A 139,407-nucleotide genomic window follows, 5' to 3' on the forward strand; every position below is an offset into this window, starting at 1 on the left:
AAAGATACTGTAAAGCATGATTAACATCTCAAAAATGCTACTTTAATGACTTTTATATCCAGTGAGGAAAAAACGATCTATTTTCCAGATAAATTATCAAACAGATCGCTCGGCTCTTCTCGAGTGATTCTTGGCTATACGTGTTTACTAGCTGGCTGTGGAAGTGTTCATTTCCGGAACCAAGTCCAAGCAGCCATCCGGTGACGCCTGTTGGTGCCATGGCTATCTAATGCTCCAGTGTGTTGCCAGTAACCAGGGACACAATGAAACATTTATTAAATCCAACTCAACATAATTAAACTGTATTAACTTAATTACCTCTGCCTGTGTCACGGTAATCAAACAGATAGAGTTCAGCTGCACGCTAACCTTTCCCTCAGGTGTGAGTTACAAAGCACCCGGGGGATAACATTACCACCGCTGCCAAGGCCCTGTCTGACGTTTCCTTTGAGCGCTTCATTCCTTTTCTGTCTATCTGCCAGGTCCGGAAGGGCTTTCCTGCCAGAGGAGCTACTGAACACAGGTCTCTCTCTATTTGTGCCCTCCAAAAACCAGAAAAAGTATTCTTAGAACAATGACCCAACTCCCTTGTGAAAGTACACTTGCTCCTGATCCTTTCACAGGAAGGTTAATGTGGGTGCAACAATCCAAGGACTGCCATCTGTCCTCGGGGGTTCTCCTTTATGGTGACAGCAATAACTCATTTTGATACTTCTCATCATGGCTACGCTTTTGGACAAGGGCTTGGACCTTTGCTCCAGGTAGAGGGCGTGTTGAGCAGTGCAGGGTTGCCAGACACGCCGCATGATGGATGAAGGGAACGAAGTCTTGACGGGATCCGTTCAGCATGCCTCATCTATGGGATTTTGAAAGTGCAGGAATAATCAATCCAGCCACTGTTTCCCAAAAAGCTAAGTTGATCAAAGCCCATACACTTACAATAAGAATCATGTCAAGTACTTTTTGAAAACTGTTTGACGCCCACAAAAAGGATCAGTTGACCAGGGTTGTCCTTGGCTCAAAATGTGGCTACAAAAGTATCTAAAGGGCCTATGGCTTGTTTCTTATTTATTACTAAGACAGCTAAATGTTGTAGCAGTCGATCCCAAGACAAAATTCCCTATGGTGACGATAAAGTATATCGTATCATATCGTATCATATCGCGTTGTTTCGTATCATTAAGTATTGAATTGTATGGTTTCGTATTGTCTTTTGTATAGTGTCTCATATCATATCATGTATCATGTATATTGTATCATATTGTGTTGTGTGGAATCATAAAATGTTGAATCGTATGGTTTCGTATTGTGTTTAGTAACGTGTTTCGTATTGTGTTTCATATCGTGTTTCGTATCGTGGCTCGTATCTTATCCTATCACGTATATCGTATCATATCGTGTTGTGTGGTATCATTAAGTATTGAATCATATGGTTTCGTATCGTGTTTTGTATCATGTTTCATATCGTGTTTCGTATTATGTCTCGTATCGTATCGTATCGTATCATGTATATCGTATCATATCGTATTGTGTGGTATCATAAAGTATTGAATCGCATGGTTTTGTATCGTGTTTGGTATCGTGTTTCATATCGTATCCTATCGCGTATATCGTATCATATTGTGTTGTGTGGTATCACAAACTATTGAATCATATCGTTTTGTGTTTCATATCGGTCGTATTGCATGAGAAAAGGTGTATCTTAGCTTGATGTTTCTAAAGTTTAAAGCCCCTGGAAACTCAGCTTGAAATAGCAAAAATGCATATATGATATCAGTTGTGAGTGTGTCATAAAGCATCCACAAAAATCTGAGTAAAAATATACGTTCAGAACCACTAGAAAATCTTCTTCAAAAACAGCTCGTTTGGCTGTGCAGACAATTTCTCAGGACTGTGTAGGCGTGGCAGCTCCCGTGTTGATTGACACCTGCCGGGGTCCGCCTGTCCGAGTTCTCATGGCAACTGTCAACACAACAATGGCGCATGGGAAAGCAGTGTTTCCTCAAGGACTTTCAGCAGCAGGGTAGAGGGTGTTGTACCACCCAGGTATGTGCGCATGTGCACATCATATCAAAACTATTGCTGTCAGGTGATTAAAAAAATGAATCTAATTAATTACAGGCTTTGTAATTAATTGATTTCAATTAATCTCATATATCAATGATTTCTGTGAGAATCACATAACATGTAATTTACCCTCTTTCTAGATGGTTATTTGTTACTTCCACACTTTAATTGTACTTTCTTCTTCACCTCATTAAGTTTTAATTCACAAACTACTCTAATCTGATCACTTTGCTTCAGTCCCCCAACACACCTGCACCTCTGCTCCCTGCACCACTACTGGCCCCGCTCAACCCCCCGCCCCCGCTTCTGTCTGTCTCTCTGTCTGCTGTGTCTTCATCAGCAGTCTGTTTCATTAAGTCACGAAAGTTACACATTTTCTCTTTCGCAATTCAGTTCTCACAGCACGTGAGTCGCGTGTGCACGAGGGACGTTATTAATGAAGTAGCGATCTAAACGATCGATCGTTACCAAATGACATCTCCTTTTATAAGCTTTATGAAGCGCGACAATCAATGTATTTACAGTAGGGACGTGCGGAGTTAGACAGACAATATCTCCTCATTTCAGTATGATATTGTGCAGCTTGCTGGAGGGAGATCGCAAGGGAGCTGAAAGTTTGATACTGAGCGCACAGCTGATATAGGCATGTAGATTGTTTACACTGCGTATTAGAACTGCGTATGTATGCCGATGTCAGCGATGCGGAGCGGACAGAAGTAAGCTGGTTCCGCTGTTGTTTATGTGGTTGCCAAGATTTCACGAGTTCACTGTTTCAGTGGTCTTCCTCAATGAGGAGAGGATGGACGATCGTTGATATGCAGCGGAAATCTCCAAAGAGTCGTTCAATTACAACTTCTGAAGCAGCGGCTGCAACAATTCATTAAATGTATGTGGCGGAAACACTGCTGCTTCTCCAAGTCCGCCGCATTTACAAAATAAAAGAATGACACGTTGTCATCTCAGATGGTGGATGTGCACCCGGGGACAGCACACACAGGCATGATGGGAAAAGGCGATCATTAGGTAGGTAACTGCAACAGGTATGTGCAGAGATGTTCAAGGTATGTGGACACGAGTTAGCGCAGACTCAGAGAGAGGGATTGATCGCAAGCCCAGAAGTGTTATTGCACCTGTGAGGGCGGGGCAACTGCTGTTGATTATTTCAGGATTGGTTCGAGAACATTTATGACGACACAAATATCTTCACTGACCACGCCCAATTTAACCCCAGCGTCAGGGAAGTTAACAAAGTAAGAATGGCAATAACTCCAGTTTGGATTAAAAGTCATTTCTAAAACTTTTAACATGCTTACAAGTATGTACATAAGACTTTAAACTGCATAGTGAGAAGGATTTTGTGGATTTGGGTTTCCAGGGGCTTTAAGGTTCAACCAAAGTAGTTTTGCCTTTCTCCCCAGCTGGGCTTAGGTAGTCGACAAAACATACAAAGAAAGGCAGAAAACACTTAAATGTCATGTATCAGATTTACAGATGCAGGGAAAACCATATTGACTTCTACTGATGGCTAAGTGTATTGGAGTAAAGGCCATAAATAACTGTGTAAAACAACATGCCCCACACAGGAAGAGCAAAAAGACAAATCACCCTAAAAGACAAATGTACATGTCGGCCTTACATCACATGTACCAGCATTACGTAGCCCACCCTAAAGGGATTGCTATTTCCTAGACATGAGCCAGGTCGCCCAGTCTATTTTAACATGCGTGTTTCAACACATGGACAGCATCAAAGATGACTTCATTGAATCAGCGTTTTCAGCTGCCATGCATGTTAGGGAAGTGATTTGGATGGGGAAAACAGATGACCCCTTGCCTTAAATGAGAAACTAAACTGTAAGGAACCGATCCCTCAACTCACCCTGTCCACCATTAGTGTGAATAAAAAGATTTTTTAAAGACTACATTGCTGCTCAACGATTTAGTGTCCAACCTTTTCCTTCTCTCTCTACAAAGTCTTGTTTCGTGTGAGGTCTTACAGATATCTCAGGCTAACTAATTGACTGCTGCTGCAGCCCCCTTTACTGGTGTTCCCATTGGTGGCCTGCAGAAATAATAGGGGTAAATATATGCACTTTGTTCCAAGAGATTGAATCTGAAAGCATCTTTGTCTTTGTTTGTATGTGTTTGTGTGCAGCGAGTCAGAAAGAAAGAGGGGCCAGAGATAGAAACACAGTAGGACTGCCACAATTCATCTATTTCTCAGCAAAGCAAAGCAGTGGGATTCCCTTGACAGTGCAGTTTTGGAGTAAGGGAGTACTTTTTTTAGAGGGGTACAAAGTGTACAAAAACGTGACTGGCACTTAAACGTCCATTTGGGACATTGTCCAAAGTGATGGTTTTCTTTCTAGGGTGTAAATTTTCCTTTACTTTTCCGAGCATTGGCTCTTAGGGGCTCTTAGAAATGAACTGCTTCCAAGGAACTCTGTGTACTTCGAGTTTTTGTGCAATTTGTACTGTTCTCTGTAATTACTTGAATACTGCCTGGCCACACATTTGCTTAGGGATCATGATTAAACACATTATCTCAAGATCCAGAGATTCCCTTTAAGACTTGACCTCAAGAGCAGGGAATAACGCTACATTAAGACGTATATTTCCCAAACCAATTGTCTCTTAAACTGGCACAAACTAGTTGAACACAGTACATCAGTCCGAGCTTGGTCCCCAGTCCCAAATGCTCCGTCTTCCAGTTCCACGAGTCCGGTCTGGGTCAATCACTGTGGGACACAATCAGGGGATCACCTACCGTCAAAGACAGGAATCAAGATCAGCACCGGTGACCTTTTTAATAGACTGCTTTAAATTAGACTGCACTTCCACAGAGCATGTACCAGAGTCAATCAACGGCCTTGATATCTCCAGGGGTTAGCATTATCTTTAAAGTCCAATAGGTGTAACCTTGACGGACACAAGCAAGATGAAATGATATCACGTCAACGCTGCCGACTCACAGTGATTGACCATGTCAGGTATGTACATTGGATTGCAGCACATAAAGTGACTTGATGAATTGGTTAATGCTAATATCCAAGGTTAACACTCACTCAAACACACGCATACTGTCCGGTTAGCTGAGGGGAAGGGGGGATTGGATGTCACTGCAATGCCATCTCCCATACTTAACCAGAAACGCTGTCGCCCCAACGTGACCGCAGACCCACGTCAACAGGTAAACAGCAGGAAACAAGATAGGGCGACATCACCTGCTCCGGCGTGACCTTCGACACAGCGACAATGTATGTCTGCACGTGCCTATAGTTTGCCCTGTTTGTAGACATTTGTCAGCTATTGGTGTGTTCACAACAGGACAGAGAACGCAGACGTGAATCCATACATCATGTTAATTAGGTGCACAGCATGAGCAGGACAAATGAAAGATTCATGCGAGCTGAAGTTTTTCGCGAGCAATCCATTTAACACAACGTATTCCCCCAAAAGGCCACATAATTGGACTTGCAACACATTAGCGGTTAAATATGGTATCAATATTAAAGAGGGCCATAACACCTTAGTGCATATGTGGCTGTTATCTTAACAAACTGCCCAATCATTGCCTGTTTATGCAGGGAAATGCCTTATTATTATTAGCACTGTGGTATAAGGCTCATCAGTGTTTTGGATTTTCTTAATTAAATTCAAGCCTGATCTACAGATGAGATCATTTGTGGAAAAGACACAAACACAGTCAGCATTTTGCAACAGTTTGAACAGTCCTCCCTCCTCCTTTCTTCTGGGTCTATTTGAAAGAATTTCCCCATCACATGAAAATCCCTCCCAGGAGTGGGCAAGTTTTGGTTTCCTGTCCAAATGATTAATCTTTCACATTATTTTGCAGAGGGACTCATAACACCAGAACACTACCTGTGGACCCAATTACACAACTGACAACAGTATCAATGCAACTCTCTGACTTATGGCAGCATAAACAAGGCAACCTTGCTACATCAGCACAAGTGATTTACAGAAACGATCTGCATAGATTAGCAGGCTGGAGGTGGATGCATATAGAAAGTATTTTGGAAATGTTAGCTTCTCCTTTTAAGGATGCAAAACAGTGAGAGAGCCGGTAACGATGATGCGGATGATTTAGCAGCGCCTGAGATATAAAACTCTCGCACTAACTTTCAGTCGCAGTAAAAAGGGAAAAACAGAACATAAAAGTTCACTTTCAGGTTCAAACATTAACACAACTCAGGTGCAGGCAGGATATACTAAATGTTCTAGCCCAGCTAATATCCCAGCAAGTGACTTCATTGCTATTCAACCCATGCTCTCTCCTTCCTGTCTTTCACTTCAGTTACAACACACAGTGATCACTGGAACAAGCGAGTGGTGCCACACCTGCCCTGATTACATAAACGCTTGGACGACTCTTGACAGTAGCAGGGGGCCAAATTGCCAGCCTGGGTGTTTTGGCAGCAATTAGACCAAGTGCATTATATTCACATTATCATGCGGCCACAAGCACTTTGGGTTAAGGTGCAGCGCTGAGCATCTTGTCTCCCCCTGCAAGGCGGTGTTATTCACAACAGTGAATGCTGATGAGTGCGGTGCAAACTCCTGAAATTTTGGAGGTTACACTGATGCTGTGCTGCAGAGGATGTGGCATTTCGTGTTGGGTAAACAATGATGCTGAGGTGTGGAGGCAAAGCAGATTAGAGGCTCTGTGTTGCTGCCGTGCTGGGAAACGTAAATGCAAAAGCTTGTCGCTGCAGAAATCCCAATAAAGATATACATAAAAGAACCCTTTCAATCACTGATCCGTGGCCCTGTATGTATGCAAACACAACCAGCAGGATGGAGTTGTAATCAATCATGTTTGTTTGTCCGCCGCTAACAGAACGCTGCAGCCAGAGCATGAACCACATGTGCACATTAAAACAGGATGCATGTATTTTAAAAGGTTGCTTTTAAGGCTCTGTTTCTGATTGATAGCAGTAGGGAATGACAACAAACTAAGGGGGGTAGAGAGGGAGATGACATACTGCAAAGGTCCTTGGTTGGATTATAACCAGGATTTAAGTAGACGCATGGTTACACAGCACACACTTAGACCCATAAGCCCCCAGGGACACCCCGCGTACTCCACCCGTATTCCGCACAACAAAATACCAAAGCGTCTTCATTGTGTTGTGTGTGTATTTTTGACTCGCTCGGCTGCTCTTGGCAGCATCAGAGGTGAACAGGTGTGTTTTGTGGGATGAATGAAGACGTGACATAGATTAATGACCCGGGTCTGCAGCGGATCATTATATTGAAGGCCACTGCTGCCCACTGTGGGTGGGTGCTTGGTTTGTGTGGACCTTGACATGGCCAGCTGCTAAAAATAGCTGAAGAGAATAAACAGGCTGCTGCTTTGGCGTGTTTCCTCCCCTTTTATTGACGCGGACACTCACGTAGGGACACACACACACATTTGTACCCGCTGTACTGTATCATGTTGTACTTACGAAGTGTCCAAGCTCGTCTTAAATCAAGCTAGTTTTTGTCCTTCCTCAACTTTGTATTTCACAGAATAATAAAAGACACCTTTAAAACGATGTTCTATCCAAGCCTTGCTTTTTAAACCTTGCCCACCACCCATGACTGATTTTCCTTCACAAGTATTGCAGATTTCTATAAATAGAAAGGTGACCAGCGTTGATTGAATGCTTATTATTGTAATATATCTGAATGTGACTTTTGCTCTCCCGCTCCTGCAGAGGCTCGCACTAAATTACAGCCGTCCACATTTCTTTCTCTCTCGCTCTCTATCTCCTCCGCCACACACAGACTCATTTCACATTCAACACGGCACCTTAATACTTTAGGAGCCCAATGCAGCACTACTTTCTTTATCTATGAGCGAATTCATGCAGCTACTTTGGAGAAGCTCAACTTGGACTGCGGTCGCTCTAATGAAGGCGTCATTAACAGGGTGTCTCTCGGCGTCACAGGCAGGAGCTGTGGACTGTGAGTGTGTCCGCAGTGTTGTTTGGATGATGGAGTGGACACATTTTATGACAAATTGGAAAGGGAAAATACAGCAGGCAGTGACGGCTCAGGGATGAGGCAGCCGGCGTAGTCAGTCAAATCTTTTTAGGGCGGGACTGATGGGAATATGCTCACAAGGAGATAAAGTGGAGGTGACTTTGATGTTAGCTTAGCTGCTCACCTTTGAGTCAGAAAAGTCCTCTCAGTCCTTCCTTGGTCCTGGGATCATCCCAGCCAGGCCTACCTCCCTCTGCAGGCCTGAAAACGTTGTCCCTATAGCGGCCCAAATCTTCTTTAAATTTTCTCTTGTTTCAACAAAATCCCATTCCAATAAGCGCCCCCTATAGGCCTGGAGCACATCATGGATTTGCACCATACAGTTGCATCTTTTTTTCTGGATTTTTGTGTGTTTTCTAACTTTGCATCAGTTATGTATTTGCAGCATGTTTCTTGTAAAAGGCTTAATATGCGACATTTTACACATGAATATATCCGAAATCATTTATGTCCTATGTAAATATATCCTCAAAAAATAACTTCTGAAAAAGAGAGTGAAGAGAGTTGTGCTCAGCTCTTTGTTTACATGGACGGGACGGCTCCGCGTTCCTGTTTCATGCTAGTTCATGTACGCGTGCTAGCGTAACATTAGGGAAAGCTAACTCACTGTTTATGTCACGCCTGCTTGCTTAGTGTTCTGGAGCGCTATCATGTCATATCACGGACATTCTCTGTAATTAACCATGCTAGCGGGGGGCTGTAGCAACACGCATAGTAAACTAAAGTGTGCTAGCGTTAGCCCGCAGCAGTACAATGCTGGCTGTGGTCTACTGCAGCTTCAGCTGTAACATGCACTCTGCCTAGATGAGCCTGTACAGGCCTACCAACCAATTTGGATTGTTTGCTCTGTTATAATTATGATCAGTTGGTGCTACATCGTAGAGCATAACAATTGAAATGTCTCCGAAACGATACCGCAGGATAGGCCAGGCGGAAAAAGTAGCAGGCGCTGCTTTGTTTTGGTTTCATGCTGGTGCTCAAGTGCGACATCTACTGGTCATAAAAGTCGCATAGTAAGCCTTTAGCTTTCCATTTGCAGCATGTTTCCTGTTGTTTTGTTTTGGACTCTCATATTTTTAATTTGCATCATTTCCAAATCTGCAGCCTGCCTCTCCTTGTAGAAGTCTTTGAGCCGTGGCAGCGCGTTTGCCCTTGTCGGCCACCGTAAGTCTCCATCATCTCATCACATAATCACTCAGTGTGTGTAATATATATTAAAAAAAAAACAGACAGCAGAGGTTAATTGACAAACTGATTCAGTCACTGTCAGCCATGCTATCTATCAAGTTTATGCAGATTCTTGGCTCAATGTGGTTCTTTAATGTGATGCTACTACTTGGGTTGTCGGACCACACAATCCCACATGCCCATGTAAAAAACTCTAATATCTATAAAAACATCCAGATAAAAAGTAAGTAATTACAGATTTTAAGCTGCTAACTAGAGTTATCCGCCCACATTATGGGATGCACGCTGGCTCCAGCTCCCCAGAGTACCCCAGCATTCAGGTGGTGTAAGTATAGAGCTGGAAGCCTCTTCTGCAAGACAGTCAGACATTATCTGCATTGTGCAATCACTGCTGATTATTTCGTATCACTGCTACGTCTCGCATCATGACTTGTAGGATTGCTTATTGGCTGCCAGTTTGATAATAATTAATGAAAGGGGACACAGTCAATTGCCCCTCATCATTCCCCCCCGTACGCTGAGAAACAACTGTGTCATCAGCAGTTTTGGTGTCACCAAGAGATTAATTTACGTCTGTCAGTTAGGGGTCAGGGAGATGCTTCACTAGTCGAGCCCTGAACTCTTGCAAATCAATGTCACCGAGGTGTCAAGAGTTTAGAAAATAAACTACTTACCGAAGTGGTAAACACTGAATTTTTGCACCGTAGATGCATATTTTCATGCGACTCCTCTAACCATGTTGCCATATTCAAATCAAATTTGCATGGCAAAGACATGGCTGGAGCGAGAGAGTGCTGGAGTCACATTCAAATAATTAATCAGGCCAATATGTAACGCCATTAATATGAAATCTGTGCAGATCTACGTGTGACATCTGGCCGTTGACCTTCCTCCAACACCACTGTCCACACAGTGAAGACACAGAATACACATGCACTAAGGCTCTGTCCACTCAGTGCACCATTATTGATCACTTGTCACTGGAAGGAAGGAACATGGCAAGAGAATCAATTACACATATGCAGCGTGTAATCAAATTTCTGGAAGAGAAAATGCTTGGCTAAGGGGAAACGTTGAACTGACACATAAGCTCCATACTAGGGGGGGGAGATATCATTGCTTTATTGAACAGCGTTCATATGAAGTGAGAGTGAGGGATGGAGCTAGGGGAGAGATGAGGAGGAGAGCACTCCAGCACTGTAGGTAACGATCTGAGGGATAATACGGGATACATAATTTAATATCTCTATTTATTCATTTAAGACCAGGGAGTGGGGAGATCATTACATATTGATGGCTAATAGATAAGATGGGTTTTGATTACTTGGGAGGCATACAGTGTACCTGCCCGGGTTTTTCACTGCTGCTGTCTGCTCTCTCAAGTGGTCACGAAAAAGGGTCAGGCCACGTGCCGCTCTGTCTTCTGCAGATCAGGTTACTTATTTGTGGGTCAAATGGAGCATCTCATTGTTACCTTTAAGGTTTTGGATGTTTTGCGTGTAATGGGTATGAGGGTGAGTGGGGGTTGCGGAAGCAATTTGTAAAGCTAATGTTGTTGAAAGAAGCTAAATTTGATAATTTTATATCCGTTTCTGGATAGATTTGAGTTTTCTCCTTCAAAATAAAAGCCTTATTATTATTGTGAATTTACAGTCAGAGAAATATTACGTTTAATGGTCGTTTCACTGAAGGTCGCCTTCTGCAAATTGTCACCTAACATCATTTGCCAGCAACACATCAAAACCAGGGCCACTTACGCCTGTGTGTGTGTGTGTGTGTGTGTGTGTGCGTGTGTTTCTGTGTGCGTAAGTGTGTGTTTGGACTGTAGCCTAATCTGATATCTCATAATAACTGATCCAATAAAAAAAAAATCATTGGGTTTTACAACCACATCTCCCAATCGAAAATGTTCTAATAGAATATACTCCGTTGCATTAAGGTTTTCACCTCTAGGATGTGGTGCAGCCCGCGTGCACCTCTCTACTCCTCCTCATGTAGTGTACAGCGGGACACTCCGCAGTTCGCTTATCCCGTTCCTTCCCGTTGCCTTTTACGCGCACGACGTCTGCAGCACACAGTGATTCAGTGAGCCCGTCTTCTCCGCACGCGCCAGGCTGGTTTTTGGATGAAGGCGAGCAGGACTCCTTTTTTCCCCCCTCAGTGCTTCAATGGCGAAACAGCGCTGGCTCTGTCCCGGTGATCATTTGTAAATGAAGACATTCACGCTTTTTCTCTTCTCCTCGCGACTCATTTTCAACACAATGTGGGACGCGCGTTCTCTACGCGGAGACCGCGGAGTTCTCTCCTCAGTCGTGGCCGCTTGACTGGAGGGGGATCCCGGCTCCCTTTTCATCCTTTACTCCCTTAGGAACGAGAGGAGTTTGCATGCAAAAGGTGGTTTATCCCGGCAAGGTGAGAGACACTGTTTTTCTGTGACTTTTGTCATATTTGCATAGCACTTTGAGCATAGTCATAAACAGTACCGTACACATTTTATAGCCTGATATACATATTGTAGAAGGTGTTGGATTACAGAAACATAACCAAACACAAAATACGTTGTAGCGTAACAGGTATGCAGTTTTTCTGAATTTATAGGACTGCGGAATAAGTCAGGACATACATATGATCAATATGATGCAGCTTTACATCCCTCCTTTGACACATGTACTCACAATATTCGGGTTGGATGTTAAATTTGCTGCTTCGCTGCTAATGTTTGGTTCAAATGATCACATAGTGCCAAATGTTGCTAAAAACTGTTGCATGAAGAACACCCGCTTAATTCAAAAGGATGTTACGAAATATTTAATGTGTAAAGACTCTAAATACTTACAACTTTCTGTATGATTCGGAAAATAATCAAAGTGTAAGGGGCATTTAAACTATTCTGTTTAAATTTAAAATTGTACAGAAGGACTTTTCCATGTGCAAGGGGTTGTGTTTGTCATAGAAGCTGATTTTAATGACCAAACGTAGCAGGGGGAAAGATATTTGAGAATAAAAAGAGCACATCAGGTGATTTCAAGGCTCCTTTCAGTCAATTTGTTTCCTGACTTACCACTCAGCGAGTCCCATTTCCAGCGATATGGCTGCATCGAAAGTAGTGCTCCAGCAGGAGTTTCATCCCTTACTACAGCCACAACAGTAGCTAGAGGGGAGTGCAAAGCAAAGCAGCCATATTGACTGTTAAAACAAAATCATTGATTCCGTCTAACACCTTCTTAGAAATGTGCTGACGGGATCAATAACACTGTGCAGCTGTTACTATTTTTGACTGAAACTGTGAGTAACAGGTGACCATGTGCTAGTGCTGCTTTAGTGGCGGTGCTTTATTTTTGTTTCTTCAAATCTTCTTGAGTGAACTTGATTAACCTGTACTTGATTTAGTCATTTAGTCATCTCACTAACTGTCTCTTACGTTTCCTCAGCCATGGAGGGACTTTCCTAAAGAGGATCCGACATAATTCAAAACTTTAGACCTTTTTTCCCCCTTTTTTCGTCATCGTAAAATCATCCCTTAAGTCTCCTTCTCCATCAAAATGGCTGAGAAGCTTGGACCAGCAGGGCTCAAGCCCCCCAACATCCGAACCGCTCCCTCCCTGCCACCGGAGCCCATCGACATCATCCGCACCAAAGCCCGCTCCCGCAGAGTCCGCCTTAACGTCGGGGGTCTGAACCATGAGGTCTTGTGGCGGACCCTGGACCGGCTACCCAGGACCCGGCTTGGCAAGCTTCGAGACTGCAACACCCACGAATCCCTGATGGAAGTCTGCGACGACTACAGCCTGAATGAAAACGAATACTTCTTTGACCGGCACCCGGGGGCCTTCACCTCCATTCTGAACTTCTACCGCACGGGGAAGCTACACATGATGGAGGAGATGTGCGCCCTATCGTTCGGCCAGGAGTTGGACTACTGGGGGATCGACGAGATCTACCTGGAGTCCTGCTGCCAGGCCCGCTACCACCAGAAAAAGGAGCAGATGAACGAGGAGCTGCGAAGGGAGGCCGAGACGATGAGGGAGAGGGAGGGCGAGGGAGAGTTTGATAACACCTGCTGCCCAGACAAGAGGAAGAAGCTGTGGGATCTCCTGGAGAAGCCCAGCTCCTCGGTGGCTGCCAAGGTAGGGAACCAAAACAGGAAGTGTGATCGCACCACCCCCTCTTACATTCCCCGATCACATTCAGAGCCGAACACTCTGCTGCCTGTATCATAGCACATAACATGCAGACTAATTATTAAAGGCCTACTCCCACCTGTAAAAAACAAGCATGAGTTCACCCATTTGAATCTTAAACAGGCGCGTACTGTACTCTCATCAGGTGTTTTCTTGTGCCATCTGTCTGGTTCCTCGTCTTTGAAAGTAGCAACAGTTGTTAGGGCTGAATTAAATATAGAAAAAGCTGCAGCGTTTGGGATGTCGATTAGTGATGTGCAAGCAAACAGCCTGGTTTAGTAAAATGTATGCTTCGGGCTCTGAAATTAGAAGTGACATTACAGCAGGAGCAACATTCAGGCTCAATTTGCTTAGACAAAATAATTGGTATATGCGTTAGGTACTAGTGTGGCTTTCTGTGCAGGGACAAAGTATGTCAGTGTTGAGCAGATCTGTCAAAGACTTGACGTGACATCTCTCAGAGGGAGAGGTACAAAACTCCTTTCTGGAGCTATGATGTGTCAGAGTTAGTGGATGGATCTGACTGTTAGCCAGAGACATGAGAGAATGAAGTTTTTTGCAGGTGTGTTGATGAATACTGGAGCTGGAGCTGTTTCCTTTATTGACTTTGAGCATTTTCGTTTGATTTGATTGCGAATTAAGGTAGTGATCAATGTGTTCCTCCTTCCCATGCATTGCATGTGTAAGACTGCTGCATCAGATGAAGGTTTTATTCCTACCTGATTAATCCTACAGAAGTCAAATGACTGTGAAGCAATGTCAAAGCTTGCTATAATGATGACGTCTCTCCTCTTCCACCTCCCCCTCACCCCATCCCTGCTCTGACTCAGTCCTCAATTAGGTAGGTCAACCTTGATGAAATCCAATCACTGGTAATTTACCTTTGGTCTCCAGTAACCTGATCTCATCCCTGGGCAGCGCAGGACAGGGTTGGCCCTGGGATTATATTCCATGTCAGCGTGTCATAAGCACGGGGTCTCTTGTGTGTGTATGTGCGACAGAAGCAACATCATCCCCTCTGTGCGACAAATACAGCTCCTGATGTGTTGTGTGGTGCATTGTCGTGGACTTTCCCAGAATCAAGAGCGTAGATTCAAGAATCAGGAGCTTTATTTTAAGAACCAACAGTGTAGATCTAGGATCAAGACTGTGGATCTAAGAATCAAGAGAGTATATTCAAGAATAAAGAGCATAGTTTCAAGAATCTAGAGTGTATATTTAAGAATTAAGGGGGGGATTCACGAATCAGAAGTGTAGATTCAAGAATCAAACTATAAATCACGCTCCTGAATCTTGAATCTAGGCTCCTGATTCCATAAATCACGCTCCTGATTCTTGAATATACGCGTTTGATTCTTCAAGAATCAGGAGCGTGATTTATAGAATCAGGAGCGTAGATTTATAGTATCAGGGGCGTAGATTCAAGAATCAGGAGCGTGATTTCAAGAATCAGGGTCATAGATTCAAGAATCAGGAGTTGATTTCAAGAATCAGGAGCGGGATTTCAAGAGTCAGGACCATAGATCCAAGAATCAGGAGCGGGATTTATAGAATCAGGAGCATAGATTCAAGAATCAGGAGCGTGATTTATAGAATCAGGAGCGTAGATTCAAGAATCAGGAGCGTGATTTATAGAATCAGGAGCGTAGATTCAAGAATCAGGAGCGTAGATTCAAGAATCAGGGGCATAGATTCAAGAATCAGGAGTGTGATTTCAAGACTCAGGAGCGTAGATTCAAGAATCAGGAGCGTGATTTCAAGAATCAGGAGCATAGATTCAAGAGTCAGGAGCGTGATTTCAAGAATCAGGAGCATAGATTCAAGAATCAGGAGCGTGATTTATAGAATCAGGAGCATAGATTCAAGAATCAGGAGCGTGATTTATAGAATCAGGAGCGTAGATTCAAGAATCAGGAGCGTGATTTCAAGAATCAGGGGCATAGATTCAAGAATCAGGAGTGTGATTTCAAGAATCAGGAGCGTAGATTCAAGAATCAGGAGCGTGATTTCAAGAATCAGGAGCGTAGATTCAAGTATGGAGAATGTGGTGGTGGTGGTGGGGGGGGGGGTTCAATAATTAGAAGCTTTGATTCTAGAATCAGGAGCGTAGATTCTCGAATTTAATGTGTAGATTCAAGAATCAGGAGCATGGATTCAAGCATCAAGAGAGCATATTCAAGAATCGAGAGCATGTATTCAAGTATTGAGGGGGGACATTCAAGAATTAGAAGCTTTGATTCTAGAATCAGGAGCGTAGATTCTAGAGTTAAAAGCGTAGATTCAAGAATCAGGAGTGTTTGATACGAGAATCAAAAGCACAGATTGATTTTCACACCTCTTACACCTTGCACTAAATTTATAGAAATGCATGCACTTTTGAAAATGGCATAAATATGGTAATATAACACAATACATACAATTACGATCCTTTTCTTGGGCTTCCAAATGTTTGCTCTTCCTTCCTGTTCACTCCTGCATGGCTTGTTTTCACCCAGTTATTTGTGATTGACATGGCTCCCGCCTCAGCTTAATAATCGTACACAGACTCCATGAGGAAGCTGTATATCACAAGAATCAATTATGAGGAGGCTGCCAATTTCTAACTTAAGGCAAACTCAGGTGACAGCCATGGGGTAATTTGATAAGCTGTGGGATATTTAAAGTGATTTACCTCCTTAATACGGCCCCTCAGTCTCCAGACGCATCAGGGTATTGCTGACCTGATCACTATCATGTGGGGGAAGCCTGTGAAACCTTCAAGGGAAATCCCACCCTAATTCAAATTGCATTGATATTCTGCTGAGTGCTCCACGAGGAGAACTTGAATGCGACTGTAATGGCTCTGCCCTGCGATCACGCTAAGGTTATCCGCAGCTGAAAGCACATTTGGAAGTAGACTCTCAGGGGGTGTTCGACTGTCAGATAGCAGTTCCCCGAGGTCAGGGAAGCCGTTTGTGGGTGCAGTGAGAACCCTTGAAAGCCCTTGACCAAGGAAAAGTCATTACGCTGTGTCATTATGCTGTGTGCATTTATACAAGGCAACCTGGGCCCTTTATCAAATGCAATCGTCTTTTTCTTTTCTTCACACATTATCTCTCTTTCTCTCACTTCCTTTTTTTTCTCTTACATCCCCTTAATCAGGAATTAGTTCTCCTTTATGGAACCTATGGCACACTCTGCCCTTAAGTAAAGGTTAAGCATGAGAGGACTGACCTTTTCAGGAGGGTCAATCAAGCTAGGATTACATTCATCAGCAATAACAGGAACGCATGCTTTGGGAGTTTGTGCAAGCCTTCCTAGAACTGTAAAGGTTGCAGTCATTGCAATAAAAAAAGAGAAGAAGACAGAAGAGAGGTGTCGAGTGTAAGTGAAGGAAGAGATGTGGTAGAAAAGCCCCGAGAGAAAGAGTGATGTAAGAGACGCAGTCATGTTAGATACGCCCCAGGATGCTGGGCTGGATCTTTGCAAACCTTTTCCCGATGAATAATGAACGCAGCGGTCAAAACAAAGGCGACGCAGGCTAATGCCGTGGCCTTTCTGTGTGACTGCGTGACTTTTGGTTGAGTGACCTGGTCGCGTGAGGAGGAGGGGCAGGGAGTTACTTTGTGTCCGGTTCTATCTGGTGCTTGGCTCCTCACAGGTGAGCGTCCGGGAGGGGAAGCGAGAAACCAATGTCACAACAAGATCTTTCAAGCCTGTGTACTGAAAGGGACACCTGCAGGAGCTCCCAGCTGAAATAGCCTTAGCTGAACTTCCATTGCAAGTGTGTTTTGGCACTTTTCTTAAAAATGAAATTACAAAAAGACCTAGTATTTTCACAGCTTATAGCCCGTGGTAAATGACTGTCATATGCTATAACATTACACAAGATTATAGTGGCCAAATATCAAATGGATGTTGCCATTGTTTTCCTCCTGTAGGCTATAATTTCTATTAATCCAGTAGAACGTGTTATCCTTGATACTGAGCCAGAAAGATTTGTACTGCCCTGACCCTCTTCTGTTTACAATGAGTCACGGCTGTAGCTGTACAGCAACACACTTAGCAAAGCGCATACAAGGAAACCATATACAAATTACTGGATAGCTGGAAGGAGTCTGGGTAACACTTTGAATTAAGGTACACATATCAACCATAAGCTAGTTGCGTATTGACCCATTATTAGTCATTACAAAGCACTTATTAATGCCTTATACTGCATGACCATTATGGAGGGAAAACTATTGGTTAATTAGTAGTTGTAGAATGCAGAATAAGCACTTTATAAAGATTCAATATGCTCCTTAATGAACAACTAGGTAGTGTCATATTTCCCTGTGCAAATGTATTACATTTACCAATCATTAGACAGATTTTACAGAACACAACTTAAGCGTAGTTTGTAACCTGCCTATGTTCATTCCACTGGATGTGTCTTTTGTCAACGTGGCGGCAAACGCGATTAGACACTCCAAATTAATTCCTTTTTATTTTCAGATAAGCACAAAGCTATTGCAGGAAGTGTGTCATAAATATCAGGAGCTCGCAAACTGTTTGCGACACAACTTGTGATTTAGTGAGCGCTTCAATATTAACACGAGTCAGGCCGCAGAGCTGGCGTCATAAATTAATGCTATTACTTGTTACATGGATGCCTCCAGTGCTCCGTTTTAATATATGTAGAGCTCAGTTTGCAAGTGCAGCATGTTTTTGCTTTGATTTGTGTTCATTCAAAGCTTCGATACTGGCTTTCCAGAGTATTAACATTGTCACATGAAATATTAAAGCGGTAATACACCAACACTATCAGAGAGAAAACATTCCCCCCTCTTTAGGTTCTCCTCACTTTCGAGTCCATTCAGCGTGTGGGCAGTCCTGGAAAATAATGGCCGAAGATTCAGAGCATTTTAAAGAGATCAATGTTTCTACTTGCCAGACCTTTCAAGTTGGGTTTTCTATCTCCCTCTCTCCTCCCGACATCAGCCGTGTCTAGCCTTGTGCTCACTCTTAATGTGGATGTGCACCATTAGTCTTTGCTTTATCTAATAATGTAGTCTATCTAGTGGGAATGTTAAGCAATGGGCCTGTATGGGCGCAGACTTGTGCTGTTTGGTCCTCCCACGCTTTGGAGCAGCCAAAGTCGGTCCAGCACTGACACTGCTGAGGATGATGACACAATGAGGGGAAGCTGTAGCATAATATTGTACTGTAACACACATCTCAAATGCCAATGAATGTCAGTTTTGTCACATTCATCCTTCTAATTTACCAGATTCACATGGCCGCCATTTTCCTCTCAGGGTGGGAAGCTCTAACACTGTTATAATGTTTATAAAGGCAATTGATAGTAAAGAACAGGAAGGAAAAGGAATCGCATTTCAAGGTAAAACAACAGCCTTGAAAAGCCATTAGCTACAGTTTGACAACAGCTAATGCTATTAATCAGCCTCTTGCTAGCTAGCATTACATTAGCTAGAATGTAGCTAACAGGTTAGCTAGAAACTCACGCCTTTTAATTGTATCGTGTAACACTATCAAACAATAAAATAAGTTTTCAGCCGTTAAGATAACGGCAATATTAGCTGTGTCCCAATCCAGGGGCTGCATCCTTCGAAGGGCGTATTCGAAGGCCGATTGCGTCACAGCTGCGTGTTGAAGGCTGTCCCATTTCGAAGGCTCCTTCAGATGCGGCCGACAGATGTGTCCTCCTTTTCCCGGGCCACGAAGGATCCATCGGGCGCATCCTTCATGGCCCAACGTATCCCGAGATTCAGTGCACGCCAATTCATATGAGATGGCGGACTCTTACACGGCTGAGGAATACACTTAGAAATGTAAAAGGTTTTGGTTTCAACTCAAACGAATAGCTAGCATTACACGTTTACAAAAATGACAGGGCCCTTGAAACAAATTATCTTTAAAATAATAGGTCAAGTTACGCAACGTTACGTGCTAGTTGACGGGAGTGGCGTTTGGTGACGTAAGGGAAAAAGGCAGGAACAGCTGGTGACGCAAACAGGAAATCTTCCACAGACTAGATCAGTTTGGCTTTAGCGGACTACGCAGGCTATGAAAAACACATCCATCGTAGACCGCCTTCGGAAGCTGCAGTCCCTAGATTGGGACACAGCTGTTATCTAGCAATCTAGCTGATTGCTAACGTTAGCTGACTGTAGCTAACAAGGTATAAAATATGCAGCTTGAAATATCACTGGATTTCCCTCCAAATTTTCCACTGTTCATCACCTTTTCAGTTGCTGATCAATGAAGAAGCAATAAAATTAATCAATTACTCTACATTTACACAACTTACAACTTAGAACAAAACAGTACGACATCACAACAGCATTTGAGCTCCCCCGTCCAGAGCACAGCGTCAGAGACAGATGGCTGCTGTGTGAATGTGGTCAATTGCTGATGTTGTTTAAGGTGATTAGTTTTGGATGTATGACACATCAGAAGTGAAAGTAGCCCTAAGTGTGACATTAGCAAATTCAATTAGCACACTGTTTCTGCAGCACTTGTTGTTTCAGATCACTGGCAGCCTCTTCCCCTCCAGCCGTCTGTTTCCTTCCAGGCTTTTGCAGCGCTGAAGCAAACATTTGGCCTTTTGTGCCTATTGATGTAGTTTCTGACAGTCGGAGAGTTAAAGATGGAGGGAGATGGGTATAAGGAAAGCGAGGAGGAGGAGGAGGCCTTCAGTCAGTTATAAGTCAAATGTTTTCATCAGTGTGTGCCCTGGGGTTATATTCAAGTAGGAGGTCTTCTTATCATCTTCTGCATGGATTGTGGTCAATCTTCACAAGGTTTAATCAATAGGCATCAGCATTTAATGAGAAAAAATGTTCCCTGCTGGTTTGGCAAACAGATTTTATGTACTTTTGGCTTATTTTGTGAAAAGCCTGCCAACCCCATGCCGACCTTGCCCGTTGAAATCAGATTTTGATGTTTTTAAGTTAGTTATTTCTCTCAAGGTGATACCCTGCTGCAATGGGAAGAGTCGCTCCAAGCTGCAGCAGTAAGTATTGTTCTACATTATCTTATTTGGCCTTTAGTGAGTCATCCGGATGTACTACAGGAGAGGAGTTTGTCATTTAGGCGGAGCACACCTTCTGCGGTCTCCTGGTTACATAAGCCTTCCTTCCAGGCCTTTAATCAGTACAGCCTAGCATTTAGGCACCAGCACCTAAATCCTCTTTACCCCACAATCATAATCAGATAAGAGTGAACCTCCTAGATTATAGGTGACACGAGTCCTTATAGTCCCTGTAGAGGCAGAGGAAGCGGCATTTATCATCTGGATGTTCCATGACACGATTGAATTCAGTTTTCCCGTCCACCGCTGTATTTCTATTCCCTATATGAGTCACCTGCAATATATAAAGATGTTAAAGTGAAATGTGTTCTCTAATGATTTGGGTCGGAAATTGTACATAATTGGGGTTGTAAGGGAAGAAGAAGTTTTATAAAGGCACAGTCAGTACTTCAGTCTCTTTTCTCCCAAAGTGCACTTTCATTCCTCGTGTTCGCTATCTTAAACTTCTGTTACTCATTTGTAACTTTCTCTCATGTTGTTTCCATGAGAAATAGCTGATTTGTTGTATCAACAGTGAATACTGACTAGTTTAATCTGCTGTTTACTCACTGTTATCAGGAATTTCCTCATATGGACAAGACGCCGCAGGAGTGGTACAAGCAGTAGATAGAACTCTTTCCACTTTCTGTAGTTGTGTTGCTGCTATTTGAATTTTCTGTTAAAGGGGCAACTCGCCCCTGGAAAAAGCCACTGTCAATCAAAGCTGGCGTTCTCTGTAATCGATAGAAGCAAAAATATTTGAAATTGGCGCCATAGCTGTGGAGAAAGTTATACAAACAGCTCGTGGTTTCGCCCGTTCTACATTCCTACAACACCCAGCGTGCATTGCGCCGCTCCCTCTGAAAGGAACGGCCCAGCGAGAGGCGCTGGAGTAAAATACTACCGTTTTGCTGCAGGCAAAGGCTCAGAGAGGCACCAAATCCGAAAGACAACGAGAATATACCGGTGGATCGTCTAAAAAATCTTCAGGTCTGCAGTCTACATCAGAGGATGATATAGATTGAGGAAGTGTAGTTCCTCAGGAGGTTTTCTCAGGGCCCATTGGAGAAGTGGTCCTCCAAAGGCACAGAGCCAAATTGCATTTTTTTTATACCATAATGTCATTAGCTCCCCATAACAGCATGATGGGACTGAGGTTGAAAATCGGGGAACCAGCCCTTTAAGTGAAGAAGGTGCAAATACTCATACAACAATAAAAGTCTCACATTTAGCTCAATACTGAGCATTGGTCAGCTTACATCATAATCAGTGAGTTTATACTCACGCTGTGGATGCCTGATAGTGCTGATGGAAAAAAACATGGCATGTTATACAAGAGGGAATCATTAAATCAGGAGTTCTTCACACAGAAGCAATCTTCAATTTTAAAAGCACTTATAATTGCACTTTAGTGACATCATTTCTTCCAGTTAAGAGGCTGACTAGATGTCATGGGTTTTGCAGAAGAGGTACCCCAGGGTCATATTCAAACTGAGGAGCAGGATAGGACACTGCAGCCCTTTATTGATCAAACTAAAGCGTTGTTTCTGCGAGTCCCACCCGCGGGGTTGAAAGGGAACATTTGAGGAGAAGCGGAGGAAGTTGTTAAAGACGAAGCAAAAGAAAGCTATTGATGCAACTGACCGTCAGAATTGATCTGCAGAAACCACGCTGTTGTACATTTTTAATTATTTCAGAAATACTCATTCATCAATGTCTGCAGTAACAGGGAAACACACCTCCATCCTTTTCTTGTTTTGCTTTGCTTTGCACAAATAACCTGCCACTGCTTTCCTCCATTTTCATGTTTACTCGCAGGAACTCGCATGCGGAGGAATTACAGTCAGGGCGCGGATCAGTGGCAATGGTGTCCCAGCAGAGCCCACTGGCCTGTCTTTAGGCGTAGTAGAATTAACAAGCCATGTAGTGATTCATGAATGAAGATATCATGAAATAAAAGTCACGAGGCACGAGTAGTATTTGCTCACATAAAGGGATAGAGGTAAACTAGATCCAGGGAACAAGAAAAACCCGCTTCAAAACAAGTCTAGTACAAACAACATGGCCGATACAAGCCAAGGCTAATGAGCGGCCAGATGGTGTGAGAGGCCTGATGGCTGAAGTCTTATTAGTAATTCTACTGTCATCCCCGGAATACACCCTCACATTTCCGAAGAACAAATCTGTTATGACTTGGGCGGCTGCTACTGAGAACTATTTTCATAATCAATTAATCTGTTGTGTGGAAAAAATGGTAATTTCCCAGAGGGTTGATCTTCAAATAGCTTGTTTTGTCGGATCAGCGGACAAAAAGCCAAAGAGAAACAGAAAAAGTACCAATTCCTCTGCTAGAAAAAGTGGATGTTTGGCTTTTTGTTACGATAAATTATTGGTTACTTGTACAACAAGTCCATCTACATGTATTAAGGTGTTTTTATCGGTCCATCTTCAACACTTTTAAGTGGGGCAGTAGAAAGTTTAGATAGCGAAATTGTTAGCCAAAAGTTGGCATTTAGTACATCCAGCAATGATGTAGCAACATTAGCATTCATTTGGAGTCATGTTTGTGCCCCTCTGATGAATGTAAGCTCAATATTTAGTCTCCTTTTATCTCCGTTTTGGGTTCCTCCACCTCCTGAAGTAAACATCTGACTCTTTAGATGCTCTGCTATGCTCACCAGCTGGTCGCTGAGTTTATCTGTCTGTCTATCTGTCTAAAACAATGCGATAAGAGCAGTTTAAGTGAACGTGGAGCAACTAAAAACATGGAGCTAACAGGGACGACAGAGTTGTTTCTATGCTTGTATGAGTTGCACACTTCAAGCTTGTTCGTCCTGCAAAAGTGCAGGAGAACGTAAACTGGCAGAAAGCCCCAGGTCTGAGCAGCATCAGAGCGAGGCATAAATCCCAGGGAAGGCGGGGAGTGGCTGAGGACCAGCAGCCAGCGTCAGCTCTGGCTTGGCACTGCCAGCTTGAGTGACACTCTGGGAAAGAGGCTAATGTGTTCCTTCCTCCTCCTGCTTTACTCGTCTCCTCCCTGTCCTCCTCCTCATTGCCTCAGCTGCTGCCCCCCTGCGAGGTGTGCTCAACCTGTCTTTTGCTGTTTTCCTCGTCTCAGAAGGCGTCAGAAATAGGGTGAGACGGAGAGGGGACAGGAAGAGAAGAGTCATCATTCTAAACGCTACGAACACCAGTTCTCTATTACGTGCTTCAGTGAATCCCCTTTACACACAAACACACACTCTGTATTCACAGCTAACAGTCACTCTTCCACATCTCTGCACATACGAACTTTAATACACACAATATGCCCTCGGTAGTACAGCACACAAACAGGCATCCCTCTATCCACACACACACACACACACACACACCTCTTTATCAGTGAACCTTCAAATAGTGCTGAGGCAGCTTTCTGTGGGTGCCACAACACAGCGAGTGCCACGCTGTTGTCTCCCTCGCTCTCCCTGTGCCATCTCCCTTTCAATATCCTTCACCTTTTTCCTGCATTCGCTGTTCGCCACCCGAGCTGCCTTCGGAGCCTCCCTTTAGATCCTTTATCCTTCATTTCCTCCTATCAGTCCCACTTCCTGCCTCCTTTCCTCTCTCCTCTCCTCTTTCCTCCTTCATATTTCTGTCTTTATTTACTCGCTCGGTGAGAAGCTGAATTGTGATCCTGCTCACCGCTCCATCATGAAAGTAGTCATATGAGAGTGCATTGGTATTCATTGTGGTGGGGTTTTTTTTACATTGGGCTCTATATCAGTCATATTTATGATTCAGTACGAGCAGTCAGAGAAGTGCTTCCTCAGGTGTCCCCACTTCCTGTTTGCTCTCAGGGCTGCAGAATTGAAGTGCTCTGCTGCGTCCCGATACAAAGGAAATGGTATTAGAAGCAATAAATGCGCAAATAATCCTGCCAGCTTGATAAATTACACATTGAGACTCCTCAATAACAAAAGGGGATTTCCTTTGGAGGGCTCGCAGCCTCCCTTCAAGGAGTTCTCGAAAGGGGATGTGTAAACAACTTAATTTTACTTGTGTCCTCGGAAATGCCGTGTTTGCGTAGTTTCCATGGTGACCGTGGTGTGCCATGGTGACTTATTGACACCCGGGGAGCAATTCATCTCTATACAGGCTGTGTGAGAGGCAGAGCAGCTGGTACCTCGGCCCCCACAAACCAACCCCCAATGCAAATGTAAGGGAATCGCTTGTGCAGTGCATCATCGGCACAGTTCAGGCCTCGCTGACTGAAATTCACCCTCAGATAGAATTCACCGAGAGGATTTTCTTCCTCCCGATGAAGTGTTTTCGCTAATTCTCTGTTTGTGTCATTTCTAACAATGCTTCAGTAGTTCTCGCTGACACCGAAATTACCTCCTATTGTGCGGCGGAGTGCTCGAATGGGCTCGCACAGTCATATTTTGTGCAGCCGCTGCTGTGATATGATGAGCGTAGAATAACCGTCATTTTTAATTGCACTGAGATGCAATAATCTGTTCCACTCTGTTTGAGAGTGTAGAGAGAGAAAAAAAAAGGAGCAGATTCTGGAGTCGAGTTTGTGTTCATGTAAAGGAAAGAAGAAGAATGGTGTCTCCGCCTGTCTTGCGGCCCGATCAGAGGGTCTCCGGAGCAGCAGAACAGGGACTTGGTTTTGTCTGGATATAAGAGATTAATTAAAAAAGCTCCTCTTTAAGAAGGCCTCCGAGGACGTGTAAGAGAAAAGAGACAGATAGCGCGGATCAGTGGGAGGTTGAAAAGGGTTGAAGTCATGGCCACGTGGATCTTTGGTGAAGAATCTAAAGTTTTTATGATTCTGCGTATTTCTTCATATTCCCCTCTAATTATCACCTCCTCCTCCTCTTCCTCCTCCTTCCTAGACTTCCTTTTCCTTATTTAGCTCCTCTGTTGGGCTGCCTCCAACTTCATACAACGCTTTTCTCTTGTGTCATCCCGCTCTTGGCGTCACTGTGGGCCGTGCTGCCAGCTGTTTGCTGTCTCTCTGTACGCCAGAAAGTGACAGAAGATATTATTATATGCCCTGCTCTTTGTTGTTGTTGGTTGGTGTGTGTGTGTGTGTGTGGGAGTCCCATTACTTCTACTGCGCCACAGGAGTTGCTCAGTGCTGACCACAGTAACTCTCCCCTGCTTTGAATGCTCGGATGCACCTTAAATTTCAGTTTATCTGACATCCATCCTGAAAAAAGTTCATCTGGGATAGTGTATCCTCATACTCAGTCATAAAAGTTTAAGCACAGTATTTAACTATTTATGCCCTTGGCAGACGATACAGGATTTTTGCTACTTCAAGAGTTTCTTTGCTTGGGTTTTCTTGATATACGAGTCAATAAGGTTTTTTTATTGCCATTGCGCGAGGCTCTAAGGATGGCGGTGTTTGTGGCCTATGTCCACAACTTTTGTCCAGGTGGCAGAATCACACATCTACACATTTTCAGGATGTCCAGAGGTTGTAATAACTTAAACGCCGGACTTTTAGCAAGCACCACAAGCAGATACAATTTTAAGTTGTCAAAATCTTTAGTTTATGACCAAAAGACGTAAAAAATTAAATTCACAGCGTACTAGCAAATGTTAGCATGCTAACATGTACAACTCCTGTGAGGAGTTTTAGCTGGTTAGGAAACCAACGAAAATAATTACTGATGCATCTATATGAGCTACAAAAGCAAAAAGACCACCAGCTAGAAGATTAGCTATTAGCATTCTGCCGAAACAGCCACGGCAAAGTTTCACAGTGGGTGGTATGTTTCACAGTCGAAAGGAAGGAGGATGATTTGTTTCATCAGAAAACACTGCTTATGTACAGGACAATATCAGCCAAGAGATAATACTTTGCACTTGGTCCACAGGGGTTTCCAATATAGACACAAACTTAAAGTTCACATTAGCTAAAATATTTAGCCTGTTAGCATGTCGATAGCGGTGTCTCAATTCAGGGGCTGCATCCTTCAAAGGACGTATTTCAAGGCAGGTTGCGTCACAGCGGTGCATCGAAGGTGGTTTATTTTCCTTCAGATACAGCCAACAAATGTGTCCTCTGTTTCCCGGGCCATGAAGGATCCATCGGGTGCTTCCTTCGCGGCCCAAAGTATCCTGAGATTCATTGCGAGGAACATACTTTTAAATGTAAGAGTTTTTGGTTTCAACTCAATCAAACAGTTAGCGATACAAATCTTACAAACAACGAAAGGGGCCTTGAAATAAATGATTGTGACATCAGTTATGATAGCTAGTTAGCCCGCTAGCAACCTGTTGCTAGACAGCGTTTGGTGTCGCAAGGTTGAGGGCGGGAACAGCTGTTGACACTAACAGGAAGTCCTCTGTAGACCAGGCTGTCTCATTTCAGCTCGGCTTTAGCGATCTGCGCAGGCTACGAATGACTCATTAATGTAGACCGCCTCCTTTGAAGAATGCAGCCCCTGAATTAAGACACAGCTAATGTTAGCATTAACACACAAAGCAGCTAGCATGGTTGTAAATGTTTAATCTTGTCAAGTAAAGAGATTTTTATGAATAAAAACATCATAATACACCATGATGTATTTATTTATTTTATCAATTTCTATTGTCAGTACAGCTGCAGCAGGGTTCTAATGAATCTTTCTGTAGCCCAAAGGTCACAGCTTTAATTCCTCTTAACAGCTGGTGTCTCAACTATTTTACAAGAATGAAAAGCTTCACATGTTCCATTGATCCCACTCCTCCATTGTCATCCAGTTCTCACCAAACCATTCATAAAATCACTAAATCAGTCAAACACATCAGTAAATGTGCCCTCGACTGGAAGTGTCCATCTGTGCGCCTAGTCGGGCGAGGTGACAAGAGGCATTGATACAGTCATTTAGCTCCCCAGTGTGATTGTAATCAGCTTACTGCCATTGGAGGAAAGGACCTGGCTGGCCTGAGGGCACAGTGACGCCAACATACACCCACTCAGACCATGTGACCCTGTGTCAATGTCAGGAAGGCCTGCAGTGGGCCAAAAGATCTGCGTCTGACACTGCGGAAAGGTCATGCTGGATGTTTCTTTTCCTGGTGTAAGTGCAGATTTAGGTCAGGTTCAATGTCAGTGCCCAAGTAATTTAAATACATTTGCGTGCGTCTGTAAGGTTAAAAAAAGAATGCCTTGTACTGTAGTTTTGTCAGACACATCGCTGGACACATTTTCCCTGTTTTAATGGGATCTGCCCTCCATCGCTACAGGATCAGGGAAGATTTCGGTCTGTTGGGTGATGACATTTGGTAGAAACCTTGCCAATCGATAGGATAACTCTCAGGTATTGACCGGTGTGCTGAAAGCCCCACCTGTTTCGTTGTGTTCCAGCGCACAGGCCTGTGTAGTATGTACGGTTAAGTGTTGACCACTTGCATACTTGCATGTGTCTGATATTTGCTCTCTCGCTCACTCCGCTCCTGCAGGTATTGTGTATTTATGTCTGGATTCTTTTATTTATTTATCTGAACTCGGCGCGACTTTTACTGCAGCTTAGCGCTTTTCCTTTATGCCTGTTTATGATTCACCTTCAGTGACTCACTGTAAAGTTGATTCTCTTTATACCCTTTCTTTGATTATCCACGTCTATTGGGTGAAATATGCTTGTTTACCTCCTCTTTTCTGCCCTTTTTTCATCTCGCCCTGGCGTCCTTTAATTGCTCACCCTCGCTCCCAAATCGCTTGTTTCCTCTTTAAGTCTCTTTTCTTCCTTCATATGGAACTTCTCGGCCTATTTGTAGTTCATTTGCAATGTTTTGTCACAAACAAAGCAGCCAAAACTACTCAAAGTCTGGATCCTGGCACTGGCCCGACTAAAGATTTTTAAACTATACTTGTTTTGCAATAAATCCCCCTTAAGTAGCGTGACAGTATCTAACGGCTGCCTAGCGTCCTCTTTAGCATCCTTAGTTTTCACCTCCTGGTCCAAGGTATTGAATAAGGTGTCTAAGAGCGAATAACAATACTAATGTTGTTGGATGACTGTTGATTTAAGGCAAAGTAGTGCCGGCCTTTGTTACGTTTCAGTGTTGCTATTCTCGCCTTTATGAGTGGTTGCTTTCCGCCACAATAAAAGACGTAATCTTGCTCTATTTGTATCAGCTTTAAACTACATTATTGCTGCCGTAAAAGTCATCTTATGCGACAGATAGATGTCATAAAGCTTAGTATTAGAAATGCTCAACACTTAGAGGCAGATGTAAAGGGAATCTCACTTCTAAAAATAACATATTACAACACGTTAAGTCGCAGCAATGTGTAATCACGCGGAGAATAAAACCTGGAAATCTTCTCTTCATCGCTTAGTCTAGGGGAATACAATGAGAGATTAGGAGGCTTCATTTATACATATATCTGCTTTGTGAATGGGTAAAAGTTAATGCGGATTATAATGTGGAGCATTAAATCGGGTAAGGCAGTGATTCACCCACCCTGGGACGCGCGATTCCTCTCCTCTGTTATGACTTCAATATGTATTTATTCCCTTTCTTCACGTCACAGCTGAAGGAACCCTGGCCTTTAATCTTTGTTCAGTTCAGCTTCCAGGATGACCTTTTTGGCTTTGTGTGCCCGTGTATGTATGTGTTTATGTCGCTGGAGGAATATTAATTCGATTTTTAAGTAGTGTAAAGTGCAAAAGTACACGAATATATGCAGGGGCAGCGCTGAGAGAGGAATATTCAAACATGGAAGATGAAAGACAACATGGTGTCTGTTTCATTTACATGAAGGCGCACAGGGATGTATCCATCAAAAGACTCATATTAATCTGTATTTTTTGCTGACAGTAAAACTGGAATTCATTACTTTTTGAGATATCCTCCCTCACTTTGCTCTTTTATCTGTGACTTTTTACCAGATTTGCACGTTTACACAGCTGATGTGTCTCCTCAGAGTGGGAGGACTGTGCACTCTTTGGCAGTGGAAAGTTGCGGCAGAGGAATGCTTGTTTGTGTTTAAAAGTTCAATAAATATTAAGTTAAAAATGCTGCGTCTTTAAGAGGTGCTCTGATTTAATCACGGCGGTGTAATTTATCTCCCTCAACACAAGAAAATTCCACAAATTACTCTTCCCTAATTGAACGCCCGAGTCTGTCTTCCTGCTGGGATTAACTCTGGTGTGGAGAGGTATAAATCCGGCCTCCTGTCCGTCGGACTGACAGGCGGACACACCCCCAACCTGATGTGCTGCTCCCTAATCCCCGCTGACGACACTACACAGTCTGAGGACAGAAATTAACAGCCCGGTGTCAGCTGCGACATCCTGCCTGTCTGTCATCGCAACAATCACATGCTCATGACGATGGTGAATCAATTAGCATCGCTGCCATATATCAGATTAAGACTAAACAAGTCCAGAGGCGGGCTCATTAAAACGGTTGTCTGTTTAGATCGTCTAATAGAAGCAGAGGCTTAATGGGGGAGGGTTAAACTTGTTGAGGGACACTGTGGATGGCCGGGGTTCACATCTTAATCCTGAGGGATTGGCTTCTCTGCGTCCAGACTGAATCCAGAATGGAGGGAGGGACAGGTGGAGGTGGACATGAATTAAAAATGGATGTTTAAAATTAAAGCTGCTCTATTAGTGTTTTAAGGTCACATGACTCAGCTCATTACTCGGCCCACTCTCAGAGCTCTCATTAGAAGTAGAAGAAGAGATACTTTATTAATCCCAAAGGGGAAATTCAATTTTCAAACATGCTCCACACACACATGCACAAACAGGACCCTGTGGACTTACACTAATGAAGAGATGTCAGAGGGAGGGGGCTGCTCATGGACATGCGCCCTGAGCAGTGGGGGGTTTAGTGTCTTACTCAAGGACAGCTCAAGGCAGCATAGGAAAGGAACTGGCACCTCTCCAGCTTCCAGCCCCAATTCCACGCTTGGTCCACACCGGGACTGGAACCGGCAACCCTCTGGTTCCCAAGTTTCAACTAAAAATCAACAGCATGCAATGAACCAAACAGCAAAGCGAATAAGGTTGTTAAGGTCACCTGAAACAGGACTCTAAGTCACTGTAATGCTGCACCCTCTCTGGTAGCTGCATAAAGAGCCATTTTTCCCTGACGTAAATTATATTACCGTAAAATCTGGAATATAAGTCCCACTAGAATATAAGATGCAGTCTGTTTTTGGGGTATCCCTGATGGACAAAGGTTTTCTATAGCTATTTATTATTAACACATTCAAAAGACATACAAATTACAGCCTACCATCTGTTTTCGCCATGTGGAGTTTGCATTCCTGCTAGCTACAGGTGCGGTAGTTGAGCTTAGCCTACGGTAACGTTAATTGTTGTGAGGATGGCGGCTGCACTAGCGAACATGATGGCGCACGTCCGTGACGAAGCGTTAGCTAGATCATAGCGCCATCGTCTGGATAATGTAACACAATAAAATACCTCTCTGCATTTTATACTGGTATATTTGTTGCACCGGTATATAGGATGCACTTTTTAGATGACAAAATAATTGATAGTTGATAATAATAACACCTTAAAAGTGCCCAAACACCTTCTTTCCCGAAACTTTGTACGTAGGATTTTTAGAAATCAAATCCTGCAATTTAAATTTTTCACACATCAAAAACATCTAAGAATGTGTGCGCACATGTCACTTTCTATATTTGTCTGTGATAATGTGTGTTTTCATGCATGTGTGCCCACATCTCTGCCTGTTCTCAGGTGGGTCCCACACAGGCCTGCAGACACAGTCTATGTATAGGAGCCTTCCCATTGGCCCCCACATCTCGCTGCGCTGAAAGATGCAGCATACACATCCTGCAGATTGCATTAGTGCACACTGCATACATGTGTGTCTTGCACGTGCGTGTGTGTGTACGTGTGCATGACTGTGTAGGATTGCAAATGCAGCACAGTGTAGCCAGCCATGTAGAACATTGCATGGACAGCATCATGCAAAGCACGTTGCATGGAGCATGGAGCACTCTGCAGCTCCATTCATAAGAATATATTAAAACCATCTCAGTAGCAAATGTCAGACAAATTTCCCTTTACTTCTTTGTCTTTTAGATTAAACATGAGCCCTGGTTGAATGAACATTTTGCTGAGGTTTTTTTTACCTTCAACTACAATGGTATGATAATGAAATCTCCAGTCTTATCAGCCTTATATCTGCTCTGCGCTCTGACAAAGCACTCAGATGTATCTGGTAGCAACAGTGAATCGCTATTCTAAAGGAGGAGACAGTAAGGGAGATGTACTTTGATATGAAATATTGATAGCCAGGACATTTACTTGAATTGCAACAAAGTGCTCGCAGACAGAAACAGGGAGTTTTGAATGAAGGGAATGTATCATAGAAAAAGTACAGTACAGGGAAAGAGAGTGAGGGAGAGAGGGAGGGGTGAGTTACAGTGTGTCGGAGTAACAGACTGCAGCAGTTGGAGGCTTGAAAAAATCAAAGCGCGGTAGTCCCAGCTTCACAGGGGATGGCACTTTGGTTAAGGTTGTGACTGTGTGACCATAACAGGGACGTGGCTACCATCCAAAATATTCAACTCGTAGCTCCAGGGCTCGTCTCTTCTCCTCCTCCTCTTCCTCCTCTCAGAGTTTTGGTTGCTTGGCCACGTAGACGACTAAACATGGGAGAAAAACACAGCACCGAGGCGCAATCAATAGTCCTTAAATAATTTCCTAACTCTATTTATTTGATGTTTGGTTCGATCCAAGACTTTCATCAATATTGCTGTCAAATGTAATAATGTAGTATTTGGCTCCCCCCTCCTCTGTCTCTCCTCTCTCTCTCTCTTTCTTGGTTACTGCAGATTGTAAATGTTTCATGATCATGTGCGCGCCTTAAGGTGTTCCCCTCTTTGCAAAGCACATGTTCCACTCTTGATTTGCACAGCAGCACAAAAGAAAGCCTGTGTGCGTTTCCCCCGGCCGTGATCTGATGCACAGTACATCTCCCACCCATTTCTGCGTGTCTCCCCCAGTCTTTGAACTCTTTTTCACCTGAGGAGTCACGTCCTCGAGGGCTCTTATTTTGAAGTTCAAAGCAAAGGTTGCGCCAAATAACTCTGTTTATATACAGTGCGAGACATATTTGCATTCTGCTGACTTGGCTGAAAGTGTGACAGGGGATAATGTGCAGCAGGACAAACAGGAAAGCAAAGTAAAGGTTCAGTTTGGGACTTGGGTGCTGAGATGCAGGGAATATGTAATCTGGATTCCTGTGATTCACTTTACCTGCTCCCAGTCCATTATTGATGCCACGACATCAATTATTTCAATCCTATTTTAATTCTTTCCAGGCTGCTTCTTCTCTTCTTTTCCCTCTCTTGATGTCCATCCTTTTTTTTTCTGGCCTCTATTTGCTTCCTCCCACACGCCCACCACCCACTACCATCAGCTCTTGCATCCAGCAGAGACACCCGCCCTGTGTTTTACTCCTCCCCTGCGGTGGACACTGCATGTATACCTCTATCATCCAAAACAATAGTTTACGCTGCTTGTTAATATTTCATGCTACTGTACACGGCCATTTTTATCGACAAATAGAGGCTTGAATTTCTTGTTTTCTTGCTGCAATACGGCCCCTGTATTTGTGTGCATCCTCTTTCCCAGTGTGAACTCTGAGCGACAAGCCCACAGGCCCGTGCAGGAATAGTGCAAGTCATCACACCACATAATCTGACGCCACCGGGTAAGACAATTTAGGCAAATTAGCAAGTGAGCCGTCTATGCCCTGGTACTAATCTGGCATAAACACAGAGTGGGCTATTTAAAGTGCAGTTTCCACTGTGACAAGTCAAATTTAGCGCAGCTACAGAGGCGTATGGATATCACTTTATCGTCCTGATAACTTAATCCCTTCTTTGTGTAGTCATGCAAGAGGCAGAGATAGAGGGGATGGAGTTGGGAGACTTGGATGCTTGTGAAGCTCTGGCTGGAGCAGAGAAACAGGATTATACAGCATATTTTTGGAGGGACGAGAAGGTGACGGACAGGGACTGACCGTGATGGATGGGAACTTGTGTTTACTCCTCTAGTTAAAGCAGAGAAAACGTTCAGAGAGAATGTGAAACTTGTCTGGGGTTAAAGTTGAAGCAGCTTCAAAGGGAGGCAGCGGGAGTGTTCGCTTCAGATAGTGGGGAGTTTAAACACAGCGCACTCCCACACAACTGCTTCCGAGACACGGAGAAACCCAGTGAAAGCGATGTTTACTTCAGTCCAAAATACACTCCCATGCTCCTGGGATATGTGTATGAGGATGTGTCTATATGTGAGTGTGGTGTGCATACTTTTCTGAGCACTATAACTCCTCAAAGTTCCATTGAGCAGAATTTAATCAGGGCTATTTGATGCAGTTTTTATATGGGTATAATATAAGTATGGTTATCTGCAAACAGGGTGGAGCATATTCATGGCAGGCCATTATAGGTGGAGCGATGAAGGGGTGAGATATGGAAAAAGCTGATGGACTGTAGCATAGGAAACAAAATGTAAATGAGAGGATGGGAGATATAAATTACGAGAGGCGTGGAGAGGAAGATCAGAGGGAGCAGCAAGAAGTGAAAGAGAGAGATAAGAGAAAGAAATGAGAGATGGTGGGATGAAGGGCGGGTGCGGGGGGACTAATGTGTCCTTCATGGGGTGATGCTGGACAGAAATGGCTCAGCGTGGAGCTAAATTGACTCCATTACAGGAGCAGCGCACCGGAAAGCATCAGTGACATCACCCGCCCATCCCAGACAGGCAGTTACATATCCCAGAGGGAACAATGGGAGCAGGCTCTCTGCAGGATGCGAAACCGCTGTGGTTTGGGCGCGCTTACTGCTTTGCATGTTTCAAAATGCAAAGCAGGAACATGTACGATGCAAGACAACAACATGTAGGATGAATTCCTACGTGAGCTTTATACAGAAGAGTGCACCCACAAACACATTGTCTATTGCTGCTGCAGGTACATGTTGATATCTGTAATGGAATATCTGCATGTGGTCTGTGTATTATTCTTTATGTATAAGAACAATAGCCTTTATGTAATTGTGTGTGTGTGTGTGTGTGTTTAGACTGAAGATGCTGTAAAACGGGTTGCTTCAGAAGAAGTAGCATATGCTGGGTCAGTTCAGTTCATCCATGTTTAGGTATGTAACATCTGCTGTTGGGTTAACAGATTTAATGGGGGGCTGGTTTAGCTCAGTTGGTGGAGCAGGTGCCCCACGTACAGAGGCTATAGTTCTCGTCGCACTGATTGCAAGTACGTCTGCCAGTCATTTGGTGCATGTCATCCCCCCACTCTCCTCATATTTCCTGTCTCTCTTCAGCTGTCCTATCTAACTGTTATTATTTAATAAAGGCGTAGTCGGAGTCAGTTGTCTTTCAATCGGAAGGTCAGAGCCCCAGCTCCCTCAGCATACATGTCGAAGTGTCCTTGGGCAAGGCACTGAATCCCACATTGCTCCCGGTGGCATAGCCAACAGGTATGAATGGGAAGACTGATGGGTAGCAGTCTCTGCCATCAGTGTGTGAATGTGTGAATGTGACATGTAGTGTAAAAGCAGCTTTGAGCGGTTGCTTAGACTAGAAAAGCGCTATGTAAGAACAGTCCATTACTCATTGTTTCAGATATGTTTGTATTGTTATACAAATTCTGATTACAGGCAAATTGTAATTGAAAACTTACTAATAAAGTTTTTTTTTTGTTCTACACCTCAACATTTCTGTTAAGCAGCAACAGCTGCAAATAGCAGCAAATAGTTCCGATGATTTCTGTCTTATCAAAATGTAATATTGAGAAACATTTTGACGTTTAAAGAATAAAAATGGTGGTTCAATCCCCCAGTCCCCAGTCGCTCCCTCAGTCTCAAGTGTCCTTGGGCTGAACTGAACCCCAAATTGCTCCCGGTAGCCAACGGTGTGTGAATATGCTTACTGACTGACAGTTGGGCACTTTAGGTAGCAGCCCCTGCCATCAGCGTATGAATGAGTGTGAATGGCTGACTGTGACATGTAGTGTAAAAGCAGCTTTGAGTGGTTGCAAGACAAGAAAAGCGCTCTATAAGTGCAATCCATTTACCTCTTGTGTCTTCACGTCACCTGGACTGACATCCATTAGCTGCACAGTCCGTCTGTATGTTAGCCTCAGTTTCAAGGAAAACAGGTGCAGTTAAACACAACACATTCAGCCATTGACACCAATACTAAAAGCAGAAAGACTAAGTACAAAATGCAGTTAAAATTCTGTCCTAAATCCTACCTGTAGGCCAGGATCAGCAGCGACACCCTGGAATCCATATCGGCTGGTTTCCAGTGTCGGATTGCTCATGCAGTGGCTTAAGAGAAGGTCAGGCTACCACAAGTATGGGAATCACATGCCTCTGTGTCATGTCGCTTTGTGTATTTGTTTTCTAATGCTCTATATGTTTATGTTTATTAACTAAGCCTCATTATTGATGCAGTGACAGACTGGGAGGTACAAATTAATCTCTAGTGTCCCAACTCACCTCCTAATCTGGATCAATTCAGTTTATCGGGTTTCAAATGTCCCTTTTTACATCCTGTCATTCATTTCTGCTACTTGCTGCTTTACACTGTGTTCCAACTGTTGACTCATACCAACAGGGGCTTCCTCTGAGTTCAGAGCCTTCAGTGTTATTTATAGAGGCAGAAAAGACAAGAAGGAAGATGTAACCAAGACAACAGTGGATACTTTCACACTTCACACTGAACTGGGCTGAATGGAAAAGAAAGCATACAATTAAGTCTGTTTCCTGCCATACAGCTGCCTGATTATAGGGACAGAACATGCGCAAGCTGGTGAATACATCCAAACAGAAGCAAGTGTGCAGCATGTAAACACCTTTCGCACAATAACATCTCATAAAATAATTCCACCAGTGTTTGTCTGGGACTCAAAACGGCTCGTGTTACAAGTTAGAGCCAACTTCAGACAAAGCAGCATCGCCAGTGGCTTCGTTGGCACTCCTCGTTGTCCGAGACAGTCAGCGCTGAGTCGCCTGTTGGCTTTGCATAAGGGATGCATTCAGGTAATGAACAATGAACAAGGGCAGAAAAATATGGTATGCACCAGCGAGCGACTGATTAGAGAAGGTTAGAGCAGTAATTATGCAGCTGTATAGAGTAGTTAATTAAAAAAGGGAGCACTTGGCAGATCAAGCGTGTTAGACACACAGAGCACAAGATGGAGGCGCCTCGCCACCAGACCTGGCCAGGACAGTGGGAATTGTGCAGCTGTGTCCGCTCTGGCCACTGGCCCAGGCCTCGGTTTGTGCCCACAGTCTCTCCTCCATTTCCCCGATCAATCCCTGGCCTTTCTGCGCTGCCAGAGCACCTGCTTTCTGTCCTTACCCGGACTCATTTCCATCTGTTCCTGTTTCCTACGATAAGCAAGCTGGGGAAGACAAAGCAGGGAGATCCTCTCATGGTTAATGCAACATAACTAGGTTGTCTTCTCGTCTCATCTCTCTGGCCCTCTTCATTATTGATGGCTTTTTCTGGAGGAATCGTACTGCTGCTGATTTCAGCCAGCTGGTCTTGATTCATGATTGACAGTCATAGATCATAGGTCTCTTTTGAGGTAAAGCTCTGTGCAAAGGTCCAACCACCCTTCACAGCCAAAGGCCGTGCAAGTCCTGTATATCATATTTCAAATTTCATCCAGCCTTGAAAGGAATATGCTCTTGAATCTCTTGTTCCTGCCTGACATGTGATACCTCTCAGATCCTAATCCTCATGTTGCCTCACCGTCATCCTTTGTGTCGGAGAGAGCAACAACAATAGAGATCATGATATGACTTTGTGTTCGCTATGCTGAGTAGTAATTAGTGCATCAGAAGAATACAGACGGACATTCTGGTCTTTACAATTCACTTAACCCCCATTATCTGCACTGATTTGATCTGCCCCCCCCCTACCCCCCCTTACTCTCATTAGCGGTGTAATTATCAAACAGAGCCCCAAGACACCGAACTGGAGCACAACATTTGGTGGAGCAGGATAGCTCTGTTATCATACCCCTATTAAGTAGACACATCCTGACTCAGCATTTGGTAACTGCTTTAATGTTGCCTCATGTAGAACTTTGCATTCGCCAACTCCACCGAGTGATTAGTCTCGCATCTCGACATGAAACAGAATTTTCTCTGGTTACAAGTAAAAGAACTAACGAAAAGCCAATGATCACCACTGGTGGAATAAATACGTTGTCAAGATGATGTCAAGCATGATTAAGCTGTATGTTAGAACCAAGGCAGAGTAACAACAGCAGTAGTTGCTAAGATACGCTTATTTTAAATTGAAGGCATTAATTTTCAAAGCGTTCTCAACCCAGGTTGTCAAATACCAAGGCTTCTATCACGGCCCTTTGGCAGCTCACACGGACAGCCACGGTAGTGGTCTTTGCAACTCATACACGTGCCAAAGGTAGCATCTGTTTTCTTTCTATCCAGCACAGGTTAACATCAATTTAAGGTTAGTGAGAACATAATTGGATAGGTTTAGACAATAACAATACATCTTCATGTGGTTTTGTCCAGGACTGGGCAAAGGTCCTGAGGTATTTGGCCAATCCATCGCCCTGAACCTCCACCCTAAGCAAAATTCTCTTGGAATCTTTGTACACTGTCTCTCGTTTGAGCATTTGACTTTGCTACTGAAGAGTTTAGGACTTAGTTTAGAGGTGTAGTTGCCGACCTGTTGCGTCTCATGCAGAAACTGAAGGCTAACTTCCCAAAGGGTTGATTTTTGACCCCTTGCGTTCAAAAATCTTTGGACATGACAGAAGGTATCTTCTTAACTTTGTTCCCCTCTTAAAACCCTGGCAAAACCAGTATATGTGCGTGGTTATGTGTCAGTGTTGACTTAAAACAAAATTGGATTCAGGCGAATACATTTGTCCCTTGATTGGTTACGGAAAATGGAATTCCCTTCAACCACGGCAATTGGTAAGAGTCGAGGCAATGTCAGACTGAAGATGGATAGCAGCGTGCAACAACAAGTTGACAATTTCCTGATGTTCTCACAGTAGGTCTCAAGTACGATCAGAAACTTCTCACACTTACATCAGTGTGTCTCTTTTGCCGTGCTATCATTGCCCCTCAATCTCCTCATTTGCTAATAACACAGTGACCCTGCGACTGAGTCCTGTGGCCCCATATCATCGCAGGGTGGTACTCCATCACCACAATTAAAGCTTTATGTTTCAGGTCGCCAGGTCTTCGCTCCGGAGAAGGTGAAATGAAAGACTCTGAATGGTATAGGTGGTCGTTGGAGAAGTGGAAGTAGGGTCGGTGTGCATTATAAAGGGTAGCGGGATTATCTGTCCTTGCATTTATGCTAATAAATAAGTTCTGTACTTCACAGTATTTCTTAGAGAGGAGAAGGAGTCATATTTCATCAGTGGAGAAACAGCTGATCAAGGTAAAGGAAAAATACAAAAGATAGTGAGGGAGGGAAGAAAGAAGAAAGAGTTTGAATGAAAGGGAAAGGAAAGGAAAGAGGTCTTTTGATGTAAAGTTGGTTGAGCTTTGGAGAGTCCCACCTCTATTGTTCAGGTGCACTTTGCCCAGATCTGAAACGGGCTGACTCGGACTGCTCTTTGGAGTCCTCAGAGGCTTATTTCCTTATCAAAGCGTGCTACCTCTTAGAACCATGACTGTGGGGCTCTCTTACTGTCCGCCCTGTCAGTTTATTTAAATGAATCCAGCTTTTATGCAAGCTAGTCAGGAGGGCAGGGCAGGCGTTTCATACATTTTCATTCCTGACTTAGCAATGGAGGAACGCCTCGCTCTGCTCTAGCTGATTTGTTGGTATGCAGGCAGTGAAACGTCTTTTTTTGCATTCAAAGTATTCATTCGCAACTGCTGAAAGTTATTATCTTTAGAAGACTTTTGATTCTAAGTGGCAGGGTCTGCTATTCCTGCACTTTATTCATAAGCAAAAGAGATTACAGAAAATGATGCATGCTTGAAATCTAGCCTTGCTGTTACTGTGTAATTTTATCTAATTGTTGCAAGCCTCGCTGTGTAATGTTTACTCTTTGCAGCTGTATCAAAGCTGTATTAACTTCCTGGTAATGCAAACTGAACATTTCCTGATGCTGTTTGTTCACATTTAAAGCATTTAACCAGGAAAACATCTAAATGTGTTTGTCGCCCTGGTTGGCTGACGGCAATCCGTAATCCCAAATGTGTCTACAAAACGGGACAACTGGTAATGTCTGCATTTTTTCACTGGTATTAAATATTGCGAGCATGTTTTAAATATGGCTGAAGGGTGGAACAATAAAAAGTAGCCGCACTGTGCTGTCAGAATAAGAAATGTATGCAATAGACTGCACACCTACAACTTCACAGCAAGGATGGCAACCACTTGGTTGTCTGCTGCTGGGTTGCTAAATGTTCACACTGTGTACAGCATGAATTTAAATTGCATTTCTTATTGCCAATTATTTTTTTTATGGGCTTTCCTCTTTAAAGAGAATTTTGGCTCTTTATTGGGCCGGTCATTCATGATTTAAAGCAGAGGTATAAGAAGGAGAATCATGGGCAAGACTGTCTAAATATATCCACTTGCAGGTTGGGTATATTCTAAGGTGGATTCAGACAAGGCTCTCCCTATGGGCGCCCTCTCTCAGGCTTTATTTTTATGTCTCGACAGCAGGCCTGACTCTGCTGTGCTCTACCTGTCCTATGAATGTGGCACACTCCCCCTCATCCTTCTGTGATCCCGCCCACACAACAGCGAGCCGACATGGCCGTTGGCAAAGTTAGCTTTACCGCACACATCAGAGAACGTACATGCAGAGAGAGAGAGAGAGGAGAGTGAGACCGTGTAGAGATGATAGACATGAACCGTAACCTGCAAGATTAATAAAGGAGAAAGTCAAAAGAACGCAGAGGAAAGAAAGAAGAGACGAGGAGGAGAAAGAAGGAAAAGAAGGGAAGAGATTAGATGATAGAATACAGTAGAGACAGCTGAGTCACTTGGCTTCTGACTGAATAATCAGATATTGTTATTCATGTGGAGCAAGCTGCTCCACACTACCACGGGCCATGTGCAAAAGCTGAATGACTGTAAAGAAAGCGAATGACAAGCTAATGGACTTCTGTGGGAGTGCGAGGAAGCACTCGGAGAGAAGCTCTGTGGATGTGCACACTGTTTACTTGGTGACATTTGAAACATCATCGTGGCTCATTATTGGGTTGTTTTTCTGTCTTTTTTAAAATTTTCTATGAGGATCATTGAGCTGGCACAAATAACAGAGGAGCAATGAGAAAGGGTGGCTATATGTTCTCTGCTATACTTAACCCGACTGGGAACGGGTTTTCTGTGAGATGGTGTTGGCGGTTTGAAAAGCAATTTCGTTTAGATTATTCTCTTCTCTTGTATTTACTTCAAAGAGAACAATAACTCTATATTACATGACCTGACCAAAGCTAGGGCACACACACATACACACACATACAATACCACACAGATATACACCCACATCTCCATGTAGAAACACATGAATGCTCCCACAATATGCTCCACAGAGAATCCTATTTAAAGCTATATTTAAGCAGATCATATAACTGTACTTTATGCATAAACGCACATGGCCCTATTACTGTACATTTGTTCTTTCTCTTTAATGTTCACACGCCAAGGTGAAGACACACATATGTCCCCTCACCTCATCAAACCTCATAATGTCCTGACATTTCATCTAAAACCCACAGGAGGGGCAGAAGCAGGGGCTGTGAACCGTGTGTGAAGCTACGGTAATAGCTCTCACTTTCCCATCCAATACAAAGTCCAATCTGTATTCGGTTCCCCCCCCCTCTGTGATGTTAACCCGTGTTTGTACCACTCCAAACACAATGTCTCAAGTTTAAACCAAACAACAAGTGGTTATGGTATCCTCCTCTTCAAGTCCCACAATGCAGCAGAACATCAATTATGAACAAACGCAGAGGTTTGATGCAGCGCCGAACAGCTGGCTATGATACGGAGAGAGGGGAGTTGGCAAAATTTGTTATTCTTTGTGAGTGCGAATGAATCCTTTTCCCCCAGTCTCCTCTGAATTTCTTGCTCTACCATGCAGGTAGAGTAGGGTCATGTCAAATCCGAGAATTTGTCTGTGGAAATGCTACAATCCATGATAGACACTACATACAAATATTTATAGTCAGTGTATGAAAATAACTTAAAAAATCCAATAATTTACTCATTAAAAAATGCTTATTGAATTGCATTACTTTACAAAAAGGCTTTCAAATAGCTAAAACACATAGCTACAATACTCATTACCGTAACTTTCAACACTGTAAGGGCCCCATCAGACAGAGCGCATTTTAGCAGCAGATGGCGTCTTTTTTGTAGTTGTTTTTTTTTTGTTGAAAAAACAACAAAACTCCAAATACTCCACATCATCACATATGAACATATTAAACACATGGCGAAATGAAAAATTGGACCAGCTGTAGCCTAGCTGCTTGTTAAAATCAGGGTTTAGCAAGCAGCTAGCCTCTAGTTTTGAGGCTGCTGACTGCTAGCTAAACACTAGCTCTGTTAGCGCCCACTCAGAGGTCCGGTCATCCTAGCGAAGCTGCGGAGCTAACCTTGAACTCTGAATAAAACTAGGTTATTCTAAATGAGTAGCAAACGTTAGCAAGATAAGCTAAAACACGAATAAAGTAACAGTAAATAAAACAAATTTGGTATTGCAGCACACGCTAGACCAGGGGTGCCAAATCCTGCTCCTGGCGAGCTATTCTTGCATGTTTTAGATTTCTCCCTACTGATTTGAATGTTTTGCTCATCATCAATCCCCCGAGAAGTTTGGTTAATTTATAAAGAGCAGATCATTCAAACCAGAAGTGTTAGAGTACGGAGAAACCTAAAACATGCAGGAAGGTAGCTCTCCAGGAGCAGGATTGGGCATACCTGCTTTAGATCAGAACATGTACAGAACTAATCAAGCAAGCAAAAACAAGCCAAAGTTCAACTGGGATTATTAAATGTAATGTACACTACCAGTCAAAACTTTGGACACATTTTGTGAATGGAAAAGAGTGTCGTACCCCACAGTCCTTGTTACTAGGTAATGTTTTAAAGGCTCTGCTAATAGTAAGCATTAGCGTGTTCAAGGGAAAGATAATTATGCTAAGTTGCGTTAAACATATTTTCAAATTTAACATCTAGGTCTAAACTTTTACACTTGAAGGTGAAGTTCAAAGAAGTTGGAGTTATCAGCCGTCTTATCGTTTTTAAGTCCTAAAGGCTAAGTCCTAAGCGGTATTTCAAAGCAATCCTTTCTTTGGTTTAGAGTTTTTTGTTTTCTTATTCGTTGTGTGCCTCGGGGCATAACATCATTAATACTAAGAACCACCGTGTATATCCCAAGACCTCTCACAAACCCGTGAACTGCAATGAAATAAAGTACAGCCTGTCTCTTAGCTGTAATCGTTTTCTGTGGCAGCCCTATCTGGAAAAAACAGGTGCATTCGATAAGTGATTTGTTATCATGATTATGCTAAACTAGTTACTTCTGTTTAGGGAGCAAACGCAGTGAAGGCTGAAAATTGAGATAATTGGCAAATGAGTTCATATGAATTCTGTCAAACATGTGACGTAGTGGTCTAATCCATTAGGAAAGGCTTGTGTGGCAAAGGGTCGTACAGATTCTAGTAGGCTCTGTCATTAATTTGATATCCTGCAATGGAGGAAGAGTGGGGGGGATCGTTACAGTAAGAGGGTCGTTCTATCCCATTTTTGCCTCCGCACAGAAGCCATTATTCTGTTTCATTTGTCACATGAGGCATGCAGGACAGCCCTGTGATTAATGGGGGTTTTATGTCAGTGTGCACATCTCCTTTACATTCCTGTCTTTATTTCATCCCTCTCCTCTCTTTGTCCTGTTTCTATATTTCCTCACTCCATTTCCTTATGCTTGTTCTGTTTGATGGAAACAGCAGTGCGATTGGTGAATGATGGGTATTGGCTGGCATTGGATGACACATAATGGGCATAATGCTTAGAGAATTTGATCAGGGGTGGGTGTGAGCAGATGGCTGTCAGTCACCTAGTACAGGCGAGCTAGATGGATAGATATATTGCGTGTGATGTATAGCTCGGCAAATTAATGATCTGTTATGCCCCATTTTGGATTTCAGCGTGATTCATCAGTGTAATTCGACATTTTGGGAGCACTACAGTGCCCAAGGTTTGGTAAAATTCAACGTCTATATATTACAGTTGTCAGATGGATCAGGGCAGATCCATACTCCTTTTTCCAATTTGTTTTCTCAGGAGGATGAAGTTTTAGCTCTCTCAAACTTTCCGGCCTTCAACTTTGTTGTTTTGTAGGAGAACCCCCTCTGGAGACATAACACTGGTTGTCTGTCCTGACCCTCCCTCTGACCGCCCATCTCCAGGAGGACAGAGAAGATGGGTGACAGTAATTAGCCACCCTGTTGAGATTGGGGTGACATTAGCCTGAGTCTAATTTAACGCGAGCTGATTATATGACACACTGACACACCTGAAGGGTTTCATCACCGGATAAAAGGACGTGAGAGGAATTTTGTGGGTTCTGCCCATAGGCTGCTTTTAATGAAAGCATCGATTGACTCTCATGACGAAAGCTTGTGAACGCTTTCTGAGGTCCAGCGCTGTTGGCAATCTTGTCATTAAACGAGAGGTTGAGAGATGTAATGGGGTTCAATATGACCAACACATTAAAGAACATTCCCCAAACCCTCATCCCATCTAATCGCAGGATGTAAACCGAGGTAACATCCTCTGTGCGGTTGTTTCTAAATGATGGGTGATAAATTTGTGAGATGTGTGTTTGGCAGACTTACTAATGGTCAAGAGGCCCCGCAGTGATCTCCTGCTACTATTGAATGTTGTAATTTGCTGCATGAAAGCCGTCATTACATGAGCTGATTGATGCTTTGCTTCTGATTGCAGGAAGTAACGCTCCGTTTAATAGCGAACACACGCAGCACGTGCGGCATGTGTTCATCGGGGTCATTATCATACAGGATTATCACAGGCAGACACACGATCAGAACCACGCATACAAAGACACAGATTGCACAGATAATTTGCGAGCACACAGCGCGGAAGGGTCTTGTCTCGGAAGTGTGTCCCAGGAAATATTGACTTTATTACTGCGCCAACCGACGGCTCCACCCACTGATAAGCATCGGCTGCATCAGCCGCTGGTCTCAAGCACGTCTCACTTCATTAACAAGGCCATTATCACTGACGATGCTTATCACGATGGGGCGGACACTGAGCATGGAAGAGTGTGTGTGGAAGTCTATAGGGGAAATTATTTTTGCAACTGTCAAGGACTTGATGACTTTCCTCTTATCCAGATCCGACGTGTCTAGTGTGTCGAGTGTGTGTGCGGTCTTGTCGTGCTCTGACATATAGGATACGCCTGCCCATTCAACACACAGCGGAGCAGGTTTGACGCCGCATGAAAGGATGCGTTAACTGAGACAGAGAGTTTGTCTGCGTCCTATGATGAGACCCATTTCAAGAAGTTAGAGAAGCAAGCCATCATCATAACACGGCCCCATTGTCCATCTCTGCTGCAATTTGTAGATGCAGTCTAGTAGCCGGCACTAGCGCGTGACTCAGTGCAAGCCAATTATGATTTATCCGTGGCTTTTGCCATGTGAAAATGATTCATGCCCCTACTTTATCCAGACCCATGCAGCGTCCATGGAGTCTGGCACACTCCCTTTGACTGTTTGCATTCATAAATCTAGCTCTGAATAAGTATCGATTTGCTTTTATGGTGGAACTTCACATTGTTTACATCATAAAATTTAGTGCTGTTTTCCCGTGTTGTGCCGTATCATATACAATACATTTTGTGGTGTATTTAAATGAGCTTAATTTGTAAGCGCATTTTTTAAAATTTCAAATATAGTGTTTGAAAAAGTGTGTACAACGCAACGCTTTGATACACAGCGCATATATAATGTATAATCTGTGCATTATCATCAGCTTTTACAGCCTGCTGTGGCTGGCCAGAAAAGTTTTCGTCGGACATTAATGATACACTCTGCTGCTAATTGTTGGATATCGGAGCCTCCCTAAAGTCTGTTCTGGGAAACAGAGATGGTAAAAGCTCTTAGAGATCACTGCCATCAGTGGGGAAAGCTTTCTCACCACATGCGGACGTCCTCCCTCGCCAGTATGATCGTACAATGTGTTGTTCAGTCGAAAGCTTTGTGCACTTGTTGGAAGAGATGCACGTGGGAGAGGAGCGTAATGGGGAGAAGGAATTCATTTATTATCATGTATTGATATGTTTTGCTCCATTATTACAGTGAGATGCATTTCCCGATTGTTGCCCTGTTAGCTAATTTAAACACAATATTCTAAATGTAATGTGAACTTGTGTCAAACCGCTTGTGTATGAACTCATCTGTGAACTGGAGAGGTTATATAGTTCCTTTTTTTTTAAAGAGAAAAATGCACTTGACTTACTTTTTCGTGTGAGCACAAGACAGTCAGACTCAGGGGCAGCGATGCGTGGTGTCTCCAGGTTCATCGTGTCTTTTATGTGCGCTGCCAGGAGTGCCCTCCTGGAAAAGACAACAATGACAGTTAATAAGAGGATGGCTGTTGGCATCCGGCCTACCTGTTACTTTATTGAGGCTTAACACAAAGCGACATCCAACATGTGCACACAGCGAGGCAAGGTCACTGAAACATACGCATATTATATAGTATGCAACTCATTCCCTTTTACACATGCATGCACAAAAACAGCAAGTATGCATGTTCCTGTATATATACTTTATGTATATGTACATATAGGAAAGACTGTTTGCCGCCCCTCTCTGAGATATGACACATCAGTTGGCACTGCATTGCCTTTTCCACCTTCACTACAGACAATGGTGCAGCACATCCATAATTCATAACATCATTACACATGTACTGAAGGATACTCACTTTGATTTCTCTTTTTAAGAGTGCGTGTGTGTGTGTGCGCGCGTGTGTGTGTGTGTGTGTGAGAGGGAGAGTTGGGTCGTGTTTAACAAGCAGCATGGTCAGAGTTGCTGTACAACCTGTCTGAGTCAGTGTTGCATGTTCTCTAAGCGTTCAGCCGAGGTTAATCTCGTTAAATGGGATTGCACCGCACAGTGCGACCATGTGTATGCTGTGGCAGTGATTTTTCTATCAAGGTTTGGTATAAAAGCTCTCTAAGAAATAAGTGGATTGTGAGAAAGCGCTAAATTGGTCTGACAGGGAAGCGCCTCGTGTATAAATGTTGAATATGGAGCTCTAAACGTGAGTGGATTTCTGCACAAAAGTTGGTTCAAAAAATGAACTGAAGTGAGAAATTGTGAAGCCGAATCATTTTCAAAAAGAAAATTGCGGCTTAAACTGTGTTTTCTGTTTGTTTCAGAAGCCATTTGTGTACTACAATTAACCTGTAAAGTGTGTAATTAGGTGCTTTCATGCTTTTAAACTCACAATAAAGGAACCTTTCTGGTTTACTAGCAGCAATTTCATCCATTTAAAGGTCTGTAAACTCCGTCCTTTAATGGAACAAACCCTCAGATGAGACTGTCTCCAGTTTTAGAGCCAAACACCACAGAAAGGGACTGAGCTCAGGTGTCCCCTGAACCTCACCGGCATTAGCGGGTATGCTTTGAAGGTAAGCAGCAAAGCGCTTCTTGGCAGCGACTTTGATATCCCACCACTTCTTCTACATTTGCAAAATGCTTCAGCTTGGTGACCTGAAAGTGTCAGTGCTGCTGTGACAATCTGCCACCTCATAAACATCCTCTTGTGACAAGTAGCCTAAAGTAAGAGGTGTTTACTATGAACTATAACCAGCAAACGACCTCTGTTTCACACTGAACACTCAGAGTCCCTTTAACAAATAACTGAATGGAAGGCTGATTTATGAATTATTAGCATTGACAAATTATCCGTGATCATATTTTCTGTCAGTTTGTGGTTGATAATGTTCCACTGCTCTGAAATTCTACAGTTCGAAGATAATCACAGATGTGCTGATATTCAGTACAACAGCACAACCTTAAGTGTGATAGTGCTTCTATTCAACTGTTGGCATCAGTCGGTTAAAAAGTAATAAGCAACTAGAGACCTTTTTTTGTGAATTGAATCATTCACACAACTAGTTCTGCGACTTGACTGAAACTGGACTGTTGCCAAGCAAACCATTAACCTTTTCCTGCACTCCTACTACTGTTTAGTTCGACACGTCTGTAGTTTCAACATTAATTTGTATGATTCAATTTATTGTGATCGCAGTAAAATGAGCCTGTTGAAAGTTGCTTTGGTGGAACATGAGATTGACAGATCTAGATGTTAATTAAAAGTATTCAGAACACCTGAGGCAACGTGATACTTAAAGTTAAAAGTCCCAGTACTGTTACGCTTTACATCAGCACTCATGGAATGGCTCTTGTCCAATCAAACTCCTTTGACAAAACTAACTTGCATAAAATGTGATAATTTATGAACTGTGGAGATTTACCCCTGTTTCCATTGTTTATGCTAAGTTAAGCTAACCTGCAGCTCTTGGTAGCTTTGTGGTTACAATGAAGTGCTATTAGCAAGAAAGCCAGCTGTTCCTTTAAGCATTTCGATTGTGTTGCTGTAGACATGCATCTAAGCAACCAATTATGAAAGATTAAGTTCTATTCAAATAGAGTGAATCAAAGAAGGACAGCATCTACAAAGACAGGAACAATCATGTGTTCCAGAGTCAGAGGTGATTTTGCGATGTGTTTTGGCTAGAGGATAAAAAGGGACATGTGAGGGAGGAAAAATTTTGACCTTTACCAATGCCAGAACCAAAATCCTTGTGTTTCCTCTTGAACTTAAATCTTGCCTCTCATTGTTTGCCCGTCTCCCTCTTTCTCTCCCCATGTCTTGGAGCTCATCCTACACAACTCTAATCTTGTGTTCCGATGGGGGATTAGCCCAAAATTCAGACTGTCCTTAAGTCCTGGCATCACCTTCTTCCCTCAGCGCCTCAGCAGGCAGCTCCACGCACATTGTGTCTCAAGATTAACATGTGGCCTATATATGCTTTATTTTCACAGCCCGAAACCCAATTCAATTAGAGAACAATTGCAGCCCTAATTGCATTCTAATTGCCATTGCATCACTGGCTTGTTGGCAGAGTCGCTAAGATGTCTTGGTGTGTTTTCCGGAAAGCTTCCCCGCCCGCATAACAAGAACGGATTGTACCGGAAGTTTTGAGTGGATAGGGAGAGACCCACTCGGATTGAATTACTTTGCCATTACTGACCACTTAACAGTGGAGACTTTGGCTTTCCCCCCACACAGCAGCATCTAGGTTATGAAAGTCTAGATGATAGGCACTCTATTTCATCCACTTTCCGGAGACAGAGGTTGGAGACAGGACAACTAGGAAACACACATCAAGCTGCCAAAGTCTGCTGTTGGGACTTGAAATTCTCTCACGTAACATAAAGTCAGACCTGCAGGAAGCGTTGCATTGGAAAGTATTGAGGTTTGATTTATCCTCGGACCTAATAGCTCTTGAAGAAGTTATTAGGAAGCATCAGATCTGCGGCTTGCGGTTGATTGATGGTTAATGGGTCGCAGTTGGTTTCATTGGGATTCGAGTAGCATCTGTCAGTCAATCAAACCGCAAAGACTTGGTTGTAACTCACCACTTGAAGCACTTTGTAATGTGAGTTTATAAAAGTACTCTTTAGATAAGATTATATAACAAATCATTGAAAGGGCGGCGAATCTCCCTGCTGTCCTTGTTTTCATGCACCTACGTCACCGGAACATTTCCTCTGCGATGGCTCAATTATGCTGAGGACGGTGTAATTTTCTCCGTCAAGACTTAACATAATACCTTACAATTGGATCCGGTGATATTTCATCAGAGCAGAAAACTGTCTTTATATGTGCAGATTACATGCCGTCGTATCTGGCACCGGGCTCTTGTCCTGAATTAGTGCCTTTCTGCTGAGACGACATCGCCTCACAGGTCAAAATCCTCCAGAAGAATTGAGGTCAATTGACAAATAACAAAGGGCGTTCAATGGTGTCGGCCGATAAGGCTAGTTACCATGGTGACCGAATGTAATGGCCATTGAGTTGTGAGGTTGTTGTAATGAGTGGGATTGTGATAAGATTAGATCAGGCCGGTGAAACGTTGTTAAAAGGGACAAGGTGGTGCAGGAGAAATGTAGACACAGGGAGGATTGACCTGGTGGTTTGAGGGACAGGAGCATGGATGTATCAGTCGTTTGCGTACAGCTTCATAGAGAGAGTGCAGTGGAGTCCCTGTACACATCAATGGGACAGATATTTAATATTATTGGCTACTTCGATTAAACTGACTAGAAGACTTTATGCAGAATTTTCAGCTGCTCCTCTTCCAATGATTGTGTAAAAAAAGCTTCTTGCGCCGATGTGCGTCACATGATGAATGTGGAAATTGCAATGATTTGTGCCGCTGTGTGCTCTGGGCTTGGTCATAAAGGCTCTTGTGTTGGTCTGAAGGAGATATTCACGGTGATGGAAAGTTTTTTTTAGTTACGTTTCATCTCTCGGTTCCACCTCTGCTTTGCTAATCCAGAACAGATCGGCTGCAGGAGCTGGATTTGTCAACAGAGCTGTCAATCATGATGTCGCACCCCCTTTTTATGGCATCAATTAACTAATTAAAACTAAACTTCTCAGAAAAATGAACACTTGGACATAAATCAGCATGATAATAACTAACTTTAATGACAGAACCCATGTTTGAGAAAGATGTATTTTATAGTTTGACTCATGTCCCATCTGTTAACATGGAGGAGGCGGGCTTTATGACCTGTACTGCAGCCAGTCAGCAGAGGGCGCTCGACATGTTTTGGCTTCACTTTCAGGCTTTTTATTCAGTCTATGGTTAGGACGGAGCCCAACTTTGAGTTTAAAATGTAAATGATTCACCAGAAGGTGAAATAAAAAATCCAGTTCGGGTTTGAAAGCTTTTGTTTTTGATAAAGAAGATATTTCAAAGTGTTCAGATAAAAATCCTTTGGGTAATAAAATAATAATAATCAAAGTTTGGAAATGAAACACTTTTTAAACCATTGGGTACTTTAAAACTAATTCTTTCAACAGCATATCAAATAACATTGGAAATATAGTTAATTCCGTCCTCATTTTTGGGTCTAAAAAACAGCAGAATAAGAAATATTGAATATAGCTGAGACGTCTAAAAAACTCCCTTTTATTTGAACTAACTTTTGCCTGTTTTTTAAGGTACCTTGTGGATATTTGACTCCTAGAGGAGCAATGTTTTCGAAAGGGAGTCTCCTGTTTGTTTGCATTATAATGCATATATGCAAGGACGCATGATACAGTACACTTACCCGTCCAGTTTAAGGCTCTTCCAATTATTAACACTCTGTAGAAGTAAGACTATTCACCAGAAACCCTGGATATAAACAATGTAGGATTCAAATTGCATCATCAACTAGCCTTGCAATTGTTTCATGAGTACCATTTTTTTTAGACCTCAAGCACGCACCAAACGTCTGTCGTCTTGTCACTTATTAAAGCTTTAATGCAGAGCTGTTTTGCTCCCATTATCAGAGCAAATAAAGCAACCTGTGCATCCCTGTCTTTGCACATTTCTCGGCTTCATGAACTGAGCCTCCCACTTTTGCTCTGAAGTGATTTATTCGTTAATTAGCTTGTTAGCTGCTGTGTGAGAATATCATCTATCCCGAGTTCGCCGGCGCTCGCTGACCCCTCGCTTGCTGCGCGGATGATTGTTTGCTCCTCGCTCGGCGTAACACATTGTGCTGTTCGGTCGGGTCAAGATGGAGACACACTTGTTGTATCGGTTATATAAGTGCTGGTTTTGGAGAATGAATATTTGATTGGGGCGCTTAATGCAGAGTGAGCGTTCAGATGAGGAGGCGGTCAGTGGGCGGAGAGCAGCGAGCAGCATCTCTGTCCAGGGGCTGGCAGGGAGCCAACACAGAGGAGAGCTTTTACTTTACCCACTCTTCTGCTCTTCTATCTACTCTGTGTTCTTTTCCACTTCTCCATCCCTCTCCCCTCCTTCATTTCTTGGCCCGTCATCTTTCTTTGCACTTTAGCTGTCAGTTTTCACTCTTCTTTGCCTTTTGATTTCTCTTTAGTGCTGATTTTCATCTTCGTTACCTGCCTGCTCTCGAAACTCGGGCGCAGTCGACACAGTCAGGGGGCATTTGAGTGTTTTCCAAAACATTGACAAAATTTGACAGACGAGGGTGTGAAATGTGTACGCCGGGATGTGGGATGTGTGTACGGGTTCGTCTGCACATGGCCGGGCTAGCGCTCATGTTTATGTATTCGACTACATGTGCATCACAGCTCGGGAGAGACGTGGGGGAGTACAGTCACATGTTTGACTTGCGGGGATTTACACATGTCAATTAAGGCTTTATATGCGTAATTTGAAGCCTTATCACAACGTAATTACATGTAAATGTGAAGAGTTGTGCAAACATGTGGAGCGTAAGAAGCAGCGCAGAACGCAGGTGATAAGGCTGAAGAGGTTTAGGACTGCAGCTGAGGCGGAGGGAAGTCTCTCGTTTCAAATCCTGAGATAATAACAGGGAAAACTTTCTCCTGTAAATATCTTTTGATGCTGTTTGAATCCGGCCCGAATCATAGAGGGGTGAACCATGCAGAGAGGGAAAATGAGCCTCGGGGCCACATTCAGCTGCAGAATACCAAGTAACTTCTAACCTGCTGCTGACAGAACGCCTCGCACTTTCACTTCAGAGATTCAAGCTGAATCGCATCATCACGGGAATAAATCGAGAAAAGTTAGTTAATGAATAGCCTGATTTTGTTCATATATTAGTTGTTTCTTAAGATGTTTTTGGCTTTTGCCTTTATTGGATATGTCAGCTGAAGAGACACAGGAAGTGTGGGGAGGACTGTGGCCTCCCAACTGAGCTAAACCAGCACCCCATTGATCTATTAATTATTGAAGTAATTTATAAAGCCAAAATGTAAAACATCTGCTGCTTTTACCTTCTCAAACACGGTCGTTTTCTGCTTACGTCTGTTTTAAATCAAGTATTTTTATCTTGAGTATTTTCCCGTTGGAGGCGCCATCTTGGCCTCATCAAATTTCAGATACTATCTTTTGCTCTTTCTGAGCATTTGATAAAGTAAATCAATATTTAAGGTTAATTAGTTTTGGAAACAATCATAAGTTGAAGCCCTCGCTGAAAAAAAACATTACAATGATATCCATTCAGTTTATTTACTGTGTAAGATAATTAATTATAGAGATTGGCCAAATTAGTTTTTAATTGGATTAAATGAAGTCGGGGTGGAGGACAAATATTTGAAGTCAGTAATAATCAGCTTGTGGGAGATTTAATTACAACATTCATAGCTGTTGTCGAACTGGGGTCGATGACTTTTCGAGATAAGATTGGCTCTTCAGGATTTTCTATCACACCGAGACGGGCCGGACTGTGAGTGATGTTGTGTGCATGACTGGCGACATGCTGGACTGACTCAGATTAAAGGCAAGTGGGTGGAAAATCCTCTTTTCCTGATGTCTTGCTTCTCAAGATGAGCCAAGAGAACTGAACTTTTATGACATTAAAATAGAGGGAATGGCATTTCACAGTATTTTACTTTGCCTAAAACAAATTTGCTATCACTAAAATGTTTTGTTGCCTCAACATAAAAATTAGTTTGTTTAAAGTTCAGTCATGTTTTTCAGGGTACTTTATGCCTTTATTTGAGAGAGAGAGGACAGTGGATAGTGTCGGAACCAGGGGAAGAGAAAGTGGGGACGACACTCAGCAGAGGGCCGAGGATGGGAGGACTGAGTCTCTGTACATGGGACGCGCAATTGAACCTCTGAGCTAAACCGTCGCCCTACTTCTTCAATGTTAATCTTTACCCTAACAAAAAGATATAACTCTCCCAAAAATGAGAGCACTACAACCAGAGTACCTGAGATTTAAGACATACAAAAGCACTGGCAGTTTAAAAGAAGCCTGAGTCACACAGGTGAGTCTGCACTCAGGTTTGCTGCAGCTGCTGTACTACCAGACAAGCGAGGTCAGATAGACTGCTGTAAGTTATTTCACTCCCTTGACCTCCCCTCTCACCTTCCACTGTCAACGCTGTTGGACAATTGGGCAGCCACAGTGTCACGTACACCACTCTCTCTCTCTCTGTTTCCAGCCTCCAACTCCTCCCTCTGTTCATCTGGGTGTTATTTTCTCGAGGTTACAGCCTTTTGAGGAAGGGGTGCAGCTGTGTGCTGCTGGCGCCTTTTCAGCTCTCCGCTCTCTCCCGACTCGCCCGCCTTCCCCATGGGGGAGGTCGTGTAGAAAGGCGGTTTGGCTCACCAGTCTAATGCCTCCCTAATTGCGCCCCCCCCCTTCCCCTTGTGGGTGACAGGATGATAGGGAAGGGGAGAGGAGAGAGGGGTAACAGAAGGATACAAGGGTCAGGCTAATGATAGCAGCACGGACGCAGAAGGAGAGCCAGGTAGTCAGCCTACCTAGTCTGAACAGAGTGGTGCATTCAGGGTCCAAATGCAACAGCGGCCAGATGGGGCGTCAGCACAACAGCGGATAAAAGAGAGAGGGAAGGAAAAGCGGGGGAAAAACAAGACAGATGGCGAAAGGTCAACAGCATAAATGCTTACACGGATTTATGGTTTTCATGTCACAATAAGTGTGATTGAATAATCACTATTTTGTGCAAAGGTGTTTGCTCCAAACAGATTTAAAGTCACCTTGATGAGACTGCCTAAATTAAAACTCCAGAGTTATTAAAGACAGCTAAAAAAAGGACGCAGGTGTTTGTGTTATTTCCCAGGAGGTTCCAGATTCTTTATTGGTGAATTCTTTTGACATTTAGTTGGATTGGTGAGTTCCCAGTGGGTAAAATGTGCGGTGGCATTTAGCCGTTTGCAGCGGTCCGTGATCCTACCGACACGGTGAGTTTTTGACAGGTGTGTGTAGTGTGTGCGCTTTCGTATTGCACACTGCTGAACATTTTGATAAATGACCTCCATTGCCCTTTGTATTCTGCGCCGTAAACGTCCCCCACCTCCTGCATAAATAAGAATATTTCCATAAAAATAAGGAGTCAAATTACTTCCTGATATCCTAATTAGGAGTGATTGATACTCTGCATCATTGTTATTAATTCTGTTGTGAAGGGATCATTATGTAAATCAAAAGGAGTGCGTTTCATTAAAATTAACTGTCAGCGTGAGGACAGACTCATTAAGTGGAACTGCAAAGGTTTCTTGTGAATGATTTTTCTCGGGCTCCAAAAATCGAGTTATTCTTAGCTTTGGTAGCTCCGGGCAACTGTTGCCATGCATACATATCCGTAGATCCGCTGGTGGCAAATGTTTTTTTTTTTCCAGCAGAGGGGAGTTAGAGTGGCAAGGAGGGTGAAAAGAAGGGGATTGGTGTAATGAACCCAGGGGAGCATTGATTTCTGCAGAGTGGAAGATATTGCAGTTTGTTTCCACAGTCGGTTACAGAACCATGAAATGTCGATAGAAATGATCCCTTGACGTAAAATAAAGTTGGAAGTGAAAACAAGAAGCATGTTTAAAGAAGTGTGCTTGTGCATAAACAAGTACCTACGCTTGTGTTTTCCCTCATCTGTGTGCCCGTGTGTGTCCGCACATGTGAGTGCATTGAGCAGTGGCTTAGCTGGTCCTCCGGGCCTGGTGTGGGCAGATGTTGGTGGAAAGCTTCCCAGAAAAGAAAGCTCTCCCATGTAAACATTTCAGCAATACCTTTAAGCTTCTTATCGTCTTATATGTCATAGCTGTGCTTGACCCGCATGGCTTTAATTTACTTTGATTTATCTGCTATGTAAAAGTCTATCATCTCCATATAGCTTTCCATGATGGGGAAATGGAGCCACAGTTGTTGCAGTTTGAGGAGGAAATGAGAGGATGTACGACATGCAGTGTGTAATATGCTCCTGGGTAAAGTTTCTTTTTATAGAATGTGGTTACATTTGCATCCGCTTCGATCTGAAACTGAGCTCTGAAATTGAACACGTACGACATGTCATAAAGCTGATACCGCTGCTATTCGGTTACACGCCATTTCTCATCATCGTTGGATTTCAGGAACACAGTTTGAATACACTCTTTCCTTTGGATGGTGGACAGTGTAAACGTGGTTACTTACTGCCAATGCATCCCCTTTGACTACAACGCACCTCAGTATTACGAAACTCCTCAGCTTACTGCTCGTATTCTCTCAAGTGCAATTGATGTTGACTTCCGACAACATGCCGCTTACATAAGAGCCTGAAGTGTGCTTGACCTGCAGACTTCAAAGTAAAAGGCAGGAAGATTATTTTTCCTCTTTCTTCTTCCTGTTAATTCCTTTCATCTCTTTCTCGCAGTATCAATTAAAGTAGTGATTAGAAAAATGATGTAGAGGGGTGAGCAAGTCTAAAGACGTTAAGATTAGGTTGGGGGTCCTTTTTTGGTTGGTTGGTCTCCCTCAATAACTAGAGTGGACTTGATGGATGGAAGCTGTATTGGCTAAATTCTCAAATGTTCGATGGCAACCGGTGATCACAAATGAGAGCAGGAGTGGAGGAGAGCCTGTGTGTTAGCCCGCGCTAGCCTCGACGGGAAAGGTTAGGACAACAGATTGAATTTCCTCAGCTTTGCTTCATCTATACATGGATTTATCCCAAGCGAGCCTTAAGCTGGCGTTCTTACCTCATTAATTCTGGTCTGGAAGTGTGTGTGTGTGCGTTTGTGTGTGTGTCCCACTGCTTGCTGACATCATGACGTCCTGTTCCTTTTTCACTTCAAAGCACAGGAGCAGTGAAGAGACGGGAACTTATCTCTGCCAACTTTTAAACGTATTGATTGGCGCCTAATCAAAGTAATTATTTATCTTTCGATTTCATGGAGTGTGAGCTGAGATAAGACGGAGTGCTGTCTGCGTTAGGAAGCTCGGGGTAGAATGAGGAGACGTGATTTCCCTTCCTTAGAACACGTCTTCCTGTTTGTTGACTGCACAACTAAATAAGGCTCAAATATAAAGTGAGCATACGTCCTGCTAATATTAGGTATAAAAAGAGCCATTGTCTCCTCCGACAAAGAGAAACACACTCAGTTAATCAAAGTCTCGAGGGATGCTACGTGGAAGTTCAGCAACTGACAGTAGCGGCATTTGCCTCTTAATTGAATCACATACATGAGAGGCTGTAATGCAAGAGTGTAAAAGCCGTGTAAGAGCTGGGGGAATTTGCTGGGTGTGACAGCGGAGTGTTTGTTTATGTCAGGTTTGCTTTCTCAGGTTTTTAACAGTTTATGGAGATTATTAAGAAAAGACTTAGGCCGTGAAAAAACTGTGAAATCCATTTATTTAAATGAGATCATCACAAGTGTATTCGTCCACAGGGTAAAATAAGAGTTCAACTCTTTGGAACATAACACCAAAATTGCCAACAGAATAGGCTGTTTGTCAGTGACTCCCGAAATAACATATACAACCATTCCCCATTAGGGGTGGCTGTGGCTCAGTGGCTCAGAGTCGGCATCTCTCAATCGAAGGTTGGGGGTTTGATCCCTGACTGCTATCCTTGGACAAGACACCGAATCCCAAATTGCTCCCGAGGGCATGGCCACCAGGTATGAATGTGTATGGAGATTGGCACTTAGGCCTTTACCATCAGTGTGTGAATGTTTGTGTCAATGTGTAAAGTGTAAAAGCACTTTCGGTGGTTGAAAGGCTAGAAAAGCCAACCTATGACTGCTGGAGGTTACCAGCGACAGGTGACCACCAGGAACATGTGGTTAACCTTGTGAAATGGTCGTAGTTTGGTAAGGTTAAGGCAAAAAAGCTGTTTGGTTTGGTTTGGATTAAAATAAGTACACGTATTGGCGTAGGTAGCACAGCATATGTGACGAAATCTACGTAATGCCAGTTCCTATAAAGCTCAGGGTGGGCCACTCCGGGGGAAAGAGCTTGCATAGTCTGCCTCGACGCTACCTGAGCTGATGTAATGTGAGTTTTCCCTGTTTTTGCGTACATATTCTTCCTCTCTTCACCTCTACGCTGTTCTTGCCTCAACTAAAGACACTTAACCAGCACAGTTCGACATCCTAATCGTTCCCCCATTTCCATATTGCTGACTGTCTCTTCTTAATCACTACCCTGCAGTCATTTTCGACCTCCTACCTTGTCATGGACTCTTTGGCTTGAGGGTTGATTTCACCTCTGAATTACTCTAGTACCAAATGTCTTGCATTTTTCTGCAACTGTCTCTGACTGGGCTTCCACAGGCGATGGTTTTCACAGACACTACACACATTTCTCTACAGGACAGAAACCTGCAATGTGTTCTCAGAGACAGGAAAGTCAGCAGGAATATTTTCTTTGTGTTAAACACCTACACAGAAAAGCCTTTGCTGCTTCTTCCACCCAACTTCAAAGTTAAACTAGGATTTAAGTTTTCTGCAGTGAGAAGTAAGGTTAATATCTTTCATGTTTTAAACTGGCTTTAACAAGCTTACTGTCATAAAACAAGACAGTTTTATGTAGCATTTTATGCAAATAAGGCTGGCATGAAGAGTCACAGCGGTGTCTGCTTATTCTATTTATAAAGCTAGTTGGCTCTGTAATATTTATACCCTATCACTTTTGATTCACACCGACACAGCACTGTGCCAAATGGAGGTATACAATGTTTATGCAACAGCATAAAGACCTCTCAGTGGGAACAATAAGACCACTTTGAGCGCTCTGTTTTGCCGTGTGGTGCCTCATGAGTTAAACACTGATCTAGAGAAGCGCAGCTGATAAAAGCACGATCAGGGGAGTAACTTACAGTGATGCTACAAATCTGTATTTATGATCGTCTTGTGCTGGGGTTTGAAGGTTGAGCTGTGTTGGTCCATCTGTCAATCTGCTCTGATATTGACAAAACCTGGAAGGGTAATGTGTCTTGGCAATGTGCTCAGATATTTAAAGCTGCATTAAGCTATAATTCTGAATCAACACTGAGTATAATGACTCCTTGTAAAAATCAACAAAGCAAGTCAATGCCAGTTCCTATAAAGCTCAGGGTGGGCCACTCCGGGGGAAAGATCTTGCATAGTCTGCCTCGACGCTACCTGAGCTGATGTAATGTGAGGGTAATTGTGCTTTTTACACCTTTGGAAAGCACAGGCAAAATCTTAGAGTTATTTTTTTAACACTTCAGATGATGAGGGCTTTGTTTTAAGCAAGAACCTGCCAGTATGATAAATGGGTTCCGATGAATTTATTGCAATATATTGCGATATTTTAAGCCAGACGTTATATTACTTTATGCTTCACAGTTGTTTTTGCAGCCATGGCTGCGGTTGTTGTGCTTCCTTCTTCAGTCAGCTTGCTTTCGTATCGTTCCAGGTGACATTACAATGCTGGACCAAAAGATTCCTGAAACTAGAGTCCACGTGTTTTACTTTTACTCCAATTAGTTGAAAAGAAAAGAAGTAGAAAAATGTAGGGAAAAGAACCCAACCTTGCAGCCTAACCTAATCGCTTACCTCATAGTCACATATAAACTGTCGGCAGAAAGATATGGGAAAAGGCAGCAGAAAGCTGACCACGCAAAGAAATATGACTGTCATAGCCCATGTTCCAGATACTTGCTCATCCTTACAGGCCGTAACGGTCTACTCCAGCTACCAGTTCATAAGGTACGATGGATTATATTGCTCTACTAAAGACGCCTTATCCATCCACCTGCACCACGGCCTCAGAAACCCTTGCCCATGGACATCTTGTTAAAGAAGTTGAGGAAGAGGGAAAAAAAATCCATGGCAGAAGAGGCAGGATTATAGCTCTACAAAATACTACACACACTTGCTCATACTCAGGGGTTTACACCTACACGCTCACAAACACAGAATCAAATCTGAGATACTTTAAGTTAGTCAGAGGTTTTGGAAGTGATGATGTTAGCTCCATAGCAAGATTTCAAGTCAGGGATATTTCTGCTGTTTACTGAATGCCTCGGAAGAAGCATATTCGGGATACGTAACAGGTTCAGTTTTGATGATGGTAGAAATGAGCTTTCTGAGGGAGTCGTGTCCCACTCAAGCACTGCTATTTCAAAAAGCATATCAAAAGAATTACCTCGTCTTGGAACATTCCTAGGAAGCACTTTGGAGTTTTCTCCAATAATATCTCTCTTGGACCGAAATGTGGAAAATTCAATACACCCACTTTGTCATTGTCCCTGGAATAGCTGTGGCTGAATCGATTGTGGTATTCTTCTCTTTTTGGCAAGGAGCACTGGCCTCTCGCTCTGGAGGACACAGCACTCAAAAAGTGCTCCCCCAAAATACACCATCCTTCAGCTTTCATGCTCTTATCGAGAGTGGTTTAAAGAAACAGGCAGTCGGAAAAAAATTATATCATTCTTGTTATTTTGTATCATATATGGACAATCTTGTTATCTGAATCAGTTTATCTCATCGTTGATGTACACAACAATCATTGGTTAAATATTTATGCCAAATTGACCATCTGGGAGCTTCAAATGTCAGCATCTGTCTCATCTTACAATGAGGTCAAAGGTCATTCTTGTGTGTTTAATTAAAGCTGTGGCTCCTTTTAGGTATCCAACATTTTAAGATAAGATAATCTTTTATTCGTAGCAACAAAGTGGATAGTGCAATATTACAATTAAAGGGCATGTACAAATAACTAATTAAGTGTTTCCTAAAAAAATATGTACAGAACTAATAAGATAAGTAAAGAAGTATATGTGTCTGCTTTACAGTTAGTACACAACTGGTAAAAAAAAATAGTAGTCCACCAACATTTGCTGGTAAAAACTTTATTCTAACCCTGTCAAGCAGCTGTATAATTTCTATCTCCAACAAGGATTTGAATACTTAAAGCCCTCCAATAACACAGATGTCCACGCAGTTATAGTTCTTGAATGTAGCACATTGTCACGGCACATTAAAACAATTTATATACTACTTGGTCTTTGTTTAGACAGAACTCAGGGCAAATTAGAGCAAGACGATTGCATTCAATAAAAAAAAAAGCCAGTGGGTGTAAATCCAGGCAAAGAAACATCCACACAAGTTAAAAATGTTTACTTTAGCAAGAAATTAGCGCTTATCCTGGGGCTTTATGGATCTCTTAAATGGCAAGATTAAAAATAAGAGGCACTGGAGAGAAATAAGATAAACAACTGGGATTCCTTCTAAACACAAAAACACACATAGTCCATTGCTAGCTAGCTAACTTACAGATAATATACATGTGCCAGCACAACATAATGAATAAATGGCCCAGCAGTTAAGTTCCCATAAAAGAGTGGAGGTGAGAATTCACTTTCTGTCAACATTATGATCACTGAAGGGCTTTAACCCTACAGCACTATTCAATGACACAAATAATTATAGTTCTACAGTAACAAAAAGCAAAACATAATTAAACAGACTTGTAATGGCTAGCTGCGTTAACAAAATTTCCCACATGGGTCGGAAACCAAACGATGCTCTCAGAATACACAGTAGCACAGTTCAATCTATAGAAGCTCCCATTGGCAGCACCGGCATTTATCATTGTAGTCCCCTGACAAAAGGTTTTCTCCCGGTGACCCCTCAGATGTCATTTCCAAGTGAAGGATTATAAAGTGGTGATCTAAACCCTTGTCAGAGCATAGGTCAAGGAGAGAGAGATATACTTTATGTCTTTATATTTCACTCCCATCTGGAAACGAGGTTTGTTGGCCTCCGCAGAACCAGAAATAAACGGAGGATTGTTGATGTTTTTAGCATCTGATTTTATATATAGTGAGACACAAGAAGATTTTGAATGAATTCGCTGGCTGGATGAATTGAAACATCTTGTTCCACTCTGTGCCTCACAGTGTAGCAGAGAAACTAGATTACTCTGCAGGAGTGATAAATTCCAAATGTATACGTAATTATGCAGAAGCCATATGGCCATTTGAAAGTACAAGAGAGGAGGGAGCAAAGCAAAAATGTTCAGCCCTCCTGCAGGAGCTGGCTAATGATGCTATTTTATGCTGTTTGTTGTCCAAGGATGTTGTATAGACAAGCTGTTCAGCCCAGTCTGTGCCTGATGTGAGGGTAGGCGGGTGCTGGGCCGGGATGATGCAGTTTTTTTTTTTGAACTGCAAGTGTACAGTGTTTCTGTGTGTCATGGTTGCTGATTGCGTGCAAATAAAGTTTCAATCCTTTGCCTATTTTTAGAATATTTTATAAACAATTATACAACTGTTTTTCTTTTTCTTGCTGAGAGTTCGATGTAATGATTGAAATCAATCTTTGTTAAATATGAAGCTACTGCCAGGAGACTATTAGCTTAGCACAGGCTAGGTTAGCTTAGCATAGCTTAGCTTATCTTTGCGTTTAAGTTTTTTATCAAAAATTATATAACTCTTTTTTTTTTCTTGCTGAGGGTAAGATGCAATGATGGAAATCAATCTTCACCAAATATAAAGCTACAGCTAGGAGATTATTAGCTTAGCACAGTTTAGCGTTAAAGTTTTTTATTAACAGCTTTGTTACTCTTTTTCTATTTCTTGCTGAGATTAAATGATTGAAATCAATTTACGGCAAATATGAAGCTACAGCCAGGAGACTATTAGCTTAGCATAGGTTAACTTAGCATATCTTTGCGTTTAAGTTTTTTATTAACAATTATACAAGTTATTTTCTTGCTGAGGGTAAGATGCAATGATGGAAATCAATCTTCACCAGATATACAGCTACAGCCAGGAGACTATTAGCTTAGCATAGGTTAACTAAGCATATCTTTGCATTTAAGATTTTTATTAACAATTATATAACTTCTTTTCTTGCTGAGGGTAAGATGCAATGATGGAAATCAATCTCCACCAAATATACGGCTACAGCCAGGAGACTATTAGCTTAGCATAGGTTAACTTAGCATATCTTTGCGTTTAAGTTTTCTATTAATAATTATAGAACTTCTTTTCTTGCTGAGGGTAAGATGCAATGATGGAAATCAATCTTCATCAAATATACAGCTACAGCCAGGAGACTATTAGCTTAGCATAGGTTAGCTTAGCATTACTTAGCTTAAAAACTGCTGGGCTGCTTGTGTCCAAAGTTCCAAAGTGTAAAAATGACAATTTGTGATTTTATTTGGAAGTCAGTGAACTGTCCGACACTTTGGTTTTTGTACAAATTAAACGAAGAAAGAGCCATGCCAACTTTTTGCTACATCCTTCAGTCTTTATGCTAGGCTGAAAAAAGGTGTCCTGCCTGTAGCCTTATTTTTAGTAAACACATTTTCTGTATGTTAAATATATAAAGATACATATGAACATAAATGAAAGAATCAAAAATAGTGCTGAGTAGCTGTTTTAGCTGTTTCCATTGGGGGTTCTGCGATTTCTCCATTTAGTGCTTGTGGAGGAGAAGTGGAAGTGAATTTTGGTTTCCATTAAGTCAAATGTGGTGATATGAAAAAGGTTCCCATATAAAAGCAGCAAAAGAAAAATGTGCTCACATATATAGCTTGTATTTTCCAAATATAATATCCACCTGCTCAACCTTGTCTCTCGTTCTACATGTAAAAGTGCTCTTGATGTGCGTGTACATGCACACGTAGACTGCATACACAGCGAAACCCTGGAACACACACTTTATCTCTCCGCCCATGAGCCTAATTGTAACAGGCTGGACCATGAGGCAGTAAAGTGAAGGTCACCTTGTGTTTGGCCCCAGCTGATAAGCTGTAATGTTGTCTTTTATGTGATGCCATGCTCTCCAAGGACCCTCTGCAGCTTACAGCGGGTGATCAATACACTAAATCAGACGCTCTCATTATAGCACCCATGGGCATGTGTGTGAGTCTGTGGGCTACATGTGTGCTGCGCAGGGTTTAATTATGGAGGAAGTAGTTTACTGTGTGTGTGCATATGAGCATTTTGCATAATAGAAGTGGAGAGTTTATGTGTTGGTGTGACTGCACATGCATGCTGATATCTTACTCTGGTAATACAATTATTTGCTCAGTCATCAGCTTGAACAGAACATATCAAATTAGAGCAGTTTAAGGTTGCTGATCTGGATTTGCCTCAGTTGACATTTTAAGACATTTAGCGCTGTTAATATGGTATGAAATTAGGACTTTCTGGCAAAATGTCATTTTTATAAGCCATAACGTTTGACATTCTTTGCGAATGTTCTTCAGTTCATCAGCAAATTTGAGTTAAAGCCCTCTTATATCGAATGAATGACAATCAATTGACTCGGAAACGGTAGCAAGCAACTTGACCTTTTCACGGAAAGTGGAAAGTTTTTGTGTTGTTGTGTAAGTGCGTATCTGCCCACATGTGGGTTCCTAGTGTAAGTCTGCATGCACTTGTATTTGTGTATGTGTGTGCGCACGGTCTTACAGGATCACGTGTTAGCTAGAAGAATGGAGTTGAGCCAAAGTGCCCAGAGCCTGTAATAGCTACTTTGAAGGTTCACCTTCAAAACTCCAGATTACAAGCTGTACCTACCTCTTCTCCCCTATAATTTCCTCAGCTCCCTTTATTCCCCTGTTCCCCAGCTTTTCCATCTACCTTTGTTGTTATTCATGCATGTCCTCGAAACCCATCACCTCCCTGTCTGTGAATATCACAGCAATGAAAGCAGGAAATGCCCCTAAGAATTGCGTCCTTCAGTCTCATTGGATGTGGGGATTTATGTGTGAAATGCCATTCTTGAGAGCCTTATAGAAATGAAAAGCGTGACTGTTTTGCAAGCCCAGAATCAGTTGAACAATTGATCAAAACCTCATTAGCACATTTGCAATGTGTAAAACTAACTTTTCATTGCACCGTGGGGACATTAGGATTGATTACAAGTTTATGTCCCCTGATATTTTTATTTAGCTCATTGTGTCCTCATCTCATACACACACACACAGGCCTGTAATTTCGCCTGCCAGCATCTTTTTATCTCCTCCATAAATGATAAACACAATTCTCCCCTCCCAGCTCAATGCAGAGGAGGACTTTCAAATCTGCAGAGATATGTTGCCATAAAAAAATCCTGTGACAGTAATTTTTGGGTTTCTTCTCAGTTTGAGCGGTGATACGTGTAGCCGGAGGAGGTGGCGATGGCCGTGTGAGAAAAGGTCTTGAGATTGCAAGCAAGAGGGGGGAGAAAAGAGGAGAAAGTCTCGGAGTCAGCCGGGCTAAATGAAGATAAATCCAAATCTTTCAATTAATCTGCTTAGCTCCCCTGTGGGCAGATGTTGGAGAGACTGCAGCAGGGCACAGGTCAGGGAAGGAAATAGACAGAGTGGGGAGAAAGAAAAAAAAAGAAATCAGAACTTCATCGCTGACGCAGAGTTGTTACAAACCACTAACAGACCCCTACATAATCTGCTCTGCCCTTCCAGCCACCTTGTCAAAATCTTTTTCTGTTTCTCACCAACCATCTGGGTTCTGGGGGTACAATTAAGACACTTGTGATGCCAGTAATGCTGTGAGTCTTGTTGCCCTAGAAAATGACTCATCCCTTAACAGCTTACGTCTTTTGACCACAGACACAATGTGGAACTGGAAATATGCTGAAACTAATACTTAAAATTAATTCACTATAAGAAAACATAAGTGCTCCATGCATTATGTCCATTGGCCAATGTTGTTTCCAGTCCACAGAACACGACATTTGTGTCCTGCATGTAAGTCATAGTGAGGTGCTAGGCTTACAAATGGGTCTTTCACACTGAAGACAATGATTGGCATCCTGTGGCATGCACAGATTTTCCGACTTCTTCCTTGTCATTGTGTATTTACAGCATGGGTAATTATTATTATTTGCATTCATTTGCGTTCACACACAGAGAACGTATTTCTTGTGTTCTTGCATTGGATCATTGCTGTAATAAGACAGGACGGTCATGAATGTGAACACCTATGGAAGACAGTAGATGAAGACAGAGCGTGTTGCCTGAGGGATTAGTTTAACCCTTGGATGTTACGGTACCTGCAGCTTATAAAAAAAAGTCCCTTCTTCCTTCTCTGTTACCAAGAGATACGGAGGTGCGCTCTGCTTTCCAATTAACCGCATAGCACACACAAAGAAGCAGAGTCCATTTCCTCACCTAGCAGAGATCATCTTCGACTTCAATCAGCGTGAGGAACCTAAAATTGTGCAAGTTGTGATGAATACCAAATGATTAGCCACGCTGCGCGCCATGGTCGGGAAGTTCTATCCTCATTATTTTCCATTGCAGAGTCTAATTTAACAAACAGGAGTATTCTTAGGAACCACCTTCTTCTCAGGTGGGGGGCCTTACTGCAATCTATGGCTCAATTTGTATTCCTGAGTAATAGAGATTGTTCAGCCGAGCTTTAATCAGCACTGACGTGCTCTCCGCTATCTGATAAACAGGCTAACTTTATTTCAGGTGGCCATTGCTGACAGGGACATCAGATAGGGAGGGGAGCAGGGCAGGGAGGGACAAGTTGTTGGGATGAATGGAGGTAAAAAAAAAAAGCCAAAAACCTCCCAATGAGGCTAATATTTAGTGAGCATGTAGACTCAGAGAACATTCAGGGATTGTGAATAATAGTAATTGAGTTATTCAGCCAATAGGTTTTGTTTTAAGGAGTCACTCTGCACATCGTTGATAATATTCCCATTTGTGAATGATGCTCATCCCCCACATAACAAGGTGAATTGAGCTGCACAAACACAGCTTTTGCTCAATCAAGCACACAGGAGCTTATACCTCAGTCTACAGTACGGGATTTTAGTTCTTCTCTCATAAGCAATAAAATTGTGATAGGTGTATGAAATGGCTTCTCCTAAGGCATATATCTGCTGAGAGCTTGCCGCGTATGGATTATCTCTTCCTGAATACACTGGAGTAATACCCTCTTTGATAACGTGCCTCTGTAAGATGGCCTAGGTGTGACATTGGGAATGCTTCTGCAGGAAATATTCGTAGATCTATTTTCATGGAGCACAAACTATATTGAGGGCGTGAAAAGAGTGTCCTGAATAGAAAGAGCTTATAGCTCTAAAGCGAGATAGATTATGCCCGTATTTTCCCCCGCATTGCATATGGAAATGATTGATTTGGCTATTATATCTAATAGGAAATAAAATTATGTTTTTCTGTCCCAGAATGGGGAGAATTCTCCTGTTCTGGGCTCCATTAACATTGCCTGGTTCCAGCCAGCCTGTGTGCAGCATTCTCATTTGGGATCATTACATGGATTAGAGAAAATCGCATTGTGCATAAATCTTTTCATCAAGGCTTTCCTGTCTGCGTCCCATTGTAATCTTAAATCAAGTAAGTCAGCCATATGCATACTTTATACACTGGCATCATTATTAGTTTTTATTCTCACTTGCTTTTAATGTGAAATTTCTGTGATATCTCTCTTTATCCGATAAATCACACTAGATAGCTTTTGTTACACTGAAGCGTTTTTGTCACACCCAGATGAAAGAGTCATCTTTCATCACTGATTCAATTCTGGCTACATCAGCGCCACATGCTTGTTACGATAAGACCTTTGTAACCCATTGTGCCTGGCAGAGGCTGCTTCAGATTTAGTGTCTTGTCATGTGAGAATGAAGTATTTCCTATAACAAATGCCTACAACCATGCTAACAGCACTGTGAGGTTGTGCCAAGGTGCAGCTGTGCTTTTAGATAAATGAAATTGTTGACATGCCAACACTCCAGGTATAATGTTTACCATCTTAGCTTTGCGTAATTAGCACTTAATACAAGGCACAATGTTAGACTTCTTGTCATTCTCTCCATGTACATTATTCAGTATACAGGGAAACAGGACTGTATACAAGGAGAAGACCTGCTATAAGAAGGCAAAAAAAATGGTTACACGAATCGTGCCACTAGCAGCACAGTAAAAGTCACAAGTTTGTTGTTGAAGTAGGTGGTTGTGAGTGCCTGAGAGGGAGGACAGCTTAAGGTTACTGCAATGCTGGTGGGTTTATAGAAACCATATTAAAACTGGACGAATTACAATTTGAAGTGAGGATGGTATTGAAAAAAAAAGATAAAGTGATCATCCTGGGGGGCATGAAATTCATGAAAATTTAATGAAAATCCATCTTATAGTTGTTGAGATGTGTTACTCAAAACCCAAATGAGAACCTCTCAGTTGGACAAAGCTGAAAACCAGTTGCAACCAAAGTTAGAAGGATTTGTCCTCTGGGAACCCTGAAAGACTGTTCAAAATATTGTCCCAATCTATCTGGAAGATGTTGGGCTTTCTCACTAAAAACCAAATATGTCTAGCTGCTGATGGTGCTAGAGAAATAGTAAGGGGATCACGAAAATCAGTCGGAGCCTTTACCTGGCGATCATAACTGTCTCTACAAAATGTGATAGCAATCCATCTTATAGTTATTGAGACTTTTCAGTGTGGACCAAAGTACCAACACATTGTCAGACCAAGAGCCAAGCCGTTAGCATGGCTCAAAACTACATTGCAACTCCTCAAATCCTAGCTCCCCTGCCTACCAATCCATCAGCCAGCAGTGGCTACATCTGGTCCCTCCGCTCTGTGTGTAGCCATGTTGCGCTTGCTAGCACCACAGCTTGCAGCCCTATTAGCACCAACAAATTTGTTCTTGACACTAATTACAGCTTCACAGTAAGCACCACAGTGGGTTAGACAAATGAAAGGCAGCAATCTCCCCATCACTGAGGCCTTTTTGTAAGCACAAAAAGTGACAGTGAGTGGAGGAAGAGGGAGGAAAACAATGCGTCCTCCTCTTGTTGCTGGGTTAAAGGTTGCCTCTTCAAGGACGGGAGAACGGGGAGTAAAGGATGGGAGGGTAACGGAAGCAAGGTCATCCGCAGGGGAATTCTTTTTGTCTTCATTGAGGGTTGAAGGGAGTCAAGAGGAGTTGCCCTGGGCCTTAGTGCTCCATGCATCACTGGAGAGGCGATATGTCCATGTCAGGTTCTGTCCTCCCCCTGCTCAACCACTGCTGCTATAGCTCCCCCTTCCACTGTATGTTTTCCATCTAGGAGGCTTTTATAACCAACAGCAACAGGAGCTCAGCATCTCAGGATGCTTTTCATTGCTGTTGTGTGAGAGCAGTCTGCATTTCCTGTTATAGGTTTCCGATCCAGTCTGTATAGATATATCCCAAGTGAATTGATAGCTTGCTTAGTACATCCCGAGCAGTGGCTATGGCCTGTGAATATGCAAGGACCTAAAAATGGAACAGTTCCCCTGATGTCAAGTTACTCTCAACCCTCCGAGCATCCACTGTGAAGGCTTACGGTGGCAAAATGTTGGCATCAGTAATGGGCTCACTCACAGGACTTACTACTTTAGAGGAGTCAGGATGCAACTGATGATGAGGAAGGTGTGTAGGCGGTCCCACCGACGCTGCTGCAGATCAGCGGAGAGAGCAGCAGGCAGGAGGAGTTGCAGTATGCACAAGTACAGATACTAACTTGTGCTCATACCCAGCTATAGCTCTGAAGAGAATAACAGTGCGAGACAGAGAGATGAGGGCTTGTGTGTGTGTGAAAATATGTGTCCTGGGGAGTTTTAGATCATAAAGTAGATAGGGATTGTGCTTGTCTCTGGTCAGGGATCATAAGCCAGTCTACAGGATGCCTTGAGCTTACTTTGAGCAGCTGTACGGACAGTGGCTATTTCAGCTGGGACAGGCTTCTTATTTACTGCTGAGGGTAGTTTAATGTCCAACAAGGGTTGTTATGGTTTGTTTGAGCTGACTTTGTTGTGTTTTAGGTGCCAAATGGGTTGGATTTGTCGCAAAGGCACAGAGCACCAGCTGGAGTGTAGGAAAGTTATGGCAGTCTCTGGAAAGTCAATTTGTTACACATTTCTGTGAGCGACAACATCTGAATAGTGCTGATACTGTAGATGCCAACCTTCAGGCAGTCCAAGCAGGGCAAAACAAACACTAGAAATGATTTGAAAATGCCTTTGATGCAAGGTCCACTGGACGTACACACTGTACTTTAAACTTGGCTTGACTGGCAGCAATACTCTGAAGCACCAAATATGGCGTGGATGCCGCACAGACTCTCGGGGAGATTCTGTTGTCCTCCCACATCCACTCCCATCTGCAGTATTATCTGGTAACAAGTGCCTCCCCACTCAACAGACAGATTTGTGTACGTGAGTGCATGCACATGCGCAAGCAGCCAAGGAAGGCATCAAGTTTATCATGCCTGCTGCAGATCTCTCATTAGCAGGTATTTGGTCATTAGGCTGGACTGGACTCCCTGGAAAATACCAAGGACATGAATCCAAAATGAGTGACTGAGGAAATTTGCTTGCCTATTTCTGTCAGTGTGTGTGCGGTGTGTGTCGCTCATTTGTCATGGAAGAGGGATATTTATACTCAGACACGTGATCTCTTCTTTTCTCTTCCATCTTTCTCTGATTCATTCTCTTGACATGCTCCTTCCTTGAATTCTTCCCCACCCTCATCTTTTTCAGGGAGGCATTCAAGAGGTTCGAAATGACTTACTCCCTTTAAGGGTTGTTGTCATTCATAAATCTGTGCAATGTCAGTCATAAAGAATATGCTTGCATTGCAAGGGACGTCCCATTAGATGCAAATGTGCACTTAGTCCTTTTCAAATACGTCTCTGGTGCAACAACTTATAGTCTGTGTGTGTTTGTCCCCTACAACTTCCACCTGATCCACACATCCACCCTCCACAGTCTCCCTTTGGGACCTATGAAAAGTCTTTGAATGTTTACACTACCGTAAATAACTAACCTGCCCAAAGTGCTGACCCAAAATAGGCAGCTCCAAAGAAAGTTAAAGCCAGTTGAGGTTAGTTGCAACATTTCCTTAGAGGAGGATCAGCATTATATGTCTGTGAATCCATTAAGGCTCAAGTAATGGCACACATGGGAGGTAGAGGCAAAGCTGCATCAGTTTTCTTCTCAAATTAATAATTGAGAGAGATTGATCATTGAGAAAGGAATTCTTTGCCAATCCCTGTCACATATTCTATTTTAAGTGGTTATTTTTCTCTGATAATTTGGGTCTGATCCTTTAAAAGGTCCTAGGGGTTAACTTCAAGATCATTATGTGGAAGAAGGAACGGCCCAATTTAGCTAATTAGAAAGAATATAGCAGAAGAAATGAATGTTTCAGCACATTCATCTTTTGTGTGTTGTATGCTTGCATGCTTATTTGTGTGTTTTTGCACACACATGCAATATGTAAGCATTCAAGTGCTTTAAATGCTGCAACCCCCTTCACCCTGAAGGCATCCACATGGTCTATGTTCTCCGGCCTCCCCTTACTTCCTTGCATAGTCTCACACATCAGCGCACAGACATAAGAGGGAAGAATATTGCTTGTTTACCAAGCAGCCCCCAGAAAGCCACATGCTCCAGCGCAATGCAGCATATGAGCGGTGCCACTTACTATCATTAATATCTGCCTTGTTCGTTTTAATAAACTTGACTGTAGCAACAAAGAGTCATTAGGGGGTTTCGCTTGTCAGGCAGGATTTCTCTTGATCCTCCTACAGATGGCTTCTGCAACTTGTCTCTTTTCTTGTCCCGAACAGAAACATCAGAGAAAACAAAGACGCTGTCACGCTGTGTTGATTCGTCATCCAGTTAGACACGCAGTGACAAGAAATAATGTGTCAGTTGGATGGAAGACACTGCTGTTTGGAGTCTGAGTGTAACGAAGAGCTTAAGTGAGAGGAAAGGTTGGGAGAAGAGGGGCAGAAGGGAAGTATTATAATTGGGGCACACAGCACCCAAAGCATAGTTGTATTAAGCAGATTATAGTAACACTTTGGGGATAGCACGACCAAGTTGGATCAGGTTATTGGATCACAATTGGTGTTAACTGCCAGGTGGTAAAATCAGACTGACTGATGATTTTACAAAAAATTGTGCAGCACTTCAATGACTCTAACATTGTATGTGAGAAATTACTTCATGAGGAGCACAGACCAAATGGAGAATTAGTCCACTGATTGGAAACAACCTTTCAGCTCAAGTTCACATCTTTGTTAAAAAGTTGTTCTGCCAGGTTTACAGGCCTTGTTACCCACAGGTCTTTTTCTACTTCATTACTCCCGCAATTGCGCCCATATTGAACAATTTCACATCTCACAATTTATGTCCAGTACTGTTATCAGAACTGGTGTCCCCTTTATGTAGCTTGGTAAAAAAAAAAAGATGTGTGAGGGAAGGCAGAGGCAGAAGAGCGTAAAGTGGTCAGAACTTCATTAACCGTGATCCCAAACCTTCCTTAATCTTTAACCGGGTTCTAGTTGCCTATCCCCAACCATACCCTAACTAAAGTTTGTTTAGTCTGTCAATAATATTGAACATACCAACATACCAGTATTACAACATGCCATGTGCACATATTGCAGATAGCACACATTTTGAAACCATTGGCATTGGATGTAAAGAAAAAACTTTGTATTGAACTTATTCCAGGGTTTCCAAATTATTGACCACTCTTGTCTAGTGAGACAACTTGTTCTACCAACCTTCTCATCCAGATTTAATTTAGCCTTTTGCACCACTCTAACACTGTTATCCCACGATGTAGTCAGGCACCATATTGGGAGTAGGTAAGATGGTTTTGGTAGCAATTGGAGCCTAAAGCACAATTCAAGTTGAGCATATCTTCCATCAGACGCTTATGAGACGGACTACCAAAAAGCATTTTGTTACTCTGCATAAACTATATTCAGTGGATGCAGGATTTCAGAAGAGAAATTTAGTCTTGTTGTCGTCCATGTTGTCCTGAATTTACAAAGTCACACAAACAAGAAAAGACACAGGGCGAGGAATCGGGGACAATATTAAAAGTGCAAGTGAGGTTTCTCGTAGAGGTTGTAGCAGGAGAGTCGAATGAGAAAGTGAGGGGATAGCTCCGCCGGGAATGCATTGATGGAATGCAATGTAAACTGGGTGCCAAGGTTAAAGCTGTTCATGTGGCAACTGTTCTTAGACCCCAAGTGACATCAGAGTGTGGTCGTCTGTCCCCAGGACTAATTTAGCCACATACATTGGCAGGCATGAGATCCACTGTTCCTGTTTGTCAAGTAGGAACCACTGATGCCAGCAATGACATCATTACTCCGATTCAGTGGAAAGCTTTTAAACCGAAGACTCGCCCGCACGCTGTCATTCAGTATCCCTACAGGAATATCATCTTCACAAGCTACAAGTGCACTGGATGTTATTTGTGTTACACCGGTGTCATATCACAGTTATCATTCTTCTTCACTGGAGGAAAGGTGGTTTAGACGTGAAAACACAGCAACGATTTGTTTGCTTTGCAAGAAAGTCATCATAAAGACTTAAGCTGATTTGTGGAAAAGAAATCTGAACAATTGCACCAGTAATCCCTTTATTTCAAGCCCCTGTCCTAAATCCTTTATTACGAACACACACCTCCCAATTCGTGCGACCACAATTCCCCACCAACCAATCCCCATTAATTCTGATGGAAATTTTCAGAGTAAGACGCCCCAACACGCTGGGAGGGCTTGTGACCGGACTTAATGAATAAGAATCAATATTTGACATTGATTGAGGGATTTTCTGAGCGTATGACGTGCCTCAATGGGCCGCTCTAGTAGCATAAATTTGGTATTTGAACTAGGCTGTGAAGCTGAACAGTCAGGGGAGGTCAACAGAGGATGTAAGAGGCTTCTAATCCGCTCATTAGTACTGGTTGCTTATGGACCGGCATTTTACAGCTGCATTCCAACACTATACACAGACACAGAAGCACATTTGCACACATAGACGATGATATATTCATCTCCTGAACATAATTTAAGTATTGTGAAGTAAGTCAGATTTGAATAATGTTTTAGCAAATATCCTGGAACAATATTCGTGTAATGACTTCTGTAATTTGGGAGTTCTTTTGCTACGCTATTTCTCATAATAAAATGTGAATGTATTCAACCTTGTAAGCCAGGGGCAGAAGTTTACACTCATTATATTGTACATTATTCAATTTTTGTGTGTGTGTGTTTCTGCGAGAGAGAGAGAGCGTGCTGTTTCCTAAGACTTGCCCCGAGCGTATCAATCGTGGTGAGTTAAGTGTTGAGGAGAGTTGTTATGTTTGTTTGCTCAGCGAAGAATCACTTTGTGAGGTGTTAGCTCGATGTGCATCACTAGCAGAGCGAGACAGAGGGGACTTAGGATCTTGTACCCCAGATTAAATTATGAAGAGGAAGAGCTCCCCTGCTGTTCAGGGGGTAGCCATAATAAATTGTTTACCTGCTGCTACACAGCTGAGGCAACGTAGCGGAAAAAAGACTAGGAATCAGTGACACCAGAAGAGACGCGGCCAATTATCTTGACCTTGAGTTGCTCCAGATAAGGCAGCCGTACAATGTGTTGTTCAGCTGTTTTCTGTCTCAGATTTCCAAAGCTGGGGCAAATACGTAAAAGTTCAAACAGCAGGCCAATTATGGCAAGACTGAAAGTTTTGAAACTCTTACCAACAATTCTCAACTTTTCCACATGCTCAGTAAGAACTAAAACCACACTTGTAAATTATACATAGCAGAGTTCCCTTAACTTGTCCATCAAACTTTTCACGAGCACACAAATGAGTAACTGGTTTCACACAGCGCTCTGGCCTCCTTCATAACAACATAATTCTGCAAATATATTTATTTTCCAAGTACGTCTCGTAGGTGTTACAGCGGAAACAGACGAATCGTTCAAAGACGCCTCTGGTTGTGACTTGAATTAGAAACAATGTCTGCAGAACCAAATGTTTAGCACTGAAATTCACTTGCTACATAAATCATTTTGACTGCACGTCTTACCATTGGGAATAACATTGCTGTTTGAGAATTTCAAAGATGCTTTCAGTTTTAAAAGGAAGATTAGGTCACTGGGGAAGGTGTCTGTTTTAAGAGAGGTATTCAAGCCAGAGAAGAAACTGGCTTCTTCCTCATCAAGATATAATTGACCTTTGATCCCACATTACCCTGTTTTATAATGTTTTCCCTCCATAAACTATTGGAATTATGAGGCTTTTAAAAAAAGTGATAGTGTTAGCTTTTTACAACTCTTTGTAATAAGAGTGATTAATAGACACTTACCAACAAAATACTCATGAAGTCACAGGCCTTTGAAGGACTTCCTGGTGACTATGTTTAATTATCTTGACTTAAAGCAGTACTACCGACTTGAAAGAACTGCCTATACTCTGATTTTAGAGATAATTTGCAGGACCTAAGAAATATCCTCTGAAGCCCTTATGATCTGAAGTAGCACACACTCTGCCTGACATAAGTAGCTGGAATAGAGCTGCATGTTCCTCCTGTTTTAACTCCATCAGCAAACTACAGTACTGTCTCTTTCCTGTCTCTCTATCCTCTCCATTAAATGTAACCCTGTGAGATTATTTCCTAAGTTAACATCGTGTTTGTCAACACTGCTGATCCACTTCACAGCGCGCTAATGTAGGATGGATCTTTCAGTAATAGGATTAAGCATCCAACAATGTCAGTGTGTGAAGGTGTAATCGTCCGCTCACTCTTTATTGGATTTGGGTATGAATACAGTGTACCACCCATCCTTTTACTGTCATCAGCAGAATGAGCACGTAATATTATTTACTCTGTACGAATCAGTGTTTCTTCCACACATTTCCATCTAATTTGTATTGCACAGGGCGTGCTTTGCTCTAGTAGGGCTGGAACTTAGAAATGTCTGCACTGTTTATTATTCTGTTTTTTCTGATTAATTGGTTTGTTGTTTATTCTACAAATGTCAGAAAATATTAAAATATATCTGGAAAAAATCCTAATTTATACAATTTACTAATAGAAAGTGGCAAATCTTCACATCTGAGAAGCTCAAATATTTGTCATTTTTGCTTGAAAAATTAGTTTTGGATAATTGACTGCCAAAAAACAATCAATTAACTGTCTCTCAGAATGTAACTATACATATACTGGGGCTGCACAATTAATCCAATATTTATCCCGATCACGATTTTGGCTTCCGACGATTAAATAATTGATTGAAGGTGATATTGACTTTCAAAATGCGTGCTCCGCCCGTAGAAAACTCTGCTGCATATCAAATCAAGCGCTCCTGAAACTAACAGCCACTCCCCCCAGGGGGCGATAGAGAGGTTTTGGCTTCTCCTTTGGGGGAGCTGGCACGTCATTTAACGAGCACCTGCCTTGCAGCGGCAGTTTAAAGTTGGAGACTAAATTACAAAGGCCGGTGTTTGGGTTCAACGAGTGACCATGTTAAGTGGGGACTTTCAGCCAAATGCGTCTGTGGTTGTCGTAGTTACAGCAGCTGTTGAAAACAGGAAGAGTATACGTAGCTGTCCTCGTGAATGCCTCTCTGTTGTTTTCATTACAAGCTCAAAATATATTTTTCTATTACGTCTTTGAAGTGTTGCTTGTGCAAAGGTGTCATGTAGGCTACTAACGCGTTTTGAACGCTGCTTGTTGTTACGCTAAAATCATTCGTGAAACCGAAACCCTTGTCCCCCAAAATGGAGCTTATAGAGCTGTTTTTTTTAAATGTGAAAGTGCATTTAAAAGTGTTGTTCCTAAAATTAATAAATAATCTCAATATTGATCAAAATAATCATGATCATCATTCTGGCCCATAATCGTGCAGCACTAACATATACACTCTCATCTGCTCAGCTTTGACTCACTGTGGGCTGATTACACTTTGATTTATTCTTGTTTTATACGAACCCAACAAGTTATATTAGTACCAACACAGTCTGTACTTTCCTCCCCTGAGGGTTCAAAAGGTCAGGGTCAGCCACAGAGCTGGTTGGGATTTGGTGCTTGCCAACATGTGGGATTAAATTGGGTGTTCTCCACGAAGGGCAGCGACTCTTCTCTCTAAACCACGTCATTCCCCCACATGTGAACTTTTTATGCGCACTGATTCGTCCTAGCAGATCAGCCGCGGGGCATGATGACTTTATTATTATCAGCAAACGCTCAGCTGTAATTTTTTGTCTCTTGCTGCGTCTGCTCATGAATGTTCAAACCCACACTGGGCTATAATAACTGTGCAGCAGTGTGCTTAACTCGTGTTGTGCAAAGAGAACATCTTGACTGTTAAGAATTGGCTGTTGGTGTGTTGGTGCAACACCCGAGGCTCTCCTTTCACTCCCTCTCTTTCTCCTGAAGGGACCTGCCGTTTCAGTTGAGTCTAATCCACGGGGGCATTCATTACATTCAATCTGAGGATGATTCCGGATAATTGTAATAGGATAAAGTCTATGTTTAGTAAGGATATAAATACAGTAAGCAGTTACTCACTCTTTCCCTCACATGGGTGGAAATAGACAAATAATCTGATTGCACACCTCGCTTTCAATTTCCAGATACCCCCCCCCCCCCCCCCCCCTCACCTGCAGGGGAAGCCCCTGTCGTGCTTGCGGAAATGTTGTGGGGGCTTATCGTCTTAAACACACAGATTTGTTAATCCAATACCTGCTCCGACCTACTGTGCTGATTACCTGATCTGACAAGGCCATAAGCTGTGACGCCACACTGACTCACAGTCACATCATACTCAAGGGGTTCCCCGGTACAAGCTATGGACACAGACGGACAAACATAAGATGGGAAATTCAAAATGAAACGGGTACAAATCACTCCATCAATGTCAAGTAGGGATGGGACTCGCAGGGTAACTCACGATACACGGCCCACGGTAACGTTAATATAATGATACAGTGATTCTGCAATAATTGATATATTGCAAGACAATCGTATAATGATACATCACGATATCTGATTAACTTCTATTTAAATCCTGCAAAACTAATGACATTACCATCAGCCTCAGTTGTTACTTTTGATTTAGCAAGGCATGGCGATAAAACGGTAAGCGATAAATCCACAACAAAACATGTTAATTTCAAATGAGATCAGACTACCTGTTAAACATTAGCATGTTAGCATTTTCAATGTGAGCATGCTAATGTTAGCATTTAGCTCAAAGCACTGCTGTCCCTAAACGGGCTTAGCTTCACAGAGGGACTAACGTAGCCATAAACTCTCTAGTCCACTAGTAGCGTTTTTTGCGCTAGCAGCGCCCACGACCTCAATTTCAGAGTGCTTCTCACCAGCGCTTACTGTTGCTAGGTTACGAAAGTTGTCTGGCGGGTATCTCTGCTTCTCTTGGTAGTGACCATTAAATCGGTTTTACATTGCTCTGTATGCTTAATATTTGCTTTTATTCACGGAACTTTTATACAAGACAACGAAAAAACAATGGAAAGGAATCATGTCCTGGCATTAGTAGCAGCTCTAGACCTGGAAATTGTATGCTCGAAAAAACAAAAGCATTAGCTTCTCCTCCGCTACTGTTGTTGACAAATTATAAGTCCCGCCTCTTCTTGATTTTGATTGGTCGGTGAGAGAGAAGTGACATTGACGAGCGCAGCTGTGTTCCAAAAGTTGAAAAACAGCTGACGCCGAAGGGGTTTTTGGGCTGAGGACGCAGAGTGCTGAACTGCATTGGTTTTGCACAGAAAAAAGGCACAAAAAAACACTGTTAGTGGACACAGGCCCTTAGTCTTGTTATATCATGTTTGCTAATTAATTTCATCTTGTGACTTTTAGAATAGCATATCAAATTTGTACACACAGTCCTACACGTTCAACCTTTCCCCCCCTACTGTGGTTCAGATCAGACATCTGTGTCTGTGTGTGTGTGTGTGTGTGTGTGTGTGTGTGTGTGTGTGTGTGTGTGTGTGTGTGTGTGCCTGTGTGAATTGCGAGTGTGTCCTCATTTGGATTAATTAAAGGAAATCTCCCGTGAAGAGTGGGGGCGTCCCAATCTGGCCTTCTCAAGGACAGGCATCCTATCAATAATACCCCAGCCTCCCCTCGACCTATACACAATACTACCTCCCACTCAGCTGCGTACACACACACACACACATACACACACCTCATTCTAACGCCATGGAAACAGTCACCCGGTGCCGTTCCCAGGCCTGGTGATCATCACTCTCATTTGCGGTGGAACAAAGCCTGTGAAATTCTGCCCGTTGTTACGGCTCCCTTATCAGCGCTCCCTGCTTGCCTCCGCCATGAAGCAGCACTCAGCTCAATTGCTCAGTCATTCATACCGCTTCTTTTTTTTTTTCCCTACCCAAAGTCAGACTTCCATTGTGGTTTGTTGGCTGTTCTTTTGTTGCTGACAACCACTGAGTCTGATCCAGCATGAGTCATTAGCGAGGTAAACATCATGGCACATTGCGAGGGAGAGAGCAGCATGTGTTGCTCTGCGTCTGAGGGGTTGCCCCGGCTAAGATAATTGCTGGAATCACTCAGCTGATCCGTGGCTTTATTAAAGCTGCACTGTGAGTGAGGACGTAAGAGTGTATCATCAAGTGGCTAAATAAGAAATCTCTGTTATAGTTCCGGTGATGATAAATGCATTCGTCACCGGATCCTATTTAGAAGTGGTGCGAGAAAAAGCATCAATATGTTGTTGAGGCCCAGAAGCAGACGGCGATGTCAAGGTGTTGTTGGGTAATTGGGATAAAGCGGAATGAAACATAAAGCACCAGCAGTCATGTAGAGGCTCCGAAATATCAATTACCATGAAGTGGGGCGACAGTTTCATTAAAAAGAGGAGGTTTTATGTCTTTTTGTGGCTTCTAATTAGTTTTTCTCTTTGGTCAGCTATTTGTTTGTTGCTCTTTCTGTCTGCTGTTTGACTCTTAATTTACTTATTCACTTAGTTGGCTGCTCTTGTGCCCGTCTTGTTTCTCCTCCCGTGTCACTCATGAATATATTCATACAAACATCGTCAGGGTGAATCTCATTAGAAAGGAAACCATGGTGTCAGCTTGGTGTGTTTCTGGCGGTAAACAGAGTTTTCGTTAACATATTTACCCCGGTTTCCCCCAGGGGGGAGACAGAAGAAGATACTGACAAAAAAACAAGGGATGCAGAAGAGAATGGGTGTCTGTGAATGGAGCAGTGTTAAAGACGGACTGTGATGGAGGCACGCGTCTGTCCTTGAAAGTGAAGCTGAATAACAATAAATCCGCAAAGACGCGAAGGAGAATTTTGCAACGCCGGCACATAACTTCAAAGAGTCTTTTTGTGAGAGGTACAATTGAGATTGACAAAATGTGCGCTTCTGAAGCCAATCGTCAAACAGTCCACATTTTGGGAGTGATGGTGTTGGGGCGGATGCTGGATTCTGGTGTCGTGGGGAATATAAATGAAAAGAGAGCACCACTCAGGGTTCAGGGTTGCTCTTTATTCTTTATACTTGTTAGGATTAGCTGACTCCTCGGTGACCACTGCTCATCCCGCAGTTCCAACTGAGAGACAGTGAAGGAGACGGAGAGGGTGTGTTTTTTATTCTTGCCGTGAAGGATACAGGGAAGAGCCGGGGGAAAATATCTCAACCCCGCCTTTTAGATCAAAACTCTGCAGCTTGAGTTTTTTCTCCACCTCCAACTGGCCTGTTTGCTAAGACAAAAAAAGGGAGGAAATCTAATGAAAAAGAAAGTTTTCACAAGTTGAATTCAGCTGAAAAAGGCGGAGGAGCGCCCTCTTGTGGGTGTCCGGCTCTCACTAACCCAACGGTGACCTCTCTGATGTATCTGAGGTCACTTACAGCTCAGTGGGTGCTCAGAGTTTTCTTCACTCTGAGATGCCCCTTAATGTTCCTACTTGAAGCACCTTCTTCTTCCGTCTCTGATATTGTTAGAATTCCTGTTATAGCATCCGTTGCATCTGACAGTTCTTGCCTTTCTGATGCACCAAGTAACCTCTTTTTACCCTGAAATCCGTCTCCGTCATCCCGCCGCTCAAAGGCCCTCAGCGGATCACTCGGCTGAACGTTAAAGTCTCTGCATCACAGAAAAATAACAATGTTTAAGTCATAAAGCTGCTCTCTGCTCCACTTGCGCTAGTAGTGCTGGGAGACATCTCCATGGTTACAGAGTTTGACTCAGACAGCAAGGTGACGCGTAGTCATTGAGGAGAACAGATAGAGGTACGAGAGGGGAGGAGGAGGGGAGGGTTCTCCTATTCATGTGAGGGTGTAGCGCCGAGAGCTATAGGTGCCTGCTGAGTGCAGCTCAACGTGACAGTGTGTGTTTAGGAAAGAGAGAGCAAGAGGCAAGGGGGGGCATTTCTTTACGCATTTGCATTGTATGTTTTAGTGTGTTTCTGTGTGTGTGCGCATTCGCCTGTCTGCTTACGTGTGTGGGAGGTGCAGAGAGCAGTTTTTCCTGTGAGGTTTTCCCGGCCTTATCTGTGAAGGGAAAAAACCAGCCAGAAGAGGTGACAGGAGAGTAATTCTTATTCTGTGTAAATATTTCTGGAAAGCACCACACACATACTCTAAACTGCCGCTAACCCCACCATCCCATCCTCCATCAGCCTCCGAGCTCCGATGCATGATGTTATCAGGAGACTCGGGGCTGGAGGGGAGCAGGAAGCTTGTAAAAGATCCCTGCCCTGCCGTTATCTACATGCGTACAGGCGAGCTGTAAGGCAGCAAAGCGCCCGGCGAGCTGTTTGCAGCGTTCAGTGTATCATGAATATTAACCGTGTCCGGGGTTGGTGTTTGTTCCTTCTTCTTTCCTCTGGACTGTGCCGAGAGGACGGCGGTGATTAACATAGATATCGCTGGCTAGGTGCAAGGGCTAGCATACTTAGCGGTAATTACACTTAGCCCTATCTGGCTCTTTATCTCTGTCGCACATGGAGACAATTACTCAAAACTGACAAAGTTTTTTATTGTTTTAAGTTTTGTTGCCCTGGTATTAGCGCATATAGCATAGTTACCATGTGTAATTAGCACATAAATATGCATACTTGAAACCTTATGTGCTTATATTTGCATCAATGTGTGTGTGGGGGCCGTAGACGGTACTGGCTGTATCTCAGGGTCTGCCTGCTGTTCTCCTCTCTCCTGGGGGAGAACAGGGGGGCGGTGTCAGAAGCATATAGGTTAATAATGTTGTCACGACATAAGGGCCGAAGGCTTGTTCTGCCCAGAAACACACACGCATGCACACACCATGTAGTGCAGGCGCAGAGACATATGCACGTGCACACACACTCCACCACCTCTCCTTGCAGGGAGAGGACATGAAGGAAGGACATTGTTTAAATTGGTTTCTTATATAAATATAAATCTCTAAATCTTAATCATCATCAGATAGATTTATTGTCACGGTAAGACATTGCAGAAGCAGTCACACGGCAACAAAGTAAGACAAAGGCGAGGAAACGAGCAAACCTTCAGCTCTGGCTGTCTCATAGCTCACGGCTCGTTCTTACATATTTTACCGCTAGAAAATTAGTTTTATTGGATTTTCTCCCGCTAGGAGTAGTATCTTTTGTTTATTACTGCGGGTTTTTAGCTTGTCATAAATTACCTCTATTTTCTAAATGAATTTTGCTCCCATCTCTTTGTAATTTTGTTGGCGTAACTGGAAAAACAGCTTTGCGTCACTGTTAGTTCAGCTTGTTCTCCCTTGCATTACATGCGTATTCTCTCTCTCTCTCTCAGTGTTTCTTCTCCTGACATTTGTAAAGTCACGGGCAATGATTGGCTGCAAGGTGGCTAAGAGGGCAATAGTGATGGACAGATTACAGAGGGAGGACGGAGAGAGACTGATAAAGAGAGCGACAAAGATTGGTGCGATTAGAAGTTTGCTAATAGAAGTGAAAAGAGCTCAAAAGTGATGATCCCTCTAAAGACTAAAGACATTTGTTCTTTGTATTAAATTCTTTGTGGCGCAGTGTGTGACTTTCCTCACTGCCCTTCTTTGGAGGCTTGGCCTCAGCATGACGCGCCTATACATCCAACGTTTAATTCACAAAACTGCTGAGCCGTCCACAGAAATAGCATCAGCAAAGCTTTTTTTAATACACTGATGAAGTATCGTTCAACTGCAATCATACCTCTCCTGCAGACCATTGTGGGTGTAGAAATGTGATATCAGAGAGAGACGGCTATGTTACAGGATATAGAGTAGGATGGACAAGGCATTAGGTGTCTATTTCAGTCAGCGGATGGCTCAAGGATCCTATCAGAGCTTTAAATAAACTCATCAATACACTTGATTGAGAAGGACAGATGCAGAATTTCTCTCAAGGTTGAGTTCCGATAAAAATGGCCCCGCTAGCTTGTAAAGCAAGTTTAGCATTTGAAGGAGTGTGACTGTGAATTTATTGTGTAGCAGCTCGCTCATAAATGTTTAAGTGCACCTGAGTACTGTTCTGCTGTGTTGCTGCTTTTATTAAGCCTAAAAAGCTACTCTGGTCAGCCACTCACCCATTATGGGCCCTCCAAATTACTTATTAATATAGATGAGTAAAGATTTTAAACTTATAAAAACTTATAGTATTTGACTGGACATTTTTGTTCTTGCATTTATTAAAAATTTAAACCATAGACCCACCGAATGTTTTTCTTAGAACTAATAAGGGTTTTGTCTTCAGTTTATTCTTACTAAAAGTTAAAATTAACTAATTACAATTAATTAAACAATAGGAAAACCTTTAGGTGTAAGACTTTTAATGTAGTTGCAGGCCATAGCATAAACAGCTAACAAGCTAACAAGCTATATATACATATGTCTTTTGCTTCTTTGATTTTGTAGGTTATATATAAATCTCAGCTGAATATATCCTGCTAATTAAATTTGAAAAGCTTTTGTGTTCTAAACAGTGTTTTTTTTATCCCAGGTCAAATATTCCATGTATATTACCATGGGTCAGTATATTGAAATCACCCACCTACAGCATTACAGCCTAAATATATCTGCACTTTGATGAAACAGATTTCACCATGTATCTGAAACGGCCATCTCCCTTCATTCTCTTGTAATTTGAACTGCAACAGCCCTCACCAATCTCTTTCAGTTAGTGAACAGCGTGGCCTAAGAACAAAGGGATGATCCCTTTTTGGAGATTACAGTAATTAGTAAAATCCATTTTAGGAAGCTGGGACGTCCACTGTGTGGGAACCAAGATCTTAATATAGCAGAGTGTAATGCCAGAGTAAAGGACTGGCTTTTTTTGTCTGTTTGGCATCTAGCTTTATCTTCTATAAGCATCATGTCATGTGCTTATTCGTCGCACTTCTTTCCTCTAACAATGTACCAGAAACATATAATATAAGATAGGCCAGCTTTTCGGCCAACTTACGAGGTGATGATCAGCTAATTGCTGAGTTTTAAAAAATCTGCCATCAACAGTTGTCATTTTAGGGGACAAAAGTGATGGATAGTCGTCAGCTCTAATGTTACCTAATCGGCTCTGTCATCACTGGAAGGTGAAAGAAGAGGTTGAATGTTGTGCCAACTTTTGCTTCTGCTGGACTCAAAATTCTGTTTGGTTTTTTTGGTCGAAAATCTGGGCACATACTGCACAATGCATCGATTTTGCTTGACTTTTCAACTTCCCTGTCAAGTTTAGTTTAATCCCCTTTTGATTATAACTTTTGAAATCATAGCATTATAAGTCTATCATTACTGTCTTGAAAACAGCAGCGTTCTCGTTTGCTGCTGCATCAGATTCTTCTCTGTGCTGCTTGCCAACTCCAAGGACTCTCAGGGATTCATAGACTGGCACATTTCCCTCTTAATGTTTTAATGGGGCCCCGGTTGTGTGTCATATTTATAAATACCAACAGGGGAATTGTCAGCACAATGTGTTAGCTAACATGTAATGTTATGTGCATTATGTTTGTCGCATCACTCAATTAAACGTATCCGAGCTGTAATGTAACGCCACATGCTGACACACACGGCTGCATTTCCTGTTCTGTGCAGGCGTGTTTGTGTGACTCCGACGGACAAACACGCTCTATAAATATTTCATGCTAGCCCACTTTCCTCCCTGATTCTTTGAGAAAAAGAAAGTTACACACAAACAAATATCACTCGAGTATAAATAAAGCCTTGGAAGGAGTGAACGGGCTTCGGGGTGAAAAGCACACGAACAATGTGTTTACATGAACGGAGGAGAAGAGGGTGGTGAAGACATCAAAGAAAAGAAAGTACAGTGGGCACAATTGGGTGGATGGTGGAGGGACAATCATCAATAATGTAGAAGAGTCATTTAAAACGGTATTTTTTTTATTGATCTATTGGGTAATCCTCTATTTTCTCTCATGTAATATTGCCGCATTAAAAACAAGTCCATTGGAAGTAAAGGGAGCAGATTGCCGGCAAATTGATGAGATCTGGTTATCGATTCCTCTCAAATACTGTCAGCCCACTCAACCAATTTTTGTGCTACAGATGGAACCTCACACCTTCAGTATACAATGTTGGCTGAAACCCTGAGGATGCCTGCTGTTGCATGCCTCCAGCAAGGATAATATGAAAGTGAGAGAGAGTTCTGTGAAGGCTTTGTGCTAGAAAACGTGCAAAACTGGTCCTGCATACTCATTGTAAGGCAGTGAGATTGACCCTGAAATTGTGACTTTAAATTACATAATGCCAATACTCCTGCTGAAGGTTGTCAAGCAAAGAGAGACAACTAATAAAGTCTAAGTGATTGATGACAAATTAAATTGGAAGTGACACAATATGATGCTTCGTTTTGCCAAGACAAATGGGTCATATCCACTGCAATTAATGGCTGCACTGAAATCTGTCGAAGATAAATGAAGAGCTAAAAAGTTTTCCCTGAAATAATAAGCCTTCATTATGATGCACCAAACTCCCACTGGAGCGGCTGAAAATAGATAGCCAGATGGACACCGGAGTGGTTTCTGTTATCTAATTTTTGTTGCAAAGTTGTTAAAAAACAAAAAGGCTTGGTGCACATTTCAGTTGCACACATATTGTGCCAGTTTTGAGGAATTCAGTTGAGTCAGTTTTGCCCAAATCATAATGACTGTGGCATTCCTCCAAACCTCTCTGAACCTCAGAGAAGCTGTGGGACAAAACAGTGGACGGCCACCAAATTTAACAGCCCCCCTTTGCTTCTCTCTTTTTGAATTCTTTGGAAGCTAGCCATCGAAGAAGGCATTTAAAAAGCAGAATCTTGATAGAGTGGGTTGGAATAAGTCTCTCCTCCTTTGTTGATTAATGTCGAGTCTCTCTAAGGGTGAGCAGATTCAAGTCATACCCCCACTATCCCTGCCTGATAAATCTCTCTTTAAGCATGTGTGCCAGGTTCTTTAACAATGCCATATTTGCTCAGTGCCATCATTAATGGCTGGTAATGGCTCGCTAACGTAATTTGGGCACATTTAGGAGTCAAACCTCTCCATTACAGTCCTCCTAAACCTACTTACCGCATATGGAGCCACTGGTCTGAATAATGATGACATTGCACACTGGTACATGTAAACTCTGGGCTGAAATTAATAAATGAAGGTAACCATGTGACACCCAGTGCTCGTGCATGCTTTGACAGGGCCATCGCATCGGAAGACATACAGTCTCAGAAGATGAAATAGCACACAAGTCCTGGGATCGATCCCTATTACCATAGCTATAATCGCCTGGATTGATTCCGCAGCAAAAAATTATCATACCTGAGGAATGGCTCAATTTGTCTAGTGCAAATTAATGACACAAGAGGAGCGAGCAAGGGAGGTATGGAATCGGAGGGGGTCAGTGGGGATCTCGGAGGTGGATCACGGTCCATAAGAGCTCCAAGCAAGGAGATCAATAGGGACTTGCTGGGCCAGGCTCAGTGTCCATAATGTGATGTGTACAGAATCAATAGCCTCCCACAAGCTGCCGGATGGGCCACCGGTGTGGTGCGGGATATTTTTCTTCCCCACAGCATCTCTCCTCCCTCAGGCTAACGAATGATGGGGATGCAGGGAGAGGAAGTTAAGTAGGGTGTAACTGTGCGACCACAAGGCTGTCGCTGATGACAAGGCATTTAGAGAGGAGTTAGTGAGCCTATTGACTGCTTCCTGTGGGAACTAAAAGTGGATTGAGAGAGGGGATTCTTACAATTTCAAGAGTAGTGGTTGAGATGACAGGTGGCGGAAGATAGAAAAATGAAGTAGCTCAGAAGAGAGGCTCTAGAGAGCTCTTAACTCGTCTGTATCTACTTCTTGCTCCCTGTTCTGCTTCCCAGAGGGTCTAATGCTACCTTTATGGAGCTGTGGGATTCAGATTGTGATGCTGGGTGCTGGTGGCTCGAGCTCAGTCACTCCCTTGAGACACAAGAAATATTCTCCCAAACTGCTGGCATTACATTTTAAGCTGTCCCTTGAGGAACTGAGCCAGCTGGTTTTTGTTTTTGTGACGACATTCATCAAGTGATTTATTTTTAAAGACGTGTTTATAATGTGCTCAGGAGTAAAGACCAAAGTATCCAGGGAAATCCTCAGAGTTTTGTATAAAAATAAAAGTCATGTGATGTGCAGTAAATCTCCCTCCCTCTCTCTCTAACCATCTGTCTTCCATCTCATTGGAAGTCTTGACATGATACAGTTCTTTCCACGGTCATTGCGGTAGAACTGGTGCAGGGAAAGTAAAGCAGGCAGGACACCCAAAGCGCATATCGCCTAATCATCTGAAGACTTTACCCTTCCGTCTAAGCTAATCACGTCTCATGATTGGCCTGACCATGACCTGACAAGTCAAAGGCTGCACAGGAACAGGGACAGGGACAAAGAAAGATAGACAGAAGCACATTTAGAGACACACCGTCATCATGCTGGAAGCAGCTTTGTAGGCCGCATTGATTACTTTAGTACAATGATCAGGGTACTTATGACATTTGAATCCCAATCGTCTAAGCTATTTCAGTTCAAAGAATTGTTCAAGATATTTGAAGGTGTCCAGTCTAGTGGAATACCTTGTTTCCTTTCCTGTCTCTGATAGATTTCTCCATTGGGTCACTTCCAGGGCAACAGGTCTGACTGCGCTTGTTTCCATCTTTTAATCCAGAACTCACGGCATTTGGTGCTATATTTAATACCACCGCACATGCAAATCAGGGCCAAAGAAGACTGAGTCCAAGTAATTGATCTTCTTAACAACTCCCACTCAATTACAGTAGGTTAATGCAAGCCACCTCAGGATTGCTCATCCTCACGCTCAAATGCCATTTGCTGGTGTCCGTGAGCAGGGGGTGCATGGGTGTGTAGGAAGGTGAGATCGCATTGGTGTGGGTCAGAGAAAACATTAATCACTTTCTCTCTTTGTCTGCATGCATGCCCATGGGTCCATTCATTCAGATGTTAATAGTGCAGTTTAAAGGGGCTCACTTGTTCCAAAGTGTGGAACAGTGGAAGATTAACTGTCTCCTATGAGGCACTTAACTTGGATCTAAATAAAGAACAGTTTATGTCCAAAGAACAAGTGACCTTTTGCTTGTATTTCCAGGTGGTTAATCATATTTATCTTGTTCTATATCCCGAAAAATCAGCTGTGTCAGTAAACGTAAGTAAGCGTATAATCTAAGCAAAATCATTAGCTCATGCTATTATCTACTCTTGTGCCAAGGTGTTCATCAGTAGGAATGCAAGCAAAGGTGTTCCGATTGAGTGGCTAGGCACCAGATGAATGCGCTTGCCAAAAAGTTCAGGGGTATGGAAGAAATCTGTGTCCTTTCTGTGTGTCTTCCTGCCCAGATTGCCTCACTTAGCTGCTAATAGGTTTAACCTAATCAGCACCCACGTTTCGTTTAGTGATAACACTGCTGAGCCATGACACCCCCTTGTCTCACTTTTCGCTCCGTCTTTATCCCTTTTCCCACCGAATACAAGGAATTCAGGCAAAGTCACTAGGTTATGGTCACTTTTTTATAAGTGTGTCAGTGCTAGCTAAAGGCTAATGGATAGTTCACAGAAATGGCTAAACTCTGAACACTGCAAAATCCTTGAGCTCTGTCCCTGCATGATTTTCACTAATATGTGATATTTGCTAAATTAGGGAAGTCTCACAGGAGATGAAGTGACTGTCTCCAGAATGCACTGTGCAAATTTATGTTAGATAATCAGTGTGTTCTGCAACTTAATGTAGTTTTTGATTAGTATTCAGCGGGCCTTGTTTTCCTATCTTGACTGAGACTCTTCAATCTTTGTTCATTAGATTTTAATAGGTTTTGTATTGCTAAGGTCATAGAGGACTTCACACGAAAGAATGCAAATGTTTCAATGCGCTGGATTTCAGTGGGTTGTTGAGGTTATGCTGCAACACTAGAGTGTAGGACAGAGATTTTTTACCTGTGTGAAACTAATCCCAGCAGCATTGTCAGGAGCTACTTCTCTGGCTCTGGAGTAAGGAAGGGGCTTAGATAAAATATGGACAGGTACTATAGAAGAAGAGCAAAGGGATGTATGATGAAAGAACTAGTGATACTTCTTACTATGTACCAACAAGAACCACTCATCGTACATAAATGTTACTGTCAAACATACACTTCCACTTAACAGATATTGCTCAAACACTTTCTATAAATACCAAACCTGTGTCGGAACATCTAAGGCCAGACTGAATCTATCAAGGTCTATTAATCCCAGCCAAGGTAAAGATCTGCAGTTGAAACGCAGCCTCATGCTGCGTTGACCTCATAGGATTATGCAGGATGTTCTTACCAATTCCCTTACTGGGCAAAAGGCACAGGAGATAATATCAAAGCCTTCAATTTGTTCATTCCATAAGAACAAAAAGAAGTAAAAAAAAAACGGTTTTACTTTACTTAATGAAAGTAATAAATTATATCTAAGACAGACAGAAGGAGTTTAAGACTAATGCCAATAGGTGGAGCCAAAATCCTCTTATCCTTTTATCTATTGTGGACAGATCTTACACATGCACCCCAACTCACACTCCTCTCTTTCTAAATAGATTTCTGGCCTAGTTAATTTCCCTTATTTAGATTTTCTCTTTACTAATCTGCTGTGCAATGCTGCATTCATTAGCATACGTCCTTTGTCCAATGCTGTTACGTGCTTTTTGTTCCAAAAATGCATGAAGATTTTTATTACGTTTTTTCTTCAAGAAAACCTATAAAGACCTGTGAGACACTCCATTACATTCATATGATTTATATCACATAAGTTAGTCATTATTGGTTTTCTTAGACTAACCTTAATAAGATTATTAACACTGTATCTTATATCTATCACAAACAACTGAGCCATACTCGGTCTTTTAAGATAGAAAAGGTGAAAGCAATGACAATAAAAGGAATCAAACTAACCTTTTATTCCTTTTTGTGCTCTTTTTCCAGATTCTAGCCATCATCTCGATCCTGTTTATCGTCCTCTCCACCATCGCTCTGTCTCTCAACACCTTACCAGAGCTCCAGGTCACGGACGAGTTCGGCCAGGCCAACGACAACCCCCAGCTGGCCCACGTGGAGGCCGTGTGTATCGCCTGGTTCACCATGGAGTATCTCCTTCGCTTCCTCTCCTCTCCTAACAAGTGGAAGTTCTTCAAAGGCCCACTGAATGTCATTGACTTGCTGGCCATTCTGCCCTACTATGTCACCATCTTCCTAACTGAGTCCAACAAGAGCGTACTACAGTTTCAAAATGTGCGCCGTGTGGTGCAAATATTCAGAATCATGAGAATATTGAGGATCCTGAAGTTAGCCAGGCACTCCACAGGGCTCCAGTCTCTAGGGTTTACTTTGAGAAGGAGCTACAATGAACTGGGGCTGCTCATTTTATTTCTTGCAATGGGCATCATGATATTTTCCAGCTTGGTCTTCTTTGCTGAGAAAGATGAAGATGCCACCAAGTTCACCAGTATCCCTGCCTCCTTCTGGTGGGCAACCATCACGATGACCACAGTGGGCTACGGGGACATTTACCCACAGACTTTACTTGGTAAAATTGTGGGTGGGCTCTGCTGCATTGCAGGAGTGTTGGTCATTGCCCTTCCCATCCCTATTATTGTGAACAACTTCTCTGAATTCTACAAGGAGCAGAAGAGGCAGGAGAAGGCCATCAAGAGGAGGGAGGCACTGGAGAGAGCCAAGAGAAATGGCAGCATTGTGTCAATGAACTTAAAAGATGCCTTTGCTCGTAGTATGGAACTGATGGATGTTGTGGTGGAGAAAGGAGAGGACAAAACCTCCATGGACAACCACCTCTCACCTAGTCGTTGGGGTGGCTCAGGCAAACACTCTTCAGACACTAACCTAAAGTCCCCAGATAAAAGAAACCCAGAGTCCCCTCAGCGTATAACCATCAACACCACTGGAAGTCCCCAGCGGTTAAACAGGTCCCCACAGCACCTTAATGCTCAGAAACTTGAGGAGATGTACAACCAGATGACCAAGTCACAGTCCTTCACCAACCTCAACACTACAAGCTCCATGAGCACTATGAGCACAACCATAACCGCCCCTGGCTCTCCTAAGAAATCTCACAGCTCTGAATTTACATTAAAAGAGGAAGTAGAACTGGAGATGAAGGAGGTCCAACCCTCATTGGCAGATAACTTAGCTAGCTGCTCTGCTGACGTTAAAAGAAAAGGCTCAGACTCAGGTGAGGTAGAAGCTGTGCCCGGTCATCTCAGACATCCCAAGGCACCACCCGCTTTGGATCTTAGCCACCTGAGGACCATTGATGAACACAGCTCTCCCTGCATTATCCTCAAAGATGGTCTCTATGAATCTGTCAACCCAGGAGACGGATCAGAGCTCCACATAGGGGAAGGGGAGAATTTTAACAGTGCTGTGGAGAACATCCAGAGCTCTCTAAGAGGGAATAACCCTCTGAAAGTAAAAGGGTTGAAGGTCAACTTCACCAAAACCTCTGCTGAAGGCCCGCTTACACCACCCAGCACTACCTCTCCTGGAGACATCAGCTCCAGCATCCTGGAAGACGAATCCCTGGAGGGAGAGACGTCACCTCTTATCCCAATGGCCGATGAGCTGTTCCCAATCACGGAGGAGGAGAGCTCTTCATTATCCCCCAAGAGGCTGGTTGTGGACACGCCACCCGGTGATGATGATCCGTCCTCACAGAACCATGAGGAGAAGCATCTGATGGAGGTGGCAGGTGCTGCAGTTGGACCCTTGTCACCCAAGACAGCAGCACAAAATTGCACCCAAGGTGTGGTTGGTGTGGGTGAGGAGGTCAATGCTGACAGCAACCAAAGTGGACACAAAGTGGAGAACCACATGTTTACAACCGATATCCACCTGATACCTGGGGATGGCAGTCTCTCTCCGACCTGTGAAACCAGCATGTGACTGTAGAAAATGCTATGCGGGACAATAGACCCACTGCAACCTCAACCTGGTGTGTGGGAGAGCAGGAAGAAAAGACAAGGATGCAGTTGTAGTGACAGATATTTTTGCATGGCATGACAAGTCCCTTTTACTTGTGTTGTTGTGTATTGCTGAAAAAGAAACTGCAGTGCTTCGTGCAGATTTGAGAATGACTTTGGGACAAACAGTGGGCTCAAGGAGGAGGCACTTGAAAAACAGAGGGAATTCATCAAGTTGCGTAGACATTTTGGTCCTCCCAATGTACATAATGACAGTCTCCTTTTTCTAGCAAATGAAGGAAATGCACAGAGGGACTTATCTGTAAAAAGCATGCATTTAAAAAAGACAGATATTTTACGGTGCTTAGTTTGCTGAAAGCGCTCCACTGTAAATACTAGGACATCTAAGGCAATGGCAATGCACAGGATGGCAAAGGAATACTGTCTCGGAAGGTACAAATATTTGTAACATGAAAAGGGACTGGGAGGGGGGTTGAAATGAGAGCCCTTAAACTGGGTGTTGCATTGTAGCGACCTATAAAAAAAACATATCATTACCTTTTGTGGAAATGCAAAGTGTTCCCATGATGACCCTGTAACGTTTTTTCGTGTGACAAATGGTGTACGAAACTGTAATGTTGACATTATTGTTTTTGGTTTTCATAACAACTGTTGAACTATCAGTTGAGCATCCAATATTCAGTCTTTGAAATAACCACAGTGGGCAAGAAAGACAAAACACCATAATTCCTCTAAATACATGTAGATGCCAAATGCGTATGTAACCAGTAAGGACAGGACTAATACTACCGCTATTAAAAAATATTTATCATGCGGTCTCAGAAGTTAGGACAAAGTTTATGATATGTAGTTCCCTGTTCAGCCTTTAAATTCCATCCAAATCATGAAAATAAACCTTATTTACTCTCCGACATAAGATATAAACATCTAAAAGTAGTTTTAAGAATAAAAAATGAAAAAAGTAGGTCTAGACAGGTTGAAGAAAAGTTCCATAAAGCAGAGTTAAGCGTATTAATTCAGCACAGTAGTTCTGATCACCAATACACATATATGCTTTAAACTATCTATTTTGGCAAGTCAAAAAGGGATAGACTACCATAAAAAAAATTACAATATTCCTTGTGGATCAATGGACCAAATCAAGCACAGTGACAAGCTTTCATCTATCTCAGCTGCATAGTAACATTTACAGTGATAACATGTATTATGATTAGTTATGGTTGTTTTTTCTTTATCTTCTTAGTTTTTTTACCTGCACTGTGTTCATTTTCCTATCCTCAGCGCCCTGATGTCTTCGTTAAAATTTGTTCCATACTACTGCAAGTTTTATCCGATCCTGCTGATGAGTTTAAGGCATTTTTTTTTGTATATCCGTAGTGTCTTGGAATGTAATTTATTGTGTTTTATTGTGAACAAAACTATTTTCAGTCAAACTTAAACCCAAAGGAGATTTATTTTTTCTTGTCTTCTTTCTCGCTTTTTGTTTTTACACTGACTGAAAATATCTGTTTTATGTTGCCTTTGATTCCATATTTATTGCTGGAATATTTATTTCAGCATGACACTTGGCTGAGTGTACTAGTGGTGTGTTTGTGAAAGCCGCACAAACCAGAAAGGTACCGACAGGAAGTTCGAGGGTGAATTCTTTGTTTGTATTATTGTTTCTCCTTCCTTTTCTTATTATTATCATGTCTTTTTGTTCTCACAGAGAGGTGTGGAAAGTGCAATACCGCATACTGCAATCTATGCAGGCCAAGAATTGTGGCACTTTATTTTCTGTCTATGGGATTTGTAAGTGTACAGGCAGAAATTACTTGTATTTTTCAAATGTTATATCTTTAATATGAGGCAAAACAGTATTACAACTACCAGAATCTCACAAACAATGCAAATGAGAAATGACTTTACTTTTTCATATAATATGGCTGGCATATGTTGTCAAGCATCTTAATGCCACATATCAATGGACATCAAATTTGATCATCTGTGGAAATAGGCATCCAAATTGACCACTTTTGGCCTTTTATATCGCTGTTAGATTTTCATGAAAAAAAAATCTGACAAATGTCTGTGGAAGATATAAATATAATCTAATTTCAATGGCCACACACAAAGGATTTTATGTTTTTTGTGAATTAACGTTGAGAATGATTCTATTTTTTCTAAACCAAAATGGAGCACGACCACAATTTCCTGCCATATGGTGGTTGAAATGATGCGTGCCTTTTCATAACACTGCAGTTTATGAGAAGGTAGCGAGTCATTTTGCTTTGTTCATATAGCACTGTACAGAAAATTCTAATTTTATAGGAGAAATCAGGTCTTTATGTAATAGATACAAGTAATGTTATTGAGTTCTCAGGTTTTCTATAACTCTCTGATGTTCCGATTGGATAGATTCACTGTTTTTTCTTTAACAGCTAAATGTCAACTAGTAACTTCTGTACTTTTTGAAAGGTGATGTTGTCAAATCCACATTGATGTCTTGGCTCCTGGAGTAAGGAGCGGCAATATTTCTCCCTCCTACTATAGGTAATTTGTGTACCACATTCAGTGTCCACCGCCATCAGTGTTCAGTGAGGCAGGAAGCAGCACAAACAAAGGGACAGAAGTCGGACCGTTTGAGTTTAAGAGCTGAGAAGTAGACAGAGGAGAGTGTTAGATGTGTCTAACTTACCACAGACGGGCAGGAAGGAATCCCTTCAGTCACTGAACTGATACATCTGATTATTTCCCATGCTGAAACCATTGAGTGCTCCAATCCCTGCAGCTTCAGAGGCTCTTACCCCATGGCATGCCCTCAGGAACAGTGATCAATGGAGTGAAGGAAGGCCAGGATAAGGGAAGCCTATGAGAGTTAAGAAGAGAGGTGAAATGGAGTTCTTCTTCATGGTAACATTACATCAGTCATCAGTTGTGGTCCGTGTTTCCTTTTGTCTGTGTACATACTATACGCCCAGATCCACATAATTCAGAGATTCTTGTGACAGCTCATGTGAAATTATTGATCCCTCATTGGAAACAGATTCTTTGGCGCTCCTCCAAAGTAAGAAGGGGGTCATTTGTGGCTCATGTTCAGGGTTTTCATTTGTCTTTTTTCTTTGTGAAGGAAAGTTACATTTTCAGTTTTTTCTGCACCTGTATGTTCTTTTTAGTGTTCTTCCTTTACCCCTTGTTTGTAGTAACCATCTTCTCTGTGTTAGCCTCAAGTAATCCTTCATTTTGAGAGGTAGAGTAGACAAAACAAAGGTTTTGGATTGATCAGCTATATTCCCCTGGGATGATGTTTGTGTGGATACTTAAATTAATTCTGGGAGCTGGCAGCAAATGAAAAGCAGTCTGTCTTACTGTCTCACAATGGCATTCTCATCTGTGATACTGTAAAGAGTGGAAAGGTGTGTCTTTATTTTCTCTGAGAGAATGGGTATTGTCCATGTGGCTCATGCGTGCTTACCAAACCCTGCCCCCACCCCCCCAAAACGCATCAAGCATTGTTTCTTCTTATTTCTCTATATTCTGCCTCCTACACTTTTTTTTGATTTGTTCTTTTCTGTTCAGCTTTGGAGAACATTATCATTAGACACATTCTGAGCTACAGACTGTTTCTGTACAAAGCAACATCTTTGTATGCATGTAGTAGTCCGAACAATTATGTGACCACAGAACACTTTGTTATGGTACATGTATGTCAACATTTCTGTAGAGCATTGTTCCCCATTACGTCTATTAGCATATGCAGAATAACAAATAAATGTGTATATAACTCATGTGTTTGTTTGCCTGGTGTTTGTAGGTCATGTCTGCACTTTTGGGGGGCAATTTTTGCATATTGAGGATCATTAGATAATGCAGAGTTATTTTTCATATCACACAAGTGCAGACAACCCCACATTCTGCTCTGAGTGGTTGATAAATGATTTATCAATGGAGGAAAATGTTTTCCATTACAGTACATGCAATTAATGGATTTCAACATTTTTGTCGTGTACTGCCACCAAACCGGGACAGTGAACATAAACAGAGCTCAAAAATATCAAAACCAGAAGCGCTGGCATGTAGGCTAATTATTTAATCTGGAAAAAAACTGAAGGCAACTATACACTCTACTAAGACATTACATTTATTGCGTCACAGAGGATTAAAATTACAGTATGTTATATATATAATAAACATACATATTGGTTAGTGAGAAAGTCTGCCTTTCTTTTCTTAATTGTAGAAGCTGTAAACTTTAGGAACATTTTATTTTCACCCAATGTAAAATATTACAATATTTTTAAGGCTAGATATCAGTGATATTTTTCATCTGTCTTCCAAAAAGTGGCAGAGACATAACATCCTGGCAGTCTTTAATATTTGGGTTTGATTTGAACAAATATCATAGTAGAATAAAATGAGTTTATTCCATTTCATGGACCGGCTGCTTGGAAAAGCTTAATCCACAGACTCAGTGTGATGTCTAGTAGCACTGCCAATTTGAGTTGGGAAGCTATTAGGGGGGTTGGATTGTTTATAACAGGTGCTATAAATGTCTACTATTGGAAAAAACGTAATGCCTACACAAACTACACCACAAACAATCTATATCACCACAAAACAAATACATATACATAAACAATTACTTGATATTTGACCAATCACGAATGGATATTGTAAAGCATGTTCGTCACGTTTCTATAGAAACAGCTATACACAACTCACGCTACCTTGGAGTTGCCCTGTAGCTGTAGCTAACGCTAGCTCGAGACGCACAGCAAATCAGTTAGCTTACCTTCAGCCCACAATGCAGCTCGTTAAGACAGTCCTCTTCTTCTACATCCTCGTGTCCTTCATTTGTGGCAACATAGTGTTTCCATCACGTTTACGATTAGCATCCTCATTCCTTGAATGAGCAGACTGTGATGGACAGTAAACACCGCCATGATCCGCTTTCCCTCGTTTCTTATCGATATCAAAAGAACAATTATCCATGATCAGCTGATCAGCACGAATTTATTGTATCTACCCGAAAAGATAAGAAACTTTTAGTAACTCATTTTCTAAAAACTGTTAGAGTAACGTATATTTATGCAGACCCACATGTGCAATCAGATTGTCAACAATACAAACCCGCCAAACAAATCTCAAAAAGGTCAACGGTCATCATCTGTTGCGTCACTGAAACGTCATTACGTAATTTGAAAATCAGATTAGATTTCGTTTTTAATATACATGTATGTATTTTAGAAATATAAACATGAGCCAAATCGATGTCTCCGTATTTTTCTAACATTTTCAATGCCATAAATATTTTTTTTAAATCACAGAAGTACAGGGGAAGGGGCATTATTCCGCCATGCATAACATACACAGAAATATCGAATCTACGGCAATAAAGGGAAATTGCCGTAGAGATAAGATAACTCGAACTGACAACGTCTTAACAGATAAAAGGTCTTAATAAATAAGGTTTACGTTTTTTGTGAGGATGATGATGAACCGTTTTTTTATGGAAAGGGTATTTGTTGTTAGTCTTCCCAAACGCCAGAGGTCGCTGCAGGCATTCATGTAACGCTAAACCGACAGAGAACATTAAAGCGCGCGGAAATCAAACAATTTCCCCAGAAGAAGAATGAAACCGCTTTCAGAAGAAGCAGCAAACTGAAAACAAAAACATGGAGCTTGAAATTAACAGTAAAAGCTCTACAGAAGATTCAAATGATATAGATGAAAATGTAAATTTTTCCCATGTTACCGTTGTTGCTACTCGGTGGACGTTGGACTTCATGTTTGTGAGTCTGTGTCGGCATTTTAAGGAAGAAAAACTTGAAGAATTCAATGAAACGCTTTCAACTTTCGAGGGTAAGTTACTCAGAGCCAAGAGGTCATTAAATCGGTTATATTTGATTAAAGTCGTCATTTAAACGGTCGAGACCGGAAATATCCAAGTATCGGTAGAAGTTTGTTAACTCGATTTATTATTATTATTTATTTGATAAAATTCAAATGACAATGTCGTTGTAAACTCGAAAGTAAGTTCTAGAGTTCAAAATAGGAATAAAAAAACTTTAATGTTAAGAAAATCACGTAATTTCCTCTTAAGAATAGTCAAAGGCTGCTAAAATAACCTCATACTTAACGTAAACTACTATTTATCATTGAAAAATTATAATGCATAAATTACAGTTTGCATCAAAATGTTCCATATCAGTAATGAGGAGGGGGAATCGTTACATTAATGTTACTACTTACTAGGGACTAGTCTTTGTATCTCTGTTAAGTTTCTGAAACCAACAACTAACACTTTAAATTTGCTAATCTGCTTTTTTTAGCCATTTCTCAAAGTCCATCTCTAAAAGGAGCCATTGAAGATAAGAAACTCAGGATTTGTGCTTTTCTTGCCAGAGTCATGCATGCAAAGGAATTGGGTAAGTTGTGCTCTATAAAGGTGTCTACACTCTGCCCAGACAACACCCATCTCACCTCAACATTCTAAAGCTGGCAGTTGCTGGTTGCAGTCTTTAGAATGTTCCGGGAACCAACTGCCAGCTCCACACAGCCCAGACATTAGCTGACAGGACAGACTTTTGTAGCCTCCTTTTTCTTAATGAAGTTTTTGCTTTATTTTACATGGGCGTGGTGGAGGGCTTGTTAACTATGGCCAAAGGTGTTTACCTGGCCTTTAAAGCTGTTACAGGCATGAACAGGAGAGACAGCAATCAAGACGAGCCAGGAGGAGACTGTGGTCTCCATGACTCCACTAAACCCGATTGGACATGTCAAACCCAAACAACTCCATCCGACAAACATAGACTGTCAGCGCACAATGACCCGACAGTGTTGGTTGGAGTTGGTCTGCGCTTGTCTGGGCAGTGTGCAGCCACCTTTAGGCCTTCTTCTTGTACATCTTTCTGTTTTTTTTATGTAAATAAATTGTATGAGCAGGAAGGGTTCATTATTTTGGGGGCTGATTACAGTTTATGCCTAAGGTTGTTTACAATTGAAACTGATCCCAGATGAGATTAAAGCTCATGCAAAAGTGCTTATCGTTAAATGGAGACATTGAGTTAATGAAGCTGAAAATCAGAGAAGTAACTTAAAGCTAAAAATCAGGCTTGGAAAATGTATCATTTGCTTTGTTGCTCGGCAAATAGACATAACTTCAAATATACACACATCCTGTTTTTACCATGCCGTACACTCTTTTTTTTCTCTGCAGATGTCCAGTTTGAAGTGGACGACCGGGTGATGCCTCTGATGTCGGCAGCTAAAACCTGGGCAGACCTAAAGGACACCGTGGCAGACAAGAGCTTGTTCAAAAACATTACTGTCCTGTTGCTTGTACAGGTAATCACACATCACGCAGACACAGCTTTAAATGTTTCCTGGTGATCATTGACAGAACGCTACAGCCTGCTGGCTATAATACACTGATGTGGGCAGTTTAACCATGTCTTGATGTCACACAGAGATGCTTTGACTCCCCTTGAGTGTTTATTGTCTGATGCATTGTCTCTGTTCTTAGTCTGTGGCTGTTTGTTTGGAGAAAGGCCAAAGATCCTCTGCCTCCTCTGCCCTCAAGTGGTTTGAAGAAAACCATGAATTCCCACTGGTCTGTGCTCCAGTCTCTTTTCTTATTTCAAAGTGCAGAGTCAATACTGGAACATTTTGTTGCCAAGTATATTTTTTAAAGCTCAACAGATAACATTTTTTCAACAGAGCATGGGAGTTAAACTGACAACAATAGTGAAACAGAGGGAAACTTACCACCCGTTCCTCATGAGCTTCAGCTTCCGCCGCCTGCGGGAGACCATCCAATCCTACTTGGATGACTTCTTGGAGAAGAATCCCTCTGACTACCTTCTAAAGGTAAAGGACCCCGCCCAGTGTGTTTTAATGCTAGTTGCAAAGTATTCTGATAATTGCTTAATTGTTTAATTGCTTTATGAAACAATAATGACATTTCTTTTCTTTCAAACTGACTGTCTTTGCTCACAACTGTAAAATAATGCTTTAAAACTTATTGCATCTTATCTTTAATCCAAACACTGTCAGGTTTTTGCTGACTTTCTTCTGTTGCGCATGATTTAATTGGCCAGCTGAAGCAAGGTTGAACTAACAAATTTCACCACTCGATTAATTTTCCTGATTGTGTGTTCTGACCTGTTCCGCCGGCTTCTCATCCCTCTGAGTAATGTCGTTTTACCTGCCGAAGGTGCTGATGTGACATCATCAGTCATAGTTAACTGACTATTTATCATCAAAATTAGTTGGAAGGGCAAACTGCTACATTCAGCAGAGCCCTCCTCGGGGGTACAGCAGAGTCGCTTATTCATGAAGTTTCAAGAATGATTTACATACAGCAAAGAGCGCTGACCAAGGTTACACTTATAAGGGTGCTGCAATGACAGGCCTAATTTGTTTTGTTTTCACAGTATAGCAATACTTAACCCAGGAAGTTCATTGTTTTGAAGAGGTAATATTTAGTTACATATCTGTTCATTTTAGTGCTTTTTGCCTGCCTCTCCGCTAGGCAGCTACAAAGGTGGTCCAGTTGTCACAGAACACTGATAGTCTGGGGGACGTGATGCCACGGGACAGCTGCCTGACAGAAACATCGATCAATTCTACAGAGGATACAAAGTAGGTGGAACTTTTCACGCCCGAGTAGCATTTATCAGATTGTGATCAATTTCTTTTTAATATTGTAAACTATTCTTCACACTTATGTCCTAACAGAAAAAAGAAGAACGATGTACGTTTGAGGTTAGTAGAAATGAATGTTCAAATATATGTAGTTTATTCTTTTTTAACTTTTTGGCTTTTGCTGTCTTTGGGTAAAGGAAGAAAAACTGCGGAATATAGGAAATATGAGGGGCAGAAAATCATTTTCCACACTGTTCCACATCCACAGAACGAAACGGAAACTTCTATCAACTAAAATTACCGATGTATGGAAACCTGATTCGTGCAAAAAGGCTGTGGTCTCCATTAAAAGAATCTCTGAGCATGGTATGCTTCTTTTTTTCACTCTCCACTTTTGATATTTCTGTTTTAATCATTTGCTTTAACCAACGTACATATCTGTGAGTGTGAAAAAAGATGAAGGAATTGTTAAATTTCACACCATCAGAGATATGGCAGATGACATCTGAGAGGTCTGTCGACACGTCAAAGATCCAAAAAACAAGAAAAAAACATCAGGTATGTTGAACCAAACAGTTTTTATTCTAAACTGGATGAATATACGAAACGTGACGTGGTTTAAATTCCTGAAAATTGTATGCTTAACTTTGCTCAGAAATGGACGTACCAGCTGGACAAATACCTCAAGGACGGTGTTAGGCGTCACGGCCAGGGGAAGTGGTCTCGCATATTACTTGATTATGACTTTGAGGGACGCACAGGGACCATGCTCAAAGACCGCTGGAGAGTTCTAATGAGGGCACACGAGGTCAGCTGAAGGAGGAGAGTGCCTCTCTAACTTGCACAAAGTAGCAATTAGTTTGTAATTAAAACATTGATTAAGGTGGTCCACTTATTTAACCCTTTTTAGCTTAATTGCTTGAGATGTTCTGCTTTGTTGTGCTTTGCTGCTGCTGCTGTTTGCGCCATGAAAATGTACCACTAGAGGGCACTCAGCACAGAATAGTGAATTGGACTTTGCCTTCTGTGATAGGGTACATTTGCAGGTACAAATCTGTCGCCTCTAAATTGTACAGTGTTACATGAGAATGAAACATTGGATTTGCAGCTAGACTTTCAGGTCACATGATTAACTCTTTAAACTGTTGCTTTGTGTTGTGCTTCACTGTCCTGTTTGCAACAAGTCCAACAAATTGACCACCAGAGGGCGCCCAACACAGGACAATTAACTGGGCAGTTTGTGTTGCCCTTATTTATATTGATCATTTTTCTCATATTTGTTGTTGTTTTTTAAATAAAATGGAATGTTTTCTGGCTAAAGAATGTTTAAAAAGTGAATACAGCTCACTTGTTACAATAAAAAAATGTCCAAAATCTTTGATTGGTGTTTTATGTCTTACAGAAAAAGCTGAAATACTGTACAAGTGTCTTTACACGGAGCAATAGGAATGTGCATGCTGATGCTGATTAGCGTATTTTTAACACATTTATATCAAGGGGTAAACTATTAAAGACAAACACATGGCATCTTCCTTAAGTTCAGTCTGTTCCTCGTATTGAATTTTTGTGCTTTTGAGACATCTGATCTGAGCACAGTGTTTCAATGTCGCTGATGAGTGCAGCTTGGCTGTGAAATGTTAATATGGGTACCAGTTCAAAGCAGCCGTGCTTTGCTTGGATCAGATGAAGATGAAGCTGTGCTGAGGTGGACAGCTACACTGCTGGGTTCTCTGGATCTTCTTCCATGTCCCGCTGCACTGATGGCTCCCCACCGCCTGCCAGCGGAGCACTGCTTCCCTGCAACACAGACCAAAGTGTTTGTGGTTTTCACACCATCATATGCATAGTTTCACTCATTCACATCAGTTCAGTACAAGAGCTCCACTTTCACTGATTTACTGCCTTGCTCTAGGGCAAATAAAGTGCTATTACTAGAACTTATCCTGCACAAAATTTGTCCTTAATAACACGATTATTTTCATTTGATTCTGAATGTTCAGTTTGAAAGAATCTAAATCTCTTGTTTTCATAAATCCAGGTTTGTTCCAGACGTGTACAAAGATGCAGCCTAAATCAACATAGCTGCAAGAACACACACATAAAGGATCATAGCCTCGTACTTGTCTGATTCCTGACCGTCTCCTTGGCAGCTGCCACTATTGTTTCGCATGGCAGGAGGTTCACATGCCACACACACTTTAAAGCCCTCGGTTATGTAGCGCATCCAGTGTGTGTGAGGCCTGTTCTGCACCGTACAGTGGGGTGTCCGGGACTCCAGAGAGAATTCCACGCAAAACCTGAGGGGAGCAGGAGCAAGGTCACAAGGGTCACAGGGTCATACTGGGATATTAGCACTCAGGAATCAAGACAGAGGAGTAAGGTAAACACACCATAGACATGACACAAAAATGCAGCTGATAGGTACGCTGAAGGCTGCAAACAATAACTCACCCACTGTCATCGAAACCTTTTGTGCATGTGCTTTTATGACACAGTCCTTGATATTTCATTTCAAAGGGTTGTGGGCAGTCTCACAGCTCTGCTATATTTAATGGTTTGTAGACAGACGACCAGGTGAGCAAACAGCTTCTGGTAGCTCATGCAGATGCAGAAAATATCGGGCTGTTATCTTGTTTTCAAAATGGTCGGGGTTACACAGAATAATTCTACAAATGAAGGCAACCTCTTGCAGTTTTCGTGAACTTTTCAACTAATGTGGTCATGTGCAGTTTCAGTTTCAGCAGTGATATGAAACCTACCCAGGGTCTAGGGGGTTTCCATAGTTGTCGTGCTTGGGTCGTCCTTTGCCAAACTCCATGCTGGTGATGATTGCAGGCCCTGAGAGGAGGAACAAATTCAGTTTATATTTGTAATTTTAAATGTTCAAAGTCAAAAAGTTTGCAGGATTAAGTCAGAAAAAGCACATCTAAACAAATAAAAGCTGCTGAAGTAAAAGCAGGGAAAGTGCATGTATTTGTTTACCTGAGTTGAGTCCACAGGGTCCGCCCTGGTGGTCTCTGTACTCCCTGCAGCCGCTCTGCTCCTTCAGGCTGGGACAGGGCTCTCCGCTGTTACTGGGCTGCTGCTCTACGTGGCGGACACGGACTCGCACCGAGGGCTTGCAGGGCTTGGCACAGCCGCTCCAAAAGCTCCAGTCGCTCACAGCGCAGTCCTGAGCTGCATGTTGGAACCCACATTGTTGGAGAAAGCTTATTACAGGATATCCTGTGTTGTTGCAAACAATCAAACCGTGATGAGATGTTGGACCAAACACCAACCCTGACTCTGAGTTCCTGCAGGCTGCATAATTACAATTTTCCTGTGCAACACTGTAATGGAGCTAAATATCCCGGAAATAACTTTGGCTCAATGAAGCATTGATTGTGACTTGTAGAATTAGTGTTTCTTGCTTTACTAAGAAGCCTGCAAGCATGCCAAGTGAGCAGCCATTCAATCACCAGGTCCTGTGATTTCTCTTTTCAGCTGCTGTCTCCGCTGGATGATCAAGCTTTGATGTATTAAGCATGCAGATTTAGTGTCTACCGGCCTATAACACATATTAGGTACGCTCGGCTTGTTTGACTGGAACTGTAATTGCTACAACTGATTGACAGAATCACATTCTTCAAATATTTGTCCTAATTCTATTATGTGGGCCAGTCCACTGAAATGAGGTTAGACGCAGAGCTGCCGGGGTTGTTTGGTGCACCTATTATTGCTTTTTTTTGTGATGGTACAGCCATGACACAAGCTGTAGAAGAACAAAAATGTTGACATTGTGTGGTGCACAGGTTGGAAGGCAGAATAGAGAGAAAAAAAAAACACGCCTGACAGATGGGATTTCACAACTCTGAAGATAAATGTGTGCAAACAATTTCACATGTCCCAGATGAATTTGGGACGCATCCTCCCATGCCAGATTGTGATAACGTGCTGAACACAGCTTTTCTTCTCCAACGACCTTTATGTTTTGTCACATAGACACATTCAGAAGATAATCAGGTTATCTCATGTCACAGTTTATCACCCACTGGTATTATATAGTTAAGGTGTGTGCAAAAAAAACAAACAGCACCTCCTCACGCTCAGAGCGGCCCCTCAATTCATCCCTCACCTGGGCACTCAGTGAAGTAGTCAAAGCAGCAGTCCTTGGTCCTGACGCAGCCCTCGTCGCAGTAGCACGTCCCATACACGCGGTCCATCTTCCAGTCTGTTGTCGAACAGCTCAAGTCTCTACCTCGGCAGCACTTGCCAGAGCAACCTCCGGACACCAAGACGTGGTTCTTCCCCAGAGAGGAAACCAGCAGCAGCAAACAGGCAAACTCCACAGAGGATGCCATCATGAGGGGGTCAGGCCGGGAGTTGACCCCTGAAGTAAAACCTCTAGTTGCTAGAGTCTCTTTTTCTTTAGTTGTTTACTCCCTCCTTGTCGTATTCATGACCAAAGAGAAGGAGAGGTTGGAATACCAGCCCAACCCAGCCAAAACTCTGTTCTGCCACAGGAGCCCTTGTGACTTGGAATTCCTGTGTCCGTCTCCTGTGTCCAACCCTTCCAGAAACAGGTCTGCAGAGCAACCTACTGCACAAAACACCCCATTCCAGCTATGCTCAGACTCACATGCATCTCATATTGTGTCTGTCCCTTGGAGCTGCTGTCTCTCTCCCTGCTCCCAGCTGAGCACCTCCCTTCAGCCGTCGCACAAGGGAGGAGACAATGAGGGCAAGGGAGGGCTGAGTTGGTGGGTTTAGGGTGTGTTTTGCCTCCTGTTTCTGCTCTCTCTCTCTTCTTTTTCTTCCCTGTTTTATTGTTGTTGACTGCTTTTCCTTCTTACTCTCTCCATGCAGAATTACTGTGACCCTGATGCCAGTCTTGCCCAGCCACTCTGCCACCCAAGACCTGCAAGTCCAAAAAGAAAGGGAGGAATGTGAGTAGTTGGCAGGTCTCCAGACAATTGTGCCAGGGGGCCCACTGAGCGTTGTAAAGCCACCCTTAGGTTCTTACATCTTTTACTCATTTCTTTACTGTTACCTTTGTTGCTGTAATCTACCAAAAATCCCAATACATCAGTCGTGCTTTTCTCTGTACTATTTTGTGCATTGAGTTAATTAAATTGCCTGATTTGATTACCGGTATTTTCTTTCTTGCTGCAAGTTAGCTGAGAAGAAAAATAACTACACACTAAATATGAAGCAACAGTCCGGAGCCAGGTTAGCTTAGCTTACCATAGAGACCTTGTTCTGTCCAATTTTTAAAATTAAGCCTGTAACAATGTCATTAAAACTTCATAAACTTACATTTTATATCTCATTTATATCCCACTTTGATGCCTGTAAGCTACATGTGAAGTTACAGCGAAGAGACGGTTAGCTTAGATTAGCATAAAGACTAGAAACGGCGAGCCTGGCTTTGCCCAAAGGCTAAAAAATAATAATAAACCCCCTGCACATCTTAAGCTAAATAAATTAGATATATAGATTTAATATATTTAGAATTAAATGAATATATCTCATTTGTTTAATCCTAAGAAAAGGGTATAAACAACATGCTTTGCTATCTGACATTGTAGTCCAGCACAAAACTACCTGTGACACTTAATATATATATATATTTATCAAATAAATTAGATACTTTCATTTAATTATGGATATATTAAATGCATATATCTAACTTAATTAGCTTAAGATGTGCAGGTGGTCAATTTTTTGTAAGCCTTTGGGCTAAGCCATTGTAAGCCAGGCTAGCCGTTTCTACTCTTTATGCTAATCTAAGCTAACCATGTCTTAGCTGTCACTTCACACTTAGTTTACAGGCATAACAGTGGTGTCAGATTTCTCATTTATCTCATGGTGACAAAGCGATTAGAGAGGACTACTTCTGTACAAGCTATATGCTATATCACATTTGCAACATAGTGTGCTAACATACAACAGGTGAATACTTTCAGTTTCAGCCATGCTGCAGTGCTGTGAATCAGTAAGCCGGAGCTGCAGTGTACATGACATATTGTGTGCAGGCCAGGGTGTGGCCTTAATTTATAGCTCTTGACATACAAGGCAGGCATATGGTGGATGATATATTCCTTCCTTATATACAGTAATGCTGAAGAACGTCTATGAGAACCTTAGCGAGGCTAATTGTTTTACCTCATTAGGATGGGGCTTGTCGCTGACACATGATTGATTAACAGGATGATTAGATTTGCTGCTCTGAGTGGAATGAAGATGTTCCCTGTGTGGTGCTTTATGAGTTGATTTTAATAAAAAAGCTGCCCTATTTGTGCCCTTACATTTATGTGGTAGTCACTGCAGTCCCTTATGTTCAAAGGAAAGCTTTCCCGTAAATGATGAATCTTCATGCATCGGAATTTTTAGGAAATATTTGCCTATAAATTCGAAGGCCACTAGCAGCATTTATCACTGTTATGTTTGCACAAGGAGCCTGAATGTCTGAGGATGTTGTGAACTCCAAAGGGTCGGCACTTCATGGAGCAGTTCCTCCTCCGTCTCATGGGAAACAATTGAGGCCTCCGCGGGGAGCATAAGCGGGGAGGGAGGCCTCCTTGCGCTCGCTACTATAGAAGGAGCAGATATTTGTAAGAATCTGGATACTTCTGCCTCTGCTGTGCTGAAAAACAGCTCTTTAGAGAGCAGAGGGGGGTCTGTTTGGGTCCTTTGATTCTTCTTCTCACTATAAGCAGGTAGGTCAAGCGACAGTAATAGCCTTCATCTTCACCATAATCATCGGCAGCAGCATCACGGAGGAGCATGTGTCTGAATCAGTGTATATTAAAGTTGGAGGGAGCTGAACCAAAACTGACCTCAGACGGAACCAAACTTCACTGTGTTTTTGGTGGTCTTTTCCACACTTTTTCTTCAAATAACTTTTTTCAAATATTTTCAGTATCTAGTTGGGATACTCCTAAACTGTCACTAAGGTTAGAGCACAAACATTTCCAGTTCTGATTTGATCTGTCCACCGATGCGAGACTTACAGCTGCATCAGTTTGCTATGGCTCCAGCAGGTTGGAAGTGCACATCAAAGCATGTGTGTTTTACATCTGACAGGCCCCCAGCCCTGGACCTCCTGGCCTCACTGTGCACTTGTCAAAGACGATCATCCTTGCAGAGAGGAAAGGAGATTAAGCCTGCACTAATGTGTCTCGAGATAGAGACCTGGGACTTTGGGTGTTTGTGGTCTTCAGGCTCTGTCACAAATTGCCATTTTAAGTGAGCTTACAGAGATATATTGATTTGATTTTCTTGCCCTGGGTGTATGAGAGAAAGCAGTGTGAATCCTAGCTCCCTCGCGCCTATGTGGGGAATGCAAACTGCGGCCCTCCCCATGCTCACCACTGACCTGCGTTGCCATAGTTTCGAAAGCTTTGTTTACAAATGCTAGAATCCTGCTTTTCATCTCACCTCAGGTTGTAAAGGTGCGCTGATGATGTCACCTTTGACCAAGATAACACCCTTTCTGTATCTCATGTACACACAGAGTGGGCTCTATACATATACATACAATATTTTCATGTAAAGCCCTGAATGTACCAGTTTTGTTATCCATGTGTCTTTGTGATGTGCCACTTTAAATACTTAAAATCAATGTACCTTAAAAAAATGTAATCTTAACCAAATATTTAATCAAAGTTTCACTAATTGTGTTCAGTTTCTGTCTCATGAATGGAAAGCCTTTGTCCGCTGAATTTATCACTCTGCTACTTCCTTCCTCCGTGTCTACACCTTTGTATTTGCTTTGTCTATAGCTTTAAGGCTTCTACATTATCTGCTGATGTGTAATAGAGTTTCGGTACTTTGTGTGTAACATACAAGTTTACATTAGTCCAGCTGCTTGCATATAGGAATGTCAGAGAGTCTTTTGTATTGTTTCCTGTGAATGGCGTACCTGTCTATGACACACACACACACACACACACAGGGAGGCGTGTGAGTCATTATTTAAAGAGTCGAGCAGTTGGATGTTTGACTTGGCTTGTGTTATTAGAGTACAGTATTCAGGCGGAGGTCGATGAGGGAAAGATAAGCGAGGCCGAGCGGGTGAATCCAGGTGAGATTCTGATATCTTTACCTCGAAGAGTCTTCACATCACACTAAATGAGCGTCCAGTTGATGAGCCATTCGGTACATCCCCTTAATGATGCTCCATTCATTACAGGTCATTACTGTTTGATAGTGTATGGATGATAACGTGCTTCTCCAGAGAGGACTGATGGCACCCTAGCAGCAGCTCTGCAGGCCGGCCGGCCGGCTGGCCAGCCTTGGAGCGGCACCAACCTAATGACAACAAAGACAGTGATATTGATGAAAGTTTTTCCCCATGCCCGGACCTGACATCATCGCTGATAATTGTCCCCTCATCAGTCAGCCATCTTGGCATATACCTCCATATGCGTGTAAATCAATGCGGACATTAGAAGCAGCAGATGAGGCGAGATGTGTGGGCGGGGAGTGGGACTAACCCGCGCCTCTGAGAGAGATGAGACTTCAGGTAATGACGATGAGAGAGGGAGCATCTATCACCGAGGATTTCATCAATCATGCTGTGAAATGTCGGGGAGCAGTGGAAAGGTTAGGCCCCCAGACTTGTGCGTTGTTGCTCTGCCAAGGGCAAAGTGTATAAATATCACAAAATGCACAAGCTATACATCAAGGACTGGCACTGGAGATCATTTTAACTGAATTTCTCAGCCAAGCTTTGACTCGCTTCTTGCTGTCAAAAAAATCTCAGTCATACCTGTAATATCAGCTCTTTTGTTGTAAAGAATTTATGATGGGAAAATGAGAAAAGCCGCCCCACCTGGCAGCTGTAAAAACGTGTATGCAAATAATCTTCAAAGATAAAAAATTATCTTGTTTTTTACTGTCTAGAAGCTATAAAAAGATAGCAAAAAAAGAAGCAATAAGCTCCTTTGCTATACATTTGACATAGTTTTCGGCTCAGCTGTGTTTGTATGATGGAAAGATCCGACCTGTGAGTGCCCCACTTGAACACACAGGTGTCCAGGAGTCCCATAGTAACCCCTGTTGACACATGTCGCATGTTTGCTCTATCACTTGTAATTGATCACTGTGTAACCGTCTTTCAGGATCCTTTAACAAGCTTCTTTAGAGTCCAGACTGTTTTCACAACAGAGGAGGCCTTTCAAAATATAGGTTTCTTTTTGGGAAGCTGGAGGTCTTTTATGTTTATTTCTCCTTAAATATAAGATATGATGCTGTGCAATACACCAATTACACCTAATTACCTTAATAATGAATAACAAACAATTTTGAACTTTTTTGACAACTAAATATCAGGATGTAGTGAGAACCACAATAACAATTTCCCCATGCCCTATGTGGCATCATCAAATGTCTTGTTTTGCCTGACCAATGACTGTATATAAAGATGGACTACACGTCTCCATCTGCTGCTCTCATTGTACAATATGGAAGCCAAAATACCCCCTTGACAGGCGCTGCCATCTTGCACTGGTGACGTCATTTGGAGCCAGAGACTGCACAGTAAAGATCAGCAGGTGAAGCTGCCCAGCTAACCAAAACACACACTTAATTTACCTCCAAAAAACCCCAGCAAAGATCCCGCACGTCAGTGTATTTAACAGCAGAACAGCTTCTTGCGTTGGTCTATAGTAGACGTTCACGGATATGGAAACTTCAGTGACTGTAGTGACTGTTTTAGTTATGTCTCCTCTTGCTGTTCCCCCTCTACTCTGCTAATCCAGAACAGATCAGCTGCAGGAGCCGTATTGGTCAACAGAGCTGTCAATCATCCTTTTTACAGCATCAAATAACTGATGAAAAATAATCTTGTCTGAAAACATTTGGACTTAAATCTGCATAAAAATAACTAACTATAATAACAGCGTGTATTTTGATTCTATAGTTTGACTCATGTACCATCTGTTAACATAGAGGTGGCAGGCTTTATGACCTATACTGCAGCCAGTCTGCAGGGGGCGATAGAGATGTTTTGGCTTCACTTTTAGGGAGCTGTCATGTCATCCATCTTTTTATGGTCAAGCAAGGGAAGCGGAAATGCCGCCAGACAACTTTCGTATCCTAGCAACAGTAAGCGCCGGTGAGGAGCGCTCTCAGGCCCTAATTCTTCAAGAGCTTGAGTGACCCCTTTCACCCTGCTTCAACTGACCTGTTGTTGTTATAAAACTGCTATAACTTTAGTTAATAAAGTGGCAGAATAATCACAACACATAATACATAATCCAGGTTAACTTTGAACTTAATACAAAAGTGATCTTTGTCCCTGTTTCCTGTCTTACTGACCCAAACATATTTAGGGCACATTTGATTTGAAGCGTTGGCAAAGTTTAATTTGGCACGCAGGCTACATTCTCTGATCCCCGCTGATAGACTCAACTGGCACAATATCAAGTCAGGCGAAAACAGTAACATAACCTGGCTTTTCTTCACTATGGCACTGGTTGAGCTGGGGACGCTCACTCTACACTCATCTAGTGCTGTTCTTATAAAGACAAAGAGGACAGTAAAGACAGATATGCACCTAAACTTTTAAGGATTATTCATTAAAAATGATCCTAACTGATTGAAATGGGTACTGTACTGTGTCCTGGTTAAGAGTTCAGTGGAACTACAGTGAAACGATAAACCGCCTGTGGGCAGGCCCCAGTACAGCTCTTATTAAAGCCCTCATTGTTGACTGTTTGTTCCAGGTCATTTTGTTTCACTACACTTGAAAGGGACGGTAAAAACCCTGCAAGAAGAGGGAGTCCCAGCGTCCATTTGAGCGTGAATACAACCCCTTCACTTAGCATGAATAAGGGGATGGCTCTGTGTTTCTAGGTCAGTGTGCGTCCCCTGAAATGCACACCTCACTATCCACAGGGAGGGAGGGAGGAGACACAAACAGAACCAAATGTTTGACAACATCACGTTCAAGAGCTGAGTTTCAAAGTGGCATAAAAGTCTGTTTCTACACTTTGACCATCCTCCCCTTCCTCTTCAGCCCCTTCTTTGTTAAGTCAAATGTAAAAAAAAAAGAAGTCATACCATGATCTATTACTTGAAAGTCTGTCAGATCATGAAGTCGCCTTGATCTGTCACTCTCTGTCGACCTTCGTGTGACAGCAAAGGTGCCACCTTGGCTTTGTTTATCCATCTGAGGATGACTGCTGAGAAGAGATAACATACATCAGGGATCAGTGGAACAACAACCTTATCTTATTCATATGTAATTGTTGTACAGGTGAAATATTAAGGACTTTAAAGGTCAGTGTTAAGATGTGTAAACTTCTACAAACATTTGAGCCTAATATAAGATGATATAAAGAAGTTGATGCAGATATTTACCTCTTTTTAGAGCCTGGAGGGACCATTTTTGAGGGTAGAGACGCATTGCTACACCTCTATCCTGTCCAGATTGCTATAGTAGCGACTTGTCAATCACGGGTAGCCACACCCTATATCTAATCCTGTTTTATATATTACTCTAAAAGGGACCAAAACAAAATAAATGAACATCACGCTCCATTGAAGAAGACTTGAAACTACTGATTGAGACCATAAACTCATTAGAAAAATGTTTACTAAATCTACGGAAGCCCTAAGCGGACATGCATGCATACATTTAATTTACCCGTTTCCTTTGTTAACACGTAATTGTTTTCTCAGCGCTGCACCCCAACATCAGAAGATCATAACTTGTATCCCCAGAGTTGCAGAAGCACAAAATGAACATAGAAACCGGCTTAACTTACCTCATTAGTGTAGACACAGGCATGTCCTGATCTGCAATATCACCGTAACCAGCCTGTTGTTATCTTTTCTAGATCGCCAGAAAATTATGCCGTTATCACAAGAAAACGTGCTTTGTTATCTCAAGATCAATTGTTTTAAGGCCATGTTGCCTTTATTCGATAGGACAGCTGAAGAGAGACAGGAAATATGGGGATAAGAGAGCGAGGGATGACATGTAGGAAAGGGCATTGGGCGGGACCTGAACCTGCGGCCTCTGCATCAAGGACTGTGGCCTCTGTATGTGGGGCGCCTGCTCTACCGTCTGAGCTCAACCAGTGTCCCAGATAATCCCAGATCTGTTACAATGGAAAACCAGCTTTGTTATCAGAAGATATAAAAATAAGTCGAGACCTCAAAAAAACAACTGGAAATTACTTATTATTATGGGAAAATGGAGTAATGAAAAGTATTGATGCATGTCCGCTTAGGGCTTCCGTATAAATCACCTGAGAAGTTGGCTCTTCTTCTCATAGACTTCCATACAGTAGGAGTTTCCCCCTGCTGGCCATTAGAAATATTACAGGTTTAAGGAAATTACTTTTTATACCAAGGGGCAACGTTAACAGTCCATTCGTCATGACCCTGTGTTTTGTACAGTTTTCCTCTTCTCCGCCTGAAGCTACATCTGTGGCTCGGCTTCCTACAACTGTTATCTGACATCTTACCATGCCCCAAAAATATCATCTGTAATTCCCACCCAACATGTCAGCAGGTGAATCTCAGCTCATTTAGTTGAGTAAAGAGTTTTTTATCATCCTCATGAATGACAGTTTGATGACACTTGCCTTTACGCTCTAGTTATTCCCACCATGATAACAGGGATTCATTACGTTCTGTAAATAAGTCATTTAGGAAATTAAACAATTGTGCGATTTAAATGATCACAAATCTAAACAGGCACAAATGATAACTCCAGCTGCTACATCTTCAAATAATAATGACGTTCTCATTTCCCTCCAAACAAAAAGACAATTGTCAAATACAATGAAGCAGACTATTCAGAGACACGAGCTGCCCTCCATACGGCAACAGAACTATGTGTTATGTGGGAAAGTACCACATTCTGGGATATGGGGGCACAGCTTTGTATCTGTTCTGTAGATATGGAATGCAGATAATGTTTCATTGCGATCCTTAAGGCTTTCTCATTACAGCGCTGGTCGATACGTGGTGTGTGTGCCAAAAGAGGAGAAGCTCCTTTATATTAGTCTCTGCCCTCTACAAACAGAACACAAACTTGACAACAGAGAAGAAGCTCTGGACAAAAAGAGTCGCAATAACAAAAATAAATTTATTCAATTTGGGGAAGACGTTCAACAAGGCACAATAATGGTTTTGCTATTATATGTACATAGATATTTCACTTACTCAACAAAGCTTTATAGGTATGTTTGAAACACTATTGTAATGAGATCCAATCTCTACAGCATCTGTAACATACTGATGATACATGGAGAAATATGGCAGTATTACATAACAGCCATTACAAGCCATTAGAGAGGTAAAATAAATATCTATTCATGCACCTGTCAGCTTAGAATAAAAAATATTTTGTAAGACTTGTTGTCAGCATATATTTTTGTAGCAAACACTGCACTTTTCCGTAGTAAATACTGCATATAATCACTACACGAGAGGAGCTCAGGTCAGGAATCCCAAAAAGTGAAGATCAGCCATGTTAAGCAGGAAACTAGTATCACCGAGGACAAACAAGCAGTGAGAAGGAGACACCGGAAGGAACACGGTGTCCAAAATGATTTATTTTGCTCTGACCTCGTTGGCACTGACTCCAAGGTTTTGATCCTTAACCCATGTGACTGGGAGGAAGGTGATTGTCAGGATGATGGTTTTCGAGGTTTCTTCATTTTCTTCAGCTTTTCTTGTCTTACCGTCTCACCCTCCAAAGAGGACAGCTCAGTTACCCTGTGGATGAAAGAGCGAGACGCTCCGACCATTGGGTCCGGAAAGGACTGGCCTGAACAGAAAGTAGACACAGAGATGAAAGGAAGGGGGAGAAGAAGAATTATTAGGGAGGGATACACTGGATATAAAAATTACAACATAAGGGGGTTTCTCTTCATGCTGTAGTTTGGAAGTTAAAAAAAAAAGAGCAGTATTTGCACTTGAAGCTGGAGCAAAAAGACCCCACACACCAGCTGAAAACACTGAACACACCCTTCTTCCATGTGGCCCCTTGTCCCACTTTGTTTAAAGAAGCAACATCCATAAAACACGACATGTTTGCTGCCAATAAATCAACATAAACACCTGGACAGGTTGAAGGTTTCACTTGCAGACAAGGCATTCCGACTTGTCAAGACCACGAGAAATACCTCGACCAAAGTCAAACCAAGCATGTACTTTGAAAGTCTCGGTTTCACAGTAAAAAGCATGAAAACAACTCACTCTTTTGATTGTCTTTAACAGTCTGCAGAGTGTAGGTTGGATAATTCACCTTTGGCCTGCAGAACAGAGGGACAGCAGAAGAGGCATAGGTCTCAGGATAAAGTGAGAGAACAATTGATTGGCCTGGTCTGATTTAGTTTAAGGGCAAAATACCTGCTGAGCTTGCAGTTCCCAACTGAGAAGGTGTTTCGGCCATTTAGGACTAAAGCGGAGGGAAAGAGAAGTTCTGGAGTCGCATGTAGTCCGTATCTTTCAGGACACCTGGAAGACAGAATTGAGGGTGTTATATAGCTTATGTCCTTTAACAATCAACTTGAGCAAACTAAACAGTCCACAAGTGAAGGACCAATATTAAATGACTGTGATGCCATGCCTGTTCAATATAATAATGGAAGCTGTAATTATGCACCCCGTATTGCCAGAATATTAAACATCAAGCAACAGCTTGAACTCTTCTGTTCGTGACAGATAAATTACACGTCACAATATTAATTGTATCTGCCTGCCTTTTCCTCATTTAATATTCTTCTCATATATGAGACAGTGACTCAGTGTAATTACTGCAATCTGTGCAGCTGTCTCTATAAATATGATATGAAGTGCAGCTTCCACCACTGGACTGAGACATTAATCCACTGGTTACCCCAGGGTGAAGGGCTGCCCAGCATGGCTGTAGGAAAGCTCCTTGGAGAACTTGAAGGGATGCAGGTTGCCAGGTCTGTGCACACGGTAGTCTCTCGGCAGCGGAGGAATCACAGTTCTGGTCCTCTCCATCTTTGAACCTTAAAATAAATACGAGATAGAGATGCAGGGCTATCATATAATGTGACAATGGGCTTTTTTCACAGCATACATTTTGACTTCTAACAGGAGGCACAGGTGTAAATAAAAACTAATAACAATGGTTCTGTTCTCTTCAGGTGTCTGAGAATGCCATGGCAGGCGGTCAGCATGCACACAACCAGGACAATGAAATTGAAGCAGCTAAATGGAATACAGCCATCATTGATGCTACTGCGCTTCTCTTACTGTGATATGCTAAAGTCTTCTGTGAAAAAGGGCTCATGCAAATATAAAGATATTTGAAAACATGGAATAAACCAGATCACTTACTTTTACAAATACCTTAAAATGTGATTGTAAAGTTGTAATATCTTTAAGTGGCGCTTAAGTAATGACCAAATGCATTGACATGAGACCGTTACTCATTTTGTATGACGACAGTGCCACCTACTGGCCGTCAGGTTAAAGTCCAGGAAGGAGCCTAAAATTCAATGCGCATCTACTTCTGAGGTCAAAAGTGATAAATACATTTCTGACAGACAAGATACAAACACTTTCATAAATATGCTACCAACTGTAATAATTAAAATGTTAGTCCCTATTCTGCACTTCTTACATTTTTCATCAAAAAGAAGCTGTGTCCCACAGAAGTCCTTCTTTGGGTCATTGTTCTCCAACTCCAGTCTGACATCTTTGGCTAAGTTAGGTGACCTACACACATATTGAAGGAAGAGAAATGAGACCCAGCCATACCAGCACACATAGATTTCAAGAACGTCACTACCATCCTCATGACACAAAGTATACATATGTGCATTATTCTAATTGAAACTAGATTAATAAAACAGTAGGCCAGGTCTTACCCTCCTACAATAAAGTCGCTGACCAGGTCCTTCCAGTCCCTGCTCTCTACAACACAGATGACGTCAGGTCAGCATCTATCTGACATACCGTTCAGCTAGCTGCATCATCTGAATGACTTTAGCAGGTATAAGGGCCACGCGTACTTACTGTTCAATGGTTGTATCACAGGAAATTTCTTCCGTAAGAGATCATTTTGTCTGAAAGCCGCTGGTCCTCCACCTGCTCCCATCCTGAAGTTCCTGTATGCTGGATATCCAACAGCATCAGGGCCGCGCTGGCTGCAATTTGAGCCTCCCTGTGATATTAAAGCCTTTGCGGTTGGTAGCGATGAGTTAACCTGGAAAGTCATCATGTTGGAGCCGCCATAGAATGCTGCGAGACCTTAACTGCTTATAGATTAAATAGACAACACCTGGTCATCATAACGGTACATTTATCCTGGCTAGTCATCTCTGGGCAGCAATGCTAGGCTGCAGCTCACAAATGCTAACGAGTCACCGCGTCGTCATGGAAACAGGCTTATTCTGAACCGTTACTCATAAACGTTATATTTCTGGAATCACTCACGTTCCATCTAGTTATGTAACCAAACTGTTAAACATAGTGAGTCAAATACATAGTTTTCTAGTTTCTCAATGGCACTATTTATTTATTTTTTATAGAGATTTTTTACAAGATAAAAACTGTTTTTTAGCTAATCTCTCAATGTTAGATTTATTACTCAGTAAAAACAAACCACAGCTAAAAATTAATAAAGTTGGGGGAGCAATGCATATCAGGGGTTTATAAGAATATGCACAAACTGGCACATTTATCATTTAAACACCTTAATGACAAGACAAGGACAGTTTTTTTCCAGGTTTTTATTGTACATTTTGAGTCCTTGGAAAACCTGAAAAGAGAAAAAAAATAATCATTAGAGATGGAGAAACTTGACAGTGTTCTTTTTTAATTACCAGATACAAAAGATGACCAATGTTAAGTTAACAGGCAATCAGAATGGTAATATTCTTAAGTCATCAAAGTTATTGAGTCTAATATGAAAATAGTATTGTATATAAACTTGGGATGCACCAATGCGTCGGCTCAACATCGGAATGTGTTCCGACAGACATCGGCAAATAAGGTGGCATTCGCCTATTGCAGTAGTAGATAAAATAAAAAGTAAATTTAACCGCTTTAATTGTGCAGTAAATTTAATTGTAACAAAAGTATTTGTTTTAAAAAAAGATTTGTTAGGCTATGTTACTGAAAAATGTTTCTACTATGACCAGGTGATTTTTAAAAACAGGCTAAAGAGGGTTTTCGGGCAGTTATTTTTTTAGAAAAAAATAATTTTTATGTGAAAGAAGTTTAAATAGATTTATTGGGAATTTTAAAGATTGAATTCATGCTTTCTCAATGAGTGTGATGAAGGCCTGAATACATTTATTTTTTTATAATTAGTTAACTTTGTCCCCTCATGCAGATGAAGGCATTAATTACAAAAATTTGTTACTGAAAAAAAAAATATCCATCAGCTAAATTGTTTTTTTAAACGTCGGTACCGTCCCCGATTTTCTCAATCGCTGCATCCAAATATAAAAAAATGTTTTATAGCAGTATTTGTGGAATACATTCAAAGTCAGTTGATCCATTTCCATTGAAATGTGGCAGAACAGAGCTCAAACCAACAGGTCAACGTCCAACATTGACATGTCACATTTAGAAGATGTTTTTTGCTGAGTGGAGATACATCTGTTCAGTAATGCTGCCTAATCTACATTTTCAACCATTTGCTCTCACATTGCTTCCAACCTGATGTGGTTTCAGACATATTTGGCTTATTTTCAGCTTGTTTTCACCATAGTCGATAAGATGGGGAAAAAAGATTATGCATCATTAACCACACCTGATGAGCCATGTATGCTTTCAAGACCTGCGATTCTCCTACAACTCACCATAACTTTAGTTCATCCTCCTGATCATTCTGTTGATCTGATCCTCCCTGTTGCCAGCGTCTCCTCCCTCCACAAAGTGAGTGGTCTTCTTGTTCATACCACCACGGGGTGACGACAGCTTGAAGGGCCACAGGAAGTTATTGGCGGGCTTGAAGTTCTTTCCAACTGTGAAAATCTCGTGGATGAGGTCCTCAACGCAGATGATGCCATATTTGCCTGCCGATTAAAAGTAGTTTAACATTTTAGACTGCATAGCTGCTTACACATGCTACTACAATCAGGTGTGGCAGGAAATTTATATTAGCAACAACGATGTCTTCATAGATTAGCAAAAATGCTACATATTGATTTTTACTTTTGACACAAAAGTTGCAATGTGTTTGAAAGAAACAAGTCTGATCAGTCAGGGTTAATGTCTGCTGGAAAGAACTAAAATACATACTAATGGAGATGTCGCTATTACACAAGTGGTTTCAGACAAAACTGGCTTAGTTTCTCAGTTTTTTTTCACCATAGTCGATAAGACGGGGAAAAAAGTGTGCATCATTAACCACATGTAGCACGTAGCCTGAACGCGACAGTACCTTAACTTGAGTCTGCATTAAAAGCTGTACTTTGTAGCAGCACAAAATACCACCTAAATAGTGACGTACACATGTATACTGTGCTTTTAACCATTAATTAAAAATGGTAAAACATGTCCATACCGAGGGCCTTCTCCACCAGAGCGTTGTCTGTGAGGGCGATGCGCTGTTTCCTCATCCTGCCATGACCACGTTTGTAGATGAGCTCACGCACAGACTTCAGGTTGGGGTATCTGTGGGGAAAAACAGCATCCTGAGTAATGTAGTATACAACAGAGGGGAATGTCAAAGAATTTAAAGATTAATTTCTTATTACATCTCATGACTATTTTACAGGATCCATTTCACACAAGTGTCACTGAACAGCTAAGTAATATTAACAAGTATAATTTCTGAAATTTACAAATGGATTGAAATGTAAAAAGTCACATGGTATTCCCATCACTCAGACAAAGCTAATCATTTTAATTGGGAGCTACCAACTACTCTAGTGTTTCATCCCACTAAAGCAGAGATTTGCTATAAATGGTATAAATCTGTAGATCAATACCTCAAGATGAGACAAAAGCACAGCTAACTGTGTATAGTTTATTTCAGTTATAGGTATGCAGATCTTTAGCACTCTTCAGCTTTGTGATTTTAGTAAAGAGGACATGTAATTTCATCTTTCACTGCACTACTAAGCAATGTCAAACACTCAGATCAGAATTCCTCATTTTCTATCTCTTACTCAACACCCCACAGAATGACAGACTTTTACTGCACACCCTGGTTTGCCCTGTGCCACCTGTTTCTCTCCAACTGCTTTGGCTGAATCTCTATCACCAAAACTCAAGTTCAGTTTTAAGCCTTTAACTCCAAATTCCATTTTCACAATAGCAGGTTACCTGTGTGTGGACACTTAAGGAGCACTGAATGACAAACGCCATTTAAATGTTCCTAAAATAAAGCACAAGTCAGTCCATATTAGACCGGAGAGGTGGCACCTAAATCAATACATTTACAGGGATGTGTTAAGAGAAGTCCTTCCTCATGAGTTTGTCTGCAGGGCATGCTTAGAAACCTTAGAAAACTATTGAGTCCGATTGTCCTCTGTCAAGATAAGTAGATATTTCTATAGTAAGCTGAATCTAAAATTGAACTGCAGCAAAGATATCCTCTCAAAAATACGTGTAAACACAGCAAACTGTCGACTACCCATTACTATCATGGAATGTGGTTTCAGACAAAACTGGCTTAGTATCAGTCAGTATTCACCATGGTCGATAAGATGGGGAAAAAAGTTGAGCATCATCAACCACATTCCAGAGATAAATTAGTTGTCACCAGTAAGAGCATCACACCATGAGCAACAGTACTGGTTAGGATGGACCACAATAGGAATTAACTTATTAAAGCCCTTACCCCCAAGCGATATAAGGCTCGGCAATCCTGAGCATGTTGATTGAAGCCTTGTTCAGCCTGACGAACACACCATTGAAGATCTGGCGCAGACGGAGCAGCTGCAGAACTTTGCGGACCTTGGGGCTAACACCATTGATACTGGGAAACAAAATCGAGATGATGATTAGCATTTATGTTAGCAGCCATGTGCAGTTCTCATAGATTATATCAATTGTGGTTTCAGAAATAATTGGCTTATTGTAAGTATTTGTATCACCATGATCGATATGTCGGGGAAAGAGTGTGCATCATTAACCACCACTTTAAGTACATACAGATGGATTGCTGTATTGACCAAATTTTGGTATTATAATTGAACATGCGTTCATAGCAGTTGCCCCTAAATCCCAAATTATGTTTACCTTAGCTGGCTTCTAACATTATCTCAACAACAGAGGAGCAACTGACTCAAGTGTATATGCATACATAAGCTCGAAACTTTTCTGCAGAACTAGCAGGAAGATATAGCCAGAGTAGCAACAGAGCTAGCGTATGAAGTTCAATCAGGATTTATGCCACAAGAAGCATACAGCATCTCACAGTAGAAGGGCATTTTCATCAAAGTAGACAGCAATCCATGTATATGTTACTGAAGAAGTTTAGTCTTCCTAGTAGGACATTATTGTCTCCATATAGCTCACGACTCACCCCCTGATCCTGATGACAAAAGCCAGTTTGGGCTCAGCTGGAACATAGTAGTTTCCCACTTTGCGAGCAGTGCGACCCAGGCGGATTTCACGCCTGTACATCTGCCTGTACTCCTTGTGGTACTTCTCAGCTCTCTTGTAGATCAGTTTCCTGGTCACTTTGCGGGCCTGGGAACACAAGGAAAACATGGTCGTTCAGAGCAATACATGGACCTGACATGCTAAGCCTCACTTGTAAACTTAAACTTTTGTCCAATCAGTTCTTATTTTAACAGGACAAAATTCAAGCATGCTACTCACCTTTTTCTCAGCCAGCATCTTCTTGATGCGCATGGCCTTCATGGTGGCGAAGGCCTTTCGCCTTTTCAAAAGGCTCTCAGGGACCGCCGGAACTTTTTTTCTAAATAGAGATAAAACACATCAGGACTCAATAGGTTGGTCCTTAGATAATATCCACAATCCCCGCACAAATAGGTTTACCACGCCGAAACAGCGTACCATAGCCGCTAGTAGCTGTTAGCTTACCACCCAGGCAATAACCGGCTTCCCTTCAAGTTGTTTAACCCTATTTAGCGCTAGTCTTGAGCGTTATAAGGACACAAACAGTGCCTTGAAAGTTGACGACATATCATTACATTAAATTCTTGACTTAGTTTCTGTACTAAAAAGACAAACTACTTGCATGGAGGCTGGAGAGACAGCCATGTTGTTCCGTTACTACTACTACACATACGTGTCAGAAAAGTGATATTTGCAACAATAATAAACATAATCTTCAACAATACTGCCAGCATTAATATGTATGGACACTAAACAATCTGTCAATTATGTAAAATTCACAAAGATGGTTATCTAAACACTAGATGTGCTTAGATTTTGATACACCAAAGAAAACTCACTCTGCGTCCGCCATTGCGTCCACCGAGAAAGAGAATTTTCCCTTTGCGCATGTGCGGGTTAAAAGATTTAGGACCTCCGCGGGCTGTCCATCAAGCTGCCTGACTTGTACATTTCTTTCGATGCTCTATCAAACTATACTAAAAATATGAGTTTGTTTTTCCCCCCTCATTAAATATGGCATCATCTCGTTATTGTGCTCTTTTGTTACACTCTTGTTTTTTTCTCTTCATTTTGTTTCATTTAGATGGTGGTATTGTAATTACAATGGCATAAAAAGCTAGGATTAAGCTAACATTTAAATATTTATTTTGTCATCCGTGGCTTTATTGTCAGAACGAATCTGCAAATGTTGTGATAAAAGATGGGCTACTTTACATTTGTAACACAACGGCTTCCAATTTCCATGTCACAAGTCATGTTATGCACTTGCTGAACCGGCAGAGGGAGCAAACACTTCATTTTGCGAAACCAGGACTAAAGAGCGTCTGTTGGGAAAAGTTTCCCTGGCTGAGCCTTTCCGCTGGATCCTGAATCTCAGTGGGAAAAAAGACCACCCCTTCTACTTCATGTTGTAAAACACGGGCAGTGTGATGCACAGCAATGTTATGAAAGTAAGGAAAAATGTGTTTTCAAATTATATTCAATAGCTTACTACACATGTTAAAGGTGCACATTGAATTAAAATATTACTGTAAATATAACAGTTTTGCCATATATATAGATATATATTTTAACGTTGTTTGAGTATTTCCATTTCAGAATAGGCTACTAACGTATATCTCCTTTACATAATCATATGCAAATACTGTATTCATGTAGCCCGATATAAAACAAAATATTTTCATGAAAAGCATATAGGGTCTTAGACCTAAATAGCACAAAAACACTACCCATATATAATACCCATCAATAGTTAAGTGCTCTGTAAGGGGCCTTAGGAACAAGAAGGCAAATCTTGTACAGGCTACTATTTGTTGCTGTTAATACATTTTGATATTGTGAAAAACGGATTATTCTTATATAATTGGTTTGGCCCTCAGACACACCTACCACAAAGTGGGAAACTGATCTCAAAAGCTGCGTTACACAACGTCTTAAGAGTGCGTTAAATAAAGAAAAAAAATGGTTGACTGCACCCCAGGAGCGCCTGTTGTTCTTGCGATAGGCATGTTTGTCTGTCTTTAGGGTCAGTAGGCCATCATAATTACCTAAATGTTAGGCTGAAAATACATATCAATGTATTGTATTTCTCTATGAAAACATATGGATGACTAGCCTTTTTACGTCTGCTTTGGTACGTAGCCTCCCTTATCGATACACTTTCACTTTCCGCAAGAACTGATCGCCATGGATCAAAGGAAGGAAATAGCTGTAATGTGTTATTAGACCACTGACCATGGGGCCTGTATGCGTTTAGGTAAATATAGTTGAGTTATATCATTAAATGACAAAAAGTTGGAATATGTTTAAGGAAGAACGACGGTTTAGTTTTTTCCATGTATGGGCGGACATTGACCTGGACCTGTAGGATATGACCTGATGTGTGTTTGCCTGAAATCTGCATTTCCTGCTGGAAAAACTCCATATCAGCATATTTAGTAGTTCTGAAATCGTAATCCCGGTCTAATTTTAAAATTTTGCTAAAAATCTGATTAGAAACAAAATCTCTTGTAATATTAAGATTACTGGTTTGATCTTGTTTAACGTTGTGTTTCCTGAAATAAAAGAGATAAACAGCTGTAGCTTTTAAATAGTAGGAAAGCTTATTCTCTGATCCTCATTTGAGATATTGAATTGGGAGAAAAAATGGCAACAGATTAGTGTTAGGTAAAATCTTCTGGGTTACATCACCTCTGACTGTGTGTGTGTATGGACCAGGCGCTTCATTCTGACAGGCGCTCAAGTCTCCGTCCTATTGGGTCCAGCGCTGATGGGTGGACTGAATAAATAGCGAGAGAGATGCGGCTGAGGATGAGATGAGTGGAGGAGCAGCAGAGGAAGTAGGAGGCACGGTCCGTAGTAGCTGCTCATAATAACTCACTGCAACTGGACTCTGACTGAGCAGCATCTGAACTCTCTGTTCACTCTCTTATTGTAGCTTTTCCTGCCTTTTTTTCGCCACTTTTGTTTGTGAGCGTTGTTCGCGTCTCGTGCGTGCACTGTGAACCAAGTTTGTCCGCGTGACCCTACCTCTCTGCTGCAAACAGGTTAAAAGGAGGGAGACATTCGCTGCTTCTTTGAATAGTTTGAAAGCTCGTTAAGATGATGATAATTCTCGCGGAGTTCTTCGTGGTCATTTTGAAGGTGCTCTGGGCTTTTGTGACCGCCGGGGCTAAGTGGGTCGTGCGGCCCAAGGAGAAGAGCGTGGCGGGACAGGTGTGCGTGATCACCGGGGCTGGAAGCGGCCTCGGGCGGCTCTTCGCCAAGGAATTCGCCCGGAGACGAGCGATACTGGTGTTATGGGACATAAACAGCCAAAGCAACGAGGAAACAGCGGAGATGGTGCGGCAGATTTACCACGAGCTGGACACTCCCATTACCAAAGACGGTGAGACTGCTTTCTTTAAGATGTCACCTGTTTGTACGCATGGTCAGCGATTGTCTTGAGTGCTTCTGTTATGTTTCTGCATGTTTCACGAATACTAGCAACAGTATTATTGTAGGCAGAGTGTAACAATGAACTCACTCAAATGTTTCACATAGCAATGGCTGCAACGCATCACAGGCATCTATGCACACCATCTCAGATGTTCACTTTATAAATGCATGCTCAGGTTGTCTCTTGTGTGCAAACTTTCACTCAAAAGTAAGCTTTTAACATGAATAAAAATCCCTGAATAATATATTTATATGCAGACTAACAAAATATAACCACCTGCTGAAGAACTACTTTATTGGTCCCACTTCTCATCTCTGTTTTCCTCTCTTCTCCCTTTCAGGACCTGTTGGAGGAGTGGAGGAGGTCCCCCCTTTCCAGCCACAGGTCTACACCTATGTGTGTGACGTGGGAAAGCGGGAGAGTGTGTATTCCACAGCCGAGAAGGTGCGTCGAGAGGTGGGAGAGGTGGACATACTGATCAACAACGCCGGCGTCGTCTCCGGCCATCACCTTCTGGAGTGCCCCGACGAGCTGATCGAGCGCACCATGGTGGTCAACTGCCATGCACACTTCTGGGTGAGTTGCACAAGCACATAAACGAGTAATAGAAAAAGTAGTGTGTGGATAAAAGGACCTCCAACATGATGGTTTGTGTCTGCCCCAGTTTCCATGAGCACACTGTTATCAAATGTGTTTACAGTGAAGCTAGATTCACAGGAATGTTTCCAGTCTGACTTGCATGCCTATTCATAATCTGCTCCTCCTGTGTGCCAGAATCAGAAATCAAAGGTGTGTCACTTTGTATGCCTGCAGGATTTAAACAATCTGACCATAAATGGTTCCCATACATTTTCAAATTTCTCCGCTTAGTTTAATTCTGCAGGGGAAAGTCACGGGTTCGACTTTTGAGTCTTGCCTTTGCTGCTCCTTGGCAGCCGGAGACTGTGCGTGATGATCCCTGTGGTATGTCAGGCCTTTCTTCTCCTCTCCTTTGCCGCGCATATCTGCACAAGTCAGATTGTTTGTGACGGATGCAGGCGGTTCTGTATGTAGGTGGGTTGGATCTGTATCAGATCAGCGCAACATGTTTTGTTGGCAGGCAGTTATTTGTTGTGCATCAGATTTGACTCTGGCTCCATTCCTGTGGGTTTTTTCAGTGTGAATCTGAAAGGCCACGTGGGTTTGATGGAGTAAACATGTTGCACTTTAGATAAACAAGAGCTGCATCTTTGAACGGCATTCTGCTTTCACATCTTTGAGTGCATTGAAAGACATAAATTGCAGCGCTGCAATTAGAAATCCCTTAAGAGCGCGGACTGAGAGATGAGCGTTTAGCATTTAAGCCTGTCTCCTCCCAATCTTAACAGACCCAGTAATGATAATTGATTGCATTGCTTGGCTACGGCCACCGCTGTGGGACAATTGTAGTGATTGTGCACAAATTGGTTTCAAGGCCTGCTGAAGAGTACATTGCGAGGATTGAGACTGTTGGTTCTGAATTAACCATTTGTCACGATATATTGAGCAATGTGTATAATGGAGCTCTATTTAAGACTGGCTGCAGGCTCTGCTTTTTTTACTGCATTCCCCTTGATACAATGACGCTTCGGTGATTGTGAAGCTCCCTAATTGAGCATGCAAATCTCTTGTGTTGTCCGTCAGAGAGGTTGTGTATTTCCTCCTTTTTTTAAAATGACGCTCCATTCAACTATTCATGCGCCTCTCCGCCGGCTATCTCCACCATCTTTTTACATCCAGGATTTGGAGTCAGGATCCAGTGGTTGGGTGGCAGATTTTTGGATTTTTTAATGGGGGTCTGTGTTTGTGTTCACCCATACTCTGTGGAGAGGGTGGTTTCTTTAGGGGGGGTGGCGGGGCAGATGAAAGAGGGACTTAATGAATGGCAACAGGCAGAATGGAGGATGTGGTTCATTAAAGACACAAGCTACATGAATAGAGCTTAGACTAACAGGGATCTGTCCACTTTCCTCTCTTACACAAACAGTACGGTTAGTCACCGCATGCAGGTGGTTCATTATACAAACTTTTGTTTTTGTCCTTCTTGAACAGCATGTTTTTTTTATGACTTAACCAGTGCCCTAGTTAATTTTCTTTAATGCTTTCAATGCTAACATTTAAGGGGTCATACAAAAAAGATGGCTTTGACTTTTCTGAATTTAAGAACCCCTCATCTCTTGTTGTTTTAATTGACGGAGGTGCAGATGTTTGCATTCCTCGCCCTTTTTGTCATTGCTATTTCATTCTCCCGGGAGGTGCAGCTTGTCAGGCAAAACTGTAAAGACTTTGATAACTCAGGGAGACGTCAGAGAAGCAATGTCAACCCCCAAAACTTCTGCATTTACTCCAGCAAGTTAACCCTCAAGAGCAACACAACAGCAAAAGTTTTCCTTAGTTGGACAGTATGGTTGGAATAAGACAAGGATGGAGACATGAGCAGGAAATGCATTGAAATTGTAGTTTGTGTGGGTGTCTGTCAGACCCCACACTCTTCTGTCCTCCTCCCTCAGGCCCCCGTGACTCCTCCCAACCTGATTTGGAGGCAGTGGGTGCAGCTGCATGGCAGTCACGGAGGCCAGCAATGTTCATCCGGTTCTGCCACACACAGACAAACGGCTATGATTCAGCACCTCATTTTTTTTCTATAAGGAAATAGTGTTTAATTTGATGCTTTGATTTTTCCAGCTGGTGATTTGTGATGTTCGTGTCTCCGTTTTTTTAGTCACACAGGGACTGTGCAGGAAGTGTCCCCCAGAGTTTGAGGATTAGTGTTTGTGTGGTGGAATGACATGAAAGGAAAATCATCCTCGGCAGCATCTTGAGCTGCTTATCCAACAGGTGGCTTGCGAACAATGAGCAGTATTTCCGCGGCCCTCTTGTGGAAATCGAACCTCTTGTAGTCCAATAACATGACTGGGATGGTGGCGGGAAAAGAGCAGGGGGAAAGAAAAAGAGGAAGGAAGGCAGTGGCGGCCCATCCACAGGCGAAGGCGAGAGGGTAATGGTAAGCTGCTGCTGACCCACTTTATGTGACAATTGCTTTCTTGTCTGTGGATCAGCTTGACAAGATGCCAGGCGACAGGAGCCAAGTTCCGCAGGCCGCATTCCTGCTGTAGCCAGAGAAAGGAGGCAGCCAGGCAGAAGGGTCCTACTTGACTGGTTTTATATGGGCCCCTCCTTGGGCCTGATGCACCTGTACCCCTCTCTAGAGCCAGCAATGAGTGCTCTCAGGACGGGGTCTCTCGCTCGCTGCCTACCTGTTCGTATCCTGAACATGAATCGTAACCTTAACCCACCCCTTTTATTCATCTGAACAGTTTAAAAGATGCAGATTGCTTTCATGTGACAAGGAGCTGCATGAAATCCGAATGTTTCAGTCACTGGAACCGAACAATATCGGCTTTTTAGCTCGGAAAAATGAGCAACTGATTTATAAAAATGGTCTCATTGTTTCAGACTAGAGGGGCTTGTATGTGAGAATTTTTCAAAAGGTTGGCATTTAGGACCAAAGTCTAACTTGTGATTTGTGGCAAATCACACTGAACAACCATCACTGCATTCATTCATAGCGTTTAGAGACACAGGGCTCTTTCTCTTAAAAGTGTTTGTAGCGCCTCTTCCCTCGCTTATTGATGGGGTTGCTCTCCAGGTAAATTGGATTCCTCTTGTACAACCAGCTGGAGGGTTTCAGGTTCAGTCAACTGTAGCCTGGCCACCATAACCTGACCAATCTACACCCATCGCCCCTGACGACCAGTAAACCTGACCCACTCAAATTCCCAGATCTGTTGTAGGATCAGACGAGCTCCTGAGCTCCGGCGTTTCCCTCCTCGTCCAAGGAGAATCGGCCCAATTAAATGACCATCTGGTCCGACGCAAAGGCCAATATTTTGTTCATATTCCTGTTGCGCTAATGCATCCTGACACCCCAGCTGCAAGAAGCTTTGTGTGGCTTAAATGCTCCTTGGGGCACGCACCAATTAGGGGGTGCAGCGGGCAAGGCACCCCCACATAGGCCAAGGAGGCCCGACTGTGTCAGCGGGTAATTTAGCGGAACAAGGAAGCGTTGAGACCCAATTACGGCCGCTCTGATGTCAGACACGAGCCCCTGGTTGCCTTCACACATTTCGTGTCTGAGAGGTCAGCGGGGGTCATACCCGCATGCCAGAGCTGCCATGAGAAGCAGGATATGAAACGAGGGTGGGAGCGGGCTGAACGAGAATCAGCCTTTCCTTTTATCAGTTCCAGTTATTTTCACACCACTCAGCAAAATTGTCCAGTTGTATCTGAGTGTTGGCTTTCATCGTGGAGTATTGTGCCAGATCAAGTCATTCTCTCAGAGCTGCTGTGGGAGTGGGAAACTTTGGCTCCAGTCAGGTATGGGCATATCTGAAGTTAATGCTTCATTTGCACGCAACTCCCTCCCTCATCCGCTGCCATTCTGGCTCACAGAGGCCTTCCTCAGCTTTTACCCGGAGCCTCGTGTTCTCTCGCTCCCTTTCTTTGGGCCTCATCAGTCAATGAGTTAAATATTACAGGAACTTGAAAATTAATGTCCTGGAAAAGTGCAGATGTTTGGAGCCGAGTCAGATCAGTTACAGTGTACCTGGCTGTAGTATAAACTCCAAAACAGTGACGCAAGTTCAGCCCTTCTACGTCTGAATCTGACTTATTGCTTCCAGTTTCAGTTATCTCACTCAACAAGGAAAAAGATGTCTAAATGCAGATGTAAAACACAGTCCGTAGGTCAGATGGATTTAATCTCTGGGTGCTTTTTTAATGAGGCCTTTTTTTCCTCCCTTGCCAGTGGTTTCATGGCTGTACGACCTGGTACCATGCACTCTCTGGCTCTGTGCTCCCCTCCAGCAAATGTTTAGAGGAGGCTGAAACATGCCTCCAGCCAGGTTTAAACCAATGAAACTGTTCTTTAAATGTGAATTATAACAACTTGAATGTTATAATCTGGTATTTTAACGTGTCAAATAGATGAATTCACTGCTTAAATACTTGCTGCAGCACCATCGGGAGTCTTGTTATTGTGCTAAAAGGCGTCCTCAGTGATTTAAGCTGCAACCTCAGTGGCAGGGTGTTGCAGCCTTCATGCATTGTTCCCCCACGATGGCACATCTGACATGAATAGATCTAGCAGTGCTCCCAACAAAAGGCCCGCTGCTTGTTTGCAGACCTCCCAGTGGGAGAGTGATTGGTCAGTTCCTATCATTGCCGTCACATGTCACACCTGCTGATTGGCTCATGCTGTGTCCAAAGTCAGCAGACGGGCAGAAAGAGGAACGGATCCATAGCTTAATCAACTCCTCTCTCCTTTTCTCTGTCCGTGAATCTGCTCCCCCAGCGGGGTTTCTCTTCTCACCTCGCCGACTCCTGTTGGACCCACTCAGGCTCTCACGTGGCACTCCGGTGAAACTCTTTCATCTCCGAGCTCATCTCGCTGCCGATTGTTCTGCTTTTTTTGGGGCAGGGTGCAGGGCTGCGCGGGGTAGACCGGAGGCCGGATTGTATTGTTGTTGAGTGAACGGAGGCCTATGATTGGTGTTGTCACCAGGTCTTTAGAGCCGGGCACCAGATCTGTGTGGGAACAGAACAGATTGTACAGAAGCGCGCACACCACATACCTGTTTTGTTCCGTGAACGAGGGGGGGAAACCCGCATCCTTCTCTTCCTTCAGCATCCACTTCACACCTACCAGAAAAGAGTTTTATTTTGAAGAGCTGCACCTCCAGCGCTCAGACTGATCTTTATTTTCATGCCTGTTATGAATTCTCATTCAGACGCCTCTCTCTGCATCACCATGGAGAAGCGGGAGAAACACACGGAGAGGGAGGCAGAGAGGATCAAAGGGCTTTGGCACAGACAAACTGCACAAGTGAACTAACCTTCCTCTTTTTCTTTCTTTGCCCTTCTGTCTCTTCTGTCCTTCCCCGCAGACCACCAAGGCGTTTCTCCCCAAGATGCTGGAGCTGAATCACGGGCACATTGTGACAGTTGCCAGCTCCCTGGGTTTATTCAGCACAGCTGGAGTGGAGGTTAGTATCATACACAACAACACACACACACATCCCCATCGTTCCCACCATCCAAAACCAGTGCTTTTTCTCCGAAGCGCTCGGCGTGCCAGCGAGCACACTGCGCCGGGGGAGGTTAGGCCCCCTTTCTCTAGTTGTCCCTCCACCCGTTAAATTAAGGGACACACATGAGCGTTGGGGAGCCTCTTATAGATTCTTCTATCTGCAGCAGTGGGGGTGTTGGGGCCCCTATTGGGCTCTGGCCCCGGGGCCAGAATGAGCTGACAGCTCCCCGAGGGACAGAGACATCTTCATCACTGCTTTGTGAACAACTCCGGGCTCACTCAGTATTCAGCTCACAGCAGCGTTCAATGGATACAGTTTTAGTTTCCTTTTTTTTTTTTTTTGCCATAAGTGCAGATTCTTTGTTATTTTAATGCATACAAAAATACTGAGTGGACTCATTTATCTCCATAACTACAGAGGGAGTGAAGTGGTAGCCCTCTCAGAAGGCTTTATTTTGATATTCCAGCGAACAGTTCTCATTTATCCCCTCAGCGTCAGTGGTGTCATATTCAGATCGTCCGCAGGGACTACTTCTCCGTTCGCCTTTGTTTTTATAGCTGCACTTTTGCTTTTGTTGCACAAGCACTCATCCATAATGATTAAGTCCCCCCTTCAAAGGCCCTGAAGTTTAGTCAGTTTCTCTTAAGCTATTATGCTTCCTGGAAATGCCTCATATGTGATTTCAGACGCGCACATTCATTTCAGGGAACCAAAGCCCTCACCTGTCATGTGGGCACAGTCAAATCTCTTTATCCTCCCCGTGTTTATCGACATGCATCTGTGTTTGCCCAAGCCCTTTTTTTTACAAAGATTATTTCCACGGCGAAACCACATCAAAACCTTCCCGCCATGCCGAGCGGTCTCCTGATGCACCGGAGAAGAATGCTAATGAAACCGTAGAGCAGCCGACAGGCTCGCTCAGGTTTTTGTGGCTGTATCATTAACAGCAAGGAGAGCCCTCTGAGCCCGCGGGGCATGTTTGATAATGTTCTCTGTGGTCCCTGGGTGCAGCGTTTTACAGGGCTAACCTGTTCTCTCTTTATTCCCCACAGGATTACTGCGCCAGTAAGTTCGGTGCCATCGGGTTCCACGAGTCGCTGAGCCATGAGCTGAAGGCCTCGGAGAAGGACGGCATCAACATGACTCTGGTGTGCCCTTACCTAGTCGACACGGGAATGTTCAAAGGCTGCAGGATAAGGTACGCTTGGCCAGTAATTGTTTCTGTGTGCGCAAAAGCTACGCTGCACCTGGGATGAGTTTATGTTCTCTAATTTGCAGCGTATAAATTTGCCTCAAACACCTTTTTGAAGTTCAAAGCAGCAGCTGACTGTTTGTTGTTTTAGCGATATTATAAAGTCACTGTTGGTCAGTGCTCTGCTTTAAACAAAGAGGGCGACTTTCCCAGGGGAAAACCTCAACAACAGGTGCACCTCGGCCGTCCCCTCCTCTGCTGCTGTAATAGTCCTCACTTTGTTTGATGGTTACAGTCGGCAGGTGGCACCTATTTGGATTTACTGTCCCTCCGCTGTGGAGTGATCAGTCTAGCTGTGCTTTCTACAATTACAACTGCAGTTTGATTTATTCCGATCAAATCTTACGGCCAAAATTCAGGAAAATGAATGACTGAAAAAGTCAGTCAGGTACTCATCTGTTATTTCTTTCCATGAAGGAAGGAGATCGAGCCTTTCCTGCCTCCCCTGAAGCCAGAGTTCTGTGTGAAACAGGCCATGAGGGCCATCCTCACCGACCAGCCCATGATCTGCACGCCTCGCATCGTCTATATGGTCAACTTCATGAAAAGGTGAGACGCCTCCTTACATTCCCATTTCCTGTTTTCCTCCCATACACTGCCTCATTTCACTTCCTCCCATCTTGCGTCACTAATCTTACCTCCCTCCCGTCTCCACAGCATCCTGCCCTTCGAGGCCATCGTGTGCATGTACCGGTTCCTGGGCGCCGACAAGTGCATGTACCCCTTCCTAGCTCAGAGAAAGGAGGCCATGAACAACAACGAGGCGAAGAACGGGATCTAGGGGGGGGGGGAGCGCTGTTTGTAACCCGAACAGAGGCACATAAAACCTGCAAGCATGAGGAAACAACCACTGAGGATGAAAACGGGGGAAGACGACAGGAAGGAAAGAAGGAGACTGAATCTAGACTGGTGCACTTGCATTGAGCAAATGCAAAGGTTTACCATATTGTTCCTCTGGAACAAAGAAAGCTGTGTACTACACAAAGGATTTATTTGACTTTGTTTGTCTTTTTTTAAGTTTAAAGAAACCAACATGTATATTATGTGTCACTAGTTTTTGAAATCATACAGAAAAAGGTATCCAATAATTAACTATTTACGTAATGTAGTCACCAGCCTTATCTAGTGTCATTGTGGAAATATACAGTATGTTACTGTACAAACAGTAAAAAAAATTCACTTTGATTTATTTTTGTAGACATGCACTGTAATTTCTGATGTTTTTTCTCTCTCTACACTGCCAGCATACTCTGTGTAGGAAGGTTCAACACAGCATTACCGCCCAATGTCTCCCTGTGCAGAGGCTCTTTTTCAGTTCAGCTTGTGCCATTTAAAACCAAGCCAGACGAATATTTCACAATAAAAGTTTACCATGTAGCATATGTTTATTAAGAAGTCATTCCAAATGGGACTTTTAAAGGCCAGATTGAGGCTGAATTAAATCTACACAGGAGTTTCTCGTCCATTTTATATGTTCCTGTATCAACTGAACTCTCAAACGAAAGAGGAGCATAAGTGACGCCTTCAGAATGTACTGCTTTGGGAGAAACTGAGAGACACGCCCTCATTTGTCTTTATGTTTAAGATCTGACGTGTTTATATTGTAAATTTATGTTACCAATATTATTTGTTAAAAAAAAAAGTAACCATTCGTAGGCTGTAACTCCAGGCGCTGTCCCGACACTGATGTGTGGTTGAGGGGAAATGCATTAAAGACACTAGCTCTCCATTATTCCCTCCAAAGTAACACTTTAACTCCTGTCCATTGTCCACCGTGTCCAGTTAAAGTGAAATGTAAATGTTTTAATGTTGTGAGTTCCCCAGTATCCCAAAATGACTGTCTGTCTCCACCATATTTGATGTATGAATATTTTATATACCTTTTTTTTGGGACGACACGTTTTTGAATTTCAACGACATTCCAACAGGCGTCATCCCTCCAGTCACAGCGATGAGCCTAAATTCTCTACCTCTTAATTTTTGCCATTTTTTATTTTGACAGTATGACATAAGCCTCTTTTTTTGTAATTTTCTGAGCAAATGTGGTTCCAATGTTTAGTGTCTCTACCTAACTTAAATTAATAAAAGTGATTTAGATTATTAAACGCTGTGTGGTTATTACGTTGTTAGTCTTCATGCTATCTCGGATACCATCGGCTACAGTCTGACGACCATATAGCCTCTGCATTGTTTACAGAAAAAGAACCCGTTTCTAACGTGATTTACGGCTCTTAAGTTTGCCGAAATTTCAACATCATGATGCAGATTTGTAGAAAGTAAAAATGAAGCTTTGTCAGGCGTGTCCTCAAGAGGAGAAGGAAAACTACTTTTAAAATGCTCGTTTGCTGAACGGAGGTCGGATCGGTCATTTCTGATGCATTCGAGGGAGTGGGGAAATATGATCGCTGATCGGCTTTCGTGACACAGCGTCAAGGGAATTTCTCTCAAGTTGAATTTTTGATCTCAGATAGTTAGCTGAACTTGTAGTCTGTTTATAGAGATTAATAAGAACATAAATCATTGTCAGATGACCATCACTAAAATCCACGTCCCTATTTCTATCCAAGAATCTGTAAATGGAGATTAGTCGTCATGTGAAATCTCAACCTGATTTGGCAGGAAATGTTGTTTACATCCATATTCTCGGAAAAATCTTTGGTAATCCAAGCTGCATCTCAATTCGTAGTAGTGACGTGTATTTATTGTCCAATTTTCTGTGAATCACCACAATGAGCGACAAAGAATGATGTGCAATGCTGATGAACTTCTTGGACACAGTTTCCATTGTTAAGATGACACCCACCCTGACCCTTTATGACTCCTCCTTTGAAGAGTATCAATATCACCATACTCGCACATTGTGCCACACCGTGAGTCAGTGTCTTTAGATATGGGTGTTGGCTGAAGAGGACAAGTGACATTGGCCTTTGTAAGTAAATATACAGCATGTACAGCAAATGAGGAAGTGAATTTAAAAAGAAAGCATGACCAACAAAGCTGTCATGTTGTGAGTAATGGAGAACAGACAAAAATAGTGCAGGAAAACACTGATCAATGGTTTAACCTTTAAGTGTCTGCCTTACTGAGACATACCATCTCTACTCGAGCTGTTATGAAGCTGACCCCTGACCTTTAACTTCCCCAAAGGAAAGCAAAACAAAAAGCAAACCAAATGTCCTTATTGTTAGTTAGAATCACATTAGGATGTCATGAGTTAGATTTGGACTCACATGTTCAAGCTGCTGAGCTCTTTTGTGTGTAGCTTTGAGGTCATGTCCTTGGTATTTGTCAGAAAATTTGGGGATTTTAGTGACCTAAGTTTGTGTGTATATTGGGTAATTGAAGTTGTACTTGTTTTTATTGTTGAGCTGGAAAAATAGACCTGTTTAAAGCTTAATGAAAGTACAATTTTGACATCTGTGTTGGGTTTTGTTAACCTATAGAGATGCATGTAATCATTGAAATCTGAATATTTCAGACCTGTTTTCCTCAAAGATTCCTTTCAGACCTTTTACAAATTTAAAAACACACTAATTGAAAAAATATTTTCTTGTCTGGAAAATCCTGTCCACCTGCTAAACTCAGATTTAAGGGTCAAAATGATGAATATTTTTCTCCAGAAATTTCTCCAAAATTCTTCCTCTCAGTGACTGCAAATATCATTAAACCGATTAACTTTACGACTATGGAGGCCATAAGCAGACATGCATCCATACATATTAATGAATTTTCCTTTGAAAATAACTATTACTACTACTACTACTAAAGCAATGTCAGCATGGCACGTCGTGATCTGTAACATCACAGTGAGCAGCCTGTTGTTTTGTTTTCTAGATCGGCAGAAATTTATCCCATTATCAAAAGTAAACAAGCATTAATATCTCAAGATAACGAAAAATATATGTCAAGATCTCGAGAAAACAACCTGAAATCTGAAGAAATGTGGTGTTGCTGCTATTTTCTCTGATATTATGTCATGTAAAAGTGCCTTTTTTGGTTATGACTCAACCTTTGAGTACTTAGCTCTGGTTATTAGATCTATACATCCCAGTCTAGTGCTCACAATTTACCGCCCTCCAAAGCTTAAAAAAGGCTTTTATCTGAATTTGGTGAGCTTTTATCTGGTGACTTCAACATTCATATTAATACCACCACTGACCATTTTACGAACCAGTTATCTGACCTGCTCTCAACCTTTGACTTTATACAACACATAACTGGACGTACTCATAATCAGGGTCACACTCTTGATTTGGTTATCTCTAAAGGCTTAGATATAACTCCAAAGTGCACCCTAAATATCGGGATTTCAGATCACTTTTGTTTCTTTTTCAATGTTGCTTGGACGCCCAGACAAGTAGCTGGTTTAAAATTAGACATCTGACAAATGTATCGCTAGATATACTAACAGGTCAAACTCTTATTTTCTTCTTCTGTCTTCCCTGTCTTTGTGTGATTATCTCGACAATAATTTAGTGACACAAACTATGGATGACACTAAAATTGCACCTATAAAAACAAAATTTCTGGTAAAATTAAAGCACCTTGGTTAAATTTGGAAAGAGTGAGGACTCTCAAAAGAACCTGCCGCAAATCTGACCTGATGCGGTCAGCCACATACTAGGTTCTGACCTCGTCTTGTTTACAGCTAAATGAGGACAAAACACATATTATCTTCATACGCCCCAAGACTTTGAGGCACCAGATTCACCTCTATCGACAGAATCCTGCAAGCATGCCAAAATCTTAACTTTCAGAAGCACATACCGGCATCTCACACCTCTGAGGCCTTTTATCATCTTAGGATTGTATCTAAAGTTAGATGTTTTCTGTCACAGTTTTATTCTGAAAAAATAGTTCACGCATTCATTTAAAGTAGACTGGATTACTGCAACGCACTTTTTGCTGGACAGACGAGCAGTCTTATCCAGAATGCTGCAGCCAGTGCTTACGAAAACCAAAACGTCTGAACACATCACTCCCAGTATAACATCTCTACACTGGCTCCCAGTAAAACAAACTGATTTTAAAATGATGCTCATTGTTTTTAAACCAATGCACGGCTTAGATCCTCCCTACATGCTCACTGAATACACACCAAACAGATCCCTTAGATCATCAAGGAAAGGTCTCCTCATTACACTGAGAATTAACAATAAACCCGCTAATGGTGCCTTCGGTCTTTATGGTCCCACTCTCTGGAATTCTCTACCAATTTAATTAAGATCTACTACAACCGGGCCTTCTTTTAAAAGTAGACTTTAAACATATCTTTTCTCGAAAGCTTTTAGCCAGGTTTGAAGTAGACTTGTTGGGGAGGGTTTGAGTGTTTGTGTTTGGTTGGGTCTTGGCTGTTCGTGGCCGGTTGTGTGTGTGGGTGTGCCATCGGCTTTTTGTATCTATTTTCTGTACATAGTGTCTTTTTATGTTTTATTTTCCGATGATTTTTACCTATGTTTTTAATCTTAAGTGCATTGAGTCTGCGCTTGTCGTATGAAATGAGCTGCATAGATAATGATTTGAAATTAGTCGTTATCACGGGAAATGGAGAAAATAAAATAGATGTGTGTATGCTCAGGGCTTCTGTAGAAAAAGCACTGTAGGCGTCTGTTTTTCCTGCGTGAAGAGTATTCTAGATATAAGGTCAGGTTTTCGAGGCCTGAAGGCTTGAACTCTGTGTGTCCAAACCAGGGTCAGGCAGTCGTGGCGTCTTGTCTCCGACATTGCGTCACTTTTCCCCCCAGCAGAACGACTGTACGTGACTTAGCTCTGGCTCGCACACGGTACATTAAAATGTCCATAAACAGCATTATAGATAGAAATAGGAGGTTTCTTGATGCATGTTGGAACCGAACTCATTCAAAATCTTCAAGCTGCTGGCTCTGTTAAGTGACCCTCCTCACATCTGTCAGTCTGGTAGCAGACACTCGTCTCTCCACAGAACAAATCGATTTCCTGCTTCAGTGACGGAGAATACACCCGTCCAAGCAGGCTGCGAGCTCCTCTCCAACCTCCCTGCTGCATAACGGAGGGAAGCGCGGGGCGATTGTCAGAGCCCCGGCCCGCAGCAGCAGCACGCCGCGCTCCTTTTGCCGTGACTAATCGAGGCTGGATAAAGTTGCTCGGCGGCAGATTAGCTCTAATATGAGGGAGAGCTGTACTGACAGATTCGATCCCTGTGTGTACGGAAGCAATCAGCAGCAAGTGCAGACACTCCAGGACTCCATGTGGCTCCAAAGATTTGCCTTATTGTGCAAAAATGCTTATCCAAGAGGAAAACTATTAGGATTTTGGCTTGAATTGATGGTCATTTATCACCAGCTATAGGATTCCCCTCACTCTTTTATCCTCCTGTTAATTTAGAGGACTTCAAGGGGGTCGATGGCATATAATTCAGCCGGAAAAATCAATGACTCTGGCGTTTGCTTTTGCATGGCACGGACAAGCTCCGTGGCCTCATTGATTTTGTTCTATTTTGGGCATTAAGGTCCACTTCCCATATTGGCTGGTCAGAGGAAAGCAATTCATCTTGGGTCTAACACGGCCTCAAGCTGCTCCGCCACTACCTGAACAAGCTTCTGGAATAGAGATCTGCCGCTAATGTGTGTGAACAGCCTTGGCGCTCCTCAATGGCTAGCAGATGTAGCTGCCAGCTGAGTCCATTAGTCAGTGGAGCTGAATTAGACCACCGCTGTCCGGCTCGCTCATTCATCTCGCTAATGGGAAGGAGCAGGGAGGGCTCGGCGATGCGGAGGCGGCGGACTTACATGAAGTGGGGAAAGTAAAGGTGTTGGGATGATGTAGCGCGAGCGTGTGATCCAGCCGGATGCTATCAGAGGAGCTGAGGAGATTAAGCGTCTCTATTTAGGAAACGCTGTTCTTCATTAGGTGGCAATAACGACAGCAGAATAAGGTTTGCCTCCAGTAGGAATTAGTTGTTGTAGAGATCTTCACGTAACAGTCAGCACGGTCCCCGTTAGGAGAAGCCGGCTGGAGTTTCTTCACGGAAGCTAAGCTAAGCACCGCTGCAGACGGGGCCAAGAGTACCACGAACTTGCGTAGGTATATAGGGTCGCTGTGCGGAGTAGGAAATAGTGCAGAAGGAAAGGGCTTTCTGACGCCACGGTGAAGCGGTGACAAAAACAAAACACAGCGTGAACTTTAACTGACATGACAAGTGGCTTAAGTTCGTGGCACTCCTGACGCCGTCTGCAGCGTTATTGGCTTAGCTTCCGTGTTGGAACTCCGGCCATCTTCTCCTAACAGGAGTCTTGAAGAGACCGATAGTGACAAAACCTCTGACAGCTATTTTTAGGCATCTACATATAAACATTCATCTTCCGATAGGGAACATTTAAATTGCATGTCTTCTGTCCCTCTTCCCCCCTCCCTTCTTTAAGCTCTTGATCAGACATTGAAGCTAGACGATATAGGATTTACTCTACAAGGATCAGAGCTTAATGAAGCAGTGTTTGGCATCTTTAATTAAATATCTGCTCGAGCAGCTGTGAGGTTATCGTACTGTCTATTTTCAGCATGTTTGTTGTTCCTTCCACGGTCTGTTTTTCATGGAGGTGGAGGGGGTTGTATTAGGAAAATTTCATAAACAAACTGGACTGTGTAGCGACATGTTTAACCCAAACCCTGGTTTAGCTTATTCCTG

At 42.5% G+C, this 139,407-nt stretch overlaps 6 protein-coding genes and 4 non-coding genes across 10 annotated transcripts; 3 read left to right on the forward strand and 7 right to left on the reverse strand.

Moving 5' to 3' along the window:
* The first annotated feature begins 12,818 nt into the window (after positions 1 to 12,818).
* kcnb2b (potassium voltage-gated channel subfamily B member 2b) lies at positions 12,819 to 95,568 on the forward strand. Its single transcript, XM_069667554.1, has 2 exons — positions 12,819 to 13,432; positions 89,790 to 95,568. Exons 1-2 carry the CDS (start codon positions 12,848 to 12,850, stop codon positions 91,761 to 91,763), a joined length of 2,559 nt encoding a protein of 852 aa, XP_069523655.1. The 5' UTR covers positions 12,819 to 12,847; the 3' UTR covers positions 91,764 to 95,568.
* Positions 95,569 to 97,433: 1,865 nt separating this feature from the next.
* Positions 97,434 to 101,785, forward strand: terf1 (telomeric repeat binding factor (NIMA-interacting) 1). Its single transcript, XM_069667386.1, has 10 exons — positions 97,434 to 97,642; positions 98,113 to 98,208; positions 99,000 to 99,127; positions 99,306 to 99,392; positions 99,500 to 99,649; positions 100,314 to 100,423; positions 100,520 to 100,546; positions 100,695 to 100,792; positions 100,914 to 100,984; positions 101,082 to 101,785. The coding sequence occupies exons 1-10, from the start codon at positions 97,456 to 97,458 to the stop codon at positions 101,241 to 101,243; spliced, it is 1,116 nt and encodes a 371-aa protein (XP_069523487.1). The 5' UTR covers positions 97,434 to 97,455; the 3' UTR covers positions 101,244 to 101,785.
* On the reverse strand, positions 101,041 to 105,034 carry LOC138595888 (somatomedin-B and thrombospondin type-1 domain-containing protein). The gene is made up of 5 exons (XM_069667387.1): positions 104,541 to 105,034; positions 103,409 to 103,603; positions 103,186 to 103,264; positions 102,547 to 102,723; positions 101,041 to 102,223 (listed from the first exon to the last, which is right to left on the reverse strand). Exons 1-5 carry the CDS (start codon positions 104,767 to 104,769, stop codon positions 102,106 to 102,108), a joined length of 798 nt encoding a protein of 265 aa, XP_069523488.1. The 5' UTR covers positions 104,770 to 105,034; the 3' UTR covers positions 101,041 to 102,105.
* An 8,493-nt stretch (positions 105,035 to 113,527) lies between these two features.
* LOC138596158 (uncharacterized) lies at positions 113,528 to 116,700 on the reverse strand. The gene is made up of 7 exons (XM_069667773.1): positions 116,420 to 116,700; positions 116,272 to 116,317; positions 116,025 to 116,119; positions 115,269 to 115,407; positions 114,779 to 114,886; positions 114,626 to 114,681; positions 113,528 to 114,194 (listed from the first exon to the last, which is right to left on the reverse strand). Exons 1-7 carry the CDS (start codon positions 116,622 to 116,624, stop codon positions 114,055 to 114,057), a joined length of 789 nt encoding a protein of 262 aa, XP_069523874.1. The 5' UTR covers positions 116,625 to 116,700; the 3' UTR covers positions 113,528 to 114,054.
* Positions 116,701 to 116,992: 292 nt separating this feature from the next.
* On the reverse strand, positions 116,993 to 121,813 carry rpl7 (ribosomal protein L7). The gene is made up of 7 exons (XM_069667446.1): positions 121,786 to 121,813; positions 121,187 to 121,286; positions 120,888 to 121,054; positions 120,201 to 120,338; positions 118,920 to 119,029; positions 118,213 to 118,428; positions 116,993 to 117,164 (listed from the first exon to the last, which is right to left on the reverse strand). Exons 1-6 carry the CDS (start codon positions 121,797 to 121,799, stop codon positions 118,220 to 118,222), a joined length of 738 nt encoding a protein of 245 aa, XP_069523547.1. The 5' UTR covers positions 121,800 to 121,813; the 3' UTR covers positions 116,993 to 117,164; positions 118,213 to 118,219.
* LOC138596307 (small nucleolar SNORD12/SNORD106) lies at positions 118,072 to 118,164 on the reverse strand. The gene has a single exon (XR_011308578.1). It is a non-coding gene; the product is annotated as a small nucleolar SNORD12/SNORD106 (small nucleolar RNA).
* Positions 118,677 to 118,769, reverse strand: LOC138596308 (small nucleolar SNORD12/SNORD106). Its single transcript, XR_011308579.1, has one exon. It is a non-coding gene; the product is annotated as a small nucleolar SNORD12/SNORD106 (small nucleolar RNA).
* Positions 120,009 to 120,100, reverse strand: LOC138596305 (small nucleolar SNORD12/SNORD106). The gene has a single exon (XR_011308576.1). It is a non-coding gene; the product is annotated as a small nucleolar SNORD12/SNORD106 (small nucleolar RNA).
* LOC138596309 (small nucleolar SNORD12/SNORD106) lies at positions 120,411 to 120,501 on the reverse strand. Its single transcript, XR_011308580.1, has one exon. It is a non-coding gene; the product is annotated as a small nucleolar SNORD12/SNORD106 (small nucleolar RNA).
* Positions 121,814 to 123,772: 1,959 nt separating the features above from the next.
* Positions 123,773 to 133,849, forward strand: rdh10a (retinol dehydrogenase 10a). Its single transcript, XM_069667792.1, has 6 exons — positions 123,773 to 124,334; positions 124,726 to 124,961; positions 130,349 to 130,447; positions 131,545 to 131,690; positions 132,162 to 132,293; positions 132,402 to 133,849. Exons 1-6 carry the CDS (start codon positions 124,049 to 124,051, stop codon positions 132,523 to 132,525), a joined length of 1,023 nt encoding a protein of 340 aa, XP_069523893.1. The 5' UTR covers positions 123,773 to 124,048; the 3' UTR covers positions 132,526 to 133,849.
* The last annotated feature ends 5,558 nt before the right edge of the window (positions 133,850 to 139,407 follow it).

The sequence above is a fragment of the Semicossyphus pulcher genome, unplaced genomic scaffold, assembly GCF_022749685.1.
Source record: "Semicossyphus pulcher isolate SPU_LCO1_2020_fin unplaced genomic scaffold, fSemPul1.0.p SCAF_18, whole genome shotgun sequence".
NCBI classification, from domain to species: domain Eukaryota; kingdom Metazoa; phylum Chordata; class Actinopteri; order Labriformes; family Labridae; genus Semicossyphus; species Semicossyphus pulcher.

Excerpts from the sequence above, each read along its gene's own strand:
- kcnb2b (XM_069667554.1), top strand. The coding sequence starts at position 12,848 with ATGGCTGAGAAGCTTGGACCAGCAGGGCTCAAGCCCCCCAACATCCGA. Across the intron at positions 13,433-89,789 it reads GCTCCTCGGTGGCTGCCAAG|ATTCTAGCCATCATCTCGAT; the intron begins GTAGGGAACCAA and ends CTCTTTTTCCAG.
- terf1 (XM_069667386.1), top strand. The coding sequence starts at position 97,456 with ATGGAGCTTGAAATTAACAGTAAAAGCTCTACAGAAGATTCAAATGAT. Across the intron at positions 99,393-99,499 it reads AAAACCATGAATTCCCACTG|AGCATGGGAGTTAAACTGAC; the intron begins GTCTGTGCTCCA and ends TTTTTTCAACAG. Across the intron at positions 100,547-100,694 it reads AAGAACGATGTACGTTTGAG|AACGAAACGGAAACTTCTAT; the intron begins GTTAGTAGAAAT and ends CCACATCCACAG.
- LOC138595888 (XM_069667387.1), bottom strand. The coding sequence starts at position 104,769 with ATGATGGCATCCTCTGTGGAGTTTGCCTGTTTGCTGCTGCTGGTTTCC. Across the intron at positions 103,604-104,540 it reads CTACTTCACTGAGTGCCCAG|CTCAGGACTGCGCTGTGAGC; the intron begins GTGAGGGATGAA and ends TCCAACATGCAG. Across the intron at positions 103,265-103,408 it reads ACCCTGTGGACTCAACTCAG|GGCCTGCAATCATCACCAGC; the intron begins GTAAACAAATAC and ends TCCTCCTCTCAG.
- LOC138596158 (XM_069667773.1), bottom strand. The coding sequence starts at position 116,624 with ATGATGACTTTCCAGGTTAACTCATCGCTACCAACCGCAAAGGCTTTA. Across the intron at positions 115,408-116,024 it reads GCTTCTTTTTGATGAAAAAT|GTTCAAAGATGGAGAGGACC; the intron begins GTAAGAAGTGCA and ends ATTTATTTTAAG. Across the intron at positions 114,195-114,625 it reads TGTTAAAGACAATCAAAAGA|GCCAGTCCTTTCCGGACCCA; the intron begins GTGAGTTGTTTT and ends CTTTCTGTTCAG.
- rpl7 (XM_069667446.1), bottom strand. Across the intron at positions 121,055-121,186 it reads AGATGCTGGCTGAGAAAAAG|GCCCGCAAAGTGACCAGGAA; the intron begins GTGAGTAGCATG and ends TTGTGTTCCCAG. Across the intron at positions 118,429-118,919 it reads TCTGGTGGAGAAGGCCCTCG|GCAAATATGGCATCATCTGC; the intron begins GTATGGACATGT and ends TTTAATCGGCAG.
- rdh10a (XM_069667792.1), top strand. The coding sequence starts at position 124,049 with ATGATGATAATTCTCGCGGAGTTCTTCGTGGTCATTTTGAAGGTGCTC. Across the intron at positions 124,962-130,348 it reads ACTGCCATGCACACTTCTGG|ACCACCAAGGCGTTTCTCCC; the intron begins GTGAGTTGCACA and ends CCTTCCCCGCAG. Across the intron at positions 132,294-132,401 it reads ATGGTCAACTTCATGAAAAG|CATCCTGCCCTTCGAGGCCA; the intron begins GTGAGACGCCTC and ends CCGTCTCCACAG.